Below are 144179 nucleotides of genomic sequence, written 5' to 3' on the forward strand. Positions count from 1 at the left end.
CCAGTACAATCCAGCGTAAGTTGATTAAGCCTGTTTTTCTTTTACTTTTTTCACTTAGCTACTATAAATTTTTGTAAACATATATAAATATTCTCTGTACAGAAAGGGGTTTTATTTACATTTTATCTTGACATAGGTTGAGCTAACTGTGAGTCAGGATGACTGGATCTCCAGCTACCTTCTTATGATTAGGCATTCCTAATTTACAGGTCTGAGTAATCTGTGGATTTGTGGGATCTTGGGGCACCTTCAGAGGTGCTTTACCTTCTGCAGTACATTCTCTAAACTATCCAAAGGGAAGCTGCACACTAACTATGTGGAGAGCTGGTATTACAGTTATATAGAGATGTGTCCTGTAGTGGCATGTGGATAACCAAATATGCTTTTTGGCATGCAGTTAATTATTGAAGTCTATGCTTAAGTCCTCAGGATCTTGGGGAAACAAGTAACAAGCATACAAAGAGATTGTATAGAGTTCCTACTTGAGAGCTTTCAGATTGAGATTTAGATAACCTGAATTCCCCATTAAAAAAAGATTTCTGATAATCAGGTCCATTTCTAATTGTAATATCAGCACTAGCAATATTCCTAGTGTGCTGGCTGAACTGTGAGAAGGTTGAACAAGTTTCTAGTGTTTAAGGAATATGAGGAGAAGCTATATGAGCAGCACTATTAACTGTTATGAATTGGGAAAAACTGTGTCCATACCAGTGGTTGAAAATGAAGCAATTGTCAGTTCATTTTCTTTTCTGGTGCATAGCTGTTCTCCGTAGCATAAATTGTCTAGAAAAAACACCTAGGAAAAAAATTTCAAGCAATAAGGTTATCAGAATTGCTCCAGAGTTATTGCAGTCTTTTTATTTCCCGATTAAGTTGTGTTTTAAATTGTTTCTTCACTTCATTTGCTCTGTGTGTTGTGGTCTACAACATTTGTGTACTTCTTTTCCATATTGCACTGTGCCTCTGCCCCAGGCACTTAATGCTCTGTCTTCTTTCCCCAGTATATGCAACAGCAAAGTGCAGCATTTTAGGATTCTCAGTTCTGTCCTCTTGGGATCCTGAACTTACAGAGGTGGTATCCTAACAGCTATTTCCTTCTCTTTCTTTGTTCTTATATCCTCCCCAGTTATGGATTACTTCAGCCACTATACAGCAGCTTTTATACTAAAATCAATTATTCTTCTGATATGTGTGTGGGGGCAGTCATGATACCAGGATCACACACAGTTTAATAATCTTCATCTAGTCTGGTCTCTGGAGGTGGTCTCTAATGTTCCAGGTTTAGCAGAGGTTACCTGGAAGAGTAGGGACTTTCTGAGGCTTGTATCAGATTCAATCACTGAAACAGATACAAATGCAAAACCATCTTCTATCTTTTTAGTAGCATACTGTACACAACTTCAAGGTCCAGTTTAGTGATGCTAGTGTCACAGGGTTCATGAACCCTGCCTGGGAAGAAGCAGCTGACATCGATAACATCATGAGGAAGAAAAAAGTAGAAAGAAACAAGGACAGCTCCCCCTAAACAAACGTTATCCAAACCAGGACACACAGGGTGTTGGTAGTGGAGGAGTAGCTGGAAGCTGAACACCAGCCTGGGAAACTGGGAAGAGCTGGTGCACATGAGATATGAGAGCAAAACAGGGGTAGAGGCTGTGTTACCTCAGGGCTTTCCCAGAGGAGGAAGGCTTGCCAGATAGTGCTGCTCCCACATGAGATAAGTCATTCATGATCAGTAAGTTCATCTAACTGAGGCATTCATGTGTAGTCTTCTTGTCAGAGAGTAACTGCATTTTATGGCTTTCTTAGGGAAACAGCTATGGTCGTTACCGCATGAGCAGCTTAGTAAGTTGGCCCTATTTCTTTTTCTTAGGTAGTACCAGAAGCCTGAATGCACAGTCCTTTCTCCTAGGCTGCTGTCATGAGGTAATAGCCACGAATGGTTGCAAAGAGCTGAATTTGGAAATTCATAGACTCATAGAATAGCTTGGTTTGAAAGTGACCATCAAACATCACCTAGTCCAACCCCTCTGCAACAAGTAGGGACATCTTCAACTAGATCAGGTTGCTCAGAGCCCCATCCAGCCTGACTTCGAATGTCTCCAGGGATGTGGCATCCACCATCTCTCTGAGCAACCTGTTCCAGGATTTCACCAAATTCACTGCAAAATGAATTCCTCATGTCTAGCCTGAATCTCCACTCTTTCAGTTTAAAACCATTAACCCCTGTCCTATCGCAACAGGCCCTCCTAAAAAGTCTGTCCCCATCTTTCTTATAGGCTCCTTATAAGTGCTGAAAGGCTGCAATAAGGTGTCCCTGGAGCCTTTTCTTCTCCAGGCTGAACAACCCCAACTCTCTCAGCCTGCCCTCATGGGAGAGGTGTTCTAGCCCTTTTATCATTTTTGTGGCCTCCTCTGGACCCCTTCCAACAGGCCGATGTCTTTCTTGTATTGATGGCTCCAGAACTGGATGCAGGACTCCAGGTGGGGTCTCATTGCATGAATATGAGCTGTCTTTTCTGTTGGTGTTCATGCAGCTTTCCAAAGATTTTGTGAGAACAGTTTATAAGAGAAAAAAGACTGCAGCATATAAAACCAGGGTTAAGCTGCATGACTGCAAAATGATTTTCTTTGCTATTCAAGGTGGATTGAAGGGAATTTTCCTACTCAAGGGAATTTTCCTACCTTTTTAATGTATTTTGCTAACTCTTCCTGATCACAGTAGGATGCATTTTTGATACATTTCAGGGTATCCCTAAAAATATTAAAATGGAAATTATGAAAAGGAGTAAAAATCATCTATCCAGGCATGGATTTTATTACAAATACTTTCATTGCTGCATATGAAATTATTAGGAAGGAATTTAACAGTTTTCAGAATTTAGTAGTTTTCAGTTTAACAGAATTCAGTTTTATTTGACTTCTTGTTCCGAATATCACATTTCTTTTAATGGAGGTAATATTCCAATGATGCTTCCAAAGTCTTATAGTGCTTCAAATATTTAGTTTTCGAGATTTTATTGTGTCATGATAAGGAGAGCCTGGAAATGGCAAAAGCTAACACGCATTGCCTCTCTTCTCCACTTTCTTAGTGCACATTTTTGCCTGCCACTTTTCTATCTATCTCATGCCTTCACCCACTAGAATATTTTTATAAAATGAGGAATCTAATGCTATGTATGAGTTTTGAAACTATATGGAAACCACAAAGGTCATCACAAAAAATAAAAATCACTTCAATTTGGTTTAGGTATTTGCCTGTGGCTCACAGTCTACTTTTTAATTGTTTGAATTTGATTGGAATAAAGATATATTATCTTGCAAATTTAATTGCATTTCAGCTACTCACAGTATGGGTTAAGTATGGGAGCCACTTCACCCTTCCATCTCTGTTTCTTTTCTGGTTGTTTGGACTTCCTTATCTGAACAGAGGACTTAAGCTTCTCAGTGTAAGACTTAGATACAATTTAAAATCTTCCACACTACTCAGAGAACAGTAAAACTGTATATGTCCATACTAAAATATATAGGTCATTTTTTTCTCACATACTTTTCTAAAACAACTTGTGTGTGGACCATGTAGGATTCAAAATAATGAAGACATGTACTTCCCAAATAGATATTTTGTATGTAGAACTGCCATAGTTTTTTACTGAAGCAGGGTAGAACTTGGAGCATTTATTAACTGTAATTTTAAAGGTCTTATGAGATAATGTAAAAATATTTTTTGAATAATGCATACAGTTCCCTTCTCTTTATGTCCAACAAATAAAGCTATTTGGATAGCATCCTTTTCTCTTGCTTCCTTGAAGTCAATCAAATCTTCTTTGCAAGAGCCTATGAATATAAACCTCACAGCAAGAATGTGACTTAGCTGAGTAGAAGGTGTCTGAGAAAGAAGAGGGAAACCTTATGCAGAATCTCATTTTAGCTTGGTTTTCTTCCATCTTCTATTTTTACATCTTGCTGTTTTGTTTGGGTTTTTTTAAATTTATTTTATTTTTTTAATGATGTGCTGTATGGATATTAGAAGATAAAAAACATGACTACTTAAGGGGATAAAAATTGGAGTGGAAAATCAGAACAAGTTATTAAACTTCTTAATAATTAATACATGCAACATTTGAAGATTGATATATGCTGTTGTTTTGAAATGTAGAATCATAGCCATTCTGATTAGATGATTACTGAATTCTAGCTCAGAGTAACCTCTACTGATGAACAGCTGAAGAATAGTTCTGTGGGTTTTTTTGAGCTAGATCACCTTTAACCTGAACAGTGGTTAAAGCTAGCTGCATATTTAGTGGTATAATTGTGCATCATCTTTTTAGTTTCTATTTCATTCACACAACCTAACAAGTAACTTCCGGTAATGGCCATTGAGGTTAATAGGAGACTCGTTTTTATTTTTTTAATTAACTTTGCTAGGGAGAAGACATTTATCTTACTGACTCAATATTTACCTATAGAATGACTGCACAGAATTTCATGGATTTCTATTATTTTTGGGCTGCAACCAGTCAAGAATAGGCAAAGCAGATCTGAAAATATTTTAGTAAGTCTATTTATAGTTTAAAGAAACATCACAAATGATATCTTGCCTTCACAGCAACAACTACAACCAAAATTTCCACGACTACAAAGAAAGAGGTAAGAGATACTTGGCGATTGAATTCTTCATACTGTTCCATTCCTGCTCTGAAATCGTTAAAAAGCTTTAAATATTAAAAAGTCTAGCTAGCAAAGAATTGTAGAGATATCCGGTGTCAGCCTAATAGGATCTGATCAGTCCTGGCAGACACTCAGTGCTCCCTGGTGGAATCTAGAAAAACTAGCTTATGAAGACTGAGAGTAACAATCATCATTCCCCTTTATCAAAATCTATCTCTTTCAACATCTTCTCCTTGCTTCATACTTACAGATTCAGATATGCAGCTGAAAACCGTGCCTAACACGGCTTTGGATTCACAGCAGCATGAGAGAACACATATTTGGGAGAACAAGTCAATCAGTCTATAGGGAGTTTTGACAACAGTTATGCTGGCGTAACAAAGTAGGAGATGAGGAATGTTCAGAAAAATTCCTTGGGAAAAGTGTCTGATAGAAAAAAACAAAGCATCTCTGTCCTCAGGTGTTTAACTGTGGAACTTTAGTTGGTCTTTGTTTACCAAAAAAAGAGAAGTGTTCTATTCATTCCATGCACCCTACTGAAAACTTAAACCAAATACATTATTCTAACTTACAAATTACTAACTTTATTTTGGCATATGTCTGATCACTTAGGAAAGTGTCCAATTTGAGAAAGCCTGTAACAACCTATTTAAAACAAAGCAGATGTTTAAGGACCACCTTGAGTAAAGGCTAGAGTTCTTAAAATTAGGAGGTGCACATCATTTTAGTGTAAAAACAAAACAAACCCTAACTAAAAATTGAAACAGATCTTTCTTCATTAATACTAAGTTCTAATGAGCTCTACAGCCATGCAAACTCTGAAAGAACAACTATTTCCCATAATAAATTAAAAGAGCTTTTCTGAAGTTTATAGATGTTTAGTTTTTAAAAAATAATAAACAAATATGACTGCCCTCTGTGTAATCAAGTTTGCAACAGATATGACAGCATGTAAGGCTTACATGTATGCTAATGTTGCTCTGATTAGTTTTCTGGAAACTTTTCAAAACACAACTCCTGTAGAGGCTAAAGTACTGAAACACATCCTTATATAATGTCATTTATTTACCAGTAGAAAAAGGATAGAATTGCAGAAATATCTGATGACCAGAGATCTTTCTTGTTTTGCTCCTATATTTATGTTTTGGAAAGATGATTGTGTCTAAGGAATTCACTACTGAGAGAGAAAAGAAAATGAGATATCAGGTTGGCAAAGAAACTGGAGTTTTAGTTCTGGATTTAGGATACAGACTCAGTGAGGGAATTGTACATAGGTGAGGATTCTAAAGTGGTATAAGAGAGACATGCACTGTCAAAAACTGCCCTAATATTTTACAGAATTCATATTTTATGTCCTTAGTGGAATACCTCCAGTTATCTGGCCTTGATGGCAACAGGGAATGTTTTTCTTTTTGTAGAAAACAAGCAAAGTTAACAATTAGATCTACTGAGAAGCAAAAGCACCTAAATGCAACAATGAATTCTAGAAAACCACTTCACATCTATATAATTAAAATGCTTCTCATGCAGACTGAGTATACCAGAAGCTGTACAACCTGTGAGAAGAGCTCTGGTTCACCAGTATTTATTTTAGTCATCTGAAAACCCTCACTGAGAAAAAAGAAAATTTTTGGAGGTGTATGAGACAGAGATTCATAGCAGAACAGAGTAGAACTCCAGGAAGTAATAGAAAAATATTTCAAACAATTATTGTTCATCATTAATAAAAGAAGTAAAAGTGGTTGAATTCTTTTTAGATATAAATCATCAAAAGCAAGAAGGAGATTGTTTAAACACAGTTATTAAAGGAAAATTATATATATTCATCACTGTAGCCAAGACTGATCATCAGCGAATTATTCAGCTTCTCCAGACTACACCCTATTTTTCTATAGATAAAAGCATATTTTGCCTACACTTGCAAGTTGAGAATTGAACACTGGGATCCTGATGAAGAAAGAAATAAGAATGTATATGTACTAAATTAAGACTCTGATTCTCTTTTTGAGCATCAGTGATCCAGTGTTGGTTCTACAGGTATAAAAAGAATAGCAAAAACCTTATTAGAAACAGGAACTGCTGTCAACTGAGTTATTTTAATGGTGAAAAGAAATATATTTCTCTCAGTGCAGAGCTTTTGGTAGACTACAGTAAAATGTACAGGTTAGAGTAATGTAATGTACCAGTACAGGTTAGAGCTGGACCTGCTGGAAAGCAGCACTACAGAGAAGGACTTGGGAGTTCTGTTTCACAACAGGTTGACCATGAGTTAGCAATGTACCCTTGTGGCCAAGAAGGCCTGGGGTGCATTAGGAAGAGTGTGAGCAGCAGGTTGAAGGAGGTTCTCCTCCCCCTCTACTCTGCCCTGGTAAGGCTGCATGTGGAGTACTGTGTCCAGTTCTGACCTCCCCAGTTTAAGAAGGACAAGGAATTACTGGAGGGAGTCCAGCAATGGCTACAGAGATGATCAGGGGTCTGGAGCATCTTTCTTATGAGGAAAGACTGAGAAAGCTGGGTCAGTTCAGTCTGGAGAAGAGAAGACTGAGAGGGGATCTCATCAATGATTATATATATCTCAAGTGTGGGTGTCAAGAGGATGGGACCAGACTCTTTTCAGTGGTGCCCAATGGTAGGATGAGGGGCAATGGGCACAGACTGAAACATAAGATGTTTCACTTAAACACAAGGAGAAACTTCTTTACTCTGAGGGTGACAGAGCACTGGAACAGGTTGCCCAGAGAGGTTGTGGAGCCTCCTTCTCTGGAGACATTCAAAACCTGCCTGGATGCATTTCTGTGCAATCTGCTCTGGGTGAACCTGCTTTAGAAGGTGTGTTAAACTAGATGATCTCCAGAGGTCCATTCCAACCCCAGCCATCCTATGATTCTGTATGACTCATCTGGAGTGTTGTGTTCTGGGCTCCCCAGGACAATAAAGACATGGACTCAATGGAGTGAGCCTAGCAAAGAGCTACAAAGATGATTAAGGGAGTGAGGCATCTTTCTTAAGAGGAGGAGCTGTGAAAGCTTTAAGTGTTCAGCCTGGAGCAGAGAATACTCAAGAGGATAATTATGCATGTGTATATACATTTAGTGGCAGGGAATGAAGATGAGAGAGTCAGACTTCTCAGTAGTGCCAGAGACACGACAAGAGGCAATGGACACAAATTAAAGCACATTAAAATCCCTCTGAATTGTCTGTGGACAAACACCTGAAGAGATTGCCCAGAGAGATAGTGAAGTCTGCATTCATGGACATATTCAAAACAAAACTGGACAGGACCCTGGGCAACCTGCTCTGGCTGACCCTTCTTGAGTAGGGTGGTGGGATAAGATGGCCTCCAGAAGTGCCTGTCAACCTCAGCTCTTCTGCAGTTCTGTGAAAGAAAGGAATTAAAACCGAAAAGCCTTAGTATCATGTTCCTGAATTAGTCCCTGATGTTTCAGAAAGGCTGTGTCTTTAGACTTTACTAGGAGTCATTGTGCATCCAAGTGAGTGAAACCATAAGGTTTTGATTTCATGATCTGTACATTTGAAGGCATTATGAATCATTTAATAAATTCTTTCAGTATTCAAATGTCCAATTCAATCTCTATTCAATCTTCAAATTTAGTATTTTATTTTTATGGTTATATTCATTTGTCTATTGAGGGGGATCAGCGGGGAGATCAGTTTAGCCACAAAAATAGTAGACTGGAAATAATAAATATCTACAGTTGAGACTAGGAACCTGTATGGAAGTTAAAAAGAAAAGGGAATAAAGTATTTAATCAGCATTCATGTATACTAAAGGCACAAAGGGACAAGTGTATTATATCCATAAATTTAGACATACAAAGGTCAAAATTTGCATAAATAACAATAGGGAGAATCTTTAAGATAGCAATATTAATACAACTTTTTCTTTAGAAAAACAATTCCTGCTGTCAGCTCCCAAGTCTGTGTCTGGCCCACGGGAAGTCTATTCAGCAATATAAGCAATATCAAAAGGTGCCACCTCTGCATTTTCCATCACTCCATGGCTTGCAGCCAGAAGTAATAAGTCACATCTAAAAGCAGAAACCAAAATAATAGTCCAAACACTTGGATATAATAGAAGTGATGGAACCATTAGGGCATCTAAAATCAAAAATGAGTGGGAGGGGACCAAACCAGAGCATTGCATTTCTGTAGCCCAGAAAACTAGCTCTTGACTGTAAATTGGGGAGACACAAGTCTTGACTAAGGCAATAAAAAGATTATTAGCTTATGAATGGGGTTCCTGCATCCATCTGGTTTGAGACAGAATTCTTGGCTGTAAGACATGCATCATATTTTCCAGTTTTCACCTTATAAATCTGTTTGTCCATAGAGTTCTTGGAAGAGGTTCCTGGATTTATCTAATATCATATAAGTGGCCATTTTATATAAGCCCTTATTTTTTTAAATTTAAGTGAGATGAATAACAAATGTTCTATCCATGTTTATAAGCTATCTAACAGCATTAGTTTAAGAAAATATTACTTAGTATAAATCATATTGTACTAGGAAGTCAGCAAGAATAATGAAAAATTCACTTACTAAAGAGCTATTAAAATTATTAACAACTGATTAAACACCCCAGAACTGGTTGGAGTATTATAAAAATAGCTAGTGCTATTTTAAATATTAGTTCAGAGGAATCTTTCATCCCAACAAAACTATCACCAGAAACAGCAGAATCAGTAATCCACTAGGACATTCACAGGCTGTTACAGTTCTGAAATGAGGGACTAGAGCACCAGAACTGTTAGGAGAATTCAGCTTTGAATGATATGGAGTGAAATTCCACAACTGTTTTGCAGTGATACAAATACATTTTGAGTAGTGCAGGTACCTGGAAAATAAAAGCTTAGGTACTGAAATAAAGTATACTTTTATAGAAAATAAGAAAGGTCATCTGATAAGAATGCTAGAGGATTAATCAAGTAATAAACTATAAAACTTAACTGTAACTATGAGACCTTATAAAGAAGTTATCATCATCAAGATGTGACAGTCATGATGTTATCCACCAGCTGTTAACTTAAATAGAGTCAGCATCCTCTGAAATCCACAGGAATGTTTTCTCTCAATTTAAATACATATTTTACTTCTGTGTTGGGGAGGAGGGAGAGAGTGATTCTCAGAGCACATATCTTCTGAGATTGGAAGGGTAGCACTAGCAAAACCTGGGCAGGGGGTCGGGGGGGGGAAATTGAGAGGGGAAATTAAGAAAAATAGCTTCCTCTCCCTTCTTTAGTTTATGTTTCTGTAGAGAACACTTTGTGTCATTTGTAAAACTGTATGCCATGTTATATGTTTGAGCAGGACTTTTTACACAGTTTTAGGAAACAAATGCCTTGTGTGTTTGAATTTATGCATTATGTCTCCTTGTGTTTAAAGTTAGTCTTGTCATGAAGTGATTGATATGTATATCTGTGTCTGTTGCACTGTTTGTCACCAATTCCTTTTGATCAAACAAAATGTTAAGAGGCCTCATTGGTCCTTCACTTTGAATTTACATTTTCCAGTCTTTTGGAAAGGCTTAAAATTTCTTTAAGTTGTCTTCACTATTCAGAAATAAACCCTACATGCCGGGTAAATTTAGCATATCTGTCTATTATCCAACTATAATTCAACATGACTGCTAGATATCTGTTGTTATGCACATATTTCAACAAATGTATTGTCACCTCTGCTGAGATACTGAATTATGACCTGAAATAATTAAGATACAAAGCTAAAGCTATCAGAAAAAATGGCCATAGGATTAAAGCATTTCATTGGGATATAGCAACCTTGATGAGTAGGTATGGCACTGCTCCTCTGAAGTTTCAATAGCAATTTGCTGTGAAATTGTACATACTGGGACTTGCCTAGGCATTTTCCCATATATGTGGAATTAGGACTGCAAACACTGAATCCTGAGATTTACTGGCTCTACACATTCTTGTAAAAGGGAAAACTCTCCTATCATTCCTAACTTGCTAAAGAAGCAACCAAACTTACAATACGATATCTTATTTTATACCAAATCTGAGTGAAGATCATCTTGCTGTCCTCCAAGTTCCCTCCTAGGGGTAGGTATTGCATAGGGGTGTACTTTTGTACAGCTCCCTATATAAATGCAGTTGATAGGAAATTTATATTACCCCATTAAACCCTCCTCTTGAGGTCAATACAGATTTCCTTAGAGGCAGAGATCCAAATATACAAAGCCAGGAGATTAGTGTTCAGATGAGGAAAAAACCTCTCATGTTCTATGTGGTCTTTCTAATTCACTATAAATTTTCATTTTCTGAAAGTTTATGAATGCTGAATAATCTGTTGCATATTTTTATAGGCATCTGTCATTAACTTTTGTCTTTTGTAAAGCTGAGATAATCTTAGAGATACTACATTTTGCTAAACCTGCAATTTTCCTTTCCATTTTATGAAAGCAGTACATTTGGTATGTACTAGGATAACATTTCAAACATCATTTCCTGCTGAGCTGTGCTCAATAATTAATTACATGTCAAGAGATGAACAAAGTATTTCTTCAATTATTATTGTTATTTGCCTTAGCTGTACAAAACCAAATATCTTTACTATAATTTCTCAAAGAGTGTTCTGAATAGCTTGTGTTCTGATTCCCATTATGTATTAGTATAACCAAACAACAACAACAAAAAAGTATTTTTCAAAAACACACCTCTTGATTTTTTTTTACTAGAATTGTCTCATTTCATTTGTTTACAGTGACCTCAGTGTCTGTGCATATTATAAACTTCCACAGAGCATATAGGCTGTTCTACTGAAGGGAAGAAAGGAAGGATGGCACATTGACAATAGTACCAGTAAAGGACTCGGGAGATCTGTATTCAATAACCTTCTACATCAGTTTCCTTCCTGTATAGTCTTGGCAAGGCTGTTAGATTTACAAGGGTATTTCAGTACTGAAATCCTTTCTGATAATCTGACTTTTAGATTAGTGATCCATCCATTATAAAAATCTAATATTACTGGATTTACAGTCGTGGGGATATTTGAATGAACCATGAAGTTACAGAAGAGAATAAAGAAGTTCTTAGGCAGCTACTCAGACCTCAGTTTCGTATACTTTAGTCCATCCTGTCTTTTCTGAAATGGAAAAATCTAATCTCTTTGAGTCTTCAAAATGGGGTGGTTGCATGTGCCCCACCTAAGCCATGCCCAGGAGTCAGCTGGGAGTGCTAGTTGCCATAGGCCAAAAGCCAGTGAATGCTCTGGTATTTTAAGTACACGATGACATTACCAATGCTTAGGAATATGCCCTGGCATGGTTCAGTTTCCTAATATAGGTGTAGCCTTTCCCCACTCTGGGATTTGGTATGAATAGAGGGTGTCGGATGTAGGTATAACATACCAAAGACTCTCAGGGTTGAAAGGATGTTTGTTTTCCCAAGACAGAACAAAACTTCCATGGGAAAATCTGCATGACCTCCACCAATTTTCAGAAGCTCAGCTTCTATTAGGAGCTGTTCTCAATTCCAGAATGTCTCAATGAGTTGTATCACTGCACGTTTAAAATGCAAACTCAAGAATCAAGGGATGCTCAACCATTTTTTCAGGAGCTGATCAAAAATCCTCAGTGTTTTCACTGGCTTCCCCCTCCCCAGTTTGAAACTCCTATTCTCTTGCAGGATCATGCGTAATGGACACCATGGCAATACTCATGCCTGGGTGACTCTTCACCTAGAGGTCACTGTTTATTCAGTTTTGCCTTAAGTGTGTGAATTAAGCTCATCAATAAGAAAGTCAGCAGATTTCTGTGTGAACTGGATTCAAATGAACTTGCACAGCTCTAACTGCTATTGTGGGTATTGCCATACTTACAGCGTAATTGCCTACTAAGTCTTTTAGGAAAAAGATGCTCAGCCAAGAGCTTTTAAAAAGTGCCAGTTCTATTTTTACTATTTATGTCACTATCCCATGTTTGAAAACCACATTTTTATTTGATGTGACTTGCAACACAACTTGGAGGTGACTGCATTGTTAAGTGTAATGTTTCAGAGAGGAGTATAAACACAACCAGGACAGGTGGAGAAGGAAGGTAGAGCCTATTTTTTCCCATAGCACCTGTTTGTGAGCTTAGATCCTAAGAAAGCGGGTCTGTGCCAGACTGAGGGGGGAAATTTACTTCCTTTTCTTGGAGGAGATTGCTTCTTATTGTAGAGATATCCAGCTGGAGGACTATGTTATTGCATAAGCTATTCAGAAATGCAGTCTTTCTTTCCCAGCTGAAGCACTGATTCTTGTATAAGTCACCTGCAGTTCTAATACAGTTGTTTCCTTCTCTCTCACAGGTACAGGAATCGCTGTAGGCATGACAGTAAAATAATCACAAAGCTGGCAACAATTTAGAAAAGCTTTAATAAGGGAATTATTCATCATCACAATGATTCATGCTCACCAGTTTTCCAGAGGAGATGGTCACAGCATTTTTTTCCACTGGGAGGAGGGAGACAAGGGGAAGACAGGCAAAGCTGATTCCCAAGGCTTGGCTCCACGCTCAAGAGAAATGAATACGAATTTTCTCATCTTTCAATATTTTCTCAGCTCCTGGATGTGTGGGAGGAAAAGGAAGTTATTCAGAATCAATTATAACTTTCCACTACATTGCTGCATTTTGGATTATTGTTTGTCTTATGTCTACAGCCCATTGTCTCTTGTATGAACTGATTCCTACCTCCCCGTTCTGTTATCTCTTAATCACAGCAGTGTGAAAATAGTTTCAAGGCAACTGAAATTACCTTTAAAGAGACTACTCAGTACGCTTTTCAGACCTGATTAATAATCCCTTTAAATGCAGAAAAAGATTTTCAAATATTAAAGTGGACTTGAGTTTGGGCCTATGGTATCAAAATAGTATTTGGCAAATCTCTGGGTATTAAACTCCAATATCCATTCAGGAGTCATAAGATATGACCGATAAGAACCAGCCTTACTCAGAAAATTTAGGGAACAGCAAATGACAACTGTGACTCTACTTGGGAAGAAGAAAAATACCCACATCATTTTTAAAATCCCAGTTTGAATTTGGTATACTTTCTTGGGGATGCTCCAGAAACAATGTCCTGATGGTTCCTCATATTTTTAAATCTTTTAATCTTCTCATGTTATTGATATAGAGGGAATTCTCTATGACGCCTAAACTCAGTACATAAAAAGAAAGATATGTCCTATTAATAAAGTTAGATTGTGTAAAGCATTCCCTATTCTATATGACTTTTACTCTTTATTTAAATAAATAGGACTTTTTTTTTTTTTTTTTTCCAGAATGGAAAAATAAATTCTTATTAATCTTTTCCAGGTGTGTAAGAGCAAATAGAAAGAATCTTACTGTAGATAAATGTGTGCTCTAATGCTGGCTATGGATGATCAATTTTCAAGGTGTGTGGCCTTATTAAGTTTGGAAATTTGTATACAGCTCACACATACGTGCCTCTGTTTCTAGTAGTGAGGGTATTTTGATATGTACCAAACACCACAGCCTGGAACTGACATCATTCTTTGGCAGACACGTGAATATTTTGTATTGTAATTTCTGGCTTGCGTGTGAGTACACTCCTGCTGTCTATTAAACAGAACGATATACTCCTGCTCAGGGTGTTTTGCCAATCCTTTCTATTGGCTAAGCAAATAAAGGTTTTCTCACCAGCTAAAGAGCTTAGGTTATGTGTAGTTTGCTTATGTGCAAGACAGAGTTGGCTAGGTCTCTGTATTTAAGCTGGAAAAGCATCTCCAAAAGTTATATGAACTTTCACTTGAACATCATATTTTTACTTCCTCATTTAAGTGCTTTCAATGAGCACTCCTAGCAAACTGTTTCTCAAGCAAGGGTCTACACAGGGTGAGAAATAGAGTCAAAAATACTCTCTATAGCTATAACTCTTTCTCTACAGCTAAATTTGAGGGGGAGGTCCTGGACACATTCTGTTGTAAAATAAGGCCATAAACACATAAAAAATTTGATAATCATTGCTGTAGTGGGCAAAGATTTTGCAGCATTATTAAAACATTTTAATTTCAGTATTTAGAAAATATTCAGATGAAGTGACTCTTATTCCTATAAATTAACAGAAATCTCAACCTTACTTAAAAGTTTATTTTTTAATAGAAAGACCTGCAGAAGTACTCTGTGAAAGGGATGAAAAGTACTTATATTTTGTGCTATGATTGCAATACATACTAACAGGCCAGATTAATAGATACATGGCTCACAAACATTTTAGTTGGAAAAAAAGTTGAATATTTTCACTAGTCAGAAACTAATTTTGCTGGAGAACTAATTTTCTTTTATTTCTTCGCATTCACTAGGCATTTACACAGACACATAAATCACTATGTGAGAATATTGTTGATGGATGCTTTAATTCTCATTTGTCTAGAACTCTCCAAAACCATCTAGTAATTTGATATTATTTCTTTTCAGTCATATTGGCTTTTGGATACTGTTGCTACTGGTAAAATATGTCAGCATGCAATTGTTCATTGGAATTTTCCCAGTTGTGAGAACTGAAATGCAACTAGTAGGCAATATTGCATGCAAAAATAATATTTTTTGCCATCTAGTAGTAATAAAAATATTCCCTTCACCCCTAAAAAAGAGCAGTTTGATATTGAGTGGAAATAAAAGTCCTAAGCAACTCAACTTTTTTGACACTTTATTCATATCTTCAGCAAAAAAGCAAAAAATGCAATCAGGAGTCTTCTATAGTTAGTACCACGGATAAAGAGCATATATATAGGGAAGGAACAGATAAAAGAACACCTAGATAAAAAAAGCTGAGTTGAAGTTGATTGAAACTTATAGTCGTCCTCTTGAGAATTTACAGGCATGGTAGCTGACATATCCAATCCTGTTTTCTGGAGAAGAGCGGAGGTGCAGAGAAACAGGAAGAAGACAGGCCTAACAGTTGATGGTGACTGTTCTTATTAAAAGTGCAAGGGAGACCAAAGAGAGTGAGGCTATTAAAACATTGGATGACATAAACAGAGCTCAAAATGACCCTTAAAAATTCAGTCAACATCCTGGAGAAGAAAAAGCCATTATTCTTTAGAAACAAATACCATGTTCCAAGCAAAGGAATAATCACTAAGTTGCCTGATGTTCTTGTGGCCAAGCAGTATTCCTAAAGAAAGAATCTAGAAGTTGTAGTGAATCATTACCTTATTCTCAAAAAGGATGTAATGTTTTTTGCAAAGAGGTAAACTGGATTGAGGTGTGAACAAAAACACAGACAAGAGGTGTTTGTGGCCTACAACAGAGTCCTGAAGGATGGGACACCAAAAGCTGTTGTGCAAACCATTCCCTTTCGCTGATGCAGAAACAACTTTATCTAAGCAATTCCTGACATGATTGGAAGTCTTCAAATGCAAATTAAACTAATGAAGGTGACTCCAAAACTGCTGCCCCAGTTAATTGAAACCTGTTACTTTTGCTCCAGCATCCTATGACACAGAAAACAGATTGCCATATTGTTCCTCACAGTGCTCTTTGAAAACTTTTTCTTCTCAGTCTCTGCCTCTCCAGACAAAATAGTGTCGATTTATTCCATTTTATCTTGCAGACTGTATCTTGTGACTCTTCTCGTATATCTTCTAATTCCTGTTGGTCCCTAAGTCTCTTGTAATACCTGTCACCCCCAAAATGATTACAGTTTTCCAACCTAAACATTTCAGTGCTAAGCAGAGAGGAAGTCTGAGGAAGGAAACAGATCATATCTGATTCTGTGCTGAAATCTGAGTGAGAAGGAATCAGGAGCTTCTGAAGTATTTCTATCACTTTTGGGAGATTACCCATAAAACTCAACGTGATATAATACAAATCACTTCAAAAAGCTAAAGGTGGTGATATTTTTTTTTTTTCTTCCCACAAACCATTCATTCTTTCAAAACATAAGTCCCAGAGGCAGATTCCAAGGTTTCTCAGAAGACTGATAACTGTGCTTCCGTGCATCCCACATCCATTGACTTTATTCTGTTTTCTTCAAAGTTCACTTCAAAATACAGGCTAGAAAAATTCCTCCAGCTGTTATGTAGAGGGAGCTCTTGCCTCTGAATGGAAGCTGTGTGTTTCATCTCAGAAAGTTATATATACTTCTTTGAAAAGAGAATTATGCTTTGTTTTAGATGTTTAAATGGAATTGTGATTTGAAGGAATAATGTAAACTATTAGGTATGATCATATCTGATATGTTTCATGTATATACATATATGTGCATGAATGCGTGTGTGTGTGTATATACATATATGTATCTATATATAAGACAGAGAGACACCGGCCTTTCTAAAGTCTGAAACTATTGCATACCCAGCCCCTCAACAGATATTTGTCAGCTCGGTGGATCTTTTTCTTTTCTTTAGACCATCAGCTAGCTATGAATAAAAAGTCACTTAAACAGCTTTGGAACACATTGTAAAATATGAGATAATTATCATTATCATTCATAATCTATTTAGGAACATATTACATATATAACTTACTTCCAATGTATTGCCATTTATGAGCAATCCACATGCACATATGCATTATTATTTTCCTTTATTCAAATTCTGTTACTTCTGTGTGACATTGTGTCTTGGGGTGAGATCTTACACAGGAATCGATACACAACAGTCTAATAATCATCCAGTTTTACTAGAAATATGAGGATGCTGGGGCTCAGGGAGACAGGACATGTTAGTTCCTTTCTAGAGCTAGAGAAAATCTGTGAAGGGGGGGAAAAAGCCAGTAACAAGAATTTACTTGCTGACAATTCTCAGCTCACACCTGGAATAATCAGGTGAAACTTCCTTGACCACACTGTGATCCAGCTGCTTCAGTGAGGGCAGGCTGTATGAAGCAGAGGTATGATGCTTGTTTGTAGTTGTGCTCTCAGGCAGCTTGCTATCAATTTTACAACTCTGTCAGCCCTCAGGTTTTCCTGAGTTGAAATTAGTACTGTATACATAAGAATATTTTCCATTAATAAAATAAAATACAAAATAGAATAATATAAAATGTCACCTGACAGGTTCTTTCTCTTTTCATTGAACTAAAACAGTTCCTGATTGCCAAGTTGAAATGTGACTATCAGTCTGGAACAAATAAAAATATGTTCTTCAGATTCTAATAATGGAAATAATGAATTATCTGTTGCAAAACTTCATCTTCAGAGTTGATTTGAAGGGACAGCTTATTTATTTTAGTGAGAGGAGACTCAATGTTGTCCCATCAGCCCTATGCTACTGTCTTTGTGTCTAGACACACTGGATCAGACTAGATTTCAAAATACAGGTGAGTAGAGCCACCAGCAGTTCCAGGATTTGACATTTTGGACAGTCTGCGGGCTCAGAGAGTCCACACATCAGTCATATTTATCAACTTTTTATTCATAATCATAAAGGCAAAACATTGCCTATTATGCTAAATGACAGTTAGTAGTCTGGGCTCTTCACGCTACCTCCACTGCTGGTGCCCATGCCATGTCTTTAGACTTGAGGAGAACAGCAAGGCCAAGGGTGTGCATTTTCTTAGGGGGACAGAGTCATCCATGAACTTTCCAGGATGATGATATTTGAATTAAAGAAAACTTATATTAATTCTCCATCTTTCCTGGAGAAAATTCCTGAACAAAGGGAAAATGCAGTGGGTGTCACCATGGCTGGTGCCTCACATAGAGCCACCCACCCCAGGCTGCAGGGTTCCCTGGCCTGCACAGGGCTGCTAGCCACCATTTTAGATACCTCCTTTTGATTGAAGAGGTTCTGACCTGTTATGGCCAAAAGGGATGCCATCCCAAGATTGAAGACAGTCACATTGCTCTGCAGTCACATTTCCATTTCTAGGCAGGAAAGCAGGAAGGTCTAGTTCCATGTTTCTACAGAGAGAATGCTTTCCCAGACTTATTAGCTCCATCTTGCACCTTCATCTGGCTAAGCAAGAGGGAAAAGACCAGTTCTGTCCCATAAAATTGATCTTGGACAAGATCTGGATTACATCAAGAGCAAAACAAATAGGATGAGTTCTCACTCTGGTTTCAATAACTGGGTATGTTTCCATTTGCTTGGATTTAGTTGGGATTTCTAAAATGATCCCTGGGCATTAGAGCTCTGGAAAAATAGCAGTCCCTGAATTTCCATCTCTTCAGGCCTTCCCTGGGGCTTCAGTGGGGAAGTGGAATACAAATGTATGTGCTATTAATAAATCCAGTGTGGACTGTAGGGTTCATCGTGGCAATTGTCTCCCTTCTACTCCTCCTTCATGTTAAATACTCTATGGTGTACTGTTATGTATATGCTATCCTGCTCTTCTTAGATTTGTGTGGCTGGGGGTTGAATGATGCTGTGTTTGATATTAGCCTGCTAGTTGCTTGCTGCTTCGTATGGTCTCAGCTGTTCACATCAACATCCCATTTATCTGTATAATGCACAACACTTGCTGTACATGCATTCTGCGTAACTTCAGGATTTCAGTCACATTACCATATTCCCATAAAGTATGTAGTTAACTAAATAATGACATGGATGACAGAATGGACAACTAGGTACTGGGCTCAAAATGCTTCTTCTTATGGTTACTACTGGCGAGACTGGATTTAGTTTCTCTGTGCTAATTATTCTGTGTCAAGCAACAGACCACTAAACCTTAAAAAAGATTTTTAATTGAACTTTGGTGGTATTCTGAAAAATGTGCCTAATTTTACTCATCCATATGATTTTCTTGTTTCCCTGAGGAGACTACTGTGAAAGAGGCTGGGTATGCAGATGAATCATGGTATGGTTAAGAATCCTTAGATTGAAGAGGTTTTAATTTTTACTTACCAGGAGAACTCAAAGTCTATGCTTTTAGAAAATAATATTTTTGAAGCTTAAATAATTGGATTTCTTTTTCTATTCTGAACTTTGACAGAAAAAGAAGCTTCAGATTTTCATGTTAGCCAACAAATTTCAACCCATTTTATGCATAAAATCTCATTGTATAGAGCTAAGAAGAATATGGAAACAGCAGGAATCAGCTGTATAGCAAGTATTTCTTCAAGGAGAGGAAAATTTTAGAATAGAGCTGACTCCAATGTCTTAAGCTTTTCATGTAGATTTGACTATTTCCTGTTTAGTTCTCATTACTTTGCTTAGCTTTTGATAGCTTGTGTAAACCAGAACACCTCATACTATCAACATGATCTTAAGAAGGAATTTACTACATTTCTTTTCTTTTTTAGAAAAAGTAAATGCACCTGCTGATATAATCTCATCATTATTGCATTCTCAATCACACTGATGTTCACTCTTATGTTTGTAAAACCCAGTTTTTCCTATATTTCATTCAAAGTTTCCTAATGGTCCATGAACAATATAGTTCAGACTGTACTGACAGCTGCTTGTGATGGATCTGAAAGCATGTGGTAATGTGATGCTTGTCATATAAACTAAAGCTATCTGAGAGCAGTTGAGAATTTGAATCTGCTTTAGTAGAAAATATTTATGGTATTTTAGACAAGCATACCATGAAGTGCAACAGCTTCTGGTTTTGTGGCAGGATTAACTCTTGGAAAGCATGATCAATTGTAGAAAGTCAAAATGCAGAAGATGTAGGCTCAGAAAGGAAGTGTGTTATAAATATGAACCATTTCCCTACATAGCTTTGTATGATACGGATATGTACAAGACCAGGTGCAATAGCTTTTTGAATGAAGAATCTGGGCAGCCATTTCTTTCCTACCACATGCCTTGGGGGTGTGTGCTATACTGAGTGCTTTAACCCAAGCTAGCAATATAAACACGATAGCCACTCGCTCACTTGCCACCCCCTCCACCCAACGCCCCCAAATAGGGGAGAGAATCAAAAGGGAAGGGAGAAACTTGGATTGAGATAAACACAGTTTAATAAAATTACAAAGTATTTAAAATGGAAATGGAATATAAAATAAAAGATACTCAATGCAGTTCCTCACAGACTCTGTCCATATCAAGCAGCCAGTCTCAGGCAGCAGCAATTTGGTCCCAAACAGCCAATCCCAAGGAGAAAAGAGAGAAAAAGGCAGAAAGGCCCAGAGGCCCCTGTGAACAGCAGGATGGGAAAAGGCCAAACTAAAGAAAGTCCCAAACAGAACTCCCCTAAACACTGGGCAGATTAATGAGGGCAAGGGCTAAACTTCTGCCCATACATGTTCATTTGAACTGTATTTATGCACTGCTTCCTTTCCTGAGAGTGTCTATGTCTGCAAAGTCATGTAATAAGACCTTTGCTCCGGAGCATAGAATGATACCTCCAACTGTCTGAAATGCACTTTATCAAGATTACTGTGAAGCTGATGCTCTTTGTGAAGATACAGAGTAACGATGCTTTTCCTCAGCTTGAAGTCAGTTCAGCTAAGCATCCTCTTCTCTCTCTGCCTGATATAGAAACACCATTCCTTTTGGTATTGCTCATCTCAGGACAAGCCTATGGATGTCCTTTTGGCTCACCAATTCCAGTCAGTCAACAGTATCTTCTTTCTTCTTTGGGGAAACAAAGTTGGAAAGGGTACTTCAAAATCAAACGGTTTCTTTGTATTGCTTTGTGTCTGGCTGTTGTGAACTAGCTGGATTCCAAGCTGCATGGAGGTCACTAGTAAGCAATTTGGTTTCTGAGTGAGTTCTAGGATTTTGTTCTCTCTCCATTAATGTTTTCTTAGAAAGACAGATTTCTGCTGCACAACCGTTGAGCTGCGGGGATCCTGGCTTTTTTGCAATTCCTGGTACTATTGTAATATTAAGTGGCAAGTAGGTTCCAGATGCTGGGTTTAGTTTTGTTTCTCATTGCTTGGTTTTTGGAGAATAAGAGTGGTAAAAAAAAAAAAAAAATCAACAGAATTATTGTTTAGTATATGTGGTGATCAGCCATTTGAAGAGACTCCAAGTCATTTTTAGTCCTGTTTCTTGGGGACAAAGAAAGACTTAAACCAAAATATTATGTAAGTGCTTAAAATAGGAGTGTGCATGGGCTTCAGCATGGTGGAAGGTTTGATTGGTCCTCTGCAAAACAATGAGTGCTGCTCAGAGAACTGAATATATAAGGGTTGAGTTTACTCAGGGTCCTGATGTGCTGCTTCATTAACTACAGACTATCTCAGTTAAAGTGCTGTATCGACTTCACACTTGGTTGTTTGTTGATAAAGATATTTTGTAGATTTTAAAATGGTAAAGGCTAAAAGGGAAAAGGAAATACCTTCAACAGTGGATTATTGTTATTTTTATATTATATCAGTTACACGGATAACAACTCTTACTTGTCTGTTACACTCATCAATGACCTATGTATTCAAAGTATTTGGGATTATGGAAAAGAAACATGTATCATACCATTAAATTCAACAAACCTGGCTAAAAAAGTGGAAGATGTTATAAATATTCTGATCCTAGTTTTCAGAAGTAGATCTGTAATCATCTACTGTGAAAACTCACTGTATGATGCCTCTTTTTCCTTTCTAAATGGTTTGAAAATCAGACTGAACTGAGATTCCAGAGATTTCTTCTCAGCTATCTTGTTATCCCTACTAGTCATGGCTCAAATTAAATACACCTTTGGAAACTCAGCAGGAAAAGAAAAGGGAACTCGTCTTTAGCAATGTAATTCTGTCCAACACAATGACACAACTGTGGGGTCAGGATCAAAGTTTGAAACTCAACAGAGAACTGTTACTATGTCACAACTTTTTTTCTTCAATGAAGTCTGTGATGTACAATGTTCTGCAAGAAGTATTCATACAGGATGCAGCAGTGAGATAATTTGTGGATCCAAATTGTCTTTTCTGCTGTGTATCTAACTGGCTTTCTTCAATGGTACATCATACTCTGTATAGCACAGTGGTGCTCTAATATTAACATTCATTTCTAACAGGTTGACTTCTAAGGTGCATCCTTAAATATTGCCTATAGCAACAAAGTTTTGCAGAATCAGTTGTATCTAGATATCAAGACCTAGATCTGTTTGGATTACTAAACTCTGAATTTTTGTTTCTTTATCAAATAGCACACTGTTAGTCAAATAATTTGTCATATGGTTCTGATCCGTAGAGTAGATCAAGTGTGGCAAACTGGAATACTTTTACTAACTCCAGTTTTCCAGAATCCTACTCTTATTTTTTTTTTTTTTTTGCAAGATAGAGTAAATATGTGCCAACTTTATTAGACTCATATCTCCCAGATGCATTCATTAGCCAAGATCCTTCCTGTCTGGAAGGGTGTTCCCAGTAAATGTAGTTTGGCTTGCACTTGGTATGACCTGATTCAGAACAGGAAACTTCAGAACATTATTCCCTCTTCTGATTGCATTTGAACTGTTCTGGGAGAGAGATGATCATGAAGTAACCATTAGTGACCTCTAATTCTTGACTTGTATGCATTTTTACAGTACTGATTTATTGCTGTGGTCTCTGTAAGTTCAACTTTTATGAAAAAAATAAATAATCAATGCAAGAGTCCATCTTTTTGTTTTTAATTTTGAAGAAGAACATGATTAGCTATGAGTTAATATCTGTGGACATCCCTCACATGATTCCTAATATCAACACATGAGGCAAGGATGAGATAAACTCTCAACCACTGTACTTCTCTTTAGCAGTTTGGAGTACAGACCTTTAACAAAAAAAAAAAAAAAACAAAAACAACAACAACAACAAAAAATCTATGTGCATTAAAGTGATAAGGTCACTTGCTCAGAACTGAGGCCAGGGATTCCACAGTCACTCAAATGAGCAGAACCAACTTCCAAATCCCAAAACCTGAAGTGCATTGAGGAACACGGTAGTTTCTAGACATGATGAATTTAGCTTCCTAGCAGAAATCCTGAAGAAAAATGAATAATTAATTGGGATGATGTTTTATCTTTGATTATTAATTAAGATATTTTTCATTAGGAGAAATTCAGCATGGATTTTTGAAGAGTAAATAATATCTGATCAACCTGATAACTTACTACAAAAAAATGGTTAGTTTGGTAGATGAGAGGAGAGCGGTGGATATTGTTTATCTTGACTTTTGCAAGGCTTTCCACACTCTCTCCCATAACATCCTCATTGAGAAACTGATGAAATATGGGCTAGATAAAGGCACTGGGAATTGAATAGAAAACTAGATGAACTGCCAGGCTCAAAGGGTTGTCATCAGCAGCACAATGCCCAGCTGGAAGCCAGTCACTAAACGTGTACCTTAAGGGTTCATACAGGGTCCAATACTGCTTAATGTTTTCATTACTTATCTAGACAATAGGATACAGCGCACCCTCAGCAAATTTGTATACAACCTAAAACTGAGAGGAGTGGCTTGTACACAGAAGGCTGTGCCACTATTCAGAGGGACTTTGGCAAGCTAGTGAAATGGTCTGACAGCAATCTCATGAAATTCAACAAAGAAAATTGCCCAGCCATGCCCATGGGGACGAATGACCCTATGCTCCATTATTGGTTCAGGATCAACTGATTGAAAATTAGTTCTGCAGAGAAGGACCTACAGATATTGGTGTGTATAAATACCTCACGGGGGCAGTAAAGAAGACGGAACCAAGCTCTCCTCAATGATGCTCTGTAGCAGGATGAGAGGCACGAAGCAGAAAATCAAATACATGAAATTCAATGTGAATACAATAAAACACTTTTTTTACTGTGTGGATGGCCAAACACTGGAACAAATTGCTCAAGAGTTATGGAGTCTAGGAAAGATTTATAAAGTTACTGCTCCAGCTCAATCTGCTCTGAATAGGGTGGGTTTCGACTATGTGACCTCCAGCACCTTGGGGGTGCTGGTGGGCACCCAGTTGAACATGAGCCAGTGATATGTCCTTGCTGCAAAGGCAAATGGTATCCTGGGCTGCATGAGACAAAGCAAAGCATTGCCAGCAGGTCAAGAGGGCTGGTCCTTGTCCTTTATTCAGGGCTGGTGAGGCCACATCTGGAGTACTGTGTCCAGTTCTGATCTCCTCAGTACAAAGGAGACATGGACACACTGGAGAGATTTTAACAAAGGGCTACAGGGATGATGAAGGGCCTGGAACATTTCTCCCATGTGGAAAGGCTGAGAGAGCTGAGACTCTTCAGCCTGGAGAAGAGAAGGCTCAGGAGCATCTTATCAATGTGTATAAATGCCTGAAGGAAGATTACAAAGAGACCACAACCTAAAGGGAGCAGAGGCAACAGGCACAAACTGAAACATGGGAAATTTCATCTGAACATAAGGAAACACTTTTTTACTTTGAAGGTGACCAAGTATTGGCACAAGTTTCCCAGAGAGGTTGTAGAGTCTCCATCTATCTTGATACAGTCCTGGCCCTACTTTAGCAGAGGGGTTGGACCTCCAGAGGTTCCTTTCAACCTCAACCATTCTGTGTTTCTGTGGTTAAAGCTATCAGGAAATCTTAGAATGAGAGCAGAATATTAGAAAAGCAAGAAAAAAAAATATCCTAAAGGGATTTAGAGAGATTCTTTTGCCACACACAAAAAATTGAACTGTAGATGCTTGAAAGCATCTACAATTTACTGAAAGAGACGGATAGACAAGCTAGCTTTTCATAAACAGGAATGGTAATGCACGATGTGAACAGCAAATTCTTTCTTACCTTCCTAGAATAACAATAGGGGTATTATATATACTCCAAAGACAAATAAATAGTGATATTTGTTCCATGCCAAGGGTGGTTTTGATCTGATTTTATTCTGTTTTCTCTCTCTGCAGACTCTCTCGGGATAAAAGCTTCTTAAGAAGATTGAAATGGATTTTATACTGCCACTTGGCCATATACAGCTTGCCCAGAGTGGAGAATAGGGAAGACTTGTTTTGTAACACCTTCTCAAGAACTTAAGAATCTGAAAAGAAAGAGCAGAAGAACTAGGCCAAATTAAAAGCCTTTTAATGCTGTTATATTCCTGTTGGTAGATCCTTCAAAATACAGGGAAATATCTCATGACTGATAGTTCTCACAAGCAAACTAAGTTCTCACCCTAGTAGGCTGGATGCTTCTAATGCAAGGAACAGGGACCAGTTGTCACCTGAACTGTGTTAGCTGCTGATCTCAGCTCACAACTAGCTGTGAGGAATTCTATATTATGTTTGCCGAGTGGGCAGGGGTCTGCACAAGGGCATGTAGCAGTGCTGTTAATAATACAGTGTCATTTTGGTGTCTAAAACAGACATAATCTCAATAAGTTTTCAACATCACTTATCAAAATTGCAAAAGCATGACACAACTAAAGGCTTTAATGTGCTCAAATAGACATAGGTGCTTTAACCAGAGGAATACAAGCAGCTCTTCAGACACTGCAGATCCTGCTCAATTATTTTAATTGAGACTGCTTCAGTGTTTCAAGGTCAAGGTTTTTCAAGAGTTCTGAAGATCATCTAGTTTGATTTCCAGTCTAGCACAGGACCTGAATTATTGTGGGCCCGTGTAGCAGAAGATTAACTGCTTTGCTGCTCTAAGGGCTAACTGAAAAATCTACATTGCACCAAAAGTCCAGGTATGCTGCATCTCAGTCAACAGATACGGGATTTTTTTGTTCTGCAGGAATATTTAGAGGTAATTAATAAGACAGTTGTTTTGCTAATTGCAAATGGCTAATTTATACTATAACTCGCTCAATTTTGCTGTTTTTCTCACCAACAAGAATGTAATAGAATCATCTTAACAATATGAGTAATGCTCATTAGTTTTGGAGGCTTTGATGGTACATCTCTAGTTTGTTGATGGAACCAAAGATCTCAGTGGAGTAGTTGTGCGCATATACCTAGCTCACCTTTGTGTGTTCGTGTAGAGTTAGGAAGAACTATGGTGTAAACCTCAACTACCGTGATTGTTGCCATATTTGTTATGTTTGGAATAGAGCAAAGACATAATTAAGCCAAGGTTTGGTCTTCGGCTCTGCTCTTTCGTCCAATAATTTTCTGCAATGTTAAAAGTCATACATAAAGCATTCATACATAGGGCAATATAAACCTTTGCTGGATTTCATGCACACATAAACACATACACAAAATATGCATATATATATGTTTGTACACAAAGTGATCAATACAGAATTTAAAGAGACACAACACGTAGTTTTTTTCATTCTACCTCAGCCCTGTGTCACTTTGTATATTCTTTGGTTCCCTGGTGACTGCCAAGTTTGAATTAGATCCCGTTCCTTCCCCTACTTACTTGAGAAGGTGGCCAACAGGAACATTGGGTTTGTTATTTATGTTTCCAACTCAGAAGCTGTCTCAGTAAAAATAAAGTATCTTGGCACTGGACAAGAAAACATGGCATTCACAGAAATGTGTAGTGCCACCCTTTCCCTCATTCCCCCCAGGGGTCAATGAAATTCAAATAAATATCATTACTTATTCCTTGCTCAAAGATTTTTCTTTCAGTAAATCATAAGTTGATTTACTGAGTGATGTATTAAAGAAGGCTTGGAACATAGTGAAATACATAGACAGGTGCACAATGGGAGCTGAGTTTAATCAAAGCTGATTTACTAACATATTATACATTTTTTTTTTTTTCTACAGAAGTATGTGTTCTTATGTCAATATGTGTTTTTGACATTAGAAGGACTGTAGCCACTAAATTTTTATACATCCTGTGTGTACCCTTTTCACTTGAAAAAGAGGATTTATGGGCTGAAAATGAATTGTATGCTGCATCTGTACCTTGTTTTTTATTTTAATTTGATTCCTACAACACCATCATGGCTTCCTTAGCTTCCTCTAGGTTTCATGACCTTCATTCTTGTGGATGGACTCTAATGCATAGGAGTAGAAGGAAGTTGTGGTTTGTGTTTCTGTGAGTACATTCCATTTCACTGGATAAGAAAAGCTGAAAAGATGAAGGGTGAATATACTTTGTGTCACTTCTTTCATACATCAGAATGTGTCATTGGTATGTCTCGTACAGGAACATGAAGACAAAATAATAAAAAGCTGAGTTCAAAATAGTATTCATGTCTGTGTGCTCGATAATCTGTCATAAAAATCAGACCCTCTGCTTCCAAGGTAGGGAGGGCAGTCAAGGTGGGGCCTTCCAGCTTTCATCTGTATTAGGGATCTTCCTGCACCCAACTACATTGCTGCTTTATTCATATCACAAATATGCTTTTAAGGAGACTGTCCAGATCATCTTCACATAATGTGCTTTGGTTTGTATCATGAAGCAGTCTCAAGTGTGTGAGCAGGATGCCTTTTAGATAAAATTAAGTTGAAAGGGCACCTGGTACATTCCAGATGTAGAAAGGTATGCAGAACATGCCGTCAGATTTGAACTAAGCCAAACCATAAACTGCTGAAGGATGAGTAGTGTCAATGTCAGCTCCTCAGCATCAGCTCTTTAACTTTACAGATCCATTATTTGTGAATGCAAACATACACCAGCAGTCCAAAATGTAGCTCCGTGGTAAAATGGATGTACTTTGAATCTGAATGGAGGAGGAGGATTCTGATGTTCAACAACTTCTGCTCTTTAGAAACTTTCAAATGGCACCAGAGCCTAAGTACATAACTCACAGGAAACCTGATATCCTGAAGTGACACACCTCTGCAGGTTAGACCTCTGGTTTGTTTTCAGGCCCATGCTCTGCTGATTCACTCTGAATCAATCAGAAATCAACTTCAGAAACTAAGATGTCTTTTGTCAAAATGCAGCTGAAACTAATACATTTCAAAGGAAACTTAGTTTTGGAAAAAATGTTAACAACTGGTTCTTCAGGGCTTCTGAGGGAGAAGATTTAGGGCTTAGGTCTATGAGGATTTGAATGTAGAAATCTTTCTTTTCACAAATGTGAATTTGATAGCTAAGGAAAGTTTCCTTGCCTTAACAAATGTTTCAGTCTTGATCTTTTTCACCACACTGAAAAGTGGATTTAAGAATGATTGGGATGTGGACATGATGGTTGTTTTGATATTTTACAAAACTAAATGACAATAAATATGCAATCAATCAACAATGTGTGTGGAAAGCTGAAAAAAAATGAAAAGAAATCATAAACAAAGATTAGCTGAGATGAAATCCTCTGTTGATGTTTCCTGGTGTTCTTCTCAAAAAGCTCTCAAGGCTGAAAGACATAGAGGAATGGGCATGGAAGCACTGAATATTGGTATTGTTAGTTGTCAGGACTCTAAGGGTTGTCAGGATTGAGTGGGTTTTAATTGCCCTGACTGGCCTGACCTGGGACCCCTTCCCAGGCCTTCTCTGCTAAAAACCCAGGAGGTCCACTCAAGATGAGGTCCAGACACCTGGTCTTGCCTAGTCTGTACTGTACGTAGCTGTTCTGCTGGCTTTGACTCCTGGGCGGCTTTTGTACCTGTGTTGCCTCCAGCCCTGTGTCCTGACCTGTACCCAGCCATTGCCTTGCTCTGTCTGGACTTTTGGAACTGTCTGCTGTCACCACCCCAGGATATTGTGTAGGGTCCCTCCTATCTTGATCTCTTTGTGGAGCACTGATCTCACAGCTCCTTTGCAGCTGACTATGTTAAAGCCTATTTTCAGCTTCTCCAACTCCTTGAAAATTATCTCCCAAACCTCCCCAGTGTTCTTCACTGTTACACTGAAAGCTGAATGGCAAGATGAAGTCTAGCTAGGTGATGTGGTGGGCATCTGTAATTTCCAATGGAGTCAGTCAGAATTGCTGCGTAGAAAATAAAGAATACATATATCCTTGAGTCATTGAAAATCATGACTATGATAATACACTGAAGTTCTGAGGTATATGATGAAATCTGCATTAGCAATACAGTAGGGAACTTATAACTTAACAAGCTTACTCCTTGAGGGAAAGGACATGGATGTTTGGTGATACATCCTATTTCCTTGTGCTCTGTATGTCTTCTTTATGAAGAGTGAGGTCTTGGCCTTGATTGTACCTCTGAACTCATGAAGTTGGGCGAAGACCAGCTGTTCAAACAAAGCAGAAATGATGTAAACTACTGGCACACAGAAGAAAATACAGTAAAGTATTCTGGGTATGTAAGTACACTTTGAGATTTGACATTTTTATAAGGAAAGTAAATGCACAGGACATCCTAAAATACTTCATATTAAAAGAATCTTGGTAAGAAATGAAGTACAGTGACAGAAATGTTTAACTGGGTTTGTACTAAAAAATAAGGTTACCATAACACTTGATTAATGCTGTTTGAGTCATACTGCAATTGCAGTACATATACAAACTGTTATAAGATTTATTATGCAGTAAAAAAGTCTCATTAGAGAGATGTGTGGATATTCAGTGCCATGTTACTCTCCTTTTAGCTCCAAGCTAACTTTAAAATTCTATTCTGTACAATTGTAGAAAGTTAGAATTCAAAATACATGCTTCTGACAGAATTTAGGACAATTAGATATTAATGGTCTCTTTAACATCTTTTTTGTTTGTTTGTTTTAATGAAATAACACTTAAATGCTCTTGAAATTAGAAGAAGGAAAAGAAATATATTAAGTTCCTGAATTTTAGTACTTATTCCCATTCAGTTATGTTGTTTGTGAAGTAGACTTTCTGTGTTATTTTCTGAAATGTTTTAATGTACTTCAGTGAAAACTGACCATCAGGGTTTTTTTTACTGCAAAACTGATGGATATATTTTCCTCCATCTTTCTTGGGAATTGAAGGGAGATATTCTGTGTCAGTATGGATTCTGGTCTGAATATTTTAACCTACAGTTTGCCATAGGCCTAAGGCCAAATTCAGACCCCTTGCTGCAAAAAAATAACTGGAATAAATTGTAGTAATGTAGCAAATGGTAGTAATTGTAGTAATATTGGTTTCTCCACAACTCATCTTTTATAGGAATATGTACATTTCTACATCTTTTGAAGCAGATCTTGTTCACAATTTATAGACTTCACACATTATGATGAATGTCATGTCAACTTCTTATCCCCATATTTCCTATGGTAAGCCTTCTCCAATATCAGATGAATCACTGCCTTCAGGGAGGTTGGATGAGCTACAACACTCATGGCCAGTTTGTAACAGAGGCTTGTGTTCACCACTTCCTATGAAGTGATCACTCAACTACAAGTCCAGGTGGCTTGCAGCTTGGTGTAACTTTCTGTCTTGATCATCTGCTGAGAGCAGACAGTGTGAGCATCTAGTGAGCTACATGAAATTATTTCATGACAAAGCTGACAATTTGAATGAGGTAGTCCTCAGATTAGTTAGTTTTGAAGTCCCCTAATATATGTTGAACTAGGTTGTTGAGATCAAATAAATAAATAAATAAATAAATAAATAAATAAATAAATATTTAGTTAACATACATAGAAAATGTGTTCTATCTGATCAGACTACAGAGTAAAAAACAAAACAAAACAAAACAAACAGAGAAACCCCACACTATTAGAGCTGGTTGAGGAAAAACAAACAGAAAACCCCATTGAAATCACTTCTAAAGGAAAAATGGGTTTTTAAGAACACATCATCCTAGAGAATAAAAGGATTGTGTGAGCCTGTGTCTGTTTCCTCTGCAAGAACTAACTTGTTGATTTTAATTAAATTTGTTAGATGAGCAGTGTTCATGAAGACAGTTCAAGTCCTAAAAGTTTATTGAAAACAAGAAGCCAGATAGAGAACAGTAAAAGGTGAAATATATTGTGAACTATGGACACTGGAGTGTTTAACTGACTTCTAAATATGAGAATAATTTTGACTGGGCTTCCAACATTCTTGGCTACCAGTCACCAAACTTACATGAATAGGGAAAATAGGCTTTATGTTTTCTTATTTTATTGATTTACTTGGTGGTGTTTTCCAGGCTTTTCTTCATCTACAAGTAGATCTAATTTCTAAAGAAAATGCCTAAATGCTCACAACACTGTCCTAAGTTTGACCATGAAAGGAAATGCTTCCCTGAATACTTTCAAATCTATTATAGAAGATATTTTCCATTAGACTCCTCCCTTCTCTTTCTCACCTTTTCTTTTATACTCTGTCTATTAGAGTAGAAAAAGAGTTTTATGTAGAAGGATCACTTAATGAAGTGCAGGGGTCAGGGAATTTTAACTGAGGGGCACTGAGTAGGAGAAGAAAATGGCACAAGGCAAATATTCATGTTTTCAAGGAAAATAATTTCTCCAATTTCAGTCTCACCCCTTCTCTCAAACTTTGGAACCAGACATGTAGCTTTCTCCAAGACCTTTCTCTGGTGCCTCCAAGGTTAATATAAACCAAATGTTGTGCTATATCTATGTGACAGACAGTGCCTGCTGCTGTCAACAGTAGTGAGTAGTTAGTGCTGACCTGATGCCCTGTTTACCCAAAAGTAAGACCTACCCCAAAAATAAGCCCTAGTATGATTTTTCAGGATTTCTGAAGCTACTCGAAATATAAGCCTTGCTCCAAAAATAAGTCCTAGTTACAGTTCATTAAAAAAAGTCAATATAGATAGTTTCCAGGCAGCTACACATGTAAAAGGTAAGCATCTTTTGGAGAAAAAATTAATATAAGACCCTATCTTATTTTTGAGGAAACAGGGTATCAAGGCCTTTTTGTGAAATACTAACCTCTTCAGAGCTGACTGCCACTGATAAGCAGGCATCGTCTTGCAATCAGAGCAGAAAGAGAGGTGTGTGTGTCGGAACTGGCTGTTATATCCTCCTCTCCACTTTCTTGATGTTTACAACTGAACTGAACAAATCATTAAAGAAGAAAAATCATATTATTCTTGGAACCAACATTTGAGTTTCATGAAGAACAAGATACATTTCCTGTTTGCTATATTAGCTTAAGTGTCACAGCCAGCTGCAAAGTGGTCAAAAAAATTACAAGTCACTAACCCGTGAGCCTGAGGACGACAGTGTGTAGAGTCTCTGGCGTGCTCATCTGCTGCCAGGAGCACTTTCCTCTAAATTTGTTTAGCTACATCCTCTGGTTTTGTCTGTAGAATTAATATACTATAAATGTTTAATGGAAATAAAAATACACTATAAAGCTTTTGTAGTGAAAGTATTTTTTATTATTTTTTTTCCTTGGCGAAGGGTTTAGGGAATTTTTTTGCTTTGAAATGCTAAATATATATATATATATATATTTAAATGACATCAATCTAAATCCTGAAGATTTTTAATGTAAAAAAAAAATTAAAATATATGACTCAAGAAAAAAAACCCTGCCTTTCTGCTGTGCACCTTTCCCCATGCAACACACATCACACTCCGCAATTTACCACAAAAACTTTCGTTTTGCTATCTGCGTGGGTCATCTTAATTTTTTTTTTTCCAAAGTGTGCTTAGATTTAAACAAGAAAATATTTACATACTAATTAAAGAGACATTAGCAGTGTACTGTTGAGTTATTTTTATCATAGTACTAGTAGCACCCTGGAGTAACTTATCCATAAAATATATTTGTACATAAAATGCATTACCTTTCGCCCTTTCTGTTTCCAACACTAGTTTAAAATTAGCTCTAATATGAACTTCCAAATGTGGCTAATTTTTAGAAAACATAAAGTTTATGAACTACTCTGTTAAATGTTTCCAGTGGCCAAAGCATTGCATTTAAGTAAGAAATCAACAGTCATGTAGAGAAAAGTTATCTAAAAAAACTGTTCTATTGTGGTGGATTTTTAATAAAATATGTTATTTCTGATTAGGTCTGAAAGGAAAAAAGGAAGAGAAGTCAGTGTTCTGATTCAGGAAGAAATTAAATTCTGAATAATTTAAATGTCTTAAGGAAGTTCTGTTTTTTGCCTTTATCTGTCTAATAGCTGTATGGAGTCTAATCACTTTATTTAGAAAGAGGGCATCTATTATAACAATGCAACTGGCGTTTGCTCTCCTATATCTTGTATAAAACTTATGTTGATTAAAAGCCAAGAACCAAATCATACCTGAAGTGGTCTTAATTAGTGTAGGAAGCTTAAAGATTACAGGAAAAATTGACCAAACAATTGGATGAAGTGATTCCTGCTTTGAGAGAAGCTATAATTGGCCACTATTATGGGAAAATTAAAAAGAAATCATTAGCTTAACTTCATGCTTTTGAAAGGTAAACTACTTAGAAATGCTAGAGAGTACTGGGACAGATGTTTATTTCTGGTATTTACTATGTAAAAGCAAGACTGCACACTACACAGCAGTGTTCTATATGCATTTTCTGTATGTTTGGAAAAGTGGTTTTGTACTTCAATATTGAAACACTTCAGGAAGTGAATGTCTTAATCATAAGACTATTTGAATTGCTTCTTAAAATGGAAGAGAACTCACTATTTATCATTGGCAGTTTAAACCAAAAATGAACAGTGGATTCCCAATTAGTATCCGTAAATTTTAGAGAACTTCGTGCCAACAGTGAAGATCATCCATCTGATGCTTATAAACATTTGGAATAGAGCTTCTTGTGTATCACAACATTGTCCAATAGAAATTTGGCAATGTTAGGCCAGGTGAAATAATTGGAATTGACTGGATATTCTGCAGCCTTCGTGATTAATATCGGATGTCCCTTGCCACATTTAGGTCCTTTAATTCCAAAAAAGGCCCAAAGTATTTTTGGTGCTCACAGGTCTCCTTGTTTCCAAATGTCAAGAATAAGCTGCACTACAAAGTGATTTTCACAAGAGTCATTGTAATAAACCAGGGCTCCAGGAATTTTCTCACACCAGTACGGTTCTCAGTGGCCTTGCCTGGTAATGAGCGGTGCTAGTGTATAATGTGAGATGCATGTGTTAGCATTTTCAGAGGAATTTCCCAGATTGCTATGCTGGAATGGGGCATTGAAGAGGAGGGGGCAGGGGAAGGAGCATTCTACAATTTCCTTTCAGAACATTTACAGCTATTTTTTCAAGCTCAGCATGTGTGTTTTGGAGGAAGGAGAAATCCAGGGCACTCAGATTGTTGTCTTAAATGAAATTCCCATCAGTCTGAAGGCTGGCTCTCCAGACAGGCATTAACTTCCAGGTGTGCCGGACTAAAATATGCAACGTAGTTAAACAAAGGAAAGCCAGGTTATGAATGTATAGCCTTGAAATTCTTAATATGAGAAGGACAAATGATGATATTTATGTGAACATATTTTGATGTACATAAATAAAAATAAAAGATAAATGCTGAGGTTTTCAGCCACAGCAGTTTCAAATCGAAAGACCTACTATACTTAAATGAATATGTATTGGGAGAACTTATTTAGGCTGTAGAATCTGACACTCACAGAAACTTTGCCTATAAAGTCCTTGTAAAGTACTATGTTTGCTGCTACCCATTCATAACATCTCACCAGTGAAACTTTAATTTAGAACTGATTTCATTTCCTGGCTTTGTTTGTTTGCTAGCCTTAAATTTTACTTACATTGAAATGATGTTGGTTTCTGAGAGCACTGTGAGAATTCTTGAATCTGTTTAGCACTGCATAGAAAGTGGGCCTGCATGGCTGACACTGAGTATCAACTCCATCTCAAAGTATCTGTGTGCTTTCAAAATAACAGAGAGATCTGTTAAGAGTATAGAGTATATTTCCCAGTCTAGGACAACATTAGAAATCCAAGACTTGGAGCTCAGCCCTGAGATCTCCTGCAGCAATGTGCAACACCCAGCTGGACTGCTGCTGAAGATAAGAACAATTTTGCTGAGGCAGTACTCATTACAGGATGACTTTCTCCTGTTTTCTTTTGCCATCTGCTTACAAATGGTTGTATTTTATCAATGTATGTGTTATTTCAAACATTTGCTAGAATTATTCTGATTCTTAGGTTATTGCCATATGTTCTTTCTGTCTGCTGTCTTAATAAAAATCATGAACCAAGAAGTTTGGTTCAGTTTCCATATTAGATGGATTGTCCATAATCAGCACAAGAATTACAAGAATTTGAGAGGAATTTCTTAAAAACTTAACATAAGCAATGCTGAAAGTAAGCATATTCCACGTGGTGATGAGACCAGGAACACTGTTTTTCATCTAGAGGTCTATGTGCAATGCCTACAACTATAACTGAAGGTGTTCTGACAAAATCACAGTAACATGAAGATTACCTCTATTTTCAAGACAAAGACACTGAGATGAATTCTGTGAACTATACAATTTCGTGCAGAAGGTATGCAGCAGAGTCAAGAACTGAACCGGGGACTGAGTTTCGGAGAAGTGCCTTAGTCACAAGCACATCCATAATCAGAACAGTCTGTTTAGAAGACACTTTGTGTTTGTTTCTCTCTTTCCCATCAGTCTATTTGTCATAAAAAAATGAACCAGAGAAGGAATCGAATGCAAAAGGAAATAATGAGGTGGATTTTTTACAGTGAGTTCAGATGTCATTATTCTGCAATAGATAAAACAATAAAATTTAGCTTATTATGGGAATTAAATATTTACACCAGAATGAACTGGTTTTAACCTGCAATGTAGCAAGTGGATGTTTCAGTCCACTTTTGTCTTTTCTCTCTTTTTTTGGCTTGAAAGTGAGGTCAATACATGGTGTTCTTAAAAATAATTTTGTTTTTTACTACACATCAGCCAACTGACACAGTAGATTTCCTCCTGTACACTATGGTTGACTGGTCTTTTCCCGCAATCAGGAAAAATATTACTTTCCCATTAGACTTTTAAGTAAGCACACATGAGGTTTATATTTACTAGCTACAGAAATTTGGAGCTAAAATGAATATTTTCAGTCTACGTGATAGCTGATAGGAGATGCTTTTGTGATGTTGTCTTTGTGTTTATACCCCAGACAGAAGTTTGGGATGGCATACTATCCACACAGAAAATGTATTTTTTAAAGCCAGCACTAAAACCTAGATTTATAATTAGCAAGTATCAGCTCGACATATCATTTAAAGTAGAATGTTTATAATCCCTTGATAATATTCAGCAAAAGTTTAGCCAAATGGAAATTTTTTATTTGGTTCAAACACTGAACCAATGAAACACCTTTCCCAGAACAACATCTGTGAGTAAGAGAATCTCTGACCTTTTCTTGAGATTTGATTAATTTGCATTTAGACCCATACTCTGCAGCCAGACTGTGGCTTCAAACCATTGCACACGTCAAAGAATGGAAGAGTTTATCATGGAGAAACTTCGCAATAACAACTCCCAAATGTGAAAGCCTGAGTCTCCTTTCAGTGTACAAGCCTTAATTACGGACAGCTGTGCAGTGAGCATGTTCAGCCTCCTTTCTGGAACTTCAATCCTCAGGCTAGGGGCAATATTGACCGATGGTTGGAGCCTGGATGACAAGGCTCACAGTCTGGTTCTACCTGTTGCTGCCTTTGTGATCTCAAGAAAGTGTTTCCTTTCTGCTTAACTTTTCTTCATTTAGTCCTTGCATGTTTGGCTTCTGTTGTGAGATTGATGGGATCACTCTGTGGACCAATTCTAAATAATTAGTCTAGAGTTCCGCTCCTGTTTTCTTAAAACAGGAAATAAGGGTCATCCAGATTAGGATTCCTCTTTTACAGATCACATGATTGAAATGCAGAGTTTATATTTACTTACGGAAAGCACACCAGCAGTTGCCTTATCAGACAGGAACTTAGTACAGAATCTCATGACCCAACCTAGTTCCTTAGAGAAAAGAGAAATTTTGTAGGATTTTTGTCTCTTATCTGATCATCTTGTCTCATCTGACTCCTCTGGCATGTTTCTTTCCCAATCAATTTGTCCTTTTCAATCTCAACAATGCTTTAGAGGTTTATTTGGGACAAGTGGTAAGGAAGTTCACTGGGCTGCTTGTCCTACAACTTTGAGATACAGTTCATCCTTCATGTGACAACAGGAAAAGAGAGTGGATAGAATCTGCATCTATTGAGAGAAAAGTATACTATGTCATGTCATGTCATGTCATGTCATGTCATGTCATGTCATGTCATAGGAGGAGGAGATGTGAAGGCATTGTTCTGGTCTGTCCTAGAAATGAGACTCATTGCTGAAAGAGGGCATCGGTCACTTCTTTCTACCTCATTGTAAACAATCACTGTAAGTAAATGGGCACAACGTCAACGTCTACAGAGTGTAGGAGTATGTCAAAAGTTTTACTTTCCTTACACAGTTATAACAAACCAGTGAAAATAAAGACAGAATATAATCTTCCAAACCAAGATATAGGAATTCTGATGCAGAAGAAATTATTTAGGAAGCAGAATATTCAAAAGTCTGTTGGTATTTGACATCCCGTGCATCTAGGAGCTGTTGATCTGAGATATTTTTCCACTGCGTTTTACCTCAAGAACTACATGGCCTCAGCTGGAAACAAACATTTCTTATTGTATTTAGTGTAATTTCCCATGAAGAACTTCTAGTTAGTCAGAGCAATTTTGGTTTCTTAATGTGTGTCTAGAAAATGCTGGTCAGCTGTTTTGAAAACCTTAGTGTGTGTTAGATTACTGATCCTCATCCATCTTTTCAAGACACAGTGGAAAAGTTGTCCATGCTTTTTATTTCCCCATAGTGAATTTAATGTCATCTCTAAATGGCAGTGGAGCACAGATCCAATGGCCCTCTACTTCTCAAGTATATTGTTTTATCCCAATCTTTGCATCCAACTCTTCTTAGTCATTCCAAGAGTATGTAGTACTGTCATCATTTTCTAAGTGTTTTCTTCTTATTAAAAAATGTTAGCTATTCGACAGGTGCTTTCAAGAACAATGTATGCTTTCAAGGACTTTAAAATTGTTTCTTGAAGGTGGAAACAGTATTTTGGTTTTCCAGATTGTGAGGAGTTGTTCAAATAATACGGCGAGCATAGTTTTTATTTTCCACGGGAGCACAATATGATTTTTACTCTATTATTTTGGCTATGCCTACAAATCTTTAGGAAGCCATCTCATCCATCTCAACTGAGACATTTATCTGTCTCTCCCTAGAGAGCTTCTTTCCATTTATTCCTCTCTAATGAACCTATAATAATTTGCAGAGAGGATACCATTTCTGCCTTTCAGAGTTTGCGTAACTCTTAAAGATTTTTTTCATCAGCGCTGCAGCTTCCTCTGCTTTCAGCTACCCTTTCTAATGTTGGGGGTTTGCTTAGTGAGAACCAGCCAAGGAAGTAGTTGAGAGGCATATATTGGCCCTGTGGTTTAATCACAGGCCCTCAAATTTCAGCTTGACCTCAGCTCCTTTCAAACCGCTTTGCAAAATGATGTTGGAAATTGGAAACAGGGGTAAAGGGTGGTGCTCCATATTTTCCCCTGCAATTCTACACCATTTGCTGGTACAAATCTTCCATCTGATGGCAATATTTAGTGAGAGATCATGCAAGCGTAGTGATCCATGTAGAAGGGTTAGTTCATTCTGTGTAACATATTCAGTTCTGCAAAGTGTGCATCTTGTTTCAGCTGTGGTCTTCTACTGACATTTTTGGAGTTGTTAACAAAATGCTCAAAGTGACTTTGAATGAATACTAGGAAGCATTTGGGGCACTTCTGTGGGGAACAACAGCTCAGGTTGTTGAAGAGAGGTCTGTAAACTAGTTTGCTCAGGTAATTAACAAGAGCAAAACAAGTTTGGTGCAGACTATGCTATTTTATTTCTTAATGGAGGAGACTACCAAAAGACTGAAGACTTCTTCTCCATCTCTTGGGTTCCAAATACTATGTCTGAATACCTAACATTTACTGATGCAGAAAAACATTAATAATATGTACTAGAGAGATTTGGTTTTGAGAGTCTTGCCTCTGCTTCTTGTTGGAGAATTACACGGGCAACTCAATGTAACACTACAATCTAGGGATCATTGAGGGGTGAAGAATAATTTTACCCTTTACTGTTCTTACCTTTCTGTTTCCTTCCAGTTCTGAGGGAGCTTATTTTGAACATGATGTAAAATACTATCAGATGAAAGGAGAGAGGGAGCAATCTCAAATATTTTCATGCAATGAGAAAATTAGTTCCTACTTGTATCGAGGCAGGATGCAGATTTCTCACAGGTGTCTTCATTGCATACATTAATAATACCGCACAAATTAGCAGGGAAACTTGTGTTTATCTTATTTCCTCGACCTGTGCTGACCAGCCACAGTCTATAATACTAAATAAATCAGGAAAGAGATCGCTGGTAAGGTGGTTTAATCTTATATACACATCATTAGGGAGTAAGTTAAGACACTGGACTTCAAATCACTTTACAGCCTAGGGGGAAAATAAAATTTCTTTTCTGGGTTAGTAATCACATGAAACATAACCTTTTTGTGTACGGTTTTTCCCACCCTGGAAGTTTTATTCCTTGTTTCTTTTTTGTAAATCCCAGATGAGACTTTCAAACACAAGTTAGTTTGAAGCCACTGAACTTTCATAAGATTTGCTCTAGCAACTTATTTGCACTGAACAGAGAAGTCTGAGGCAAGAATGACTGCAGACTAGAATGCACCATAGGTCTACGCCAGAAGCTTTGAACTCAGGTACAAGTGAATAGTTTCCAAGTCATCTGGCCTGCACAATGGAATATTTCCTGTCTGGATGAACTACAGGCTGCCTGGGTGGGCTTGTGAATGGTGAGAAAAAAACAAAGATTAAAAAATCACTGTTCCACTTAAAACAGAGAGGCAACCCAGTGGAGATGTCTGAAATGTTAAGAACTGTTGTAAATGTTTCAGGCTTCTCCTGCCATCAGTCGGTCAAAGTGTCTGTGAAAGGCTGCAACATGTTTTGCTTTAGCAAAATACCCCATTATCTCCTATTTTGTATCAGATAAATCAAAGCAACCATTTTGTTTTGTCCTGTCAGTGTCTACATGGTAGATTGAAAAGAAAAAAATAAAGAAGTATGTTTCTTTAAGGTGTTACTATTGAAATGTGTCATTTGAGTGGCTGCAGCCATTAGGTGGAGGTTGGGAAGGGAAACCAAAAACTTGTATTGGTTTTAAATCTTCACATTTCTGGCCCTAGGGTAATTGTCTCCTGATAAGAGTTAGGAATAAGTTTCCTGGGACTCAGGTCTCCAGGTATCATTCCCTGTTGGGTGAGCAATGCTGGACCTCAACTAGCCACTGTGTTCAGCAGGGCAACCTCTTGCTGCACAGTGTTTTCAAACTTCTCTGTCACACAACCTGGAATCTTCCATGTGGGAAGAACCTTCTAAGAAGTGATCCAGCCCATCAGGCACATTTCTGGAAGTATGGATGAAGGAGGAAAAGCATTATTTTGCATAAAGGGAAATGTATCTTCCTTAGTGCTAAAAGTGAATTACTTTTCATTACTCACTTTCAAAGTGTTTGCTCTGGTGAAAACCTGAAGTTTCTTAGCAAACTGTTGCCACCAGAGGAAGACTAGTTCACTCCTAATATTTTACAAGCTAATGATGGGCAACTATCATACCCTATGGCATACAAAAAAGCACTCAGAAAACAGTATGTGTCATTGAAACAGCTTTTGATCGTCTTCCTCAACATCTGCCTCTTCCTTCCAAAAAGAACCAGATATGTTTTGGATCACCTTCCCACAGTGGCAAGCAGTCTCTAAAGTTGGTCATCACTGAGAGAACAGGAACATGCAGTGGAGAATCCACTGCATCATCATTTCCAATGGAATAGATTGAAGTAAATTTGTTTCATTTCTATGAACCAAGCATACAGATGACTTCATGATGTCCTTGAGGAATCAGATCTGTGGGGCCCAAGGCTCTAAGTCATAATGTCCTTCTCCATTTATTATTTTTGAACTAGATTTTAATGTAACTGAATAGAATATCCAAGATTAACAAAAATCAATCCCTCATGTAACTCCATTAAATTCATTGAAGTTGCACCAAGCATGACCACGGCCCTTTATATGTTTTCTTTGAAGATGTGAATCATCTCTAAAACAACTTTACTGATTTAATATTTTGGACAATAGATTGATGCAAGAAATTCTACAAAACCTCAGAAGCCATCCTCAAAAATTTCCATAACCACTTTTTTCAAAACCACGTAAGTGTCTTATAATTGTGCAGAATGAAACATCAGACCACAGAACTTATACAGTAAATTCATAAATATCTGATTTTAAGGCATTGCTAGCACAAAGTTTCTGGCAGTAACCTTCCTCTGAAATAAGAAGGCTGTTGTTCCTAGGTCTTAGTATTGTGACTTTGAATGTGATATATCAGATCCTCTCCCTAAATCATTCTCCTTATGTATAGTTTTAATATTGAATGTGATCTACATTGTGAATAAGACCTTTTTTAATCTGATTTCCCAGAAACAACAGGCTGCAGTTAAAATGTAAAATTTTGGACAACTGCTAAAATTCTGTTCTCTTGTGATAGAAATTTGCAGCGTTTTTGTTCTAACACATCAGTCAGGCTTTCTGAGTCTAAACAGATTTACGTTTATTTACTTGTAACTATGTCAAAATGCTTGAACTCAGTTTTCAGTGACACTGACCTCATAATCAGGTTTTATGTTGATATGTGCATATATATAGTAAGGTGGCTGTGTTTATTGTTAATATTTAATTATTTCCTAAACTAAAATTACTTGTATTGCATTTGGAAATTTGGGAGTGAACCAGGACAGTAACACAGTCCTTGATTTGCTGAGGGCGCTGTGGTCAGGTTAGATCTCTCAAAACTGATCCTGAGACAAAGTTAGAATTACAATTACCCACCAAAATCTTGACAAATTTCTTTTAGTAATGCTTAAATGTACACCTGTTTCATTATAATGCTCCACAAATAGAGAGGCTGCATATTTAATATAAATACATGTAGTATTCTCTACTTTTGAGTATAATAACTGCAGTTCACCAAATTAACTGACAATTTAGCAAAATTGGTCTATTTTAATATTTTTCAGTGTATAATTAATCTGTTAAGTTTATTCTTTCAAAATGTTGTTGTTGAATGTCTATTAGAGCCCTTATACATCTAGGAATAACTTGTTTTGTAATTTTTTCTAACAGGACAAGCATTTAAAGAGTGGAAAGCTGAATTGCTTGCAGTACATATAAGAAATTTTACCACTGGCTGTAAATGTATTTAGATACCTAATTCATAAGAATGTCTGGACTTCAGTCCTGCTGAGTTTCTTACTTCATCTATATGCCAGTGATATTTATTTTTTCTCTGCTCTTTTTTTCAGACCTATTTTGATTTTGGTCTCTCTGTTGCCTGAAATTATTCCTTGTTTTAAGGATGAACAACACATATCTTAAATGGGTTTATAAATATTTCTAAGTACAAAAAGGGATATATTAACAAAATGATAACTTACCATAAGGTACTCCTTAGAACTTGAACTTATCCACAAGTGTGTTAAAGAAGATCTTTAGAATGAGTTTTCTGAAGTTGAATGTCTTTTGTGGAAGGAATCTTTTACCTTAGGTATTGGAGTTATGGGTATGATAAAAGAATATGAAAAAGAAAACATTTTGTTTGTTTCAGGACAATATTTAATATAAGAATATCAGGAAACAAATGTTTTAAAATCAAAGACATCTTCATAGTGAAGTTATAAAAAATATTTTGAAAAAACACCAGAGGAATTAGAACTTTTTTATAGAAAGAAGAACTACTTATCCATGGAGCTGACTGAAAACTCACCATCCTTGAAAAATTCATCCCTTCTTGATATCACAATAAAAAATATAACAAATAGCTGTATACACAGAAAAGTATATTTTGTCATGATGAAGGAAAATAATAACAGAGTATCTTGATTTTCAGATAAAGCTACTACTTCAAAATGGCGTCAGGTTGTCTCAACAGCTCTACAGACCTGCTACAAGAAATGGAGTTTTTGCACAGATCTAGATGCTTTTTGTTCTTATGAGGCATTTTGTATGACTAGAAACTCTACTATAGTTCTCCTTGTTTCCAGAAAAAAATATGATTTTCTTTAACCTACAATTAGAGCTAGCCAGTAATAGTTAATTAAATCACAGTTTAGTTATGAAAGGATCATTTCCTTTTTGAAAGAAAGACCTTGATTTAGAAGAAGACTGATTCAATATATATCCCAGAAACTTCTCTCTAAAGGAGAAAGATTTTTTTTTTCTTAATATTCATGTATTTGAAACTCTTCTTGTATACTTATCTTTGTTCCTGTGATGAAAGAGGAATTCATTCAGCACTCCTTATTCAGTCTTTCAGTATCTGTGGTGAATCACGGTTAAAAATATTGAAGAGAATATTTATGAGAAAAGGGTAGTGCTGGAAGTATTTGAGATATTCACCATGACTGTAGGATGAATTACGATAAATAAAATGTATGTCTGATCCCATTCAGACACTGAAGTCATTTCATTAAAAATAAAAAGAAAATATTACAGATTAAGGAACCCTCATGAGCTTCTGCAAAAAAGGGTTGAGAAACAGTATGCTTATCTCACAGATGAAATAACTGAGAATTTATATTGTCAGGTGAAATTTGTCCCATATGGTCTCCTCAGTACTAAATCTTTTTAATATAAATTTAACATATGTCATTACATAATTACATTGCAGTACAATCACCATAAACTTTAAAACTTTTATTTTTATGATTCAAAAGTACCATTAAGGATGCTTCAGTTTTATTTCATTTGTTTGTTTTTACAGAATAGTCCCCTTCAACTGCACCAAAAAAATCACACATTTGAAAGAAGAAAAACTAATTTGAGCCTGGAAGTTTATCTAATACTGTACTATATTTTTTAAAAACCTTTCCCTGAGGTGTCTTTTAACATCCAGTATAGAATGCCATTCCCATTGAATGATGTGGATTTATCTACCTACCTTTTCCTAGTCTCATAAAATTCTGTTAAAGTTTTGCTGAATTTTAGCAAGAATATCTCTCACTTTCTTTCTTGGAAGAGCACTGTTAACAAACCATAATAATAATTTGGACACTGAAGGGTCAACCTCACCCAAGACCCACAGCAACAGTCTTTATATTGTCTATACATGTTAATATAAGGGGCTTTTTAAAAGCAGATCATTATTATCAGCTGTCATTTTGTGTCATAAGAAACATAGCACAAGACATATATTCAGAAATACAATTACACAGAAAAGTTTAAACCAGTTTTTTAAACATTTATCTTCTCTGACTTTAAATTTCAAATACTACCGTTTATTTGTTTCCAGTGATGATGATGATGAGACATGGTATACTAGGGCTGCAAGTCAAAGATTCAGAATTCAGTAATCACTAAATCTAAGATTAATTACATGAGCCTGCTTCACCTTTATTTCATTTTCCTTCTTTTTTGCTTTCCAGCCTCCTCTCCCCAGTGATTCCCTTTCTCAGCATGCTCCTTGCAGTGAAATACACTTAGGTATGCCTTGGCTCATCCACTTTCTACTCCTTCTTTTACTGAATTGACTAGGAACCAACAAGGAAGCATCTATAGCAAGGGACACTCCCACTTATGTTCTCAGTTTGTGTTACAGCTGAGGGACAATTCCAAAAGATTCCACAAAAGACTTAGAAACTGTTTTTTTTAAAAAAAAAAACCAACACCCAAAAAAACCAGCAAGTTTTTACTGTCTTACCTGAGAACAAGTATTTCCTAGGTGTAAAATATACCAACACCTGGGATGGACTTTTAAGGGAACAAGAGCAAACATGTCTCTGACCTGCTCATGATGTCAAGACGAATACTAAGAGCTTCGGAGAAGCTGATGATGACATAACCAGTGCCAAGAGTTTCCTTCAAATAGTGAAAGTAGTGGAGCTTTTGCATAATTTGAGAATTGGAGGTTGTGAAAAGACTGTTATCTGAAGAAGTGTTAGACCCTTAATTGTGAGACATGTTATTCTCAAAAGTAATGTCTGTGTGCATTCAGTTAAGATCTGTTTTTCTACACCCAGTAAAACTACAATTGCAAAGCTAGTTCAACTCAGTTTTAACTAAAGAAAATATTAATTTTGGTAATTAAGCCAGTCAGCTAAAAATCTGTGGTTTAGTTTGGTGTTGATTGGTCATATCTTCTTAATTATACATATGATTTCCCTGCTTCTTCACTGTAAACACACTTAAAAGCATTTGTCTACAGAGGTATATATTCTGGGGGAATATGAGGCATTGCAGTTTTCTCAGTTTACTTTTTTCAATTGAAGTTTTTTGGCAAAAAGGTTATTTTTAGCAAACAGGCAGAAGAAAACTGCCTCCCCATTCTTTTGTGTTTTGCTGGAAGGATGGAATATGCTCCTACTTTTTCAGGTCTTCAGGACTGCAGCACATCCTTTGAAGGGCGATAGCTTCAGACAATCCTTTCCAGCTGCACGCTTTATTCAGCAACATTTTCTATCTGATGCCTGCATTTCTGTGGCCTGAGACACATGCTGGCCTAGTCCCTGGAAGCCTGGGTGAGCTGGATGCCAAGATGTGTTATGGTGCCTACTGCCAATCTAGATAACATCTTGAGGCTCTTCAGAGGTCTTTCAGGAATCACCACTGAGATGAGCCTGCACAGACAAGGAGATTGCACTTGATGTAGTGGTATTTGTTACACTAGAAGGGTGGGGAAAAGAGTAGGGTATACACTTACTCTTTTTTTTCCACCTGCATTAATAGAATTGAGCATACTGGGAAGACCACAGTCCTTGTAGCAGCCAGCAAGTGTTGCTACCACATTAGACATGGAAGGTGGTGGATCTTCTTGAAGTACAATTGCAGCCATAGCTTTTACTTGTAACAGTTCACAGAAGCCTAGACCCAACCCTTCATGTAACCTCTCCAGAATGCAAATGTAATAGGAATTTCTGAACTTCAGTAATGCGTCAAAAACATGAAGATGGGTGGTAATGCACAACTGTGGTCAACTGAGACACATTTCAGTGCTTTTCCTTGATTATGTCAAAACAGAATTGTCTTGAGGGGCCCATTATAATCATATTCATCAGATGTTGAAGAAATTAGATCAGAAGGGAAGAGAGTGGTAACGCTAGCACTCAATGAATTATCAGTCCAACTGGATTCACAACAGCTGCATGCTAAATGTTATTCACACTGGTCAGGTCTTGAAGCACTTTTCAGATATGTCAAGTTTTCCAGTCCTTAAAAGCAAGTTCTTCTTCCATTTAGTTACTGGTTTACACTGGAGACAGTTTGACTCATCACTAAATTATCTTCAGCATGTAATACTTAGGAGATTATAAATAACTCCCTAACTATTAATGTCATTACATATTGTGTTATTTCACAAATATACATATTTTACTGTTAGAAAAACATAAATGAGTGGAAAATGGATGGATGTCAAAACAGACACACTGTGCTTGTGGACAGCTCCATGGATCTTGTAAATCGGTGTAACTGCAAATAATTATGTGAGTTAGAACTCATTCTTTTTTTACTAGACAGAGTGCAGTTTTGAATCTGGCAGATACACCTGAAGTAATCTTAAATCCTCCTGGTGCCGTAATTTTTAACCATTTCATTCTTATACAATAATAAGCAGAGAGGAGATTTCTTCTCCATGTTTCTGTAACTGTTCTGAAGTTTTAATAAATTGTATGCTAAAGGAAACATTGTCTGGCAGAAGATTTGGTTTATTTGATCTATTGGTATTTCAGAATCTTGCAATAGCCTACAGCTTTATGTTATTTTGTATATTGACATGAAAATGTGAATTTTGCACAACTGTATTTATTTAGAACTTCATACTGAGAGGATTTTTGCCATGCATTTGCAGGTAATTTGCCAGGTTAAAAAAATCCGAAACATCTGTCTTGGTAATGAGCTGATTTCAATATAAAAGTACTATGAAGCTAAGTTAAAATAAAATATTGCACAACAGAACAGAAGACACTTACGATGGTCAATGGTTGGGTGTCCAAGTGGAGACCAGTGACGAGTGGTATTCCTCCAGGGTTGATATTTACCATATGCTGTTTAACATGTTTTTCAGTGACACAAACAATGGGACTGAGTGCACCCTCAGCAAGTTTTATAATGACACCAAGCTGTGTAGTGCCATCAACACACTGGAGGGTCTCTTCCAACCAAAATGATTCTATGAATCTATGATTTACGAAAGAGAAATCATTAATCATTAATGGGGAACCCTAGGGATTGGTATTATGACCAATATTGCTTAACATTTACATTAATGACCTGGCTGATGGGACAGAGTTCACCCTCAGCAGTTTTGCTGATGATACAAAACCGGGATAAGTGACCAAAACACAAGAGGGCTGTACTGCCATTCAGAGGGACCTCAACAGGCTGGAGAAATGATCTGACAGCGATCTTGTGAAATTCAGCAAAACGAAGTACCCAGTCTGCCCCTGGGGAAGAAGAACCCCATGTTTGACTACAGGCTCTAGACTCACCATCTGGAAAGAAGCTCTGCAGAGGCAGAAATTGGTGTTCTGGTAGACAACAGACTGACAAAGAACCAGCAATGTGCCCTCACAGCAAAGGTGACCAGTGACATTCTGGGCTGCATTAGGCAGAGCACTGCCAGAAGATTAAGGGAGGTGACCCTTCCACTCTGCTCAGCACTGGTGTGACACATCTGGAGTACTGAGTCAAGTTCTGGGGTCCTCAGTATAAGAGACAGATATATGCTGGATTGAGTCTAGCAAAGTTTAATGAAGATGAATAAGGGTCTGAAACATCTGTCTTATGAGGAGAGGCTGAAAGAGCTGGGACTCTTCATTCAAGATTGGAAAAGGGTCAGGTGGATCTTAAGTATGTGTATGAGTACCTGATGGGGGAAAATGATGATGAGGGATCCAAGCATTTTTCAGTGCCCCATGGTAGGACATAAGGCAATGGGCAAAAATTAAGACACATTAAATTACATCTGAACACAGGGAAACTTTGGGGTTTTTTGTTTGTTTTTTGTTACTGTAAGGGTGATCAAACACTGGAACAGGTTGCTCAGAGAGATTGTTGGGTCTGCACTCATGAGGATATTCAAATGCAGACTGAACATGGTCTGAGGCATCTTGTTCTATCTCACTGCTTGAGCAGGAAGCGGTTGGACTAGTCAATCTCAAGAGGTCCTTGTCAACCTCAGCAATTCTGTGTTTGTGTTATTTCTTCCCTATATATTGCCAATACTAAGGTTTTTCTCATTTTCTAAACACAATTATTTGCACTGTTGTACCACTGAAACTGAGCCAGAGAAAGAGGAAATAAATAATAGCAACTATAAAATACCTTGGAGGCATAAAACTTCAGGAATGAAAAATGATGCATAGTCTTACTAGACGTGACATTGTCTGGGGACAAAACCAGCCTATTGCATAACTGCCTAATGTAGACAGTTGTATTCTGAGAAACATCAGAATTACCTAGTCTAAGGATCAATAAAATGTTCAGTATCTTTCAGATGCATATGTGGGTCTCAACAATAGAAAATGCTGGGAACTGATTTTGTTTGCCTTCTCCAAATGTTTATTGGTAAGCTGTAAACATCTTAGCTAATATTAAAAGCTTCCTATAAGAGGTAATATGCAACACCTACATTTACATGCACCATGGAACAGACAGCTGAGCTATACGACTTCCAGAAAGCACCAATCAAATGAAAATAGTAGTTTAAAATTATGTAAGGTTTTAAAAGCTATGACATCTCTAAATATGTGATATGTTGGTCACAACTGTAAATAAACATTATTTTAATAAGAAAAATAGTTTGGGTTGGTTTTGTGGTTGTTGTTTGTTTGTTTGTTTTGCTTTTATTAAACTTAGGTTCTGTACCTGCCTTTGTATGTCATTTGCTTTGATTATGTACTGCCATTGATTTCATCATCACTGACTCTCAATATTGTTGTATTCTGATACAACAGACATAAACAGCTTGTTTGATTCATTTATTTAGATCAGAATTGCTCATCACAGAGGGTGTCTCATTGAAACCAACTTAGTTTATTTTATGAAAGAAAAAACAGATCAAGATAATTAGAAACAAAAAGTCCATGACCATTCTACTTTTTTTCTGTCCCTTCAAATTTCAGAAGATGAGTTCTTCTTGCTTTTTACCTCTCTACATGCAATCTACAGTGTTTCCAAAGAACAAATCAGCCCCTATTTTCTATTTGCTTCACTAATGACACAGTCTGATTCATAAAGCCTCGCCTTTATTCTGCTGGTATTAGATGCTGATGGAATGTCTACCAGCATTGTGTGCTTGATTTCATTCCCCAAATATAGGCACTTCATACCCTTAGGTATTCCTTCTGGCTCTCAGATGCTGTTCCAAAGGGCAGAGATTTTCTACAGATCCTGTGCTGCATCTGGCAGCCCCAGGTTGCCTCAGGCAGCCCAGAGCATCTCGAAGAGAGTTAAATACTTATGTTTAGGCAATGAATTGATCCCCTGGATTCAGTGTATGAAAGTAAGGCATCTTCCCATTTGTGCTACTTGTCTTTTCCTTTTGTAACATCCCTGCAGTTACTTCTAAACTTCAGTAACACATTTCTGATTATGACAGGTCAGATTTAAGAAAAACGTAATCCAGTGGAGCTGAGAAGCCCTGAAGAAATTGTTCCATTTTAAAGTGTACTAAGACAAGCAAACTCTGAAGTACACAGATGTACTCAACTATTTGGACTGGCAGACCTATGGAAATGCACCATAACTCCTTCCTTGCAGAGGAACCCCAGGGCACTCAAGAGAATGTGCACCAGACCCATTTTCTCCAGACACAGCCAATGTGAATCTGGGGACCTCTGCCTCAGGGAATACCAGGCAGCACATCTGTTTTGCAGTGCAAATACAGATTATAGGCTTTCTCAGAAATACATATATAAACAAATAATCCCATGCTCCTTTAAATCTTCAGCACTTACAGGTTCTTTTCAAACAGCCCAGAAAAAATGTCACTGATTTTGACTTGATAAGTGGAATTTCACAGAAATATCCTGCTGAGGACTGACAATCAACGTGGTTCAAATAAGCAGTATTGTGGGATGGAGTGTACAAGTGTATCTTTTGTAAAGATTCTTAGGTAATTTTTCAAAAAACTGTGATGTTTATAATACTTGGTTTTGGAACCTGTAAGCAATAAATTTCCATATGAAAGAATGGAGCTATTGTTCCACAAAGAGAAACAGACTAAGCTCAACGGGAGCTATAAGAAAACAGAAACAGCTTTAAGGGGACAGAAATTATTGACAAGAGAGAAATTTGGCACAGTAATAGTAAAGTAGTAGTACTGTAAGTAGTATCATTGGAATAGACGGTGAAGTTTCCAATTCTCTTTCATAATTATGTAAATTTAGTAAAGAAGTAGAGGAGAAAAAGTAGAGAGCAATAAAAAAAAAAATAATATCTTTAACACAGTAGCATCAGTCTAAATAATTTTCCAAGCTGATCAATTTCAAATGTTAAAAATGTTTTTATATGCTTAAGTACAGCTCGTACTACCCCAAGTACAATGTTTAAATTCATACCATTTTTGTAGTATTACCTTTTTCTGCAGTTATAGGTCACATTATTCTGCCTCTTGACCAACTAACTTTCTATTAGGCTGGTGGGATGTGTTATGGTTGAGGCATGAGACTGAAAATTCATAAATGGAGGAGGTTTTTTCAGTTTGGCAAAGTCTTTGTATCTGGCTTTGCTCAGTCATTTGGAATGAAAATACCACCAGATTATACTAGCTGTTTGCAGAATAGTTTGGTCCCAGATATGGAAAAATTGCAGGTGTGCAGCATGGGACTCCAACTAGACAAGCTGAGCAAAGATGAAAGGCAGGAGGCAAAGTTTCTTAACTTACAGTGCAACTCTGTAAATGACACCATGACTGTTCATTATCTGACCTGAGGTCACCAATACCTTGTTGTAGTAGCCAGCCTCACTAGCTAAAGTTGCCATCAATCAAAGGTCTCTTCATCTACGTCCACTGTATGCTTTATCTCCTCAAACCTCAAGTCTTAATACAGGAAATAGGAAAAACTAGAAATCAAATACAGAATATTTAAGGGAAGGATCATGCAATTTTCTTATCCTAATTTGCATCACAGGTGGATAGAATTTTCAATTTATGTCCATAAGTAGTTTGAGAAGTAAAATAAGATTTTGAATAATACCAGAATTGTGATAGTAATATCGGCATTGATAAGCAAACTAAAAAGAAAAGCTGAGGCATTGAAAACAGAGGAAAGCATTTCATTTTGCTAACAAAGAACTGTTTCATTTGGACTACTAATTTCCATGTACATAACTACATTTGAATTACCTGAACAAATAGTGGTATTTTCTACTGTCATTTCCATTTTCTTTGGGAACTAGCTTTTCAGTCTTTTAAAGCATTTGCTTTTATAGCTTTCTACTTTGCAGTCTGAAATGTTATAAGTGAAAGTGCCATTCTTAGGTCTTGTTTCAATATAAATTCAGAATATTTTAAAACTTGTGAGTGTGCACATTCCAAATCAGACGTGATTCACTTCTTTCTTCATCGAATGCATAATTTGTCTTAATTCAGAAGATAAGGTCAAGTATGAAGTAATCCTCTAACTATTGCATCCTGACCAGAAAGTCTGGGTTGTTTTTTTTTTTAATTTTGAATATTTTATGGTACTAGGTTGTAAATCATAAGAACAACAAACAGTGGAAGTAACGTTGCCCTTTAATTTGTGGGTAAGTCATTCTAATTATTAAATCTGAATCAGAGAGTGGATGAATGGCATTATTATCCATTGCTCCCAGTGAACAACTTCAAACTTGAAGATTCCACAGAGTTTTGGGAGGCTTGGTTGGGGGAGATTAGTACTCAATGAGACAAAGCATGTACTGTTAGGTCCAGATGACATAATCTGTTCTCTCACATAATCATGATATAGTTACCTCTTTGACTGAAAAAAAAGAGCAATTTGTGATTATTAAGTGAGACACTCTCGTACTGTTCTGCTCCAAAAGACTAACAATAATTCTTGAATTTGTGGGAGTTACAGAATGTCCATAGATGAGGTTGATTACCAAACAATAGATTAAATCATGCCTGTCACAAAGCTCAATCTTGCCACATTGGTGCATTGATTAATGGTATTTGGCAACTCTCTGAATGGCCATTTGCCATTCATTCATGGGTACCTTCTGGAGTACAGAATGAGAGTGACCTGTTGGGAAAAGGATTTTTTTTTCATCTGTTCATGGTTCCTACTGTAGTAACAGTGAAGCACTGGGGTGGATGAACTCAAGACTTTCAGTGAGCTATTTCTTAGTACATATAAACTGAGAACAGGAGAAAACTAAGGAAAAATCAGTTGCAATCAAGACAGTACAGTGTGATAGTTTAAACAATGATTCTAAACTACCTAATTGTTTCTTCCACAGCACTGTAAATGTCATATGATTAAAAATAATTGGGGCATCAATAATTTCTTTTGATACAAATACATAAATTTCTGACTGGAATATTTTCACAACACTTTGCTGTTCTATTTCAGTTTTTCATTCAGAACCCTAGAAGTCTATGGGAAAGATTGCATCAGTTCATGTCACAGCTTAAAGTGGTGGAGAGAAATATTTTCTGCCTCTCTTGTCCCCACACATCTCAGCAGCAAGGGTGACAATCTTTCAGACATGGTCTGAGTTGGATATAGAAGCTTTCTCTGGCCTCATGTCTCTGACCTCATGAGTAGTTAAGGATGGAGCGTAAACAACTCTAGGTGATTTTGCTCAAATGAGAAGCTTGAATCTAATGTGCTTTCCTCCTACCTTGCATGCTCTGACAGTGAGTTCATATGAACTCTTGTGAGCAGACAGCTGTTGATTCAATAATATATCCAGTTTTAATGGAAAGCTGACATATCTTTACCTGAAAAAATAATTTTATCTCTGGAATAAAACAGACATAATTTAAATTTGGTTTTTTGTGTGTTTTTTGTTTTGTTTTGTTTTGGGGTTTTTTTGTGTTTGTTTTGCTTTGTGTTGTTGTTGTTGTTTGTTTGTTTGTTTGTTTTTCCAAGCTCCATTCAAGCTTCTGCTTAAATAAAAAAAATTACACTATAGTTGAGATGTGTGATTGAACATCACTAATTTGAGTTGTGTTCAATTGACCTTCGGATGAAATTTCATACACTTCTAGGTTTTTCAAGGATCGGGAAAAAAAGCACCCAAGCCAGTTGGAACCACAGTTCCTTAGAAATCCATATCAAACACAGAAGAATCTTGTTATCATATGGGCACTTCAAAGGATGAGAAAGGAGGGGTGTTTTTGTCCATTACACTAGTACTCAATTAATTTAGTAGCACAGTCCCTAGAGATTTTGCTTATTAATTCTCACTTCCTGTGCTCCCCTGAGATACTTATTTGTCTTCCAAGGCATGCTTAAGCCAACATAAATCTAACAACTAAGGTCACCCAGCTGAGATGCTGAAATGGAGAAGTAAGACTTATTCCGGGCCTCCAGTGTTTAGGCATACTAGAGGGTTACTTTTCCGTAACTTACTGAAATTTAATTACCTCAGGTACAAAGGTTGGATACTACTGACTGGAGGAAGTCACAGAATAGCTTTTTCTCTCAGCCTCTAGAACTTCTGTTCAGGTCTCCTGGTGGTACTTCTTTGTATGGCACCCACAGTTATTTCTGTCTGTCTTAAGGTGCTTCTTATTCTTAATGGTGTTCTAGTAAGCTGACTAAAAACAAAGAAACAAACAAAAGTGAACAGACCATGTATTTAATTATAACTAAGGTATCTGTCTGACATAGTTGTGTAAAATACTGTGTTGAGCAGGGAATGTACATGGATACTGCTGAAGGCATTTCCAGTGACACACTCAGAAAGACTGAGTAATCATCTAATTGCACACTGCTTAAACAGCATGTACAAATTACCTGGAGGGCTAGGAAAGAATGGAAAAGCTAATCTTGAAGTATTTTCCCAGGTACCTGGCACAATAAGTGTATGAATGTCTATGTTTAACCTACATAGTTCTTCAGGAGGAAAGTAGCTACACAGGAGTCATTGAGGACAAAAGTGATAGTCTGGACACAGACTGCCCTTCGCCATGTCTTTTAAGTAAGCTGGCAATATTTCTCAGCAAGGCAGTATTTCCTGTGCATCAGTTAGGAAGTCCATCCCAATGAGTTTTCCAAAGTCATCTACAAATCTTTATACTGCTGTCTCAAAGTTACTTTTTGCATGCTTACTTTTCTTGTTGATAAAAACATTTTTATCCATTTAAAACACAATGATTTATGCTCCATGGTGTCTACTATATCCTCTTTATTTCTTCCCTGTATTGTGTTTCTAAGAAATTTTAGCAAAGTCCATATAAGACTTGTTTGTTTGGGGTTTTCATATAATACACCTTTCCAAAGCTGTTCCATACTTGTTAGTTTTATGAAAAGCTGAGTGGTGGTTGTGGTACAACTGTCACTGCTTTTGAAGGCATTGTAATCTGCACATTTTGGCTAGAGAGTATTAGATAGGATTATAGAGCTATATGTTAATGAGAAAATCATCTGAAAATAGAAGTGTATTTTGAAACTTTACCTTGATAAGTCTAGACATCCTCTGTTTCCTCAGAATCTAAACTTACCAATTTTTTTTATTAACTGGATTATTTTTTAATCACAAGAAATCTGGAATTTATACACAAGAAAAAACAATTCCACTTTATAGGTGGATTTTTCATCTAAATGTATTAGCACTTCGGGTAAAAGCTGCAAACTCACTGCAGCTTGCAACCATTTTCATATGCATCATACCTTCAGTCCTGTGGTGCAGCCCACCAGCACTTCCACTGCAGTAGTGGTTTCCTCTTTCACTGGGGTCTGAGAGAACCTATGGTTTAGCTGGTTTGGGAAAATTTACTGGGAAATAATTACTTCCTTTACCTCCTGAAATTAATAACACTTTATAAGGATTCCTTTACTTCAGTGGAGCCAGAATTTCCCTCACATTTCTGTGCCTGAGTGTGGACACTTTATCAATGATACCATGCTTGAAAAAATCTCACACCTGGTTTTGAAAGATAAGAGTTTTACAAAATGTCAAAAGGTTGATTGGAAGCCTTTATGAACTGCTGGTCTCAATTTATTATTCTAAAATAAGAAAATGTCCCTGTCCTACCTCCAAATACACTTTAATTATTTATTTAATTTGAATATGTTTGCAAGGAAAAATGTAAATATCTCTTCCTGCGATAGACAGTCTTTGGGACAAAGCTGGTTTCCAGGGCACTGTGTGCATGTATATCATCAGATAAGCTATAATTTGTGGATACTGTATTGAAGTCAATGAGTGGGTTATCCAAACTAGGCTTTCCTCAGCAACTGTAGAACCTCATTGAGATAAATTTTTCCTATAACTTTCTTTCCTCTTCTGTAACTTCCAGTTACTCTGTAAAGTCTGAGGGAAAAAAAATAGAGTGTAAAAAGATTTCCATAAACATCCATGTCGTGGGGAATCATAAAGACAGATCTTAACTTTTCAAAACACACCAGAAGCTCAGCAGTAGACATTAGGATTGTCTTGGTTTTTAATGACTCAGTATTAGTAATGCCACTTACACCTATTCATTCCTTCATCTCAAGGGAATGCAACCAACATACAGATTTTGCCATATTTGGAATTTCTGGTCTGTATCCTATGTCAGCTAAAAACCTGTTGCTGGTAACAGTAACAGCACTCCACAAAGATCATCAGGTGCTTCTAATGGAAGAATGTTACAACTTAGAAAATGTGAAAATGTAGGAGCCAAAGAATGACACAAAAAACTTTTTGGGTTTGTTCTTTTTTTTTTTTTTTTTTTTTTTTCCAATGAATGCTTGCAGATGTAGTAGTCAATATCAAAGGTCTACTCATGGTTTGCAGCCTTAAGCATTCAGCTGGACATGTCTTTTGAAGTGTCTTCCAGAAGACTTTGAGACCTGAGAAGAGTGTGTTTGTGTTTATAATAACATCATAATGAGATGAAAATATGAAGAAGGCTAATAAGTAGTGTGCACACTATTATTTTTAACCAGATGGTGCTAGAGCCTGAGTGTTCCTGAGTTGAAATCTGCTCAGGGATGTAGAGCTGAGAAAAGACAGGTTCAAGCCAAGTTTATTTTCTGAAATGTCTGAGATGAGCTCTTAAACTAAAAAGGGCAACTCTGGTTTTCTGGGAAAGCTTACTAGTAGTTTACAAGTTCCTATGCTTCTGTGAAGTGGTGGCAGTGCATATTGGGTTTGCATGGCAAGGTTTTGGTAGCTGGGGGGCTACAAGGGTAGTGTCTGTAAGAAGTTGCTAAAAGCTTCCCCTGTGTCAGACTGAGCCAATGCTAGCTGGTTCTGAGAGTTGGCCAAGGCTGAGACAATCAGTGGTGGTGGTAGCACCTCTATGATAACATATTTTAGAAAGGATGTATGTAACAAGAACAGCACAGAGAGGGTTGAGAATATGTAGAACAAACAACCTTGCAGATACCAAGATCAGTGAAGAAGGTGGGGGTGGAGCTGCTCCAGGCCCTGGAAGACAGATTCCCTGTGGTACAGACCATTATGAGGTCAGCTGTGTCCCTGCAGCCCATGGAGGTCCACGGTGGAGCAGATATCCCCCTGCCAGCCCATGGAGGACCCCATGCTTGAGCATGGGATATGCCCAAAGGAGGATGTGACTCTGTAGGAAGCTCATGCTGGAACAGACCCTTGGCAGGACCTGTGGAACGGTGGAAAGAGGAGCCCACACAAGAGCAGGTTTCTGGCAGGGCTTGTGACCTCGTGGGGGACCCATGCTGAAGCAGTCTGTTCCTGAAGGACTGCACCTTGTGGAAGGGATCCATACTGGAGCAGTTCATGAACAAAGACTCATGTTGGAGAAGTTCATGGAGGACTGTCTCCTGTGGGAGGGACCCCACACCGGAGCAGGAGAAGAATGTGAGGAGTCCTCTCCATGAGGAGGAAGGAGCAGCAGAGACAATGTGTAATGATGATGAATTGACCAAAACCCCTATTCCCCATCCCTCTGTGCCACTAGTGGGGGAGGAGGTAGAGAAATCAGGAGTGAAGTTGAGCCCAGGAAAAAGTGAGGGGTAAAAGGAAGGAGTTTAAAGATTTTTTAAAAATTATTTCTTATTACCCTGCTCTGATTTAATTTGTAATAAATTAAACTAATTTCTCCAAGTTGAGTCTGCTTTACCTGTGACATTAATTGGCAACTGGTCTCTTCCTGTCCTTATCTTGACCCAGAACCTTTTGTTAAATTTTCCCTGTCCAGCTGAGGGGAGTGATAGACCAGCTTTGGTAAGCACTTGGCATCCAACTAAGGTCAACGCACCACACAGTGCTCACTAAGAATGGTATGATTTCTCTTCCTATGGACAAATATCACCTGTCATGTTGGTGACATGCTGCCAGATTGAGCTCCCAAGAATTTAAAACATAAAGTTTAGGGGGAAACAAAAAAGAAGGAAAGGAAGATAAAATCCCACAGCTTCACAAATGAATCTCTTAAAGTTAACATTTCATTTGTTAATAATTTGCTGACAGTCTTGTACAATCGATAAGAAATGGAAAGATATCCAGATTATCAATAACAATTATATCTTATGATCTTCTAATTATATCTTACAGATTTATAGAAAAAAAGAAATTAAGACACCATGTCTTCAAAGCAAACTTTGCTGACTTACTCTGCTTTTAATTCACTCTGATTCCTCTGGGATACAACTGCCTGCTGACATGAATTGTTTTACATGATCTGGACACAAAATATTTGGAGCAGTAGAAAGCAATGTTGAAATGTGAAATATCTTAAAAGCCAGTTAACCTAGGAAATCTATGGCTGAGATAACTATACCCCAACTCTTTTTAGCGTAATGGTGTAACTCACATCTGCCAAAAAGAATGTAGGTCTAAGAACTTGTCAGGGACAGTATGTCTGATGGAAAGTGTGGCATTTAGGATCAGAGAACTAACATGGCCGGACCAAAACTGTCTTCTAACAATTTAACTATATTGATGAGAAAGCTCCAGGATGTACTATATCATGGCACCCTCTAATTTATCAGTACAGCTGTAACTATAGTGTCCACTGAAAGGTTATTGTAAAAGTGGTGATACAAGACTATCAGGCCAGTGCACTGGTAAACCTCCTCTGTAAGCAGGTTCTCTGTCTTGGCTTCACCACCAGTACAATGAGGGCATGTACTTTCTCCCAGGTGAGTTGTCAAAACTATTTTATGAAACATTTAAATACAAATAAAACTAGAACAGAAATTATTATCCTCCAAGTTGCAAGAACATGCATATTTTAACAGAATGCATCATCAACTAAATACAGTTATTACCAAATATAGTATTTTGAATAACTGAAACATGTTTTCAAATTTGCATAGCATGAAAAATAGAGAAGAATGTTGTTTGGTGTGAAGAACTTCTCACCATTTATAAAGAAAAATAGTTCTTTTTTTCAGGAAGCATATGTATTCTTGCTATAAGTATTTCATGTTTCTCCAAGCTTTCAGAGGAATAGTTCTATAGGCTATTTTTCAGCTGTAAAATCCCTCTAATGTTAGGCATATTTTTCATATGAACTTTTCATAAAACTCCTCAGGGAAACCTGTGGCTTCTGCTGTTTGGAAATTTCATTGGAGAGTGTGAGGTGTAGATAATTATAGAAGAGGTCTATACTGAATTATTAGCTTTGTTATGGATGTAGGCAATCATCTAGGACTTTATCCAAATCCCTCTGAAAACAATTCACAAACAAAATAAGGATAGTGAAGATAAGCAAGATCTGTTTGCATATGTAGTCTGAAAACCATAAGGCCAGGACTGTCTGTTACATTCTCAGTACACAAAATGTATTGTAGTGGGACACTCTTTGTGGTTGGAGGCTGTAGGAGATGCAGTAATAAGAAATATTTTATCCCATTAAAATCAGATGAATGGTATTAGAAACATACTTTATCTATGGAAGCATTCAGAGTTATAACAGGAATTCTGTAAAGTTCAGCTGTTTTCATGGGATATAGTCCCAGAGAGCATTCTGTCTTCTTAAAAGAAAACTATATTGAAGCATTTAAGACATGCACCTCTCTGCTAAGTAGATTTTTATTTTGCAGTTTCCAGGCATGGCTGTATCCCAGTTCATTTATTTCTGACTGGGTTCAATTTCCAGGGTAAGGCAACTTCCTATGATACTTTTTGTCCAATAAAGGTGAAAATAATGTTCTCCAAACAGCACTATTTAAACTGGCATGCACATGTGTCTAAACAGTTTAATACAATTTAAATAAAAATGTACACTGGCTGGAAATACTATGAAATCTGATATTCCAAATGGGGTAAAATGTTAAGTGTTTAGTGAAATGTAGGTTTTAAATTGTCTTTATTATCAAGCATCTTTTCCAGTTCAGATTTTTTGCCTAAGTGAGCATATCTTCATGTATGAAGTCAGAATATAAATATGAATTAATAGGTTCAGTTCAGAGAAGAGTTTACTATTTTATTATGTTGATTATCTAATATAAACTCATCTCCCCAGTTTTGAAGTTTTGTGTTCCTTCTTTTCATTCTCACTATCTAGGTATTTTATTTATATAGCACATATTTCTACAACATCATGACTGATGGAGCAGTTTTGAACACTTTAAAGTACTTACATACTTGACACCACTGTGGGACAGGGAAGCAGCATGCCATCCTCTTTTATAAATGAGAAACTGAACTGTAGATGCATTCGTTTGTGTTCACAAGGTCTGGCAAGTCATGGCAAGTCTCCCTGAGGAAAAACTTTGCCTCAGACTGTCTTGGAAATGAATCTTCACCAACTTTAACTTACTCAGAAATGCAATCTCACATCACAGGGAGGCATCTTCTACAGAGAATAGGATAAAATCTATGTACAGAATTCCCACATTCAGTCTGTGAGGTTAAGACCTCAGAATTTAATTAGTTGACTCTGTGTTAATTCTGAAAGAAATAAAGGACAGTTTAAACCCATACTTAAGGAATAAAGGAGGCTTCTTCCTTCGAGCAGACTCTCACTGAAATTAAAAACACAATCATCCCCAATCTTGAGCCTAATAAAAGCATTATTTTTTTTTAATTGGAGAAAAAATTATATGAACCAAATCTAAGGACCTTATTATTCTTTCTCTTGTCCTGCTTTAAATTATTTAGTTTTGTAACTCTGACAGCTTACCTTGTTTACATAGAGGTAGGCAGGAGGAGAAAAAAAATTAAAAATAGCTAGAGAAAAGCAAGTTTTCCAAACACATTGTGTCACTGAAAAAGACCCTAGATAAAATTTAGATGACAGCAGGAAAAAGAGGTACCTAATGTGCCCAAATGAGAAATAATGAAAGCAAGAAGAAAGTTGCTAAACTGACAAAAAATAAAATACATTTCTCATAAGATATTGGTGTGCCACTCACAGTACCTAGGTCCTTCTTACATTGAGTATGGTGCTTTAAACATAAAATGCAGGTTTTCACTTGTTTTATATGGATTAAGACCTGTTTGACACAGTTGGCAGGACGTGGGGTGCAGCTGTTGTAAATCATTGCAAGTTTATTTCTGGTGGACGGTCTTTTTGAAGCATATCTGTTGGTAATAAGAATCAACAGCTCTATAAGGTAAAAGCAAATTGCAATATGTCTCTGACTTGGTCTTCCTGGAGTATCCAGCTTTCTTTAAGTCAATTTCTCTTCAGAGACATACCATTCTTAAAATTAAATATCATCCTTCTTTTCCGTGTTAATATATATGATGGTGTTAGATTATTTTCACTGAATGACTTTGTGGACTTGCCCATTTTGGTTGTGTTTTGTCAGATTGGAAGCTCTGTGGAAGAAGAACCATCTAGTATTCAGCTATTGTGGCTTGAGATCCTCTTAGATTCTTCCACTGGCCAAATGGGTCTGAACGTTAGTCATGTTTTTCTGAATGGCACATTAAAAGATAGGAAACATTTTTCCTTTTAATTACAATCTTTTTTTTTACATTAACACTTCATTGAAAAGTAACATTTAAGCATTGAAATGTATCCTGTGTGGTAACAAATACATATATTGTTTTCATTCAGAGGAAAGTGATTTGCACCTCCTTTTTATGATAGACAGCATACAGAATTTGTTTGGCAAAAAGTCTAGAGATTTTTATATCCTATATTACCACTCTATGTCTTTTGATTAGTCCTGTGACACAGCCCTCTGTGACCTATCAGTTTCCAGCTCTCAGCATTAAAATTAAAAGATCACAATGTAAAGTTTGATGGCTGCAAAAAAGAGAAGGACCTGGTTTAATTGTAGTGAAATCTTTACCAGTACTTTCTTCTTGCTAGCAATCGGGTAATGTTACATAGCACTGATCCTTTTGACCTTTCTCATTCTGAATCTGAAAATATTTAGACTTTCATTGCATTTCCAGTTCAAATAATGGCTTTCCATTTGATTTAATTGTATTATTTCAGACTGCACTACTGTGCATGTTTGTATATTTAAAGTGATGTCCCTGAATTCTCCCTGACCAAGAATTGTGAGGTCACTTGTTGTAAAAATATTTGGTTTGAACTGAACTTGGAACTGGGGAAATCTTTGCCCATATTTTATTTGCTATTCAAGTAGTTCCTGTTTATCTTCTGTGCTTAATGGATACTGTACTTGACCTCATTGTTGATAACAACACACAAGTTGGCACAGCGATATTTGCAGTGATATAATTTTCATTCAATCCATGTATTTTAAAGGTTCTTTTCCTCCTCAGTTATGAACAGTACTATTAAGGTCATTACAGATTATACTCAGGTGTTCAAAATACTCCTCTAAAGGCTCATTCTCTGTGTGAGATGCTACTTGTGAAATATACAGTATTGTTAGAATCCACCACCATCACCCCCGTATATATTACAGTAATATTGGCTTGCTGAGGGTAGTCAGAACATATGTAGAAGTTTTGCTTTACAGGCAAAAATTAACAGCCTTTAAAATTACAGGATGAACAGTGTTGAACAGATTTTGTCTTCACTGCTTCAGGTGTGAGGTGTTTGAACCCAGCACAGAGAAGAAGAATAGGTTTTTTTTTTTTTTGGCTCTCATAGTTGATGATTGATCCAAGTCTGCCTAATTATCTTTGCTATAGCCATATTTCATCAGGACAGATATAACATTGTAGTTCAAACTCTAGAAATTTCCAGTCATAATCAGAAAGCCAATTGCCTGGGTTACAAATTACATCATATTTTGCGTACTAGGTCAATCATGGTAGTACAGAATCACAGAATCACAGAATGGTTGGGGTCGGAGGGGACATCTGTAGATCATCTAGTCCAACCCACCTGCTAAAGCTGGTTCACCTAAAATAAATTGCACAGGAATGTGTCCAGGCAAGTCTTGCATGTCTCCGGAGAAGGAGACTCCACAACCTCTCTGAGCAGCCTGTTCCAGTGCTCTGGCACACTCAAAGTAAAGAAGTTTCTCCTCATATTCAGATGGAATCTCCTGTGCCTGTTGCCCCCCATCCCACCATTAGGCACCACTGAAATTACTCTGGTCACCTCCATCAATGAAAAATTCCCGTAAATTTCTCTGGGGACAGCATTTCAAACAGAGGAATTGTCTGCAACTTCTTGTCCTTCCAATAACAGTTTTTATTTAGAGTTTGTGTCACTTTTGTTCTGCAGAATTTACTTAGGGAATGAATCTTCTAAAAAATATATTTAGTTCATGCATCACATGGATATTGAATGCTTCACATACTGAAGTCTTTGCAAAACAGCACTGTAGAAGAAACTATTGTACTTCCATTAAACATTAATCAACCTAGAAATATCAGAAGCTACCTACTGTAAGGTCCTAGCACTCTGGTAGTGAATGTCATTCACCTCTGCACAATACACAGATATTGTTTCAGCTGTCCCTTTAGGGAATTTTTCAAGTGCTGCCCAGGAATTGTTGTCATTTTCTGCTGTGGGTGGCAATGAGCTTAGGAATTGGCCATAGTGTGAGAAATGCAAGCACATTACAGGAAATTTTGACCTCCTTATCTTACTGTGCAGCACAGTTTCCCCTTCATGTGATGGACCTGGAAAAGATTGAAAAGTAGTTGCTGCAGAGAGGGTGAAAGAGGATACATAGTACTGTCTGCACAGTGTATTATTCTGTGGATAATGTTAAAGCTCTTTTATCTATAAGGCTGTCTATGTGAAAACCTTTATTAAACAAAATTGCAAACCACTTTGCAAAACTAATGTAATTCTTACATAACTTACATACACAATTGCAACTTCCACCCAGTTGTCAAATGACACCATTTTTAAATGAACATCCTATTAGTATATAATGCTATAATATAATATAGGGAGCTGTCATTAGTCCATATTTTCACACTTTAATATGCAGAAACTCCTCTGCAGTGAATGAGAACTTCACAAAATGTTATCTTGTAAACAACACTAAATCAAGAACAGATTTAGAAATAATGTGAAAAAATATTTGAGGTTTGTCCCTCATCCAGTACTTGACAGATTGCAAATTAGGATTTTGTTACACACTGTACAGAATATTATGTATAAATTTGCTGGTTGAGAATGATGCCAGCTCCTCCAAAGTTAAGAATCATTGAAGAAAAATGTTCAGTATCTTTTACTGGCATATATGTATTTGGCTATCATCATCACCTCTTCAAGTATCTAAATTGCAAACAGTTTTGTTATTAAATCCCTGTTTAGTAACCTATTTTCCCTAATTCTGACAGCAAATTTTGTAGCTAAACTGACATCACTGGCAAAGTAGAAAAGAAAGAACTGTTAAAAAGCTTGGCCTCTACCTCTACTGGACATAGCTTCATAAACATATGGTTAGGTGTATTCTGGTAGGATACACAGTAGTACCCTTGAAACTAAGGGCAATTTACTGCAGCTGTATTGAAGCATACCAGTGAGGATTTGGTCTTAATTCCACATGTTTCTCATCTTCTCTTGATAAGACTGTTGTGCAAACCTTCATTAGAACTCTCTTAAGAAAAAATAAAACACAAAATGCATCTAGCGTTAGGATCATTAATGGACGGTTGCTGCATGTTGACACTCAGAGACCCAGAGCACATCAGAAATGTTCACAAAAATGCCAGATTTGGACAGTGTAAGGCAGCTCCCTTAGAAGATCAATGGCAACCTCTGAATACCTTTGTGGCATTTGTGCCACTTTGAGGACCAACAATGAGCAAAAAGTGTCACACTTGTGTGTGATGGAGCACCAGGTGCCAGAGAAGTTCCCCAGCCTCCTTGTGTAAGGGACTGCATAGGTTGTTTCTTCAGAGGTCATCTAGCAATCCTCTCCTGAGAGATCCTGTCCTAGCAATGTTGTAGGATCTCTGCTGTTTCCTAGAAAACCCTTTGTCTTTTTGGCACTACAATAAAACTTCTACCAAGAAAGTCCAATGCCAGAGTGTCAATTTTACACCTTGGCTTGACTTTTAGTAGTATCACTGGGGGAATTAGTGATGTTGCTGGCTACACCCTGACTCCACACCAGGGTGTGGTTCCCTGGCCCATCCTATTCAGTGTATCAGTTTTCCTAGTACATAACCTTACTGCAAATGAATAAATTGCTAATCTGAGTAAGAGCTTATGGCCAAGCTGTTATATCCTTCTGCATGCTATTTCAGATACAATCTATATGACTGCAGGTCTTTTTCTGTAAAGACTGTAGCATCAGTTGTTATATTAGAAGATTCTTACAGCAGCTGCAACAAAATATGGAAAGTCTTGCAAGAACATGTGCTGCTCTTGCCTCCTTTTTTACCGAGATGATTCTGTACTTCAGCAAAATATAAGTATAGCGTGTAGTAACTAGAATGGGAGCCAGAGAAATTTTTAAGTGTTCATATCTGGTGTTCTGTTTCAGGCTTAACAGAAATTTTCTTTTAAAATGCTTATGTGATTGCAGTTGTTATCAGATGACATAGTAAAATAACCTGTAGTTTAAAAATAATATTTATTAAGGGACTGAAAGAAATAAGCTAGGGAAACGGGATTGTAAGTATGTCAACCAAAAGTTGAAATATTTTTCCAGGTATTACCCATAACAATATTAATTGATGTTAACTTATGTCATTCTCTCTTTTCCACATGTCCAGAAAGTATAGAATGTGAAATGTTCAAAGTACCCTAGAAATGGCCTGTATTGTAAGAATTGTAGTAAATGCGTAGAGATGACCATATGGTGGTGGATTCACTAATTCATACAGAATGTATTACTTACCCTTAGGATAACATGACCTGTTACTTGTATCTTGTGAAAAGGAACGCTTCCAGTTCAGTTTTTTTACAATATTTTAAATATATGGTCTCAATAAGAGCTGGGGATTCATAATGGTTAGCAGGTGGAGTAGGACTTCACTTGCCTTGAGTTTTTGGGGTAAAGCTCACAGCAGAGCCATACTTTTTCTATTCACTCATTGGCTAGTGCAGAGAAAAGGTAATTAACTGAATGAGCCTGTAGTGTCTGTACACAGTTGCATGAACTAAGCCTTCCTGAGCAGTTGCTGAAGGAGAGATGGAAGAAATGGCTAGATTGGAAAACCATTATCTAAATTATCTTGGTTTTGTTTTTTTTAGACAAGGAGACAAACAATCTCTAGTGCATCAGGAGAGCAGAACTTTTTTCTGTAACTATACTTTCGCTCAAAATCAGGAGTAAAATTGCTGTAGGCTTCCTCTTCCCTGAACAGACCCTAAGGAAGAAAGCGTAAGAATAATTTTGTTGGTGCTGTTGCCTTTGGTCACTCAGGAAAAGCACAGGTGGGAAAAATATTTATGAGCAAAATAATCACTCCATTAGACAGTCCTATAAGCTATGTTTCAACTAAAGGCCCTGTGACGAACCTGTTGAGGGGTTGCAAAGTCTAGTCAAATTCAGATTCTGAGCCATGGCATGGGACCATGAGGAAAGAGATCCACATTAGTGTATATCAGTGGTTGTACAACTGCTAAAACCGATAGGTGTTACTGTAACTCCTGTTTTCTTCTCATCTTTCCCACTTATAGATTGTAAACTGTGAATAACAGGAAGGTCATATACACTTGCAGAAACTGCAGAAACACTTCTGTGTCAAAAGGTACATTTATTTATTCATTCTTTATTTATCCATCTATATTAAAATAGAAGGAAAATCCAACACATTAGTATGTGAGGAGAATTTTACTTTCTATAAAACTATTTGGAACTGTTTATATCCACTTGTTCTGGGATTTGTGACCTGATCCATTTGTACATAATTCATCTGTATTTAGCTTGGACACAATACAAATGTGAAACTTCTTGCAGACTACATATAATCCTGACATCATCCAAGATTTCATTTTGGGTTGGATGCAGCATTGCTGTGTCCTCTCTGGACCTAGGGCAGGTTGAATACAACTCATTATGCTATGAAGTGTCTACAGTTGAAAGCTTCAAGGCTTGTCCCATGGTAGCATTAGTGAGGATCTGAATGTTCCATTCTGTCTCCTGATATGGCAAGAATAGCAACGCAGACCTTATCTGGTCCAAGCAATGACACATGCTTTGCTAGGGAATCGTGAATTCAATTTCCTTTGTGCATAACTATGAGGACAGAGCATGTTAAAAGTGAAGCAATCTCTTCTTTTACCAGCTTACAATATATCAAGAACAAAACTAACAAAGCAGGTTTTTATACATGTGACTTTGTATGAGGTATTGTTGTGGCAAGTAACCTTCATGATGGATGGATATTGTTTTTCAAAGTCTGCTATGATTCGTATTTATAAAAGCAAAATGGGCAACATGGTCTCTAATAAGTACATAGAACTTTTCTGAACACATAATGCTATTTTTATATTCTCATTTGTTGTCCATAACACCTTTACCATGTGCCTTTGCTACTGATATTCTGCACAGAGAATATACAGTGGCTCTAGTTTTGAAGTTTTAGCACACCATATAAACACTTGACTTGGGAAGGTGGTTCCTGTTGCTCAGTATTCACTAGTATGGAAAGAGAAATGCAGATAGGCTAATTTAGTTCAAATACCTAAAAGCAGAAGAATTTATGCCAACTGTAAAAAGCTCTCAGAAGATACTTCAGTAGCCAACGTGTTCACAGCATTCCCCAGCTGCTACACCTCCTTTGACAAAAGCAGTTGATTAAAGATGTAGGAGGTGTGTGCTGGAGAAGTCATCACATGCTGGGTACATCAGCATAGTTTGGCCTCTCTGTAACAGAAAATGAGCCAAAGTTACTGCTTTTGTTGCTATAAACAAACCTTTACCAGAATGACTTATTCTGTTAATGCTCTTCAGAAATTAAATTATTTGAATAAGAAATGGCATTGTTAAAGGAGAGGTTAGAACTCAGCTGTTGGCCAGGAATTTAAAAAATGAGCAATGAAAAAAGATCTTCCTCCCAAGAGTCTCCAGCTGGAGGCAGTAAGCAGGACTGTACTGTGAAAAAGTTTCTCAGAGTTTTAGAAAAAAAAGGTGTTTATTACTTGTCTTCACTGCAAATTTGAAATATGAGCACTCAAAATCAAGAAGTAGCATATTTGAAATTTTTGTTCCCCTTACTGAAATAATTTGAATATCTGAGGGTATGAGCATTCCAGCTTGACAGCAAACACCGTAAATGTAGTAATTCACACCATAAAATCTTTGAGTTCAGAATGTTGTCTGAATTGTGATTTTTGATCATGATGTTCTGCAGTTCTAGATTAGTTTTAGCAAATGCTCAGTCAGATATTTATGTGGATTTGAGGGAAAACTCTCAGATCTAGCAAATGGTTCTTACAGCTCTGTATCAGTTTTATTTTTATTTATATATTTTTAAAATTGTGTTATTTTAAAAATACGTTTTGGAAGGAATTAGATTTCTGAACAATAGCATATTTGATATTCATAGTTAGGTCCAAATGAAAGAGCGTTTCTGATGTCTGCACTTAATTTATGTTCATTGTGAAGAGGTCAGCTGTCTAACTATGGAAACTAATTGAGGTTCTAAACCAATAAGAAACTTCATTTTATACAGGTGAGGAATCAACTGACTTCAGTGTGATGGGCATTGTGCAGAGCTGTTTGCCAATCATGATTATGACAATACATGATACAAGGACATAAAATACCACCTTGAATGTCACATGATTGGCTATGAAAATGAAAAAGTAGAAAACAAAATTGCACAGCCCACAGAAAACTGGAGTTTCACACACAAACCTCAGATGGCCAGAAACAAAATCACTATTAGAAACTACATGCTTTCTTCTTTATATTAGCCTAAAAGCAATGGCTTCCAGCAAAAAATAATGATAGATCTCCTTCAGTCTTCATCCCCAAATCATGGACACATGAAATAAGAAATTGTCTATTATAATGATATATTATTTCACCACAGTATAATTTAAATCTGTGTCATTGTTTCCATTATAACCTCTTATATACAGGAGCTTTCAAAAGAAGATGTAAAAATTTAACTCTGAGTTGAAATTTGCTGAAAGTTTCTGGTCAAAAGAAAGACATTTTTCCCTACAGGAACACCTTTTAAGGTTGTTGGTTTTGTTATTTTGAATATCATGTTCTAGTTCTGCAGCACTTTTTTCTCAGATTAATTTCAATGCCCTGGGTAACTGATGCCTTTTCTGTTTTACTCCTCAACTTCACTGGATATTGGTCTTGAATCGTGTCTTTAAATTTCTTATACAAGCACAATGTAAAAATATGTGCAGCCTAATCTCCTACTGAGTGCTTAAATCTGTCACAGTTTGCATGCTTCCAGTTTATATGTATACATTTCCCCCAAAGCAAATGCAGATTTTAATGGTGCTAATATACATTGCGAACATGTGGCAACTACAGAATTTTCCATAAAAGCATTGAGTGGCTTCTGTACTTCATATGACAATACAAGCCCCATAAACCTGTTGTTGGGGGTCTTGCCCAGCAGGCCTCTGCAACAGACGACCTCATTACAGTTTCCCTCATTAAACTCCTGCCTTCTATAGTTGCTTGCCCATAGCATGTATATTTGCTAATGACATAAGTGAAGAAAGCATGCAGAGTTCTACATGCAGAACAAACAAATAAACAGTAGTGATTCCTGCTGTGAAAACAAATCCAGGGAAGTGAAAGTTGTTGAGACAACACCACACACACACATACAAGAACAGGAGAGAAAAAAATGAAGTCATCTGACTGGGATTCCTTTGTAACAACTGTGCTCCTGCACATGGTTATGCGCACAGCAGCCATTTACAAAGGCATTCTGGCCCTCTTTTCCAACAGCTCTGATGCTTTGTATAGGCCTTGCTATTTTACTGTGTGAAAGGATATTTGTGTTCCACATCCTGCCTTAGCAGCTCCAGACTGTCTTTTTTGTGTTGGGTGTACGAGCTGGTTTGACTAAAAATGAGTTAATTTTCTTCATGCAGTTAGTAACCGTTCTTTTGCATAGTTAGGATGGTCATTATTTGGACTTAGTTTGAGAACAAGAGATAACACCCCAGCACAGAGTTAATGTTTTTAATTGCTCCGGTCTGAGAGCCAAGGACATTCTAAGTGCTCTGCCCACAGGTGTGAGGCATCGAGAAAGGGGGGCATGCATGGGGCAGAGCTTGACTGACATCCAGACTGATCAATAAGAGTATTCCATCCCATTAGTGTCATGCTTCATATTTAAGGAGAATTGGGTTCTTCCAGTCCCTCTCTTTTCTTTGCTCTCTTTGTTGGAGCCAGGGGACTTCTGTTCGGGATTTTCGTTAGTTCAGCCTTTTGCCATCCTGCCATTTTGCAGAGACCTCTGGGCCTTTCTGCCTTTTTCCTCTTATCTCTCTCTGGGATCAGCTGTTCAGGACCAGGTTCTGTTTCCTGGGACTGGCTGCCCGGTGTGGACAGAGTTTGTGAGGAATTGCATTGACTACCTTCTATTTTATATTCTATTTCTATTATACAAATATACATATCTGCTAGTGGTGTATTACTATTTTGTTATTTTATTAAACTGTCTTTGTCTCATTCCACAAGTTTCTCCCCTTTTGATTCTCTTCCCTATTTGGGGGACTGAAAGAGGGGAGTGAGCAAGCGGCTACCATGATTGTATTGCTATCTCGGGTTAAACCATGACATTGCAACCTGTGCGAAGATAGTGGCAGTCATAATACTACCACTTTTGGGAGCTTAGGAAGTCTGTCACTTATACTGGTTACACTTTCCTGGTTTGCCAAACCTTGGTTAGGGGGTGGTGGTAGATGGTGATCGGTGCACACTCTTAAATCTGACAGATGTTATCTGAGAGGCTGATTATACCACATTAACAGATGATGATGTTTGTCCCTTTCACGTGGGCATAAGGGAAGGCTGTGTTTGGGTAGACAGCCCCTACCTAAGTGCCGGAAGAGGCCTTTATGTGTCAAAGTGAACTGACCTCATGGTTTCTTTTAGAGACAGCCCTGACATATTGCGTCTGGAGCTGGTGGGGCAGACATACCACTACTGAGAGATATTGATTTGCCTGCCTTGTCTTTGGAGCTTCGGGGGCAGAGTCCCATGGAGGTTGCAAACCAGAGTCAGGGTGGGAAGGAGAGAGGTGTTACTCTGTGTTGGACTTGGACATCATTATGGAAATTAAATCTGAAAGCTGTATTATTTCCCTCTGTGTCCAATTAATGATTGTTACTAGGCAGCTACAGTGAGACCAAGCCCGTGTGGAGGCAGTTCCCACAGAAACCCCACATGACTTCCAAACTGGGCCATATGTAATCTGTTAGCATTAGAGGTGGAGGGCGGGTAAGGCTCCTAACTGAAGGCAGCCATGCTGAACTCCAGCTGGATCTGTGGTTTTGCTTAAAGCTGATGGAGATTTTGATGAGAATACTGACAGCTGCTTTATACAAACTAAGGTAACCAAGAGCTACTGGAGCAAATGAACAGGCATACCACAGCACTTCAGATGGGTGGTATGGTGTAAAGAATAACAGCCTATAGAATCCCATGCTTTTTCTTAGCATTTGCAAGTTGTCCTTGTTGTACACTTCCAAATCTTTATACCTTGAGATCTCTTTGCCTGAGTGTCATAAATAGGGAAAATGTATTAGTATCCGCAGTAATCACATCCTTCAACCTGGAGCAGTTTCAATAAAGTTGCATATAAAACACATTTTTGTTCATTAATGGTCTTTGTAATTTAAAATGATACAAAAATCAGTTATTTACCATCTCATTTCTCTTCCATGTTGTTGCTCAGTAGTGACTGTTTCAGGCTATTTTATTGTTATTAGCCTTTTAAACAAATGTATCAAACCAAACAATCTGAAATACAGTGTTTTGTTTGCCAAAAGCTACCCATTTGTTATTTTCCTACAGATTGTCAGACAGCTGTTAGCACTCTGTATTCTTCTGGAGGAGCAAGTATTCATGCCACCATTTACTTCATTTTTGGCTTTCAGAATTGTTTTGTTTCACTGTATCCTGCAGGGAAGATCATCAAAAATTCCTCTGTGAAACTGCTCTACAAAACACATCTCTCTGCCTGCAAGCCAAAGAAAGCAGTTTGCCCACTGGATTCCCAGCTATATGCAGAGTTACTACATTTTTATTTGGCTATTCCAACTATTTGAGCTAATTTTGCACTTTTAGACATGATGAAACAGCTGCCACCTGGTAGGAAAGCAGAAGAGATCCATAGTAGGCCTAACAGTATTGTAAGCCTCAGAACTTTAGTGGGAAGATAAAAGCAGTGTTATTCCTTAATTCTGTGTCTGGTGAATAGAAATGTAAACCCATTTTCTCTTCAGTATTGCTTAACTGCCTACTTAGGTGCACTTTCTTAACTCTGTAACCCATTTCACAGCACCTAATTCTCCTCACTCATTCTTTATAAAATATCAAGGTGCTTGGAACGGCTTTATGAAATCTGCACTAGAAATATGGGTCTTGGAAGTTAAAACTCCTTTCTACCCACTCTCCTAGACCCTGATACACCACTGCTTTTTGTTGCGTAACTGCCTCTGTGGGCAGGACAAAGATGCTGCTTGCAATTTTGAAGGTTACTCCCACTTTTTTATTGCACTTCTGTGTTGTCCAAATTCTCTGATTGGATCTAAAATGACAGGAAAAATTAAAGAAGCTATCCATGACTAGGATTAGCCCAAGTAAAGTGGTTGACTTGAGCAACAAGAACACTGTGAAATTTATATTTAGTTACTTCCATTGATTAATGCTTGTGGTAATTCCATCTTTTGATAGTCTATACTGGCTGCTTTGTAGGCCTACTTGTGATAACTGCACACTGCTTCTGATATTTCACAATACTCCACTACTGACTAAGTAAGCAGTTAAGATAATTTCCAGCTCTGAGAAGACCAAAACACCACTTGAAATCAGAAAGCTTGTTGTGAAATACTTTTCTAATTAGTGAGCTAAAACAACAAGGAAGACATTAGTTAATCAGCTCTGTATATCTTGATATTTACAAACAAAATACAAATCCTGAAAAGGTAAGATTTAATTGTGTGTGTATAGATATGTATATTAGAATTCAGTTATGATTAATTTGCTGCAAGTCTGTTATTAATTTGTTGTATGTACCTTTCCATTAAGACCCATTCATTTTTGGACTGTTTTCTCTCTCGTTTGCATTCCTCCTTTCCAGGTTAGTTCCCCTCAAAAGGAGAAGCAGGGATGATTTTCCCCATTACGTTTATTAGATCACCTTTTAGTATATTGGTTAGGGAAGCATCTGCCGTATGTGAGAAATGCATTTCATCTGAAAGAGATTTCTTTACCATAATAGTATTAATGTGATGGGAATGAGCTGTGAGGTGGAATAAAGTTGATGCCATATGTATCACTGTATGTTGAGGGGAGTATCCTAGCACCACAGTCTTAAAAAACGTAGTTCTCAGGGACCGTAACAATTCCAGGCGTTCATTAATAACATAACATCTGTGGCTTCTAGTCAATATCAAAGCCAAAGTAAATTAAAGACGTGTGACTCTAGACGTTATGGGTAAGATTTTCAGCAAGTTTTGCTCTAATTGCCAATCATGAGCTTCACTGTCTTCAATAACTCTATATGACATATTTTAGTGTATCAATCTACTTCCACCTTGCTTTGTTTCAGCTGGAAAAAAAAGTGGCTTCATGTTAACTGCAATGACATGCCTTTGCATGGATTTTCACAACCTTAGAAATACTGTGATCTGCAGGAGAGAAATCCACATATAATTAATCCCTTGTATGATAATTAATCTTTTTGCATCTATATATACAAAGTCCTGTTTTAAAGGTAGGGACAATAAAGTGATATGTTATGCCTGTAAACAGTGATGCAGCTGCTCTTGCTACTGAACCAGAAAAGACTCCTACTTCCTCATAGAAGTTTTTCCATTAGTAGGAAGAACAGCATGTACAAAAGCTGAAAGTGGCAGAGCTGAGGAGAAAATGGAGTGACAAAAATAAGAAAGTCCTGGTAAACAAAAAATCGTGGCTGCATGAATTGCAACTTCTGTAAAAGAAAAGTATGAAATTACTGTGATGCAATCCTTAGCTGCCATCATACTATGGTTTTCTATAAATATGTTATATGCCAACTTGTATCAGCACTGTTTGTATGAATAAAATGAGGAGGCATGGAAACATGGATCATCTTTCTGGATAAAATGTTATTTTAAATACATTATTTTACCTCTTTAAAATCTTTATGCCCAGAATATTCATAGAGCAAACTATGGAATGAATACACTACAGCTGTCACAGTATTTTAGTCTATAAAGCAAAATCCATGGTATCTTATCTTTCAGAACATATGGTAGTTTGATGTGAGGGTGCGAATGCATCTCATGGTGCTAAGAAGGCTCAGCATAAACTTTTGCTGAAGGCTCTGTTCAGAATATTCTAACACAACAGCAAAAAGAGAAAATAAACAAATCACTGTCTTAGCGTAACTAAAAAAAACTTCAGACCCGGTTTTCTCACATCTGCATTTCATGGTTTGGATCCAGAGTAGAAGCAAAAGTGTTGAAATATCGTGCGAGTGGTTGTCAATTAGAAGGAAAAAGGATCGCTTCCAGTACATCTGGGTCCTTGGGCTAAACCCAATGCTATTGAGATCCTCTCTGCCTGGTATGGCTCTGTGTGTCACACCAGAGAGCCCTCTCTTATTTTTCCACCAAGAGAGCTGGTCTTTATCTGAGAACACTGGTCAGCAACATTATGAACTGTAGCAGATGGAAGGTGACACCTTAGCCTTGCTGATATCAGTAGGGAAACTAATTTAACCTCTGAGTTCTCAAACAACTTGGTCTTCATTTATTTTCATTCTCATGTTTCATTTATTATGTACTTCTGCGGCAGGCAAAGCAACAAAATCAGTGAAAAGTTCTTTGGTTTCATGAGCCAAGTATGTTATGAAAAGACCTATGTGACGAAGGGTGATATATCCTTCAGAAAGGGTATGCGCCTGCACTTAATTTTCTCCATAATCTACAGTTCAACAGATATGCCAGGTTCTGCTCTGAAAGCCTTTGGGATGCTGTGATTTATGCTAGGAGTGAATCCAGTCTTCACAAAATACACCAAGAGTTACAAGTGCACACTGAGCAGTGTGAGCACATCTAAATGTTCAGGTACAAAGCCAAAGCTGGTCCAATTGCACTAACAGTATCTTTTCAGTTCGACTTCTAACCTGCATGATACAACTAGCATGGATAACAGAGAACAGGCAGTGTGGATTATTACCTGTTTAGTTAAATGGTTCTGCATTACATAGTTTATTAAAAGTAGATAAACTCTGGAAACTGGAAATATCAGTGTTGTGTAACTGTTCATCTATTTTCTTTTGTCAGTGGTTTTTAATGTTTATTATTTATTCTTTTGTTTTCCTGCTAATTACGTTTCTGCTGTGAAAATAACTATGTAAGCAACATTTAATAATTAAGTTTCATGGAGACTGAAAAGTACTTTGAGGTTAAAGTGGAGAACATGGAGGTCTGGGAGAACAGACTCATGTGATGACACCTAAATAACATTATTTTAAATTTGACCTTTGATTCATCCTACTTTCAGTACCATTTGCTCACATCTAGTGGCTGCCTTCACATTTCTCATTCTCCATCTTATAACTCTGCTACCTATAGCTGCTATCTACTCAAACACATCACATCTAGTAGTAGTGTCTCAAAGATCTTTATCATTTCTATCCACAGCTAAGTATGTGTAAGTTTCCAGTGACTGACTAGTTAAACTTTAATCTTGGAAATTTCTTCATTTATGACTTGAAACTAAAGCGTGTGAATTCAGGAAGTTGTCCAATCTGTAGATTTAAAGAACACTGAGGATAAAAACCCAACATGATGTTTCAGTCATCTCTCTGGTTTTGTGTTGGTTTTGGTTTTTGGAGTGATTTTTTTTTGTTGGTTTGGTTTTGGGTTTTTGGTTTCTGTTTTGGTGGTGCTGGTGGTTTTGTGCGTGTGTGTGCTTTGTTTGTTTGTTTGGTTTTTTTTTTTCATCAAAAGAGGAAGAGAAGTTTTAAGTATTTCTTCTTTTGGTTTCAATGTCAATACTCAAAACTTGAGTGCCTGGCTTCTAGGAAGTGCATGCAAGGGAGCCCTTGTGTGTTCACAGAGGTCCTTTACTATAACAATGACCTGAGAGTACAAACCTCTTTGCAGAGCCAGGTCTGTACTTTGAATGGAGAAGTTAATGTCTGCAGAAAATAAATTGGGAAGAGGGAGAAAAGACAGCAGAATGCTTCTTACACAAGTCAAGGCAATTTAGCATCAAAGTTAATAATATGGTCATCTGTCTCTTTGGAATAAATGCACATGTTTAAATACATAGTTTGGAGATGCATGAAGTCGTAAATACTGTTGCAATGTTTACTAGCTTCAGTAAAACAGAAATCTTTAGCTAACCACTTGCTTTTAAGAAAAGCTGCAAATTTTAATTTAAAACCTCCTGTTGCATTCCTTCCTAGTCAATTTTGTATCTTAAACACATCAAAAGCATTGTGAAATTGAATTAACTGAAGCAAATACAGCACAAGTAAGTAAAAGAATCAATCTCAAAAAAAAAAAAAGGAAACTTTTATCGAGGTTTTGGTTTGGTTTGGTTTTTGTTGTGTGTTGTTGATTTGTTTATCTCGGGTTTGGTTTTAATTTTATTGATTTCTTTAAATTGAGTTTTCTTACTTGATGGAAAGAATAAATTGCTCTGTTTGGTTCCTTGAGGACGAATTACGTACTTAGGTGGGAATCATCTGGAGTCTGTAGGTGGTTCCCCTCAGAGCTGACACTTAAAGGTAGAGAGGATCTCTCCAGATGTAAATGTAAATGGATGGTGGAGGAAGGAGCATTATTCACAGGACATGAAGGTTACCAAAGTAAGACCTCTTTTCCTTACTGAATCAGGTTTCACATAAAGCAGGCCAGCTGCTTTCTTAACTACATTAACTATCTATAGTCAACCATACTGTACCATCAATATGGCAGAAACTAGAGTAAGGAACATAATGAAGGCTAAAGTCCTGTGTTGTGAACAGCTTTGCTTATCAGTTTGAGTTTGCAGTGGCAGAGCAATGAAAATTTGGTCTGTTTGACATTATTCTCTGTTTCATCTTTGTGCATGTTTTATCATAGTATTTCTTATTCATGGCCTCCCTCAGGTTTGAGTTTTCAATGTTTCATTGTTTTGGTTTCAAATGCTCAAAGGATATATATCTTTTGAAATTTAAATAACTGTTTTCCTGTCTCCAGTGGAGTCCCATGAAATCATTTCCACTAGTGTTTGATCTGATTAGGAATTATTTCTTTGAAAGTAAATATCTGACAAATTTAAATTAACAATGTTCATTCAATACATATCCAAAAATAGCTTAGATTTGCATTGTGGTTCATTTGCACAAACTATGGGCACAATAATCCTCCAGTACATCATCACACATATGTTATTTACTGCCCTTTCAGAAATATTGAGGAGAAATTGAGGAGAAACTTTTGTACTTCGAGGGTGCCAGAGTACTGGAACAGGCTGCCCAGAGAGGCTGTGGATCTCCTTCTCTGGAGACATTCAAAACCCACTTGGACACATTCCTGTGCAATTTGCTCTAGGTTCAACAAGGCAAAGTGCAAGGTCCACCACATGGATCAGGGTAATCCCAAGCACAAATGTAGTCTGGACAGAGAATGGATTGAGAGCAGACTGAGGAGAAGGACTTGGGGTGTTGGTTGATGAGAAGCTTTATATGACTGGGCAAAGTAAGCTTGCAGCCCAGAAAGATGACTTTATCATGGGCTGCAACAAAAGAAGCGTGACCAGCAGGTCAAGGGAGGTGATGCTCCCTCTCTACTCCACTCTCATAAGACCACACCTGTAGTATTGTATTCAGCTCTGGGGTCCAGCTAGGAAATGGACTTGTTAGAGCAAATCCAGAGGAGGTTCACAAAGATTATCGGAGGTCTGGAGCACCTCTTCTGTGAAGACAGTCTGAGAGAGTTGGGGTTGTTCAGCCTTGAGAAGTCTCTGGGTAAACATTATAGCAGTCCTCCAGTACCTAAAGGGGGCCTGCAAAAAAGCTCAAGAGGGACATTTTAGAAGGGCATGTAGTGATAGGACAAGGCATAATGGCTTTAAACTGAAAAAGGGTAGATTTATATTAGATATAAGGAAGAAATTCTTTACCATGAGGAAGGTGAGGCACTAGAACAGGCTGCCCAGAGAGACTTTGGATGCCCCATCCCTGGAAGTGTCCAAGGATTGGACTGGATTGGGCTTTGAGCACCTGGTCTATTGGAAGGTGTCCCTGCCCCTGGCAAGGGGTTGAAACTAGATGACCTTTACGGTGCCTTCCAACCCAAATCATTCTATGAATTTGACAGCTGCTACAGCATGTGGCTCTTATTAGCAGACATGCTTCCCTATAGAGCTGTAAGTAAAAGAAAGTATGAGGTACTAAGCTATCGAAGAAGACAGCAATGGAATTAGAATTAGGGCTTCTGCTGTCTCGTGAAATTAGGACTGAACTTCCTTTTTGTAAAGGTAGACTGGAGATTCCACTGACTGTGGCAGAATCTTATCAACTCCATGGCAGTGGTTCCAAAACATATAAGCCACAAGGAAAGAGTTCAAACAACTTCAAAGTAACATGATACACCTGGCTGTGGAAGGGATGAAGTTCCAAATAAGTGCTAATGTGACTACAAACTGTTTCAACAGTCATATAATTTATTTGAATTTTATCTTGCTTTTTATGTCTTTCTTTGTTTTGATCAATCGGCTTTATATACTACAGCAATTATTTTTTTTTTATCCACTCTTCTGTCCACCAGTGCATTGAGTAAATGCACAGCATATGTTTTATGTGAAAAGTGAGGTCCAGGCTACTCAACAGTAAAGAATTCCCAACCCTTTAGTAAGACGAAAGACCATTGTTTTGATTGGTTTGAGTAAATGGACTCTGCAAACAACTTTTATCCTGCAGTTTCTGAATGTATGTACTGAAATATCTGGGGGTTTTGTTGTTCTTGTTGTTGGTTTGGTTTTGGGTTTTGGGGATTTTTGTTGTTGCGTTTTGTTTGTTTGTTTTGTTTGGGCTTTTTTTTTCAAAATTGCTACCTTTTCTTTTGTGCCATTTCATAATCGTGGTCTTGAAATTAGCTGCAGATTCTTAAAGAAAAAAATACATATGTAGATAAAGACATGTCAAACCTGGCCTAGTCTACTCTGGCTCATTCATGAAAGTCTTAAGAAACAAAATAATATGGCAAATAAGCTATCGTGTCATCTGGAAGAACTGGTCCCCTCAGACCAGTGGTAAGCACAGTACAGTGTGGGAAAAATTGCAGCACAGATTGTCTCAGGTCTGCCTACTGAGAGGACATAAGGCTGCAGCCTCTGACACTGTTTGTCTGCATACTTTCACCACAGCTAAAACTGAGACAGAAGAATGAGAACGCAAAATTAACTTTTATCCAAATAGCATTTATACTAATTATTATTTCATGAAACATTTATCTGAAAATAGTGTATATGGAGATACCTGAATTCAAGATAACCAAAAGATTCTGTTTCCCAGAAAAGCCTACCAACTTTCTGTTAAAATCAGCATGTCTATGAAAAAAATTAAACTGAAACAACAAAAAATGAACAAAATCACTTCCTTTTCTTGTACTAGTGGTGGTGACCACAAGTTAAAAAACCACACTTCCTTTCAGCAGCAGCTGAGAAGAGTTCATTTGGAAAAAATTCTAAGCCTTGCTGAGGTCTGAGATAACATTTGCAGTTTTTCATATAATTACTTTTTTGCATTTATGAGAAATACTGCCAGTATTACTTACTGGACAGTGTCTTTCAGTAAGGAAGTTTTGGAAACCTTGAAATTTCCCAGTATTTTGTTGAAATAATATGTAATATTTTGCTTTGGTTAGTTTCTTGTTCTTCTGAAAGGATGGAAGTCACACTGAGTTTGGAATCCAAATATAACAAATCTACATTACTCACAGAGAAAAACAACATATATTTATTACATCCAGGAAATATGAATTTCTCCCCATTAGGGTATTTTGAACTATTTGTGCATGAATTTGTTTTCAGTGATGAACAGTTCATATTATGATTAATTGAGCACATAGGTTTAATGTAGGCTTAAATCTCATTGGGGCTTTTTTATCATTAATGAGTAATAGCTTCTGTAACTTCCCGTGCTTGTCCCAGTGACCTTTTCTGTGTAATACACTCACAGTCTAAGGGTTTAGATATCCATGTCGTGGGGCATTTACTTCTGTTTGCAAGAGAAAGAAAGTTTGTGGTTTCAGTTTGGTGACTGATATGCTAAACTTATGTACCATTCAGACACACCTTGACCAATTGGTATTTATCAATTCTGATGAGAGATTTTTATTTCTTTTAAACTAAGTTTAAATGAAACTTCACTAATCTCATAATAATTAATTTCATAATGCCCTTAGAGTAAAAGGGTGGCCCCACTAAATTTAGTTGTAAAACTGTGAGTGAAACCAATAGTTGAAACAGCTGAAATAAGGAAAACATCTCATTAACTGGAAACATTTAAAATTGAGTTCCAGCCCCAATGTGCTCCAGGGAAATCCCACAGTGCTGGCTGGTTAACCAAGTGTCTGGAATTTCTGGGATCACTAGCCTGCTTTCCAAGCCCTGTGTCAGAGCTCTGTAGCTGGAAGAGTCAGGGCTCCTGCAGCTCTGTGGTGGTGGAAATGGGTGACCTAGAGCAACTCGGTTGCTGTGGAGCCAAAGGCCTTGGAAAACCCAGGGAATCACTCCAGAACTGGAAATCCCACAAGTGCTGATAGTGATGCATGAGGACCCTCAGCAGCTTTCCACAAATGTCTACAGAGCTTCATGGACACTCTCATTCATCTAATGTTTGCGATTCAGAAAACAAGTCAATGTTTTTCAATATAATCCTGTTCCACTGAACAGTAAGGTCATATCTTATGCTAGCAAGCACCTAAAGCGAAGGTCCCTAATGGTCTGCTTACAACATTCAATGGAGAATATATTAAATCCTGATATCTTTCATAGTTTAATGAAAAGCAGCTACTGATATGTTAATCTTCTAATTTTGATTATATTTCTTAAGTGTATATACATTTTCTTATTTGATACAATTGGATTGTGATGATATATTCATCCAAAATTAGTTGCAGGGTGCATTGCTGGAGGTCTAATACTGGAATTAGTTTTGAGTAAGGATATGAAGCTTTAGTTTTGACCAGTTTATCACAAATGTGAAGTTACTCAACAGGAAATAATTCAGGTTTTAGTGAGACTAGATTGCTCTCAGGATGTTATCAGGTAACTTAAGCCCAGGTTCAGTGATGAGGACTTTAGATTACAGTCACATTGTCTGAAAACTGGTTAGAGAGAGGCTTTCATATTCTGTTTTGTGTAAAGCCATCACAGGCTAATGACTCACTCTTGGGACTGCTAAGAACTATTACAATATAAGTAATAACACTTCCCCAGAGCATTAAGTGTCTCATATTCTCACTAGCCTAACTATTTTTGATAGAGCTTAAAAATCTTTGTTTATATTGCTTTCTGCCAATTCATACCCCAAGCAGCACTTACTTTTACAACTTCTAAAGACTTTCCACTGTAAATAGAACAAAAATGGTTATGGTACAATTTCCAGTGAAGAGCAACAGCATGTTATAAATATCTTATAATTCATTATTCAATTAACACACCATAAAAACTGATTCCTTTATTTAAAAGTTCAAATTAATTGAACTTGTATTTTTTTCTTTTAATTTTAAAATGTGTTATCTTTTTTTTTTTTTTTTCTTTTTCTTTCTTTCTTTCTTTGCATTTACCTGAGGCCTGATATGGAAATGAAAACTGGATACTTCATCCAAATTTAGCTGCTAACCGGAAGCACTTGAAACTGTGTGGAAGTCTGAGTCTGCTATGGTGAGATGCAACATTGCACAGAAAAAAAAAAAAGACCGAAATATTAATGTAAAGATGTTTTTATAGTTGTATCCATTTAAACAAAAATAAGAGTATGTTCCTCAATAGAATAAAATGGTTCACCTCTTACTCAGATAAGACTGTTTCACTTCTCAGTCATAATGGATGGAGATATTGAAAGAAGCCAAGAAAACGAAGAGACTTGGACACTCAACTTGGAAGGAAATTTAGAACTCAAATCAATTCCACAAATATTTCTGAGCTATGTAATGTACTAAATAGGTTTGGTATTGACATTGGCATTTTTGGAAAGGCAATAAAATATGTAACATCATGCAATGCATATGCCAGTAAAGCACTAAAGGTATATGTATTCTTTTCAGCTTTTTCTCCTTACTGTATCCAGGCTAAAGCTACACTCTATACCTAAGTAAAATCTCATTTTTATTCCTGGTTTCATCTGCTTTTAATAGGATTAGAAAATTAATGTATCATCAAAGCAAAGAGAGGATATTTCTCTTGGAATCCATTATGACAATAGACAAAATATCTGGATAATTTAGCACACCACAAAAGCAAAGAGAAAGAAAGAAAATATTATCGTAACCAAACAATTATTTATCAAGATAGAGCTTTTGTGTCACCCCCTGCAATTAACTGAAACACTGATAAAGAAGTATGTGGTTTTTCCCAAGTTGCTCACAGCCAGGTGCCAGTTCACTTTTTGCTGTCACTGCAAAAAGACCAGACATTGGTGAACAACAGGAGGGAATAACATTGAATGCAGCCTTTCTAAATTATAATCTTCTGGAAATCTATGGGTATCAGAGAAAGCATTTGGGCTCTGAAGCAAACATTATAAACACTGACTTGAGTTGTCAGAACATAACCATACTTGAATGAAGAGCAGAAAGCCAAGACTGGCAGAAAATACCATGTGCAATGGCATGCAGCCTTCTGGAAGAAATGTGAAGGGCAGCAAGTTATTTTTTTATAAATAGTCAGAGACAGACATAGGTGGGCTCTATTCCCTCCCCCCAAAACACTTTGATTTCAAACTAATTTTCAAATAAATTATGTCTGTCTTTCATTCTGCTTTTAACTTAAAATGCACCAGTGATTTGTCATGACTGACTTTTGCGATTTCATAAAAATCTAATTTTTTGAAGATTAAATGCTCCACGTGAATAAAAAAAAGAAGTCTATGCTGTCACAGGTGCTTTGGAATAATTTCCTGATACTCCTCTTAGGGAACTAGCAGATGCATCTGCCTTTATTTTTCAACTGTTCTTTCAAATTTACAAAAATACCAGATTATATAACTGAAAAACTCTCCATAAGGTTTTTTAAATGCAATCAGAGTATTTTGGGACAACCTAGATTAAACATTATTGTTTCTGCAAGCAGAATTTATTTTCATTAATCATTTATTCAACATCTGAAAAGAAAAAAAAAAGGAGTTAAATAATTTCTTCTTGGTTTCCTTAAGTCTGATAGTTTTTGCTATGTAAATTTATAATGTGACTTTTCTAGAAAAGTAATGCACCAATTATGTTGACTGTGCTAAAAATTATCTCAAGTAATTACCTAAACAGAGGCTTAGAAGTCTTGAATATTAATCTGTTTAATTGACATCAAAGTGAACAGGGGTGACAACCTGGAAACTACGGTACATTAGTAGAATTTAATGTATCCTTCTTCTTCCCCTGTCCCCCCAAAAATTCTTTTTTTTTTTTAACAGGTACAATTTTTGTATGAATTTTTGTCTCCCTGTTTTGATGACCTATCAGATATTTTCGTTGCTGTTTTTTGTTGGTTTTGTTTGTTTGTTTGTGTTTTTTGTTTTGTTTCATTTTTTTTCAGGGCTGATATTAAATCTCTTGGCCTAGTTTTTAGCACAGACAAAAATATGTGGACCTGAATGGTGTTGACTGGAATGAGCATTAAGAATGGCAAGAAACAGTGTTTCAATTTTTCCTTATTTGTTGTACATGGAAACCAATTCTTTACCAACAAAAAAAAAAAAAAAAAAAAAAAAAAAAAAAAAAGTGTTTGTTTACAATATAAACATGGAAAAAAAGTGATTTCTGTGCAGATGAGTTATGTGCAATTTAAAAATATTTTTTAAAAGTACAAGTGGTACTGAGGATTCTCATTAAGATATCTCTCCACAAATTTACTATTATGAATATATGAACTATAGTCATAATTCACAAATGCACAGAAATAAGAAAGAAGAAATGTAATTAACTTAAAAACTGAAACATTCATTGTGTTTAAGCTGTTTCTAAATGCTCATACATTGCTACATTTTTTTACTAAAGCCTCTAGCTGGTATAAATTTTTTGTTTGAAATGTCAGCCATTTTTAGTTCTATATGATGTATATTATATAACTGATCCTTAAGCTCCCCTCAAGTTTGTAATTCTAGTTACCATTTTTAACTGTAGGTGATAGTTGAGTGTTAATAAAATCTTCCAATCAGGAGTTCAAATAAGCTTGTCTGGAGAAAAAGGAGAATCTTAAACCACAAAGAAAACAGAAAACAAAATCATAGATGCTAATATATTGGAAAGACTGAAACCTTGAAAAGAAACTTGGAGTCTTTCTGAAGACTGGTATACAGAAAAAAAACCTGTCCCTGAAAAAGGGAGGTGTGACTTCATGGTATATCTGCCATATATTTTTGTGCACCTTTGGTAGCTATGTAGTTTTTGACAGTACCTTGACATTGCTTTTATGTTACCACTAATGTTATTTACTATCCAATGTGTGACACTGAGGAATTTTTTAACTTAAATGTCCTTCATCTCACTTATAGAGTCGATTTTTTGTGGTTGTTTTTCAAATTTCATGAGACAAATATGTACTTTTTTTTATTATTTGTATTACAACAGTGCATGAAGCTTACCAAACCAAACTGGCTCATCCCTTCAAAGGCGTACATGCTAAGTCCCAAACTCAGCTAAATCCTTAAATGTGCTTTACTCTGCTTCCATCTGGAAAAAAGCCTTTGAGTACTTGTGACTTGTTTATTTATAGAATGTTGTTTTCTAGTCAGGCTGAAAGTTGCAACAGGAACGTTCTTAAGACTCTGACTCACTGGGACTTTTTGAGTCACAGGTAATAAACAGGATACTCCTAATATTCTACAACACTTACTCTTAAATCAACATTTTCAAAAGCACTGTTTTCCTCCTTTCTAAGAAAAGCGATTGACATATGTTCAAAAAGAGGAGTCTCAGTGAAGTTGGGGTGGGGGGGATGTTTCTGCTATGCTGATAATGATTTGAAAATTTCCATGTCTCTAAACACGCTGAATATAAGATACCTTTGGCAGACAGGGCCACAGTCTGTTTTGAGCAGCTATAACCATTACTATTTAACAGTTCCATGTGATCTTTACATTATTTTGGAGTTCTTAATTGCACTGGCAACAAAAATACTTCCTATGAAAGTTAGTCAGCTCTGTTACTTTAAGAAGGCTTAACTGGCTACTTGTAAAGGTAACAGAGAAAGAGAGATTGTAACTCTTTGAACTGAAGGTAAAATATGACATTATTAACAAACTAGGTATTCACATTTTTAAACGTATGTCAAACTAGATAACTAGAAGTTTCTAACTCCAGGATTACATTAATTTTTGCATGTAGCAAGAATTATTAACAGATATGGAAACCTTGAGGCCAAGTTTTGAGTATGTTAAAACCAAAGGGAAAAGTACCTTATTTCCAGTAAGAGAATGATTGACACCTATCAAATTATGCTATCATTTATGTGTAATGGTAATTATTTTTCTCACTTTCCTACATTGCCTGTGTCAATTTTCAGATACGAAGTGGTGATTTGAGGCCTATTCTAATAATGCTTTGTGCATTACATCTCTTCTTTTTACCTTTTTGGAGTTTTCTTTTAAAAAGCAGACAATGAAAAATGCTTTGCTTTTTCAGAGTAGTTTCAGGATTAACCTAAAACTGAAAAAAAAATAAGGAAATGGTAAGATGAAAGCTTCTAATGTATTTTAGGTTTTGAACTACAAAATCCAACCTTTCTCACATTTTTTGTATATCAGACTAGCCTGTGATTGTTAGTATGATATATTCATCAAATGCGTTATAAGTAAGGTGAAAAGTAACGTTTAGAAAAGCTTTAAAGCATGTATTCAGCTACTTCCTACATCCTTCTTCTCAAATGGTGCACTGCAGATGATTGTGTAACACTTTTTTAGAACTATTTATTTTTCTTAGAGGAAATCAAGTCTCTGATGACATAAACACAAAGAGATCAACTAAGACCACACTCTGGAAAAGAGAAGAACTGGTTCAGCACAGTTTATTTGCTGTCATTTTGGTTTAGACACAAAATCTTCAACAAAGAAAAAAATATAACATAATACTTTAAGGATATAAAAAGAACAGCTCAGCTTTTTATTCTGGATCAAAGAATGATTCTCCCTAAAAATGACTTGTGTTATTTCTTTCTAGTGTGTATGCAGACTAACAGATCTTACTGTATCTGTGTCCTGTACACAGCTAGTGTAAAGAAATACGCTGTGACCATGGCTCAAGAATATTCATGTCTGAGTTCTGCCAGAAATAATAGTAAGGTTTCCCTATTCTAGCAGCCGAAGTCCTTATAACTAATACTAATGTTAATTTCTACTGCAGTTTCTGAAATATTTTCCATAGAACTCAGAAACTGTTGGTGTTGCAATTTTTTGTTTCTGAGGTTTCCAGTGATAAAAATATAAAAATATATTTTTTGTCTTCTTTTGAATCACAAATAAATTCGTAAAGTTTATACATAGGTTGGGTCATTATAGCTGAGAATGGGAGAGTTTAAAAATCTGTTAATTTTTTTAGTATTAATAAACACTGTATCAAATTTAACTGTGGTAACTCTTCTGTCAACAATAGAAGACTTTTGTAAATATTAAAAAAGTTTTCCTTGGAATTAAACTCTAACATATTTGTAAAGGTAGAAGTTATTACTGACTGGTTCTATAATAACACTGTACTGGGTTTGCTTGGCAAGGTTTTGGTAGCAAGGGCACTACAGGGGTGGCTTCTGTGAGAACCTGTGTCAAACAGAGCCAATGCCAGACAGTTCCAAGACGGACCCACTGCTGGTCAAGGCTGAGCCTATCGGTGATGCTGGTAAAGCCTTTGCGATAACATATTTAAGAAGGGGAGAAAAACTTGCACAATACCAGCAGCAGTCAAAAGAGAGGAGTGAGAATATGTGAGAGAAACAACCCTGAAGACACCAAGGTCATTGAAGAAGGACAGGGAGGAGGTGATCCATGCACCAGAGCAGAGATTCCCCTGCAGCCTGTGGTGCAGACCATGGTGAGTTTGTCTGTCCTCCTGTGACCCTATAGGAAGCCTGTAACAGAAGAGGCTCCTGTCAGGAGCAGGTGGACCCATGGAAAGAGGACCCCATGCAGGAGCAGGTTTGCTGGCAGGACTTGTTACCGTGTGGGAGACCCATACTTGAGCAGTCTGTTCCTGAAGGACTGCACCCTGCAGAAGGGACCCACACTGGAGCAGTTCATGAAGAACTGCAGCTCATGGGAAGGACTCATGTTGAAGAAGTCAATGGGGGACTGTCTCCTGTGGGAGAGGCCCCATACCGGAGCAGGGGAAGAGTCTAAGAACTCCTCCCCCTGAGGGAGGAAGGAGCAGTAGAAACGATGTGTGATGGACAAACTACAATCCCCACTCCCCATCTCCCTGCACCACACTGGGTGGGGAGGAGGTAGAAAATTCAGGCACAAAATCGATAACATGCTCACAGTTTTCCCTTTTTCTGCGTTTATCTCACTTTAATTAATCCTGTTTGGGAGATCATGCAATATGCAAAACATGACTACTCCTTGAGCTTTTTCACAATACTTTGTCTCTTACATGAGAAGAGCCATCACTTCAGAGCTGGATGGGAAGATGATGGTAGCTTAATCTGTATAGTTTGGAGTTGTCATAGAATCATAGAACAGTTTGAGTTGTAAGGAACCTTTAAAAGTCATCTAGTCCAACCTCCCTGCAATGAGCAGGGACATCTTCAACTACATCAGGTTGCTCAGGGCCCTGTCCAGCCTGGCCTGGAATGTTTCCAGAAATAGGGCGTGTCTCTGGGCAACCTGGGCCAGTGTTTCACCACCCTCATTGTAAAAAATTTCTTCCTCATGTCTAGCCTGAATCTCCCCTCTCTTAGTTTAAAACCATTACCCCTTGTCCTATTGCAACAGACCCTCATGCATCTTTAAAAAGCCTCATCATTGTTAAAACTGTATTGCAGAAATTTTGTGACAGCACACATAACTCTAAATATGAATCTTGGCTAGTTTAGTGTTCATCTGGCACCTGTAACAGAGCAACAGAGCCTCCTCCATGGTATCACACTTTATATTCACATTCTGAAACAACCACATCCTTTTAAATTCTACAGGAGTTTTCACAGTAAGACTGTTTTTATTCCTTCATTCATTTTTGACTCTTACTAATACTTTCTTAGGATTGAGCGATACTTCCATTATGTACCTAAGAAGAATTCTTATTTATTTCAAGCCATTTCAGCGTACAAGACAGCAAAATTATAAGAGCTTATGGCAAGTATCATGCTCCAGCTTACCCAAAGACAAACTCTACTCAAGCTGCATGCAATGTTTTCCCCAAATTCATTCAGGATTTTGCCTAAATTACATAATGCATTCACCACTTTTTTTCCCTAAACTCAGCTCTCCAACACCACTATTTTGAAATCCTAAGTGTCATATCTTTTAACCTAAACGGAACTAAGGCAATTAAGTCTCTTAAAGGCTATGTATTACATTTGTAGACAATAGAAGAGACAAGCATCCCAAATGTCTCCCAACTTAGGCAACCAGATGTCAAAACTCAGGAGGATCCACTAGTAGTCAAATGAGAGTCGTGACATCAGCTTAGTGGTTCACCCATAAGGGCACATGCAGTCTTTGCTTTGGAGATGGTAGCTATCTTTTTTTTCCTTAAATGTAGAAGGCAGCTACTTGGTAGTCATTGGAGATAACAAGCGATATCATTTTCCAGTGTAAAAATTATTTTTTGTTTAATTCTCCAGAGCCTTTTCCTCTATTTTTTTTTTTTTCCCCCAGTAATTCAGGCTAGGTAAATCTAAAATAACAGAAAGCCCATATAAGGGTCAGAGTCATTACTGAATTCCACAGCCTACTGTCCTTTCCTACTTCAGAATGAAGAATATGCTTGGCCTTGGCTAAGAAAGTAAAGCAGGGGTATTGTGATCACCTCTGTGCATACTTGGGATGGGGTGGTCAGTTATGGCCACAAAAGAGGTTGCCCAGAATATTCTCTGTGTGATACTTTTGAGCTTATGATATGCACACATGCCAAGAGTGCACAAATATGTCAGAACAGTAGCTGTCATAAGGCAAATAACTGTTTCCTTTAATATTATATAATGTCATGTAAGTCTCAAATTTTATTTCACTCATACAAGCATAACTTGATTCTGGAATGAGATCAGATTTTGATCCAAAATCCAATAGACAGCAATTGTTCTATCAGAGCTGAAAATGGAAACCTACAAGCTATAGGCACATAAAACACAGATCTCTGCTATCTTCTAGATGCTCATATCTGTATGCATGATTTAGCCTTTGGTAGAAAGGGAAGCAAATAGTTTGTCTAAACTTTAAGGTCACATGTAGGACACAATTTCCTTCTACTTGAGTGGATCAGCGTACAAATAAGAAAAATGTGAACAGACCAGGAGGAAAAACTTGTATGCTGTTTCTGCACTGAGATGTGTGAGTACGCTACTTTTAAATCTCAGGAAATTGTACTGGGAATGGAGGGCGGAGTAGAAGGAGAGGAGCTTTATCTGTCTGTCAATTATAACCTGCATAAATGCTTTCCAGAGGTCAGAGACTAAAAGTTGTAAACCAACTTTTTTCTCAGATACTACTGTTGCTTAAAACCAGCAAGAGAATTTACTAACTGCAAAAACTACAAACTTGTGCTTCAACTTTTAAATGGTAATATGGCTGTTGGCAGCAACTTTGCTGCCTTCTTACATACATTATCACAGAGGTGCTACCACTGTCACTGATGGGTTCAGCCCTGGCCAGTGGTGAGTCCCCCTTGGAATCGGCTGGCACTGGCTGTGTTGGACATGGGGGAAATTTCTAGCAGATTCTCACAGAAGCTACCGCTGTAGTGCTCCCACTACCAAAACCTTGCCATGTGAACCCAATACAGAGGTATTTAGATTATATTTCGAGATATTTTATAACACAAACTTTATAAATGCTCCAATGTATCTGTTCCAATGATTCATAATCTTTACTTTTGAAATGCTAGCATTTAATCTTTCTTCCCCCTTTAGTCTATAATGAACGTCACTTGCTACAATTTATGTCTGTTACCCCAAATTCTATTTACTTTGGACATGGAGGACACTTAAAACTCTTTCTTCTTGAAATGTCCGTTTGCATATTTGAAAAACAGTTGTGATTGCACTCCTCATCACTGCAGTCTTTTCTCAAGCACCTCGTTCTTCTTGCTCTTCGCGTGTCATTGTATTTTTTATTCTGTAGTTGTCTTTGCACAGAAATATACAGACCTTTCCATTCTGTTATCATCAGCAATGGTGAAAAGCATAATTTATATGCCATTGCTTACCTATAACTCCTTTACACACCAGCCAATAGATATTCTGACATATTTGGTAGCCAGGAGGAAAGAAGTAAAACATAACAATGTTCAAAATACTCTCCTCTTCCTTTGTGATAGATATGCTCATCAGATTTAATCACAAGTGTTCACACAAATGTGAACCATCATAGATGCTCCCACTTTCAGTTATTCAAGATTTCTTTAGACTAGGGCAGTCCTTTCACTTCCACATGTTTACCAGAGCCACAGCCAGCTTCTTGCCCTCTCTGTAGATTTCTTCTGTACTTAATTGTCCTTTAAAATACCTTTCTTTCTGTTTTACTATCGGTTCAAAATGTAACCAAAATGAAGAGGGCCATCAACACAGTTTATAAAATATGTATGTATATATATGTATATAGGGTGTGTACAAGTAAACCTGTGGTACTGAATTGCATGGGTTTCATCTGAGGTGGGATTCACTTGTAAAGGGAATCAGGGGAGGAAACAGGAAGCTGAGGCAGCTGTAGTTTCTATTGACTCACAACTAACAACCGTGACACAAATTTTGTGCCACTGCCTACAATGAAGAATACTTCTTGACAAAGAACTGAAAAATACCTCCTTAAGTACTACTCAATCCTAGAAAAGAGATGTTATGTGTTATTCATCTCTAGGATTTTCCTCAAAACTTAAACACTGGGAAAATGAAGAATTCAAACAGCACGCTACTGAAGTCCTGCTGTGGATATACACAAGTATATCAGTGTCAGCTGAGGTTCGTATTTTGTTTCTTTTGGTCCTGTGGTTGCCTGAATACAGGGCCTTCTTCAAAACAGCAAAACTATAGACCAAATTCCACTATGAATCAGTGGCCCAGCTGTCAAAGAAAGGAGAGATGGCTCTCTGAAGCTCATTTCCTTTTTGCTTTGAGTACCAGTTTTTCCATAAACCTCTAGACAGCTTTTACTACAGCAGCTCTCTTTGGCATGCCTCTGCTGCATAGCATTTGAGCTTGACTGCCAAATTTACTCCGCTTTTGGAGTATTGTACATGCAGCTACTCTTGGGAAACCCCAACTAAACAATTGGCATTTAATTTTCTTGGCAATCCAGAGCTCTATAATCTGAGACAGACTTTACTACTTTATTGAAGGTGGTGAGTTGTCCTTTATTGGAAACGTAATGCAAATACTAGACTGTAAAATTATGTTCAGAAATTGTAAAATTCTGTTCAGTAATTATAAAATTAATTTCAGTGAAGCAGATGTGGGTAGGAAAGAGCTGTCTTCCACTGTTATGTGAGAACTTGAATTGGAGATTATGGCTTATTATAGACTTTATCTCCACTTAATGACAAGTGAACTATGCTCTTATCTTCTTTCCGTTCTGTAATATATAGTAATCTCTACAATATTTCTGATATTTGTGGAAAATTTTTATTAATTTCTCTGTGTTGGTAACTGAGACTATGAAGTGAGCAGTAAGTCCAGCTCATCATCCTCTTTTGTCCAGCATACATTTTGCATAATAAATAGAAGGGCAGTGCCACAAGAGCTGTAGTATATATACTGCCTTCTGTCAGTGGATTTAGATTCATTTTGGCAACAAATGTGTCCATTCAAAAGCCATAAAGATGCAACATAATATTTTCTGCCCTTTCAGTGGTTATCTAAAATGCAGCATTTCTATCTATATAGCCAGTGTTTTCCTCTCTTGTAATCTCCTCCCTTAAAGCTAATTAATGGACTAGCCCATAATTACATATGCTTCCTATTCCAGTAAAGAGGAAGGAAACTTCCAAATCAGATGGACGTCAATTGGGCTGCAAATTCTATTGAATAAATATGTATCTACAGCAGGAAAATCTCTTTTATTGCCAAAACATGGATAGGAACTGGTCTTCCTCTCTTTCATGGTCAGTCTAAAGGTCAAGAGCCTAAATGGAGACAAATGGTGACATTATGCCTGATGACTACTTTGTCGGTTTGAAATGTAATACAGGAAGTCACTGAAAGCTGCCTGCAAGCTGATTATTACTATTCCATTGCCTCCCTGTCAACAAAAATCAACAACATACAGATGTATTTGCCTGGAAAATAATAGTTGTAACAAAACAGTTCTAAGAAATTATTTTCCTACACAATGTGGAAAAAATGGTTTCCTGTCCATACAGAATTACATATAAATCTATAAAGATTTAGAGTAGATGGCAGTCAGAAAATTTTAAAATTTTCCATTATGTTTGGATTACGCTCATGCAATTCTAAGAGCAACAGTAGATAAAGTGAGCATACTGGTTTGAATATTTAAAAAAATGAATATTCTGAAGGGTTTACTTAAGATAAAATGTTTGTAAAAGATAAATATTTATTCACAGTGTTTTAATAAATTTTACTTTGAAATAAAGAAAAAAGATAATTTGGTATCAAGCTCTTTCCAGATTTCATCTATATTTAATCACTCCCCAGGCTGCATTAAGGTTTTCTATCAGTTTGTGCCATCATTTTCATCCTTGCTATACAGATTAACACCACATAAATTCTTGTAGGATTTTCACAGCTACATGAGTTTTACTAGATCACCAGGGAAATCTAGGAGTTTCAGTGATGATTGGGGAAATCATAGTGTCAATAATTGATCACTTTTTTTCTGATTAATGCTCTCCTTTGTAACCCCCTCTTATGCTTGAAAAATGCTTGCCATTTCCATGGTTTCTTCACTTGTTGTGCTAATCATGTCCAGTTCTGTATCCAGGATGCCAGGAACAAGTCTCTGAAAAAGCGTTTTTGACATCTTTCAAACCTCATTAAGGTCCAGTTGGAACTGCACCATCATTCACATTAGGAAAATTAAAGACTGTAAGGAAGAAACTCTGATAAACTTCAAAGTTCCTGCTATTTGCCCCAGTAATACCCTTTGTTAAGGGAGCAGTGACCTTTGTAAAGACAAATAAAACAGAAGACGTATGCATAAATTTATCACAGATGAATGAAACTTTGTTACAAAGGACAGATCCCTGCTCTTAGGTCACATTAGCACCACTTCTGTGCCCACTTGCCTCTGGTTGCTACTGTGTTTTGAAAATGAGCTACCAAATCCCAAGAACAAACTTTGGGTTTGAGGGGATGAAAAAATGTATAAATAAGATGACATGGAACTCATCTGAACCCCTGATCTTTTCATCCAGATTAAAATGCAATCATTCAATTATTTAGTAATGAATATGATAATTCCACAATATGACTTCTTTCACATGGCAAGTTTTGGAAAAGCTATCATATACAAACAATCATTGCTGCTCCCTTACCCTTCCACCCCAACTCCCCATATTGGAGTTTCAATTCAGCAGGGACAAATTTTTATGTTTAAAACTCAAACTCTAGTCTCATATACCAGAAAAGTCAAGAAACTTCCATATTTTTTCTCTAACTATCTCATAATAATAGATTAGGTTTTGTTAATTTTCAGATGCATGTCTTAGGTGTGTTTATCTTCTCAGTTTGTTTTTGAGATGATAAAAAATGGGTCATACAGCACTGAGACCTCCCACTTTGTGTTTATACAGTTCTTCAGTTAAATCTGTTAATAAGCCCAAAGGGCAAGCAAGAACTTGGCTCAATGGGACATACTGCTCTTTTCTGAAAAGTGGAGATCAGACTTAGGACTGCTAGAAAAAGTAAATGTTCTTTCTGCATGGGAGAGAGGGAATGAGAAAAGGTAGTTGCAATCTCAACGTATCTCTAAGCGTTCTCCTGGTGAGCTTGGGACTTATTCAATGGAAGATGAGTTAGGAACACAACACAGTGAGAAGAAAGGAAAGCACCATACAATATTCTTCTCCCTAGAAGTGAAAATTCAGGAAACTAGGAATTGGTATAGTACTACTCTATTTAGAATAAATGCCAGCATGCTGAAAATTTCTGTGTAGTAGAGCATTAGCTCTCAAGGTTCATATTTTGGCTGATCCTGAAAGGCCAGCAGTTTTCAGAGAGGAAGCCCAGTTAATAAATCCACTGCTTACATTTATCTTTCAGAGTATTTCACAGCCTCTCAAGTTGTTTGTCTCCTTCTCTGCATGTATTATGCACTGAGAACTTACACAGTCCAAAGTATTGGGTCTGGCTGGGCTCCCTGGCCTCTCCTGAAAGACAGCTCTGTCTGAAGGGCAGAGGGCAATGTAGCACAGCCAGAGGAGTGTTTTCAACAACTGGGCAAGGTTTTCCTGCTCTTTTTCTCAGTCCAGCCAGCACTCACATTCTGGGAGTGTGTGAAATAACAGGTTGCAATTATAGTCAGATGCAATTTCCCACGATTCGGAGTTTCATGACCATTCATCATTTTGCATACTTGTTTGGCACTGATGAGCTGTTAGTCAAAGGTGAGCTTTTAGTGCTGATGCTTTCAGGCAATCTTGACATTATAAACATCTGCCTATGTTTTAGCACCTGTGCACTCACAATAACCCAGCACCTGCTCATGTCTGTGCAGGGTGATTTATGGGCCCAGTTACTGGATCCTGAGGCTGTTCTGTGGCATCAGCCACTGGCACGTGTGTGCTGCAGTGTGCACCAGGGTGACGTGGCCTCCTTTGTACTGGGACAATGCAGGAAGAGGTCCTAAAGTGACGTGGGTGGGCACTGCAGCTGGGACTTATCAGCAGTTTGCCATCCTTCTGGTGGTGTCAGTGCTGTGGGGGGAGCCTGGCAGGGCCCCATGTCAGGCAGCCAAAGGCTGTTGAATGGGTTTGAACACACCATCAGGGGACATGGTACCAGCATGAAGGCCGTTGACTGAGCCTATCCTGGCAGGGCTCCTCTGAGGGAAGGGGCTGCTCTGAGGTGAGCCCAGAAGCTTCCAGAAAACCCCACTGTGGTGGTGAGGGTGTGTGTGAGGGGTTTCCCCTGAGCTCAGCACATTTCTCCTATCTGCCCTCAGTAGCTTACGTTTGACTCCATACTCCTCTGGGTATCATTTAGTAGGGTGCTTTAAACATATCTGTCAAAGAAATTCATGTCAGATGACCAAATGTACCATGAGCTCTGTTTTTAAAGGTTACATGGTATTCCCTAAAGAGCTTGCCTTGTGTGAGTAACGAGAGTGGCACCTCCAAACTCAAGACTATAGGCCTCAAAGATGTTTAAGCATCCAGCAAGCATCTGTGCACCTGCCTCTGCAGTGTGAACCATAGCTGACTCATAGTGTTTTGAAAGATTCTGAAAATCTCAACCCAGATACATAATAAAGCTTTAATTTAGTTGGCTTAGTGGTACTTAAAATGGTAATTTTACAAATGAATTAACTAATAAAGATGATGATAATCAGACATTTTGCTACCTTAAAATGCATGCAGCTGGGCATTTCTCCTCAGTTATACTTGAACAGCAGATTCATGTTGGCAACAGGTTGTAGCCTTCTCTTTGTGAGAACTGGGTGTAGAAGGTCTGGTCTTTGTGATTTCAGCATGCTGCAAAGCTCCTAATCATTAGTCCTTTGGGATTTTTTTTTTTTTTTAATTAATCAAGCACTAATTTTCTTTGGTACAAACACCCATTTGGTAGTCAGAAGAACAGGGTGTGTGATAGCTTCTGATTTCAGCACTGAGAAATTATTCTTCACTTTCTTTTGTGATTCAGTACAGTGATTATTAAAAACTGCCTTCTGTACTTCCTAGGGAATTATAACATTTATTGTGTTTTATTATACAAATGCCTATTAATCCTACTTATTTCAACAAATCTGTCAAAATGTTTATATAGCTTATTTTTCATGTTGGATTTAATTACAATCTGCCACTAAAGAAACAATGTTTGACTGACATTAATATCTAACTAGACTGTAGAACTCCAAACTCTTCAGAACAGCTGTGAGAAAAATCCACCTGCTATTGTTTTTTGAGGATTTTTCTTTTCCTAGGTTTCTCTGTAAAGTTTGTATGAGTCACTCCTAAGCAAGTAACCTTCTGGTTTAGAATGAAAAAGCTAATCTGTTTCTTTGCAGCAAAATTTAAAAATCCACAGAAGGAAATCAAGTCAAAGCTATATTGGTAAGACTAATAAACCTAAAAGCTGGTAAAGCTGGTTAAAACTCCCCAACTATAAGTTCAATTAGATGTCACTGAAGATATATAGGACTTGCCTAACAGAACTCAGACACTCAAGATATAGATAAATCCTTCTTCAAAACAAATGGTTGTATTTAGGTACTCCACAGTTTCCCAGCTCAAATAATTTTCTATGGCCTGGCATTAACATTCCAGTTATCAAAGCATCTTCAACCAAGAGCTGAACGGCCAACACACCAGGAGTCAGTCTATGCTCTAGCACTGGACAGACCATCAGTCTCAGTGTGAATGGAGAGTTCATTGCAACTGTGGTGTCACTAGAAAAGAGAGGACTGACAGCCAGGTGTATGACTCCGACTCTCACTAAAACCTCTTTCTAGGAAGCACTGCCTGCCTTTAATGCTCAGTCTCTGGAGAGATCATGTCTCTGGGAAGAGATCCTTTCAAGATTCTCTGCTTCACAAGCAGCAGAGAAGACTACGGAGTGAGTTTAATGGTACCACTCAAAAGACTGAGGCAAAAAAACGCTATTCAGACTGCAGCTGGATAAAAACAACACATGTTTATGCTAGCAAAGTGCTCTGATCTTATCAAAACAGAGTGGCTACATGCAGACGGCTGGGTGGGAATGGTTCTTGCCATCTTTTAACTGTCAAACTCTGCACAGAACTTTTTTTTTTTTATCAGCATACAAGCATATGCTGTAATTGTGTTCCAGTTCCCAGGCAGATTGCCAGATACTCCTGAATTTACTGGCCATTGTGAACGGTGGGAATAGGGGATGCAGGAGAAGGGAAGATGAATCTGTGGGATCTAGGAATCTAGGGCTGTTTTAGGAAGCTAGTGTAGACAGGAAAATCCCATCCTTCATATTTCAGTGTACTCTGGGTTATTATTTATGTACTGGAAAAGTTATCCAAATAAGCTTCATAAAGGTCAGATCAATGTTTCAGTGATTTCAAATAGCTGGACTTTTGGACGAGAGAGTGCTTGTGCACTCCAGTTGCAGTGTAACTGTGTTAAAGAATGCCCATCTATCCATGTGACAGCTGTCTGCTTTTGCGATCAAATAGGTTAGGCCTGGAGAAATTTCTCTCCAAACTCTACAAAACCTGAAAGGAAACAGATCAACTTGTTTCCTGAGATGAAAAGTTCAGTGTTCAGTTTTCTAGATTTTCCATAGTGAAGATATTTGAAACCCCTGCATACTGCTGCTTCCACCCTGAAGAAAGTTTGTTAGCTAGGGAAACATAATCCTGAGTCTGTTACCTGCAGAATTTTTCCTTTAGCATTTTGTGCTGTTTCAAGCTAGAAATACAAGAACTGTGTAGTATACATATTTTACATATATATATGCTATAAATAAATAAATATATATATCTATATATCTATATATCTATATATCTATATATCTATATATCAAAATATAACATTCACAAGTTCAAAGAGCATTTGGATTACAGTCTTTAGTCATACATACAAATTAGTTTTAGGTAGTCCTGTGAGTAGCAGGGAGTTGGACTCGATTTTTATGGGTCCCGTAAGATATTCTGTGACTCTAACTGATCAGCATGTATTTCCTTTTCCAAGTGCAATTTGAAAATACAATAGTATATTGTGTGAATATATTCCAAATATGAAGAAGAGGACTAAATAAAACACACTAACAGATACTTAATATGATTGTTTTCATAATGGTTAAGTATCTGTCTGAATTATTCCTCACCATCAAAATCACCTCATTGGCTAGGAGGTCTATCTTTTCCTAATAGGATATATATTTCATTAGGTTGCAAATAAAAATTCAACATTTTGACGATCATTCATAAATAGAAAATAAATCTTCTTCTTTTTTGCTATGCATATATTATTATTTCCAAATGTTAAAATATTTCAGGGAAAATGGAGTTGGGGAAGGAAGGAGATGAGGAGCGGGAAGTGAGAGAGAGAATGAAAAAGAGCTTCTAGTCCTCTGGGGATATGATAAAGCAGCTGCTGTCACTGTGTGAAGAAACAGTGCACAGGTGCTGGGTGTGTTTAGAAGCTGTCAGTTTAGGAGTTTAGAAGCAAATGCAGCCACCTCCCAAGAGAAATAAAGAACATTGCCGTTGTGGTGGGGTTTTTTTAATTAGTTTTGTTTTTGTTTTTGTTTTTTTTTTGTTTTGTTTGTTTTTAATTCTCTTTTATCTTGATTTCAGAAGTGCTGCTACAGAAAAGGTTGCATACAAAGGGAAATTTTGTAAAGGATTTTAGTTTTTCTCTCATTTCCCCTCTTTTCAGTAAATGTGTTTCATGCATTAGGTGATGTTAATTGGTTTTTAGTAGATTACAATCTGACAACATTTTTCTCTAGTGCAGAGGCCAACAGGTCATGGTGAGCTCAATCTAAAGCTCCCACATTTGTTTAGCAGATCCTACATTTTGTGTACTTTAGAGTATTTTCTGGCCTACTCAAACAAGCAGTTAAACACCAAAATAGGGGAGGAAGGGGACTGTCCTGGTTTTGTTAAAAACAAGTTTCTCTTTTAGTGAATTTGCCTGTCAGCTAAAGCTTTCATATTAACTGCATTTTCCTGGAGAATCAGACACATGTTTTGATAAACCTAGCAATGGAATGCAAACTTATTGATAAGCACGGATGGACATCTCGCGAGAGGGGCGACAAGAAACAAGTGACCAACAGTGTATAACATTCCATTCACGTGAATACATATAAAAGTGGGACATCATGAGGATCTCGTCCCTTTTTTCCTTTTTTCTTCTTTTCCTTTTTCCTTCTGCTTATGGCCGACGTTAGGAGAGGACCTTGCTAGTTGTCCCTGCGAACTGAGGCCTAGTGAGAGACTGAATCCAGCTCCGGTTGGCTGCAGAGTCCAATCCAGGATTTTGGTGCTGGCTCTGCAGTTGCTGAGACTTTCAAGATTGGTTTTGTATATTTTGTTTTATTTTCTCTATTCTTATTAGTAGCATTAGTAAGACATTGTTAATTTTTCCAACTCTCTTCTCTCTGTCCTTCTTTCCCTCCCGATCGCCTGTCCTGAGTGGGTAAAGGGGAGAGGGAGGGGCAAAAGGGGGAAGTGGGGGGAGAGGAAGTTAACAATACATCTGCCAGGGTTTTTGTTGTCACCCCGCAATCTAAACCCTCGACAGGGACAAATATAAGATAGAAGTGTGACTGTTGCTTAATTACATTTCCTATAGATGAAATCACTAAAATTAAAGAAAATATACCATAGCCAACATCAACACCCTGAATAACCTCAGCTCATGTGGGTTACCAACCAAACACAATACCAAAACACAGTCAGATTAGGGAAGGAAGTTTCATCTCCTTCACAGCATGTTTCTGTTCAGTTCTAGTGTAGAAACACTAACATGTTTTAGTGTCATAGAACTCAATGAGTCATCTCATTTACAATATCAGATCCTCAATGAAATCTTATCACTAGGTAATTGTTACTTTCATCTTCATATGTGTGAGATTGATATTGATGTCAAGATTTAATATAAGGCTGTATATTAATTTATGCCTGTTGCTCATTGTGCAGAAATTCTAGCTGCTGGTAACTACACTACATCTAAAGCAGATGATAATTTTCAATTAAGTTTTAGAAAACTAATTCTGAGTTTACACATTCTACACTGGCCAGGGGTAGAACAAGGAATTTGTAATTGTGAGACACAGATTTTCAAGTATGAGTCAAAAAACATTTCACACTTTGAATAATAATTTACCCAGTTTGGTTTCTGGGTTTGAAAAAGCTTGAAATGGAAATGTATACAACTGAAACAGCACACCTTCTTTTTAACATTTGCATCTTACTGGGCTGGATAATAAAACTGTTTTCCAAAGATATATTTTTTGAGCTTTGACATAATTTAGGTTTATAGATGGCAATAAAGATTATAGATGGTAAATTCATAGATGGCAAGATTACATATTTTCTCCTTATTCTCTTCTAACCTGAACTGCTTGATTAACATTGTTCAGACCTGCTCAGCAGAGAGAGCAAAAGGTCATCTGAGTTCCATGGAGTTTTCAAGTGGACTTGTGGAGAGAATTAATAGTTTATTTTTTTCAGTAAATTAATATGTAATTTCTATTCAAAAGTACTGAGATAGCCCAACGTCTGGAGGAACATGAGCTAAAAAAAAAAAAAAAAAAAAAAGACAAAAAAAAAAGACTGGAAGGCCAGAACTCCAGAAGTAATCTGAAGATATTAAAATGTAATCACACATACATTATGTGACAAAATTCTGTGTATATCAGTCTTTGTTTTTTGCTTTATGCTAGAGAGATAAAGTAGACATTTTAAATTTAAGAAGAGGGGTAGGAAATATTGAATGCATATAAAGTGAATCTAGTTTGAGCCTCACATTTAAAATTATACACTGAAACTATACTACTGCTGAGTTGTGCTCTACTTGTATGTTGTGCCACTAACTGATCTAGGACCTTTCATTTTCTTGTACATATTTCTTTTTATGAAATACCTTGTAGCACTTGGCAGTACTTGTAAATTGTGGCAAGAGTGTGGCTAAGTATTATAAAAGCACTCACTCAATTAATGTTAAAAAATAAAAAATAAAACAAAGCAAACCAAACCATAAACCTTTGAACAGCTATCACCTAGAAAGGTGACTGAATAGGTGCAGGTTTGTCTTATTTCTAGCTCGTTAATGAGACAGACTTAAGATTATAGGCTACCTGAGGTTCAGAGAGACCTCTGGAAGTCATCTAGTCCAAATTCCTGCTCAATGCAAGCTCATCATGTATATGACAGTTTTAAACTAATTTCAAGAATGTTTATATCTATGATTTCTGTACAAAATAGGACTAGACTGTACACATGGTCTAAACTCCAAACAAAGGGTAATAAAGATACAGAGTTCTTTAACAGCATAGTTGTATACACTGGCTGTTGTTTACATAGCTACTTCATACAGTCTGTGCAAAACAGTATTTCCTTGTCATAATTTTTGGGATTTTGTGCCTGAAATGATTTTTTTTTTTCTTATAGTCACTCTGCAAAGATATTTGAATATGTAGCATCTGGTTGGAACATTGAATTATTTCAATGTCAAGAAAATATGCATCCTTCCTTTTTCAAAAAGATGTAAAATAGCTACTTCTGACTGTGCTGCTTTAACTCAAATTGAGTTAATTTTGCTTCATGTGATTAGATTATTTTCCCCTTCATAGCTAGCATGGTCTTTTGTTTAGATTTACGATGAGAATAATGATATAAGGCTGCTTCTTCCCTGAGACTGAGTTAAGATTTTCTTTCAGTAGCTTTCTAGTGTTTAGGATTTGGTATGAAAAGAATGTAAGAGCTCACTGGTATCTTGGCAGCCATCAGGGAAACCAAGGACTTCTATAGCCATCCAGCTACAGGTTCAAATCTGTCAGAGGGAACCACAGGCAGGACAACACTTAGACTAATATCTGGATTGATCCATGAAATATTCCTTACCATCATGCTCTGTTTATAACTGGAGTGGGCTTTTCTGACTAGTTAGTTCTGTTAGTTTCGTTAGAGTTTTATGGTTCATTAGTTTGGTTGGCTCCATTTAGGAGTTCTGTTTCGTTGGGAGTTTGGTGTTAGTTCAATCTTTTGGCTTGCTGCCATTTTCCAGTTGGCCTCTAAGGCATTTCTTCCTTTTGCCTTTTTACTCTCTCCCCAGAATCAGCTATTCAGGACTAGGGTGCTATCCCCTCTGGGACTGGCTGTTCAGCATGACTGGAGTTTTGTGAGTATCGTTTGCTTTTAAAATATTTATTATATTATATTATATTATATTATATTATATTATATTATATTATAACATAACATAACATAACATAACATAACATAACATAACATAACATAATATAACATAACATAACATATATAGTATATTTTATTATTAATAATACTTTTATATATTTGTATATATTATATTTTATATGTATTATTACTAGCAATAGGGGTTTTGTCTTATTAAACTATTAACCTTTTTTTTTTCGTCTTATTAAACTATTTTTGGTATTGACTTAAGGGTTGCAGAATGTCTCCATCTTAATGCAATAAAGCACAATAGTTATACTTCCTACTCATCTTCCAAAGTCCATGAGACCAGGTTCTCTCTGTTATGGATTATAGGCTGACAGAAGGATGGGTTGACAAGGAACCACCAAGACTTTCTAAAGACTAAGGAGAGAGGAGTTAAAAAATAACTTCAGATAATAGCATGCATCAACTCTTACTATTAATAGTAACATGAAAGACTAGCAGAAAAGAGACATTCTTGTGATGTTAAGTCCTTCATAATAATATAAGTGAAAGAACCCACTTATGAGACAGAAATATCGAGTAGAAAATTGTATGGAAGTTTTAAAAAGAGGAGGAAAGCTTACTTTCCCTTTTTGGAAGACAGACTACAGTAGAACAAGCCACATAGGAATCATCGACCTTAGAATTAGCCTGAAGATGTAATGTACTGCTGTGGAGTGATTTGTCTATACACAGACTATTTACCTAGAGAGGGTAGCTAGCATGATAAACATTGGTAGTACAGTTAAGTCACTAGGGAGTATCGTAACTCACATGCTCAACTAAAAGCTGTAGTGCTTACATTTGAAAGAGGAGAAACAGGCTTGTAATCCTGTGTGCCAAAGTAATTTTGTTACTTCCTCTTTGAACTTCAAGCTTCATTTTTATATAGGAAAAAACTGTAATTCCCTGGCTAAAAAATGACAACCTCATTTCCAGGACCTATCCAAGCCTTAACTAAATCTTTGTAAAGTTTGATACTCTAAAGAATCTTTTACTTTGAACTGAGAAGGCCTTAAGGGGATGAGATACCAAGAAATATCTCATTATCTGTCTTAAGTTACTGACGTCAGATATGATAAAGATTATATCCTGCTGTTCTGGATACTTTTTATGTGATTAAGAATAGTAATGAAATGAAACGAAGCTAGTGCCAAGTATTTAAATACACACTCTGGCAAAATGTTATCTTCTGTTCCAGTTTGCATGATACTTTTTAATGATGCAATAGTTCATTGGCAACACAACGGTGTCCAGCTTTTTGATTTACCTGATCTTCCATTGTTATATGCGTCTTCACTGTATGTAATTGATCTATCACTGTAAGTGCTTTTGTCTTTAATGCTTTTTTGACATTAACTAGTAATTAGATCTACAGTAATTAATTATGCAACACCACTAGTCCAATTAGCTTTATATTTGAAATAAATTTTAGTTCTGGTGTTTGGTATAACAAGTCTGGTGTAGCTATCTGTATTCCTGAAAGCTAGTAAGGTTCTAAAGAGGCTGTTACTTCTGAAAATTCCTAAGTATCTATGAGAAGCATCATGTAAGAGTTCTAAGTGTATAGGGCTGTCTTACCAGAAAAGTTGCTCTTACAGACTGTTAAAAGCAATTTTTTTAATACTTCTCAATTCAAACGAAACAACAAATCCTTTTTATTTCATCAAGAGTAATTAGAATCTCAACAATATTCTACTAACAGAAAAAAAGCAAAATACATAATTTCTAATCTTAATATTAGCTTGACTACTTTCATGATTATTAATGCAGAAAGCCATACATGTGCCTCCTCTTTTTCATCTAAAATAAAGTTAGCACCCTAGAAGCAATATGTTATAGAATATGCCCTGGAGGCTCTCAGGTGTAGAATGAGTAAATTGCACAGTGGTAAAATCTAATTTTACCTCTCATCACCCCATCCACAAAGAGAAACAAACAAACAAAAAGCACAGTGGAGAGAAATTCATAGTCATACACTGAAAGATAAAGATCTGTAGATTGCAGAGAAAGCATGTCAATATAATAATTTTTAACCCCTCCTGCAAGCCAAACAAATGAATGTGACTGGAAGAGACATTGTACTTCCTGAGGTCTCTATCTGTGATATTCAAGGATATAAATTACTTGCAATTGAGGAACAAATCACATTACTGCTATTACAGTGAAAGTTATATTGCATGTTCCCCAACTATATGCTTTCCTTTGAAAGGGTGTATAAACACAGCCTGCATCTTCAGCAAACAAAATGTAGTTCTGGTGTCTTCTAGTGATAAATGTGGGCTATCATCTGTTGCTGTCCTGTCTTTCATCACAGTGAAGAATAGTTGCTAAGGTAACGTAACTTGAAGTGCTAGTGTACTAGTCTCTTATCACACTCTGTGCACCCTCTTCTACTTTGCAATGTGGGATTTGTGAGTTTGTGCACCTTTATACAAGTGTGTGTATTATGTACGTATATGTAGAAGAGTGTCGGGGCTTTGCCCAGGTGGAAAGAATGATGCCTTGGGAGATTAACTCCTGATAAGTAAGTCAGTAGCAGACTCATTCACTTTGAGATCACAATAAGTTAGTCTGTATAGAGTCAATCTTTCAAAACTAGCCCCCAGATACAAGTCTAGGTAGTTTATTAATAGAACTGTTTGAAAAAAATGCTGATTCAATATCATCAAAATATTCTGTGGGAACAAGTTGGTTTTTCTTAGTTACTCTTGACAGAAACTAGGCAGGTTTCCATGGAAACTTGCCTACCTCACCAACAATTTGCCTTTCTGGAGCCAAATTTCCAGCCTTGGGATGAGTCTAAGCTGCTTGGCTCCTGGCACTGTCAGGGTTCAGACAGCTAGTGGAACATCATCTTGAGTTTGTTTTGAAAATCCAAGCAGAAGTATTGCGTCAGTTTCTGTAAATAATATTTTAGGGCTCTTGTCTTAAGAAATGTTGAAGTCTTCTTCCAATATGCAACAATTTTCCACCCTCTCAGATTTTCACTCAAAAAAAAGGAATCTTGTGCCCTGACTGCTAGTTCCTTGAAAAGCTGCCATGTTTCATACTTCAAGTATTGGACCTACAAAACATTCCCACTGTTTCTAAAATAATCACAAGCTAGTGAAATTTAGCCCTGATACTTGTCTGAGATGAACTGTAACTCATGGACATGGCATGGTTTCAAAGGTGTTAGGGTAGGAGGAGCATTGACTTATGGTAAGACAGGTGTGAAGACAGTTGTTGCTAAATAAATAAGTATGTTTTTCTTTGTAAGTGATGGTATTGGTGGACTGTGAAAGAAAACTAGTCCTCCAACTGACTTTTAAATTCTACATGAAGCTCGCATTTTCTGAAAATTTGTGAATTTTAAGGTGTTCAAGACCCATATCTCTGAAGGCAATATTTGACCTTGTCCTAAGTTTCAATATATTAAAATGTTAAAAACTAAATGCAGATTTTCTTTTTAAACTGAACTACTGATCCATATGTTAAGAGTTGTAGACAAAATCACTTTCAAATTCCCTCAAAAGGCATTAAAAATACAGCAAACAAAAAATAGCAAAAAACCCGGTCACAATAGCTAAAATCTCATTTTGGCTGAGTTAAATTTTATGCTCTTTGTTCGAGAGTTGCTTACAAGGAATGTTTTCATTATGTTCTTCCAGATGTAGTCTTTTCTTTACTTCTCATTGCAAAGAGCTGATGTCACCATTGTAGTCATCTTTCTGTTTTGTAAACTGGGTGTTTACAGTGTGGTAAGAACATTAAAACCATCACTTGTGCAGCAAAAAAAAGCCAATGGAAAAATCTGATTTGCAGCTGTAGAGGAAGCAGAATCATGTCTGAACTTACATATTTTAATCCCTAAGTAACAGCAAAGTGTTGCACAGCTTTGTGATGCACATAGCATCAACTGGGAGAGGCAACAATTGTTCAGGAGCAGTAAGAAGTTACTGAACAGCCAAGCAGGAAAGATGTATGTCTTTTTATTCAGCAGACAAACACATGTGAATGTACAAGTCTTAAAACAGCTGATTCTTACCCTACAGATCTTTTATTGTATGCTGTAGGTTCATGTAAAGGTCTGAGCCTGCTGTCACAAAGTACTTTCAAACAAATCCATGTAACTAAGCAGGATTAACTGGTCCTCCCTGACTCTTTGTTTTAGTGCTTCCAAGCTTCATATTTGGATTCACTGTTGTTACTACCGGGGCATGCCTAACACAGTTGCTTTCTCCTATAAAATAAGAGCTCTTCTTTCTTTGACTGTGTTTAGTATTTGACAATGAAATATACTAGGGAACCTTCAGCTGACAGAAAAAAAATACCTCTCCAACTTCTCAGGAAGATCTGAAATGTAGTTTTGCTTCCTTCAAATGCAAAGTAAAAATAGTCTGCCTCTGTTTCTAGGATGGTTTAAATTATTTTATCATTGTTGTTTTTTCATCTCTTTCCTCCTTTTCTGAGTCACAACACAGACATCTTTGCACTGGAAAGATACGATGCCACTAATTTCTGTGTTTCTACTCTAGCAAGCCTTAGCTGGGACTGGCTGCCATGCTAATACCCCACACCAGTATTTACCTTTACATCCAAAATTGAATAACCAGCATTTGATGAGTGTTTCTGTTGAGCTCTTGTGAAGTACTGAATACTGTCACCTTAATGTTCAGGCTGCGACTATTGTAATTTTCACCCTTTATAGCTTAATTATCTTCCCTATTTTAATTCTTAAACACATGTAAAATCAGTGTGATCACACTCTTATTTTTCAACTCTTATCACTGTTTTTTCTTCAAGGTCCCAGGTTTCTGATGCAGTTAGGTTGAACTTTGCCATTAGACATCAGTCAAAATCCTTCAGCCATTTTACCTAAGGGACCTGTCAGCTTTCTGGTCTCTCTCCTGAGGATCTCACTGCTCATAAAGCCACTGCTTTACCCATTTTTAAATCTGCCCTTAAGGAAAAACAATGCAGTTCCTCTCACTACCATTACTTATTATGTTTAACAATACAGATGTATCCTTTCTACATTGACTTGCAATTTTACCCTTTCTTGTAATTTTTGCACTTGACTGTTTTCTGACAGACTGTTTTCTTACTCTTTTGTTCTATTAGTCTCATCCTCTTATTGTGTGCTAAGCAATGAGACTAAGTTTCTGGAGGCCAGAAGTTATTTTCTGTTTCTTTTACCACAACAAACACAGAATCCACCTCTTCATTTCCCAAACCTTTTAAAATCTAATATAGTTTGATACCTGACTATGAGTCCAAACTCTTGTGTGTTATCTCAAAATTGAGTTTATTCATTTACGAAAGTTTACCTACAAGGGAAGATAAAATAGGCAGCCACTTCTTACTTTTCTAGGATATATGTATGTGGAAAAGTTTGGACATCCAAACTACTGGTTATAAAAGACGGCTGCCTTTGACAAATGAAGTGCCAATGCCCTCAGGAAAACACAGAACGGAATAATATGTCAGTTATTAGCTGGCAGAAAATCTGAGGTACATTTTTATACCCTCTGTTATTTAACTGTGGATGCAGTCACTGCATGTATGTTGGACCAAATTATTTCATGTTCTTGCCTGTTTAAAATACTCTCGGGTGGTATCAGGAAGCCAGATCTACCCAGCAGACTATTCCCTAGATGCCTCAAATGTGCTAACACACTGTGCTTCAGCTTAGGTTGGCAAAAAGATTTGGGAATTTTAAGAACTATGTCATTCTCTTACCTCCAACTGGCTGATATATTTTCAGGATATTTGCTGTCAGATGCAGGTTAGAAATGTTCAGAATAGTTATTCTGTGCCATGGTGCAGGTTCTTGGTAATAAGCGGATATCTGTTAATGGTTTCCTGGTGATTCCTACCCTTTTGACTAGGCAGGTAGAAGAGTTTTGTTGGTTATTTTTACTAAATTTGTTCAACAGGCAGGTAATATTCACCCTGCAAAAAGAAAAGAAGAAACAAAAATGCATCAGCTTCTGAGACCACTGAATATTGCACATTGAAAGATGTGAGGATATGTAAAGAAGAGACAAAATAATTCTTCCATGGAAGAAACCGAGGTAAATAGTATCAAATAAATTATTTATTAATAACATTAGGGATAGTTTTTTCACAGTTCTTCATCCTTGCAAAACCTGTCTGACCCAGAGGAAAATTATCATCACCTTATTCACAGTAATGCAACCAATTTTCAGCTATTGAAATTAAACTGTAATACTAATTCTCAATTTTTCTTATACTCTTTATGGCCCTGCTATTATACAAATCAAATAATATAGGCCTAAAGGTTACTAATGTGTGTCTTGTTTTGGCTTAGAAGAATGAAACTGACAGCTACTCGGCACTTGATAGCCAGTTGTCAGAGGTGCAATTTTGTTTAATTGTGGTCTATTCAGTTTATGATAATGCATCATAACAAAATCAGTTTACCTTTTTAGTACCTTTTGGGTTATCAAGTCCTTCCCACCAACAAATCTGCTCTTTAGAAAGTTAAATCAAGAAATGGTTAGTTAAGGAAACGTTACAGTGTGTCATACAGAAATCTAAAGTGAGTGACTAATTTGTCAGTAAAGATTAGATATAGGAAAGAAACATAATTATCTAGTGTCATAGCAAAGCAATGGCTTTATTTTCTATGGAGAGCTTATACAGACAAATGAGACAAATTGGAGAATCTTATGTGTTGTAGCCAGGAAGGGAAAAAGAAAATCCTGGTTTAGGGACCTAACTTTGAATAGCTAACTTTGGATAGTTAGATTCATTGCTTGTGACAAATAACCAGAAGCCGCACAAACAGATGTGTAAGCATTTAACACTTTTGGCAGCCACACCTCTTCTACAAATCTACACAGTGTTTAGAAAACAATTCCTTTCCTACATGTGTGTTTCCCAGACTGTGCTATAGGAAGCAATTGTAAAATAAATGAGTTAGAGAAAGTATTCAGTTGAATATGAGTGTAAGCCTACACCTCTTATAGTCCAAAATGTAGTTATCCCCACCATGTAGTTCAATTTAAAATCAGTTTATGAATTAATCTAAAATGGATATTATTAATTGCTATATGATTAGTGCTGTGGCAGTAGTGTTGCAACTGTTGCTTGACTGGGATAGATTGATGGACAGACTGACACATTTTTGTCCGTTGCTTCTCTGTGTCTTTCTCTAGAACTGTGTTAAATGCTACTACATCATTCTGAATCAAAAATTAAAGTTTTATTTCAAGACTTGTTGTTATGAATGTTGTAAAATGCTGCTTAGTCTAGACCTTCCTAAACTACTGTAGAGAGTGCAGGTAGGCCAGGAATGTTGTTAAGACATAGTTTCAGTATCCACGACAGCCTGGTGGATAAAAGGTCCCTAATATTGATGAGATGTGCCTCTCAGCAATGTGAGCATGTAACAAATATTATTGGAAGTGACCAAATTGCTTTCTGTGTTTCAGGCCATACTAACCTTTGTGCATCTTTTAAAGTATTCACTACAAAACTATCAGTTCACTTTCTGATAAGGTAATTATCTCTTGGGGAGGATAGAGAGAATGGTGACGGAAGGCAGGAAGCAGATTTAAAGATAGGAACTGGTGAAAACAAATCAGAGAGTAGACAAAGTAATTGAGACTGGAAAAAGGGAGTGGAAATGGAAAGAGAGATTCTAATATGCCCAAATGTAGTGTTATCCATCCTTTATAGAACTGATTTCTTCAGTTAGAAATAGAATAAACATAATGATACCAGCTTTTGAAGGGGACAAACTGTATTGAGATAATAGCTTGAAACTCTCAAATTAGTTTTGGGAGCCCTTCTGCAGTAAAAGTAGATTATGATTTTGTAACTCCATTGTTTGCAAATCTAGTCATGGAACTGGATGTTTTTTGAGTTTTGTTTGGCTTTTGTTTTTTTGGTTTTTTTTTGTTTTTTTTTAATTTTGTTTATAGCAATGGCTCTAAAACAGGTGAAGGATATTTGTATAGATTACATTGTTTTCTCATTAGAATTGTCTCTCATATCTGCCTCTTTTAAAACAATGTCTTTCTTATAATAGCTTTGATTTAGCAGCATTTTTTTTCTGGCTCTGGAACATATATGGATCACATTGTCTGGTGCCTGATCCCTGATCTGTTTCACCAAGCATCGCACTAATATTTGGACTGGCATGAAGGAAAAGGTGATGTTTGCAGGGGAGGGAAATAGGAAAGGAATAATTGGGCCAAACAGCTGCTTAAATTGAAACTACTGCTGAAAGAAATACACATGAGATATTGGGTTTTGGAGACTTGGAATTGATTCCCTGTTCTGCCACAGACTTCCTGTCTATCTCTTTGATGAGTTATTTAAGCTCAGACTGAGAGTTATTTTAGTATCTAGTTGCCTTGGATTTTTATAGACACCAAAAGTCTAAATGCTAATATGAGTTTGGACTTAGACCCTTGTAGCTTAGTTAGATATCTCTAAACCCTTTCAAAATCAAGAGGAATTAAATAAAAATTATGAAGGGCTTGGATGTTAGAAATACTGGAATATTATCAAATAAAAGTTCTCTTTTTCATGTGACTACATATATATTCAAGTGTACTTGAATAGGAGAGCTGCTAATGTGTCCTTTAGTAGGTGGTAGGGAATGCATTTTATCTTCTTTGAGGCAGGATGACAAGTCAGGATTTGATCTTTTTGGCAAAGGAAATTTCAATGGGTAAAACGTGATTTGCCTTTTCCTTTGGAATAAAATGCTTCCTAATAAAGAATGCTGGTGGATCCTTTTCCAAGTTCCTGCAGAAAAGAGTAAATGAGCCAGTAAGCAAGGTTTTTGAATGGCACTTTCTCATAAGAGTGTTGGAGGTCAATGAGATATGTAAAACTTCCTCCAGCATGTTCAGGCTTAGCAGTCTCTTTCCCTGGAGTAGTATCAGAGATGAATAATTTTTCCTGTGTAAAGTTTATTGTTTGAGACCTACTTCTCACCTTAGAAAAAATAAAACCCCTTCCCTCCCCTCCCCCTCATTTAGCAGAAGTTTCCATGTCTGGCTTTGTCCTGACACACCTTCTAAAATAATAAGTGGAAGTCTTCAGTTCTGCTTTCATCATATAATAACAAAAAGGTCTACAGAAGCCTGGGAAAATAAAAGTGAACAAGTAGCAATGTGTGCTAAAGTTCAAAGGGTGGGTTTCACTTACGGTGGTATTTTTCACATGTTAGTTATCCAGAATGCTGTTTGTTGATCAAATTAGATGAGTGAGTGATCAAAGCATTCACTTTCTGTAAGCCAACTTCAGTTAATATCAAGTATGGGAAAATGGGGAGAATGTGAATTGAATCAGAAGATGCAGATAATTTGTAATTATTAAATGAGGATTTCAGGGGATAGTAAGCTTTCTTTTGACTGTGTGGGAGAGCTTTATAAAACACAGCTTGAAAACATATTTCCAAATATTCGAATAAGCCTAGTATAAATCACTAGCTTTTTTCATATACAAGATCTGCTTTTTCTGAGAAGAGCAAAACTCTGATGCTTGAATAAGACTACACTTGGTTAGTATTCACCCTGGGCCTCTGCAGCAGTTCTTATTGTGGAATTAATTTTTTCTCATTTGTACTTAGAATCTGTTTTCTCATATACATATGTAACAACATTTTTTAGTAAGTATCCAAAATAAGTTCAATGAAACGAATAAACTATTTGATATATGATTGTTTAATAAGCTACTTTTTATCCTAGTTCTGGATGTATTCACTGTCATCTACTTAATCCCTTTTAACAACTTACCACCAAATCTTTGAGACTTTATCACACTTTACACTTTAAAGTGTAAATGCTTTCATACAAGAACGTATTTACTCTTGAGTTTTTACAATAATATTTGGGGGTGGGGGGAACATACGTTAAAGAAATGAAATGTATTTAATTTCTTATAGAAGGTTTAGCTGTGGCTAGAATTAGATATATTTTACAGGAAAATACTGATGGCCTATACAGAACAAGCAAAGAATTAGGTGTAAGGAACTGAACTCATTCTACAAAGCAGCTGTCTAGAATTACTTAAATCTCTACCAGTACATTATTTGGGTTTTTAAAAATGTAGATGGTACTTTTTTTTTTTTTATATTATAAATCCTGAATTTGGGTAATATTCTCACTCTCATTGAGTCTGTGCTACAGGTCAAACATTGTAGAAAGGTATTTGCCATAGAACTAAGGACAAACCTTTATCTGTGTGTAACAGACCTTTTTTAAGAAATTCTTGAATTTTTTGGCATGCTCAGAAGTGAAATTCAGGGAAAATGTATTCACATCCTCTTTTCATTTCCTGAACAGGTATGAAACCCTTTTTTTCCCCAGAAAGTCTGGGGAGAAAAAAAAAAAAAAAAAAAAGAAGAAGAAGAAGGGGAATACTGGTATCCATATTGTTTTCTTTCCCTTACTGTACACCCTCCATTATGTGTTTAATCTATTGCCAAAATTATAGGACAAAATTTTTAGAAGAAAAATACTGTTCAAAGGAAGGAAATGTTAGGGCTTGTTTCTTGGCCATAGGAAGAATACAATATGTAACTTTCACAGAGAATGTGTCTATTGCACAGTTCAAATTACAAGTAATTTCATTATCAAAATGCGACAATTATATTTTAAAGAATATTAGCTTTAGAGAACTGTGTACTGTATTGGCATTTCTGACAACAGTATGATCAGCAAACCATTTTAACAGCAACTCCTGTGAGTTTCATATGATCTAAGTTATTTTCCATCTTTGGAATGAGTATGAGAAAGGTTAGTGATAAATCCCAAACGGAAATAGGTGGAGCCGCTTTTGTTCACACAAAAATACACCGTACACCCTCCTATGTTTTATGGTAAGTAGCTAGCATGTGACTATTTTATCATGCAAAAACTCTGCATTGTGCCATTCGTATGCAAACTGCCTGTACTACTGATGAGGCCCTTTGAATAACAGGGATGAACATGCAAAACTTAATCGAAAGCATGAAGAAGCAATAACCTCACAATTAACTGACTTCGCTGAGGGGAAAAAGTTATGTTCCTTATATCTACTGTTTACATTTTCCTAACTATTTCTCCCAGAAATCAAGGATTTGTGTTCAGGTGTCAAGGGTGAAGTTTATCAATGTGCCTGGAAAATGGTATTTTCTGTGCCTTTTAGTAGAGGGCATGATTTTAAAACTACTTTTTTTTTTTTTTTTTTCACTTGCCATGTGTTGAAAAGACTGATATTGAAAAGCAAAGTTACTTTATGTGATTCAGAGGGTGTGAGGAACAATAACAACGAACACTTCTTGGGATGGGAAAACTCCTCTCTTCCCTAGTGAGCAAGGAAGTCTATCCACACCCAGTATTTTCCAGAGGCCATTCACCACCAGAGAGTAAAAGAGGGCAGGGGAAACTGAATTCAGTATAGTGTAGGGATAAGATAAAGGGTGATAAAATAGATGAAGTAATGTTTCTGAAGGTATGTTTCTAACTTGTTAGGATCTATTTTTTAAATGTATATTCACTGGTGATACTTTGTCAAGGCACAGTATTATATGAGCAAGAATTAAAAATAAAATTTCCCTTCATACATCTTGACCATAAAATATCTATTACATGTATATTTTAATGTAATAACTGAAAATATGTAAGCAGAAGTATAAAGAATGGAGGGTAAGTTAGCAAGGCTATATTTCTGCAAATCACTGTATTTTCTCTGTTCTACTGAGGTGCTTATAGTCTCATAGTCTTATACAAAATCACACAAAACTTCTCAGCACCCAAACATAAATTATAGCAATAACAATAAGATGCAAACAGGCCCATGATATCAAATTCTTACTTCAAGGTTCTGAGCAACCCCACCAATGTTTTGGTGGTGTACCCTGAGGATATTGGTTCACAGGCTGCTTAAACTAGCTTTGAACTAGTTAACTCAAATAGTTTTGAAGTCACAGCTAAATCAGATTTCCTAAGTAAAAACATCACCTGAGTGACTCGAAGTTCTTGGCATTCTCAAGATTTTACTCTTTCATTGAGTAGACCAGCAAAGTCAGGCTAGCTACAAAGTGCACGTTATCTTGACAGATGAAGTCAAGGTCTTCCTAGGAAATATACCAGGCTGTTTTGTCTGCTAGATATGGATCCAATACAGGAGCTGCAATGGAAAACAGGCTAACAGAAAGCTCTTGGACTAGGTAGCAAGAAAGATATTCAAGTTCTGGGAAAAGCACAGATTTTCCCCGGGAATACTAGCTAGATTACCCAAGAAAGCCCTGAGACTATTCAGCAAACAGTGTATACACGTGGTAAATTTGACCTGAAATTCACTCCTGAGGCAATAGCTGCATAACAGTATAAATGCATCGAGAGACACCAACCAGGAATTATGGGATTGTTAATTGTGGACATCTGTTTTGAATGTCTGCCACTGACTGATGATCACCCATGGAATACGTAGAAAAGAAAATATTTTTCCATAGACAGGAGCCTTGTGAAATCTCTCTGGACAGTCTCTCATAACTTGCTAATGGCTCAAAACTGTTTTTGTTTCAGTTGGTACAGTACAGAAAGCATAAAATATTTTTAACCTTCAGTTTTCAAAAATCAGTTCAAGAGGGTGAAAAATGTGAATCTGACTGAAATGTGATGTGAAAGACATACCATGTTTTATACGTACTTATGATTCTAAGATTCTTCTACAGAGATACTGGATCTTCTTAAAGACAAAATAAAACACTTCAGATTTCAACACTTAAATATCTTATTCCAACCGTGGCCAAAAGAAACAGCTTAACCAATAAAGAAAAACAAGACACCTATATTAATCATCATTCTTGATTCCTGTAAAACCTATGGGGAACCACACTCTGTAATCCCATTTACTTACCTGAGACTCACCTCACAGGGTTTCCAGGATGAGATTTAGTGGTCAGGTTGTATATTCCTTCATTCACATAGGGTATTAAAATCTTTCTTCCAATGACATTACTTTAGAAAAATAGGTGCATTCAGTGTCTAATCATCCAAGGAATATTTCCCCAGAAAAATCTTGTGGTTTTGAGCAACACAGAAACAGTAAATTTTAAACAAAAGCTAAATCAAATGGAATTTGTTTCCTGAGCACCTGCCTATTCAACAGAGGAGACAAAAAATAATACTACTCAAAACAAACAAACAAACAAACAAACAAAATCCACAACCTCAAGTAATGTTAAAAATTGCCAAATCTTAATTACCTATTTATTCTTTCAAAAGTCAAATTGTTTCCCCAGATATAAAGTGTAAGGTATATACATTTGCTAGTTTTTGTTATTTTTGTAGGCTAAGCTAATTTCACTGCACTCTGAAGTACAACTTTAGCAACTTCTTTAAAAAATAACTTGAAGATGCAGTCTCAGCTTTATCTGATATTCTATGAAGCACTGCACTGCCTAGCACTAGCACAGTGATGGCAAAAAACCTGATCAACATTTTTTATACTTTAAAGAAAACTGCAGATCTGGAGACGTTTTATAAGAACAGATTTTCTGCTTAGTCAAATTTCATTATGCATATGACATGTACTTTCACAATATAATTTTCTTCCTAAGTGGTAGCTTAGGTTCTTTTTTTTTTTTCAATCCTTAACTTTAAGATTTACTGGGATGTTTAAAGACCATAGGGCAACAAGGTTAGAGTTTAAGACCTATGCAGATTTTGAAATAGCTCCTCAAGTGGATTTTCAGGCATGATGAATAGGTCATCTGTCATACTGATGATTCTCTAAACATGTATTCCGATATTTCCTTTTTGTCAGCAGGATTGTTTTTGAAATTGCATTTTATACTTTTATATAAATGCATTATATAGCTTTTTAGAAGATGATTAGGTTACCAATGCCTAGCAGGGTATTGTATAAGGATTGCTGTGGCTTCTTTTCCTTTGCTATCTTTTGTTGTTTACCAAACTAACACAGAAATTGGAAAAACTGTCTTTAAACAGAGAGTTTTCTGAGTTTTTATATCCCCTTTGCAAAGAAGAACAACACAACAAAACTCACTTCTTAAACACAGAAGATAAGTGTGACTAAGCTGAAACTGGAGAACAAAGGGTCTACAGAAGTCTATATGCACCATGTCCATGATGATATGGATTTTCTTTATAACAAACTTTAGAACAAGCTGTAGTCCCAAAGAAATGTATTCCACTCCTTCTAAGGCTTGGTTATCCATTTCCTGCTCCTTGTTTAAACATTTCCATTTGAACTTTAGGCTTTTGGCCCCAAACCATGTCTTTCGTCTCACAGAAATCTCTGGGCTACAAAGATGATTAAGGGCTATGAAGATGATCAGGGGTCTTGAGCATCTTTCTTATGAGGGGAGACTGAGAGAGCTGGGTCTGTTCAACCTGGAGAAGGCTGAAAGGGGATGTTATCAGTGCTTATAAATACCTCAAGTGTGGGTGTCCAGAGGATGGGACCAGACTCTTTTCAGTGATGCCCAACGATAGGATGAGGGGCGACGGGTACAGACTGAAGCACAGGAGATTCCATCTGAATCTGAGGAGAAACTTCTTTCCTTTGAGGGTGCCAGAGCCTGGAGCAGGCTGCCCAGAGAGGTTGTGGAGTCTTCTTCTCTGGAGACATTCAAGACTCACCTGGACACATTCCTGTGCAATTTAATCTAGGTGAACCTGCTTTAGCAGGTGGGTTGGATTAGATGATCTCCAGAGGTCCCCTCCAACCCCAACCATTCTGTGATTCTGTGGAAGCTTCTAATTACATAATAACCAGACAATTTACAAAGTTATTTTTTGAAAAAGTATAAAAATATCACTGAAATATATTGTCATCCAAGCTACCAATGAAAATAATATAGATTTTAAAGAACAATAAAGCTCTACATCCAGTGTTTGTTAAATACTTTTTTTTTTCAGATGCCACAGGAATGAGTGACTAGCATGTATGCTCCCAGTGTGGCCAGGAGGTGGTTAGTCTCTCTAACGTAAGCCAATAACATCTCACAGTATGTAGAATTAGGAAACATGAGGAACTGCAGTTTTGTTGTAAGATTATTAAAAACAAACAAACGGAAAATAAAATAAAACAAACAAACAAACAAAACCCAGAAAAATTAAAACAAAACAAAACAAAACAACACAGCAACAAAACCAAACCTGCGGAGAGCTTATTTTCAGCTACCTAACTTTTTCTTTCTTTCTATGGCTTCTTTATTTATGCTTACCAGTTTCTTCTTTACTTTAGACCAACTAAGATAACCAGAATCATAGAACCATAGAATCATTTTGGTTGGAAGAGACCCTTATTATCATTGAATGCAACCATTAATCTAAATCCAGCACTTAACACATCCCAAAGAACTTAATCTATACATTTTTTAAACACATCCAGGGATGGTGACTCCACCTCTTCCCCAGGCAGCCTATTACAATGCCTGATAAACCTTTCTGTGAATAATTTTTTCCTAATATCCAATCTAAACCTCCCCTGGCACAACTTGAGGCCATTTACTCTTGTCCTATCACTTTTTCTTTAGGAGAAGAGACCAGCACCCTCCATGCTACATCCTCCTTTCAGGTAGTTGTAGAGAGCAGTAAGGTCTCCCCAGTCCTGTTACTATTGCTTTACCAGCACTTGCACAAATTATGAACTAACACCACTTACACAATGAAATAGGAGTTAGGAATGATGTGTGGAAACAGAACTACGCAATTTGTTCTGTTTATTCCTAAGGAGATATTTTTATGATACAATGTACCTTCAGCATGTAGCTAAGAAACAAGAAGTAAAAGATTACTTTGCCTTATATTGAGAGGACACCATTTGAAACCAGTAATGGCTAGGTGGTCTCAAATCACAAAAATATTACTTTATTTCTGTGCACTTCTGAGTATCTTTAGAATACTCCAGGTGTATAATACTTGAAATTCATATACCACCAAACAAAGTATGTGATTATTTTATGTAGGCTACAACACATGAAACTAGCAGGAATCAGACAAAGGCCCCAGTAATCTTTATGTGAGGAAGTGATACTTCAGAAATTGAAACTACATAGCAGAAAATACAGTAGCATAAAAACTTTCCATGAACAGAAATGGTTTACTGATAGTCATGTTTTCTTTTTACAGTTTTCCATTTTCAGGTCAGACTTTCCTAACTTAACTGTGGTTGCTTCCTCCCATTTTCAAATAAAATTCTTTTTATCCTTGGATAAATTACTGGGAAATTACTCACCTTGAGTCCCATAGTTGCAAGGATTTGTCTAATGTTCAAGGTAATGTTTCTCTCCAGCTAAAAACTAATATCTTCATCAAAGCTTTTACTAATATCTTGGTATGAGGTGACTGAAAGTACTACAGTGTTAGTGCAGGACAGTTAAGAGTAGTTCCTACAATACTGAGTCTGGTGAATTAGAAATTCAGATTTATGATATAAATTTTGGCATGAATTATGAAAAATTGTCATCTGCAAATGCATAGAAGTTTGTTGGCATTTTTTCAAGAGCTTAGCAGTAGAAACTGATGACAGACTATTGCCCTTCAGGATATTAATGTTCATTAGAAACTATATTTGTTTGAAAGGTTTGCTGATTACTTACTGGTATATGTAAGTTCAGGACTGCAGGAGAAGTATTGATGTGTACCTATTAGACAACAGTTTAAAAAGAAGTATCAGCTATCCTGGTTTTCCTAGGACATGCCAGCTGCAACATTGCAGATCCTGATGTGTACAAAAATTAACAAAATCTTAACTTTGTCCTAATTTTACTTAGTATAACTAGTATTGGTTGTATCTGCCATTTTTTAAAGGATGTTCAATGTGAACATTTGCCTGTAGCTGACTGACAGTTTATCACCCAGACTGTACACATATATACTCAAATATATCAGCATCACTGAAACTGACAGCAATTGCTGTATCCTGTGCCCCTGTGTATGTTCCCTGGTATTCTGTCAGAATAGATTCTTCAGCATGTAGATTTTCATGTGTTCATGGAATCATATTAAATGAAAATAAGAAAGTTGTCTGGTGGTTTTTAAATTTTTTTCTCTTCTTTTTTTTTTTTTTTTTTTCCAGTTATTTAGGAAGTGTTTTGTGGGAAGTGTTTGATGCTTTCCCATTGGTCTTTGGGAGAAAATGAATGCAAACATACCCAAAGCATCAAAATGCCAAGTTACAAAGTTTAAGATATACATTACACTTGTCTCTTTTTTTTTCCGCTATAAAGAAAATTTGTTTTAACGTAGCAACTTCATTGGAAGTTATTGTTGTAGCCTAATGATTGCAGTCTTTTAATACAGCCCAGTGTGTGGTTGGCCTTCTTCACCAGAAGAGCACACTGCTGGCTTTTGCTCACCTTTAGGACTCCACAGTTCTCTTCTGCAACCTGCTTTCTGTTTCATCTGCAACCCACCTGTACAGTTGCAGGGGATTATTCTGTAAAGGAAGAGGAACTGCAATGCCAACAGCTGTTACGTGTTTTTTAACATGAGTAGATGCAAATATTGGTTTGATCAGCTTAATCAGTCCTGGCCTACTGCAGCTCAGCAATCTAAAGCTTTATCGATGTCATAAGTTAAGGTGATTGTAGCATTCTTTGCCAGCTGAAGAAATGTCTTCTTCAAGAGCAAGGGAAAATAAAAATATAGCTGAATAGATTAGCAACAATACAGGCTTTGGAAGAGTTGCTCCAGCTGTCAAAGGCAGATTTTGTAAAGTTCAAGGTACTGGCTCATAGCAAGCTTATATAAGGCAATTGACAGCTAAATTGTAGCTAACATGATGTCAACTAATCTGGAAGGAGTATCTTCAAAATTCATTATATTTTTAATATATGTAAATCATCAGATTGCATGAATTTTAAACTGTTGTGGCTGGTTTGGTTTTGTTTGTTTGTTTCTGAGTTTGTTAAAAGAGTGTTAGAAGAGTACAGCAGTTTTTCTTGATTATCACTGTTTCTGGCAGTTGAATGGATTCTGAAAGTTTGTAGCAGTTTGAGATCCTGCTTCATATTTCAAGAAAATATCCTAGAGTACAAAAAGAGACAGCTGGAAATTATGCACACACCCTTGTTTGATTCAGGAGATGTAATTTGTTTTCTGTTACAGAATGCCTATTTATTAATGCAGGTTTGAACATAAAATTCCATTTGGCAAGAATCTGTTTCCAAAATTGACTTGTTTTATAGGTGTTAAGCTGTCTGTCTAGAAATAAGTGGATTCTTCAGCTCATAAAGGGTTTACCATGGATTATAAAGTGACCACAAGAAATATTTTTTTGTTCCATGAGATGACTGAATGGTTTTAATTTTGTTTTTCCTGTGACTCCTGCTGAAACTTCTGACTCAGAATTTTGCTTTTTTTTTTTTTGTATATTAGAAATGAGGGAAGTACAGTATATTTAATTGCTTTTTCCTGCTGTACTGGCCAAAAAGTGGCATAAATCAAATTAATAGACTTTTCAAACAGTCAGTAGTCAAATAAAAGAATGACGTCTTGAATCAAATACAAGCATAAGGCAGTATGATGATCACATCTTCTCTCAGCTTCTGCCTGAGGACAAATCTCTTAGTTCTCTACTTGTACTAAGTCACTAAGTAACCTGAATTACTAAGAAACCTGACAGGCAAAAGGTAAAAACGTCAAGTTTGCTAATATGTTAACATGTTGCAAGGTTTTCTTAGAGGTATGTGAGAACAAGGAAAGTTAGAATCCTTTCTACCATAAGGCTTTGTTTGCACTAAATTTAAATATAGGAAGGACAGAGGTTCATCTGTAGACAATATGTAGACAATTTAGTTGTGGTTTTTTGTTGTCACTGTTCATAATGTGATGATTTCTTTTATATTGAAGCTGTTGCAAAGGAGTACAAATACATTTCTAAGGCAATTTTTGCTGCAACAAAATATTAAGTGAAATTCTGTATGCTCACTGAATGCAATAGATCATTAGAGTTTGCAAATTCCTATAAATGCAACTTTCAATGTTAGCGAAGGAATGTGTGCTTTGAAATCATCAACATGTTATAGAAAGACAGCTTATTTTATGGGTAGTAAAGCTTTAGCACTTTTTCACTTTTGCCCAAAGTCTGGAAGTCACTCTTGTAGTGTCTGTAATATATATCTACAAGCTATACAATGTATTGTATAAAAATATTTTGCATAACTCAAACAAATGTATCCTTAGCCTGAATATAGAAAATGTTTCTGCACCAGTCTTGGTAGTTCATAGTCTCATAAAATAAAAAGTGTTGCAAAGCAGAATAAGCAGGCAGTTGGAATTGCAGTAAATTGGTATAAAGAACTAGAAGTAATTTTGAAGCAATTTTTTTCCCAACTGCTGCAAGACTCAAGTTGATGAAAGTAACTGTGTCATGTGTTTATATTGCCACAGTCTGTCTGAAGTTGGTACACATTATCAGTACATATGTAAAACCTCTGTCAGATCACTGCCTTTGGGACTCTGTCCACTGTAGACTTTGTTGTTTATTGTTGTTCTGTTGTGGTTTTTTTGGTTGTTTGGCTGGATGGCTTTTTGTTGGTGGTAGGGGTTGTTTGGTTGGTTCTCGATTTGGTTTGATTTTCTGGTTTGTTTCCTGTTTATTTGTTTGGCTTTGCTTTTATTTTTTTTGAAGACATCAGAATCCCAGGGCCTATCTGAACAGTCAGGTTAAAAACTTCATTCATTCAAAGTAGCTGATTATCTTACTTATCTATCTGATGTGTGAAGAAAAGATGCTCTCCTATGAGGCTAGTGTGCTCCTCAGAGAGCTGGCAGAGTCCTTAATGTTCCTGAGACCAATGGTAGCTGCAGTTCCTCTTAGTCCAGCTTCAGATAGTTATGATGGAAGACCATTTGTGGTTTAGACTTGCACTCTGCAGCCTTGAAAGGTCTGTTATGACCCTGAATTTTAGTATTTCTAACGCCTGGATAAGAGGTCTTTTTCATAGATATTAAAATAAGCAAATGGGCTAATACAGCTCTTTTACTTTACACAAAAATACTGTAAGGTTCCTCTCCATTTCATAATCTAAAGATGGGCAAACAACTTTAATGTTATTCTAATGTCGTTGAATAATATGATTATTTATCAGCTCTTGTAAGCAGATGTTTTTTAATCTTAAGAACTCAAAGAGAGAAAATTCTTAGTATCCTGAAGGAATGCTTTCCAATGTCTCACAGTGGTGTTCATTAAATCTAGTCATTTACTGATTTCTTTCAAAATCAAAAATGTTTTGTGTGATTTCATTTTCCCATCTGAGATTACTTCATGCATAACAATGTAGTGACACTTAATTGCTTCTCTAATTGTGGAATGTATTTTAGGTACATGGCAAGCAAAAACATCTCCAGCTTCACTTGTCATATGTATTTATTCCTGCCATTTGAAATATCTTTGTTATGTTATGTAAATAATTTATTTTAACCTTAACTGTAAGAGATGAAAACAGAAACTAAGAATGAATCACAGCCTCAACAGTTTCTGACTGATATTGGGTTTTTTCATCACGAATTTCCTTCTGGAACTCCAAATAAAAATGTTTCGATTTACTGGATTATAGTATAACCCAACTAATCCAAGAGCCTTAATTCTGTAGCAATATTCTTCAGATTTGTTTTCCCTTTTTACCTCACCAGAAATCTCAGTGAAAGTAAAAAGTTTGTGTGACCAAATATCATTGGCTTTTCAAGTGTTGTTTTTTCTTGCCTGAAAAAAAAAAAATTAAAAAGCATACATTTATCCAGTAGTGTGGCTAAGATCCAGGATTTAAATGTTGAAGTAGTTTGGCATTCTAGTAAATTATTAGAATCATAGAATCACTTAGGTTGGAAAAGACCTTTAAGATCTTCAAGTCAGCTGTTAATCTAACACTGACAAGTGCACCTCTAAACCTTGTTCCGAAGCACCACATCTAAATGTCTTTTAAATGCCTCCAGGGATGGTGACTCAGCCACTTCCCTGGGCAGCCTGTTCCAATGTCTGACAACCCTTAAGCAGTGTTCTTTCACCAAGATCATAGGGACTTGTTATAATAACTGTACTGATTGTTAAGCTGGTCTTAATAATCAAAGAGAAGTTTGCTTTTTTGTTTTTTTCCCTCACTTCTACAGAGTAAAGAACCTGATTACTCCTGAACCTCAGAAGATGAGCAGTCTGACTTCTCTGTTTCATTAAGATCAGTTGGCATAATAAGACCTTAAAGTTGCCTCAATATAGCTGAAAAGTAAACACTAGATGCTGAATAGGACTCTTCTGACATTGGCATAAGCAACTGCTGGATGTTATAAATAAAGCCTCTACAGAAGGCCAGTAAATCAAGGCAAAAGAAACTCTGCAAATCTTGAATCACTCCAGTAATGAGTAGACAAATAGAAGGACAGACAGTACAGGAAAATAAAAGAATTTTAGATTGTGCTTTTTGCTGGTTTTCTCCTAGCATGTGGTACTCTGCTATCCCTTACTCTCCTGTACCTTTTGCTTCCCACTGATAAGCAGGTGAAAAGAAGGTGGGCACAGACATAGGCTATGCAGTCAGGCAGTGGAGACAGGGAGATTTCATGTTTTGAGCCCCAAATGGATGGTGTTGTTTGGAAGAACAATGATAATACTCTTACACTTCTGGGATATGCTGATCCAGGTCCGCTGAGTTCCAGCGGATTCTTGTATGCCATTGGAAAGTGTTCACTGACAGTGATGGGAGCTCCATGCTTCTGCAGCTACCTGTTGGTCATGTCAATATTTATGACTGAAGTTGTGTCTGTTGAAAATCCTGAAATGATACTAAAAGTTATCTTACAGCATAAAAGCAGCATATTAAATCACTATCACACATAGCCTCTTATTTTTTTTCTTATTTTCCTTTTGGAAGATATTGTTGCATACAAAGATAGACTTTCTTTATGCAAAGAGTAATGAGTTGTATAAGCATTCATCCCATTAAGACAGTATTTCCTTTCAGAACAGTGATGCCCACCTTGTACACAAGTAATTGTTTCATTGTTAGCACACACAGAAATGCATATTTTAGCAGGAATAGGTTGAGAACACAGTGAAGTGTTTCATTAGCATGTGATCTTGTATGACTCCTTGTATTAAGCCACTCTTTGTATGTTGACTATCAGGATATCTTCCCTGAAACCATAGTAAAGTGGGTAGGCCAGGTTCAGGAGCTAGTCAGGAAGGTGATGGCTGATTTTGGTGACATTTGAGGTATCACGTGTCTTGATTTGATAATGAGTTTATTACCACGGAATGTATACGAAATATGATCTGACCAGATCTGATAAGAGTCCTGCAAAAAGTGCCAATCATTCCTTAAAAAAAAACCCCACCAGTGTAGGAGCTTGCAGATTGTTACCAATGGCACTTTATTAGACTAACAAAGTGAATAAATTAATAAGTTTCAAGTAACATAGAAGTGCTATATGTCCACATTGAACATATGGACATATGAAAACTTACATTGTCTACACTGCTATCTAAGGCAGTAGTGTGGAAGGGTGGTTTTGCTTTCCTGTCAAAATGTAAGTTACTGTTACTTAAATGAAATACCAATCTACTGTTGTACAGTAGATGTTACCTGAATATACCCACACCTTTTATGGGACTTCTTACCTATTCTTTCAAACAGGCTGATACAGAGATACTCTTATTGTAGCCCACGAAAGCAATATGTAAGTAGCCCCAGAACTTGCCGTCTGTAGATTTCTCACCTGATAGTAAGACTAGCTAATATGCTGCCAAGAAGTGATAAATAAATGTTCCTCTGTCTGAGACATAGTATAATTCACCCAAGCTTCCTATATGTGTCACATGCTCTGTGTGGGTCTTCCTCAAGGTGTGCAGCTACAGACAGAATAAAGCAGTATCATTTCTATTGCACGAATATAAGATGGCAGATCTCTGAATGGTGTCAAACCCATTTTTCTTGAGAAAAGGCTGGAAGACTTTAATGCTGTTTGTGATTCATTGGTTGTAGATAACAGACTGCTGAGAAGGCAGGGGGAGAAGGAATTCTGAAGAGAACCAAGTGGTAACTTGGAGAAAAAATATGTAAAGGAATAATTTTCTAGACCAACAGTAAAAAGAGGCTTTGAGTTGGAAACACTGATCTTATGATTATATGGTATTTGTGATCTTTTTTTTTTTAAAAAAAAAAAAAGTAAAATAAGAGGAGCCGTTGCCTGAATCACCACTTAATCTTTGACATTGCTCATTCTGGTTAAGCATGTGTCTAGTGGTAAACTGCAGTAAAAACCTCAGAGGACAAAACTTTTCACAATCATCATGATAAAGTGCTTAAACTGGAAAATTTGTGAACTCTGCATGGCAAGAGAGGGTGTTGTAGCATGGCTGATATGAATAAATGCATATATTCTATTGGTGTAAACTGGTATATGTTTGCTGACCCTGATTTGCTGGGCCGTTAGCTCAGATTAAACTCCCTTTGAACATTAGCCCAGACCACTGGCTCATTGATACTCAGTGACTGTCTCAGCAATTCTGTAGTTTATAACCTGGCTCCAGTGGCTAGAGGCAATCCAAAGGTTAAAAATAAACTTGAACACTGCTTAAGATTCCACTTTCTCTCTCCACTTAACCATAGCTGGCGTACAGATATTCTGGCATATTTTTTTCTAGAACACTTTACAACTTCTAAAATCAGTTTCTATTTTCTTTATGCATTTTCAGTGGGCTAACAGAACTGTAGAGAGGCAAACAAACCCACAAGCAACCCCCTATCATCCTTCCCCCATCCCCCTCCCAAAAAAAAGGAAGGAAAGTGGCTCTTCTGATTTAATGAAATGTTTCAAGTTCACAGAAATGTACATGAGTACACTCTTAGACCAGCCTCCTGTAAAATCTATGCGACATGAACAGGCATCTCGGCTGAGCACAGGAAGAGGAGGCAAACAATAAATCTCTCTTTTTGTTTGTTTTTTGTTTGTTTTTTGTTTGTTTGTTTGGGTTTACTTGTTTTGGTTACTTAAGAGACCCTCCAGGGAACATTTCAAGAGTAAACTTGGAAATGGAAGAGAAACCATAGTTATCAAAATCACTGACAATAAAGCTAAACAGCTTGTGCATGTCAGTAGTTGGAGAAAAGCAGTACGAAATGCATGATGTCATGTTGAAATCGTGTACCCATTGCAAGCCAAAACATCTCTTGACTCAAGGTATAGGCTATGAAGAAAATCAAGCATCACTTTCTTAGACATGTCTGATATGGGGAATATTTCAATCCAGTAAGCTTTTGGAAGTGTTCTCTTAAAATATTACTACAGCATTGACAATAAAAGATCAACTTCTTAGAAGTTGTGTGTTCCTACAAATTTTGAATTGATTATATATACATAAACTGATGAAAATTTATAAGGAAAGAAAATCCTGTGGAAAAATAGAGTTTGATGTATTTCCTTTTAAGCAAATCATGAGTGCAGACAGCTCCATAAACTTCTAACTAGAATTTTCATCATTCTGAAATTCTTGGGCTGAATTCTGAGCATCTGATTGGCTCCCTAGGATAAATCGGGAAAATCATGCTCTGTAATGTTAGCTCTTTGTGGCTGAACATGATCTTCTATACGAACTATGAGAAATTCCTCTTTCAAGGGGATTTACTTCCACAAAGCTGTACTTCAGAAAGGTTCTGAAAATTAGGGGTGAAAAACAAACCTGCAACCCTTCAGTGAGGGGAGATGAAAATGCTGCTTTTGTGAGTATGTACCCTGCTATTATTCTTCCTATAATACAGCATATATTTCCCTAATCTCAAAGTGTTGAAGAGTAGTAGTTATTACTTTAGAAAATATTAAACACAGTTATCTTTCCCTTCTCCTTAACAGTCTGATAAAGACAAGTCAGATTTTAAAAACATAATGAAAGGCAACCTAGAACTTTTTTTTCATCTATAGCAATAGTTAATTAAGCCAGGGGAAGTGATATATGTCTTGTATTACACAAAGGCTACCAGTATATTACAGAAGCATCTGTTTGGTATCTGCAAATTTATCCAATCTTGGATTAACTCAGCCAGGCTGGGGTTATAGTAGCAGACATTCAGATATTTCAGAGATAACCATATAAAAACACAGATCTGACTGTATTTTTTTGTTATATTACATAGCTAATTCAAAGTGTCCTTTCAGAATTTTTGTTAACAAACAGATTTTGGAAAGATGCTTTGAAGTTTGACTTCAACCCAGGGCATGCCTCAGATTTTTGTCTTGTCAGGTAGACATGTATTTCAAATGCTTTTTGCAGGCTTTGTAATTTGGAAGTGTGGTCTGAGTGGTACTAGAAGCTGCCTGGGAAATTTATCTGTTGGTTTCAGTTTGGCCCTCTCTTGTGCATGAAGCAGAAAAATACACTTTCTAGACTACTGCTCTGTTCAGACACTCTCTGTGAGCACATAACAAATGTAACATGGTGCACTTGTAGACCACAAATTCTCAGAGCCAATGACAGGGGTAAATATCATTCATCTTTCCTGTAGGGGATATAAAGAAAGCAGATATTTGTTATGTGAAGAACAGCTGTCATAATATATCCCTGCTTCACCAATCTTTTCTATAATGTCTTCTGTCCATTGTGCTTTTACTAGTTTACGAGTACAAATCTGGTTTTATCACAGATATCAAATACTTCTTACACACCCACTACGTCCTTCTGTGTTGGGAACACTTGTCTTCATCTTGCACCCTCATCATGACACAAATAGAAATCATACTGTGGTAACCATTATACAAATCCACTATATAATTCCTCTGAAAAATGGTTTAAAATTAATCACACTGATGCACTGAATAAACTAGTTTGAATTCAGAGTACTGGAGTCCAAGGACATGAGGAGAAACACTAGTCAATGTTAATTCTAGTTTAGAAACTAAACACTTGGGGATTCCATCCTCTGATGACTCTAGACTCATATCAAAAAAGCAGCCGTATGCCCTTCAGAAACTTGATTTAAAAGGTGGGCAAGTGTCACTGAATTATACAGGTGCATAGGATTGAAAGGTTAATACTAGCCATGTTCCTTTGCTTGTCCCAAGTTGTACACTACATACAAAATGCAGAACTATTTTATTAAGTGTCTTAGGTTTTTCAGGTTCTACAGCTGTTGAGAGTTTGAAGGTAGGTGATAATGTCTACCTGATTTTAATTTGTGCATTTTCGTTAAAGTATCAAAGGCAAGATTAAGTGGAAGTAGACAGAAAGCTACTTGTTACGGTAAACATTTGGTTAATCATAATGGAAAAGCTTAGAATTGGACCATGTGCTTAAGAATTAATACTTTTTATACTGTTCAATACACTCCCTTTTCCCCTCTGTCCCCACTCTTTTACTTCTTACTAGGCTCAAAGTAAGTTTTGGAAAGCAAAGTTCATAATATGCCCACTAGATGGAATTTTGCCATCTCTACTTAATTCTCATCTCTGCTTTCTAAGCTATGATAAACGTCCTAGAAAAGGTAGTCATTGCTGCGTATCACACTTTGACCTCCTGTTTCTCAGACTTTCTCTCTAAAGGCTTTTGAAAAACAGAACTGAAAACAGAAGAATACCATTGTTGCTGTTTACAGGAGTGGTTTGCTGACAAAGAAAATGAAAACAAGTTGGTAATAGATCACTTATCACACGCACTTTTCTGTTTGGTTTTGGTGGTTGTTGTTTGTTTTTTCAATATTGCAGAATTATTTCTCCCAGGCTTTGGACTTGCCTTTGTTGAACCCTCTGGACAGCAGTATGACCCTCTGGTGTATCAGCCACTTCTCTCAGCTTGGCATTATCAGCAAACTGGCCCAAAATCCAGATCATTAACGAAGATGTTGAACAGAGTTGGACCCAATATTGACCCCTGGGGTAAAACACTAGTTTCTGGCTTCCAGCTAGACTTCGTGCCACTGATCACAGCACTGCGCTCGACTGTCCAACCAGTTTTCACACCACCTCACTGTCTGCTCATCTGGCCCATACTTCATCAGCTTCTCTATGAGGATTTCATAGGAGGTAATGCCAAGATAGACAGTATTCATGGCTCTACCCTCATTTATCAAGCCAAGTATTTCATCATAGGTTATCACGTTGGTCAAGCATGACTTACCGTTGTAAATCCATGCTGACTACTTCCAATCACCTTCTTGGCCTTCATGTGTTGTACTTTATGTGACTTTTCTCCAGCCCCATCTGTTATTTAGTTCAAATTCCAGGTGGGAGGAGGGAGTTTTCTATTTCCTGACTGTTGCCCTTTAAGGGAACATGCTGTGACCTAGTACTTCTTATCTCCTTTGTATCTGAACTCCCTTCACTGTGATCACAATATCTCTTTCTACTCTACTGCTTGTCCAGCTGAAACCACTGAAAGTGGCCATTCAAATCCTGACAGGGAGTAAGTTAAATATACCACATGAAGTTTGACGACAATGAGAAATATTTTTGTTTAAACAAAGGTCACCGTTGGCTGTGATAGTAGCAGCATGTCACATGTAATTCATTTAATCCTACTTTTAAATTAAACAAACTGTAGTCTGGCAAGTCTACTAAGGAGAAAGAACTATTTTTGTTTCATTTTGCAAGACATTCCGATACTTTGAAAATTCTTCCTGTTTTGAGATGGAACAAAATATATATTTATAAGGTTGAATCTTCATGTAAGATAAATGACATACCAAAAAAAAAATCATGAGAGTTTTTTAATACACTCACATTTTAAACCCTTAGAACCTCAGACACCTTATTTTTTTATATGGTGAAAGACAAGAAAAATAAACTCTTACTACAATAAGAAGATCAAATTATTTGTTCTTAATAGCTGAAATATTCAGACAAGAACATTCTAATCTTTTGAATATTTTTAATGCTCAACTGGAAAATAAGTAATTTATCAAAACATTTTGTTAAATAAATTGACATTTTTATAGTTAATTCAAATTGAAAATATCAGTGCTAGTCAAATTTACTAACCTATTCTCTTTTTAAAATTGCTTAAACTACATATTTGTTTTTTACTTAACCATTGCACCAAAAAGCCACTCCAAAAAAGTCTCTGATACTATTAAAAGAGCATGCAAGAGAAGATCCCCTTTAACAGGTCACAAGTACAACAATTTTCATTCTGAAAGTTGTCCTTCATACAGAATGGTATAAGCAGGTATTTATTGTTACTCTTTAAAAGAAAAGCAGGACATGATAGTGGTAGGAGGGAATAACCTAGAGTTCGAGGCTACCAACCACTTGAACCTGTGGCAAAATCTGCTCTTTGTGTGTGTGACTTTTTTTACCTGTAGAGTTACTGTAACAACTTCAGGTTTGTCTAGGATTTCCTGAGCTTTGAGAAGATGACAAAATAATATAAATTTTTAATGTAGAAAATATGAAAATGTTTGTAATGTGTCCAAAGACTACTGATTATTAGTTACTTACATATTAGCTTAAGTATTAAGAAACTCTTCACAGCCCTGTGATCATTCTGATTTCATACTGAATTCAGTTTCTCACAATCAATCATAAATAAAACTTGTAAGTTAAACCTCTAACATGACTCTAAGAAAGAGGGCAGAGGATGAAGAGATGAAGGACTATAAATCTGCTTATAACAATATTTGCACTAACTGTGAGGTCACCTCTACTTGGTTAAAAGACCAAGATCATTTAAAAATAAACTTAAAGAAAAACTCCAAAGTAATTAAAATGAAAAATAAAACACTAATCTGAGTCCGCCTGGTTTAGTGCTGAACTGGGACATACACATATATACTTCATGGCTGTCTGCTTGTTTGGGATAAAGCAGTGCTCTGTCTGTTGTACATTGGCTCTACATTTGATCTTTGAAACTTAAATGAATTGCATTTGGCCACTTGAAAATAAGGCACAAATTTGGTATTGTACTATCCTAAATATGAGTTGTTATGCAGGTAGGTTCTGGTATAAGAGAAGGAAGTTTTGGTTGCCAGGTGGTGCCAACATATCTCTTCACTCAGTAACTGGGGAGCTTGATCAAATTCCATGGAAAGGTTTTTCAGAAGGATTTAAAATTTCCAGAGCAAAGGGGATTAGTAGAAGATTAATATTTAGAACACTGTAACTTTACAGACTAAAAGCCAAACAGAAAGGTGAACAGAGATTGTTTAGATTTTCCATGAAAATTCTCACTCTAGTGTACACAACTTTTAATCCTGTTATTTGCTATGGTTATGCACCTCTGTGCATTCGGAACTCTCCTGGAAGTTGCTGAGATATAGTCATATTCTCAATTTCTGTAACATTTCTGATGTGACTAGAAAGAAAAGGTCTGTTCTGATTTTTAGCTCTAGTATAAATATGCATAAGCAGGAACTTGAATAAGATCTGGTTTAAGTATCTTGTCTCTTATTGTTACTCTTGGGAAAGGCAGAGGGTTTTTAATGTTTTATCTCTTTTTTTTTTTTTAAAAAAGAGTAAGAAATTAAAATTTATGAACTGGTAGAACTTCATGACTTCATGTTGTAGATTGAGTTATAATGAAATGAAAGAATATAAATAAAAGCTTCTTGAAAATAAAATTTGGTTTCAAATTTAATTTGGGCCTTTGGAATCCAGGAACATAAGTGTAGCTGATGAGAGAAATGTTTAGAAAAAAAATATTCTTTACTGATAAGAAACAATGATCTCCAATACATTTTTGTGTAACTATTGCACAGGTGTTTCTTGTTCTGTCAGAAGGGAAAGTAATGAAATCAAGGGAAAATTCTGTTCCACCACTTGTAAGGCATTACTTGTCATGCTGACTCTTATGAAGTATATATCATGGCTTTTTAAACTAGAGTGGCATCAGCTATCCAGGAAGGAAACACTAACTCAGCAATGAAGTTTTCAAATTACGTATATCTGGACTTAAGACATGCTCCATAATGTTTCCTGCCTTGAAAGTGCATAGCTCACCAGAAAGCCTCTCCTCTCTGAGATGATCAATTTTGCTCTTCATTGCTGCTAGGAGAAGAATAATTTACAACTACATTTTCTCTAATGAAATAGAAGAATGATAAAGACTCTTCCTGTCAGACAATCCAAGCATACCTGTATGAACAAAAATAATATGATGAAGCCTTTACTTGATCATGCAAATGCAAAGATTAATAGGTATAGTGTTGCTAGGTAAGTGATGTGAACATTTGTTGTGTTACTGCATTGTCTCTGCAGTTATAGAGTCTGATTCAGCTGTTTTACTGACATAAGAATCACAGTTAACTTATTATTTATTAAGCCTTAGGAAGACTTTTTGGCAGGTCCACTTGGCTAGCAGTCGGGAAGTCTGTGCTGCAACTCTTTAAACAATATTTGGCTTTTAGTACAGTAACATCATTACCTGTGTTGCCAGGGTCTTATTCCAGAGATTTACGTGTGGGGGGATGACATCACTGTGGTTGTTTAACATTTACACCTCATCTGCTGAATCATTCTGGAATAAGAAATGTACCTTCAATGTAACATTCTCAATTACACATCATTTACCTCTTCACATTACAAGAAAGGAATAATCTTATAGAATTATTCATTATGATCTCCTTGGAATCTTTATAACACCTCACATTATAAGACAGCGTTTCCGTAGCACTTCATCATGATGGTGTTTTACCACCTAATAGCATTAATGATTACTTAAGAAAACCGACTCTGTTGGAGGTGAGTTGGCAAGAGATGCAGAGCTTTAGACTTCGAAAGTTGTATTAGTCTATAATTTTGTTAATTACTAAGCAGAGAGGTACAGAGGGGAATTGTAAAGCTCTGGTTTGTATATATAATATATGCAGCCCAGCAACATTTCGATTCCAATATTACTTATGTCAATTGAGAAGGATTTTCAGTGTGTGATGAGTCAATTATAGTGCATATGACATGGGTTAATCCTCTTGCTCTGGTTTCTGTACAACATATCCATTTCATAAAACAACACTTGAAATGGGGACTAATTGCTGTCCTTAATTTTAACCTCTGCACAGAAGCTATCACATAGCCTAAGCTACTGTTCCACCTCTAATATGGTGACTACAGAAAGGACTGAGACATTTTGGGGGTTGTGGTAGATTGCAAAATCACTATTCGCTTCAAAGGACTTTATCCTGTTTCGAAAGATTTTAGTTGTTTTGAAAAATTTCCGATTGATTTGGCCAACGTAGATGAAATAATATTTCTCAATAGCCATTAAACTATTATATGTGGCCATCTGAGTTGCTGGATTTCTAAATCTGACTATGGTCCCTGAAGACTTACCTTGTGAGCAAGAGACTACATGCACTTCTGCTTTTCATCTTTTCAGGGTGTGTCCTAATAAAGTCTCTACAAAAATTAGTGACCACTCTACTTTTCATGAAAACCGGGATGCTGTTATTTTCCTTGTTTCTCACACTGCAACAAGCACATGACCACAAACGTTTCTTCTCTTGTCGTTTCCTCTGATTTAAACAAAGAGTTTTGAGGAATACTTAGATGGGCAACAAGCACAGAACTGGCTTTGTGGGTACAAAGGTTCTTTTAGATGTTTTTAAGGGGTACTTTAGGAGACCATTTTTTATTGACTGAGAAGGGCATTCTTACAGGAAAAGAGTGATAAATTTCTGTCTCCCTGTTCCCATTTCTTAGTCATCAGACTATGGTGCCTAGAGCTTTAGTCTTCACAAAGCTCAGAATGAATAGAGGCAGTAAACTGAAAGGCTGGATTATGCTTCTAGAGGGAAGACATTAGTACCTTACACTGCTTTGTACCAATAAGAAGCACAAACTAGGTAGGACTGAAGGACATTCAGGTTTAGAAGAGGTGGTTCAGGATTTGAATTATTTTGATAGAGAATACATCTCTCTCTGTTATATAAACTCTTGCTTGTTTCGGATTTGTTTGTTTGGGGTTTTTTTTCTTTGTTTTGTTTGTTTGGTTTGGTTGAATTTTTTGTTTGTTTTGGTTAGGGTTTTGTTTGTTTGTTTGTTTGTTTTCCTGGAGATAAACTTGCTAGTTCACATTATGTTAAGGATTATTGGTTCTTGCCTACAGTAGTACAATGCATCACAGCTACTGCTCTTTCAATTGAAGACTAACAGAAAAGCAGACTAGAACTTAGAGACTTGAAATAATAAAAATTATTACATCTGCAGACAAATTATGAGCACAAACAGAAAAAGTGGTTTATCTTCTGTAGTTTCTAACGCTTAAGCATCCCAAAATCTTAGCCAGTTACATCAATCATTGCCAGTGTCATTATGGATGCTAGAAGCAAGGTTACACTAAACCAGATACTTCTGGGTAAACTTTGCAAATGTATTATTGTAGACAGAAGGAATAGGTGAGGAAAGCCATAAAATTCCACCAGCCTCATAAACATAAAAAAACTATGTTTTAAAACAATCTGCAGCATTGGTTGACTTTTACATTTATACAGTTCCACCCCTATTGTCACTGGGGTCTCTAAGTTTATTGTCATGCAAAAAACTGAAAAGGGATGCAGAGATGCACAGAGTTGAGATAAAGCTTTTTGTTTTGGGCCCCAGAAGACTAAATTTAAAAATCACTATGAGCTATTTTCAATACTTAAAAGCTAAAGATGAAGTTTCAATGGATAATTATGAAAGACATCTTGAAGGCTTCACAGCTGGGTGTAGGTGACTGTGAATCTTTATTCATATCGATCTCATGTATGCATGTAAATCACTGCAGTCTGATTGGTTTTGTTCATAGTGTTCTATGAGTCTGAAATAAACAAATAATTGTTTGCATCAGACCAGGTAATAAATATTTTTCCTCCATTTTGGTTTTACAAAAAGTCTGCTGTAATTTTAAAAAATATTTGTTACATTTTACTCAGATGACATAGACAAGATTTTTATTACTGAAACAGAATGGCCAGCAAAGTTCTATTGGAGGACTTCATCATACATTTAAAGCTGGTGGTGCACAATGTTGAATGCTGAATGAGTAAGCATGTCCTTCAGATGGGTATTAAATTGAAGCCATTGTTGCTCACTTTTAGTTTAGATCATGTTCCCTTTATTTAAAGTGCTACTAAATTTCTTCTTCTAGCTGTTGCCCTTACTGGTTGCAATCCAGACTCTGGAGCAGTATAAGCTGTTTAAAATTTCTAAGGAAACTGTGCTTGTCCTTAGACCTTCAGGCTTCTGTTGTATTTGTTACCAAATATACTTCGATTCTCATAATTTTTTCATGTGCTTTCAGTAGCGAGAAAATTGTCCTGTCTTTTGCCTTCTTTAGTTATACTCTTCACAGAATAAGAGAAGGGAGACTGTAACAAGACTGTAACCATTCACTGTCACATTTGAATGCTAGCAACACTGCTGAAGTTTCAGCTGGTATGAGAGCCAGTCTGGCTAGGGACTACTGAAAGATTTAAGCTCTTCACTATGCTAAAAGCCTTTGCAAAAGGCTGGAAACAAAATGTCCCTTGCTGCAGGTAGAGAGGAATACTTGAGAAGTCATTAAATTCCTCGCAGTTTAATGACCTTCAGCTTCAAGGCTCAGTCCTTGTAGCATTAAGCTTTTCCCACAGGCAGGTGTACCTGAAGCTGCTGGATCAGCCCAGGGAATTGGATATATGTTTCTGGGGGGACATTCCAACATTCATCAATTTCTGCCCAATTGAAATCCTTCTGATCACTTACCTGTGTCTCTGAACATGTCATCCCAAATAAATCAAGGTATTCATTGATGAATAAGGAATGTGAACTACTTGGTAGCTTTTGTTAGCTACAGAACAGATGTCATTGAGCTAAGTAAAATACATGGAGTCAGGTATAATGGATTTGCTGCACCTTCCAAACCACAACTTGATACAACAGAGTTTTGACACATCATGCACTATGACCTAAACAATAATTTCAACTATTCCAGACACTTATTTTGCCTTTCTACCATATGATATGTCACTGCATATAGGTTTTTTGGGGGCAAAAGAAGCCTTGCAATCAGTTTGATTTGCTTCATAGTTCAGAATCAAAATTATATTCTTTTTTTATATATTGAAAAATTATAGATTGTAAACCCTCATTCCTTTGAATGCCACGAAGCAAATTTTTCTCAAGTCTATCCAGTATCACCTAGTTTTCCATCCAGGTAGTGTAAAACTGCAGATTTTTATGTTTCCTTGATAGAAAACCATAACCTGCTTCACATTCATTTGGGACCAAGAACATCCACTATTGAAAGATGATCACAACTGGCCAAAAATCCTTGCTGTTGTAAGAGATTTATGACTTTCTGTACCTATACACAGAAACTTCTGACTAATAGCAAACGATCATGTGATTTGGTCTGTAAAATCCACAGGTTTCATTCTGGTTTTAATTTCAGGGGTGTAACTCAAAGCAATTCTTGGGATTTCAATGGGATTAATCCCAAGGAAGAAAGTAAATGAGAACTGACTGTGAGCCATATTGTTACAAATCTGTTGTTTAATGTATAACTCTTCTAATTACAATATAACTCAGCTGGATACTTTCCAGTTAGCATCTCTTTCTTTAGAAAACGGGGTGGGGAGTGGGAAAGCTGGGGACAAGAGTGATTAGATAAGCATCAAAGACCTACCAGGGACAATGAATCCTGTATCTACCGATGAATATTAAAAACATTATTTATTTAAAATAAAAAGGTGGATACACTGCTTTCACTTAGTCTAACACAAACAGCAAGAGAAATACAAATTTTTTACATGGGTACAAACTTGAGTATAAGCAGATGAATCCTTTCTTTTGAAATGGGTACAGTTCTTCAACTTCTGATGTTCTGGGTACAGTAATGTAAATTTTCCTTTTATGAAAACATGTATATGAAAAAGTCTTTAAAATTAATAATAACTATAAAACATTCTACTCAAAATTACTTTATATAAATGTACATACTTATTCATATTAATATATATATGCATATAAATATAAGCATACATATATGTATGTACATGTATATGTACATATACACCCAAACCATGCTATGTATATCACTATATAAAATAACAGACTTTTATTTATTTATTGCTTACTTCTTTCTGAAGATTTTGTCTTTTTAACTAAGGGTCTTCACACTTGGTACACTTTTCTCTCATTGAATTTTTAATAATAGAAAAAGCATCTATTTAGACCTGTCAGTTAGTTTGTCATTCTCAAGCAAAAGCTCATAAATATAATATTTTTGCTGATTATAGGTCTGTAGTTAGATAGCATATCAAACTCTTTGATTACATCACTTTGTGGTTAAAGTTTAAAATATGACACACCATATTGTGGTTTGCATTCAGTTACGCAATGAACACCCCTGTGAATTGTGAGCTCCATATTTTCAGATTAGCTTGGTTACTATGAAACTCTAAACAAATAAAACTATTGTAATAGTAAAACTATCACTTCTCCTTAGTCCTGTTGGCAATGTTATGTCTTTTCCTTACTAATCTGAGTCTAGACTAACACTAAGAATCATTCCAGTTAACTCTCACTGTCTTTATTTGATGCAATACCTTAAAAAGGTTTGGTGCCGATGGGAATAATGTTTTATATTTGTGCTAATACAGTTACATTTCTTTATTTTGTTACCCTTAATTGTGAAAAGAAAGAAAGAAGTCTTCATCTAGTTAGTTCACAGTAAAACAGGCTTGGATCAGTTAGTCTTTTCTCAGCATTCTCTCTTTGAGCTGCTGGACAACATTGTCATGAAAACATGCCACGTGTGTTTAGAGAAAAAGCTTGTTGATGGTTGCTTTAGTAATAGACTCATGGTTTCAAGCTTGTCAGCCTGTTCTTAATGGGAGCAGTTAGCAGTTAGAAGAGTTTATAAGTCAGAATGTTCTACCTTGGGCACTAATATTTGTCAGACCAAACAGCAAGACACTTGACTTTCATTTGATTTTATTATTTTCTCATCCTGAAAGGCCCAGTCAAATAGTCCTTTTCGGTATTTTCAGTTAAGAACTATGCAAAGAGTATAAGATTTAGAAACAATTAAATTAAATAATCAAACACAAAGGTGAACTCAAACAAAATCAAGATTCTCTATCTCTAAGCCAGATTGTAACTGTGTTTCTAGTGGACTGTTTACTCGATGCAATAGTCTAGTCACACCCATCCTCTGAATGTAGCACTGCCCAGGGGACATGCAGAAATGTATCTCCCAATTAAATTTTCAAAATGGAAACACATGAGGTCTTCTTTGCTACAAAGGGCCTGTATAATTTCATGAATTGAACTGGCAATTCAAATCTCTGTTATTGTTTCCAATGGTTTTATGGCAGGTGTAGGGAACAACATAAATCCTTTGCCACCTGCAGTTTACATATGTATTAGGTGTAAAACTCCCCATATAATCTTTTGGAGTCAAGCTATACTAAAAGATGGTAAAATGCAGCCCTTCACTTCTTCATTGTGTACAGAAAATTCATAAATAGCCTGTGCCATTATTCAACTACTCAGAATTCATTCAAAACACCCCTTTCTAAACTACTAGTAGTTTTTGCAGGAAGTAACTTACAATGTCTTCTGCAAAAACATCCATACTGCAGTTTCTGAAGTTTGTATGAATGTTTATACTTGTGACTTTAATTTGCCTCATACAATGGTTAAAGAGTTAATGCCCGATGCATTTTCTGACCAGTGTAGAACAACAAGTGATGGAGAGAACAAAACCCCATAACCCTGACACTGCCTATAAAGTATATTGTAGGAACCATCCAAATGACAATGAATTTGGGCAGGAAGAAGTACAGTAGTAACTTCCAAAGGATCAGAGGTCTGTTTCCTCTATATCTCCTTGCTATGTTTTCTTCAACCACCTTCCTTCCAGAAAGTGGATAACTCCAAAATCAACACAAAGTGACAGTCCTTGTTTGGATAGTGTAGTATTAGTGTGATCTTCATAACACCCTATGTATCCCTTAGTTTTCAACTGTATTTTCATATTGCTTCTTGAGTTTTCCACTTTTACAATGTTGACTCCCTTCGGTCAGGTAATGTTATGGTTAGATTTTTTTTTTTCCCACCAAATACATTTAGAAAATATTATTTTGCAGGTGAAAATAAAAGGAAGGAAGTAGCTATTGGAGAAACATGGCATGTAAAGCATGACCTTTTTTGTAAGTCTTCATTTCCAGAAGAAATATCATAAGGGGAAACTACTAAGTCAGCTAATATAAATTGGATTGGGCAAGTTCCAGTGGAACAATCTGGAAAAAAAAGGCAACACAGGCAAGAATGTGTTTAATCTGGATGTATCCCAGGTTTACGTAAGTATACAGCAAACTGCTGTATGAGAAGAACAGGATAATTGATGTCACAGTGATGTTAAGTACATCCTTGACTTTCTGCATATTTAGCTATATTTACCCAAGTTATCTTAAAATGTGGTGACTTTTCATTAAACAAATGTAAACCATTGCAAGAGAGCATATTGTTCTTTTTTACCCCTTTCTTCAGCTCAGAGCTTTCAACAACCAAAAATATTCTGGCAAGAAACATAACACCAATCTGTCTATCTATCGGTGTGAAGAGCCAATGTATTTTGTAGGTACATAAATCTTCCATTAAAAAATGAAAAAGTGTGGATCAATACAGTGTCCCAAGACCTGTTGAAAGCTAATAAAATTTGCCTGAACTCATTCAGTTGTCATCTTCACAGACCATGGTTCATGTAGTGAAAGCTGGCTTATCCGTGACTCCAGTGCTGCTTAACTTGGAGGATAGATGGATATTTTCAGTGTTCAGAAGTGTACTGCAAAGTGTCTTGCATAGAATGCAGGAGGTGTATTTTTTTCCCTTAAGAACCTACATCCAAAAGGCTGGTCTAGACTGCAGAGCATAGCTGTGTCTGGGTTTCTATACATGCAAGCACAGAGACCAGACAAGAGGTTGAGAGGCCAAATTCTACCATCCCCTGGGCATTTTTCCAGCAACCACAACCATTGGGATTTGTAATCCCAGACACCATTGAATTCCAAAAGAGGTCTAATCATGTATCAATGTGACCAAAACACAAAGAATGGTAAATGCCAGAATTGCCTGTCAGACTGTTAAGTCTCTAATCTTGATCTTATTTTTAACCTAGGCCTATGTTTGGTAAATATGAACTGTTAGCTACTTTCAGTCACTCTTTTGCCTAATCATTTGTGGCTGCTTTTAGTGACAATGGGAATAAGGAGAGAAAAAGAAGTTGTTTTTGCTCTCAGCAAAAAGCCAAACTATTCTCATCATATCAGGATCAGGAAAGAAAAATGATACTCAAGTTCTCTGGCTCTGGGTCTTGAAATTCCCTCTTCGGGCTTCTCAGATTGATCACCTAATAATATAGCCCTAATTTGTGTATGTACAAGTGTCAAGTTTGCCATATGGATTTGTTCTAACACTGGTTTATTTGATTTGGACATCATTTCCTCTGATGGAGAATACAATCCCAAGGGCTACCTTCTGAGACAACGGAAATAAGTATGTCAGACTTCTTTATGGTGGTCAGGAGGGTACTAGGCTTGCCATTCAGGACTTACTTTACAGTAAACTGTATTAAAGTGCTTAATGCACTCCCTTGCTTTCTTACTTGTCCAGATGCTCCTTTTGTCTGCCAATACGTTGAAAGATGCAAGTGTTTCTGGTGTTCCTTCCAAAACCTTGGGGCTCCCTTGAGTATGGCATTAATCAGAACACTGATAGACTTAGTAGTTTGATTATTGTTGAAAAAGAACAGACAAAGCTTTCTGGTGGCTGTATAAAAGAAAGGAATTAACTTCCTAGAAATTTCATGGAGAGCTGGCTGGATAAAGGAAACAGATTTCCCACAACACCTGGACTGAAGGAAAGATCACAATCTGTCGTCATATCTCTAGACACAGAAAATCAGAAAACTGAGAGATGAGAGGTCTCCTCTAGTGTCGTCATTCACCAGAAAACCTTTAGAACTTCCATGGTGGGTTACTTGTAAGAATAAGTGCAGAGACGAGCTTGGTCCCCAGAGTGTCCTGTTGTTGCTTTTCCCTCTTTCTTTGCTGGGGTACGTTGCCACTCAGAGCAAAACTGATGCCTCTACAATAAAGTGCAGCTGTGAAGCAAGATCTTTTCACGAAGACCATTGGAAAAAGAGAAATCTTACATTAACTTCACCTACTACCACAGTCTGTCTATAAATATAATTAGACTAATGTTTAAGCATTAGATGTTAAGAAGCTTCAAGTGTGTAGGACTTGGACGCCTGAGAAATTTGGAAGATAGGGCCACTTTTATCCAGATGTTCCAATTACATTTTGGTGGTGATCTTTAACTAAATGAGGACAGCTCTACCTATTGTATTCCTGGAGACTTTTTCTGTGGACTTTTGATGCTGGAACAGCTGACTTGTCACAGTGAGAATCTGAACTGTTAATCTAACTGTTAAACTGAACTGACTTAACTTAACCATTAAGTCCACATCTTCAGATGTGGACTTCTGCCCCTCCCCGTAAAGCCTCTGTTTATGCTACTTGCTTCTGTTGAAAAATGATTAACAAAATTTTATGACATAAAGCAATTTCACCGGAGACGCTTTTCTAGACAGAGCATGATGTCCTACTTCCCTTGCTGCAGGTGACGGAGGGCTTTGTTCTGCTATAGAACACAGTAGTAAAAGGCATGTTCTGCTGGACAGTATGAAAGTACATAAAATGTCACTTTGCCCAAATACCTCATCATCTGAAGCGTAAAACAATTCACATCACATGACAGCCTAAAAGCAGTTTTTATGCAATGCTATAGGAAAACATTTGCTTGAACAGGGGTTACATTCGTATTATCTTGGATGTAAGGATGTTGCTGTGCAACAATATTGAAAGACCATAATTTCCAGGGTGTGTATTCTTTCCATTAGTCCAACTGACAGCTATGTATAATTTCCCCCAACTCAGCTGCACTGTTCAGTTGTGTACTGGCCAAGACAGCTAAGGCATCAGCCAAAGAAGGGAGAGGGAAATGCTTGACTTTCCAACAACAGATTAATGTGTCAAAGGGAGAGGAAGTAAGTATTGAAAATATCAGGTGCATTTCTGAGTTGTATCCGCCAAAGGGTGGACCTGCATAATTTGTCCCATAACCAGAATTATTACATCAGTACTTGCACGCTTTAGCTTTGCACTTAAAATCTCTAAAACTGAGTGAGAATTTGGAAAAGTCTGTACCATACACACATACATAAATGCACACACTCATAAATATTATAATATATCAGGAAAGATTACATCAGCTGAAGGTTTACTCAATCCATCTAGCTGTCATTCCATTAAACAAGGAAGGATATTCTATTGGAAGTCTCAAATTGCTGTAGCCCATCACAAACTATGTGCAAAGGTATGGAACCTGTCTTTGATTCTTCTGCTGTCTTGTGGTAGCTCCAGAAATGGGAATCTCCTTTTCCCCATTTTTGTTTTTTCTTTGATATTACAGTAACAAGAGATGACTTAATGAAAACCACAGATACTGAACATGTTTTCTGGATTGGAATACGCTTGGCGTAGGAAACCTAAGGATTGTTTCATTTTTCAAGGCCTTGTGACTGGTTGAAGAGCAATACCTAGAATGATGTGATCTTCTGACCAACAGTAAAAGAAAATGAGATCAGCCTTTAAGTTTGAAAACTAATGGCATTTTGCACAGTTCATTACCACCTGTAGCAAAGAGCACTTTGTCTTAGACAGCGGTCCCTCATGCTACCTCCACTTGCTTTCAGTAAAGCTCTATGTGTCACAGTGACCCCTAACAGTAGGACCAGAAGTTGGGAAGTGACAATGAAGTTCAGAAAGCAGAAAGAGATTGCTGGGTTCCTCATGACATAGCTAGGTGACCAGGTGCATAGCAAGGGAGCTCAGTACCATGGGTTTGTTGTACAACTTAGCTGAAGCTAACCCTTCTATCAAGTGGGTAAAAATGCAACCGCTAAGCTCCTCTGATGCCTACTGATGTTTCAGGCATTATCTTGGTTTTGCTAACTTGGAAACATCAGCAAAATGATTTGTGTATAAATAATAACTTGATCTGAGAGTGTTCAGTTTTAGAAATTTGGTGTTTAAACTAGTGTCCACCCAGGTTGCTAGCACATGAAGGCTGGAAATTTGGCATTTTAAGCAAGGCTGCTGAGCCAACACTACTGCATAGTGGATCTGTCACTGTTATCAGGAATGTTTTTGTAATGTGTATGACTTATTTCACATAGTAAATCTGTTCAAGTGCAATTGCCATTTTTCCCTGCTAGATTGGTGGGTTTTTTTCCATGATACAGATGTTTTGTTTTTCAGATGAGATATATTACTTGTGAAAGAGTTGTTTACAGTTAAAAAAAAAAAAAAATAAAAAAATTTAGATTAACATTTAAATCTGACCCTGACATATTTCTTTCTTCTGCCTTGCAGGACAAAATCCTAATATTTTGTAAAATGGTTTCCATTGTAATCCATTTGAGTAATAAATCTTTCCCATTTCTCTTTTTGTTTCCAAATAGCATCTGTCAGTATGGGAAAACAGCATAAAACATCATAGGACCTACATACCAATAGACCAAGCTATAAATCTTATCTCTGCAGAGACCAGGAGAAGAGGAACAGATTTAACAGAGAAGTTGTGTCTGCCTTTTGATCATCCCAGTTATATGGAAAGCACTATTACTGTTTTTCTTGTATAAAAGCAAGGATGGGAAAGCAACCAGAAAGCACCCCTAATTTTCCTCCTCTTGCCCTATTAAAAATATATAAGAATGATGTGGGGAAAATTATGAGATAGATGACAGCATGGGAGAAACTATCTGTCACTTTGCCTATATATTCGTAGGCAGCCTATTC

This window comes from Nesoenas mayeri, assembly GCF_963082525.1.
Source record: "Nesoenas mayeri genome assembly, chromosome: 1".
Lineage (NCBI taxonomy): Eukaryota > Metazoa > Chordata > Aves > Columbiformes > Columbidae > Nesoenas > Nesoenas mayeri.